The following is a 144,179-nucleotide window of genomic DNA, read 5'->3' as shown; positions in this document are numbered from 1 at the left end:
TATAGGGGCCATTCAAAAGTGGAAAAAATAAATAAAACCACAACCCATGTATACTCCAATTTTATCTTTTGTATTTTATTTTGGAATTAGTATGTCAGGTCATATATTCAGGGAATGTTTGAAATCTCTTTATCTGAGTATATTGGTCAAAAGGTATTTTAATACAACTATGTATGCATTTTGGAAAAAATGGCACAATGTGAACACACTGTGAACACACTGCAACATTTTCCATACAGTTTAAATAAAAAGACATACATATAAAAAGAGGAATATGTGTGTTTTCTTGATGCTTCAAACATCTGAAAACACAAAAACACAAAACAGGAGCACGAAGGAAACTGACTGTCAAATGAAACTGAAAACAATCAGTTGGTGTTTACTTTCCAGGCAAAACAATACATGGGGGGAAAAATGCAAAAAAAACCCAAACCAAACAAACAAACAAACAAAAAAACACAAGCAAAGAAACCCCAACTAAGATAGAGGAAAAGAAAAACAGACATCTCCTCTCCCACACATCTCCCCTCAGTTCTTTCTAAGGAACTTGAGTATAGAAGTAAGGACAGAAGTAATTATGTGCAGAATGATTGAATATTGACGGTCTATTCCACCTGAAACAAAGAATCTAGTCTTTTTACAATTCATACTTTAGCATTGCAATGAAGACTAAGTTACATTGTAACTAAAAGTTGGACTAACATAGATTTAAAAGCATAGTCACCAAAACCAAAGAATTCTGGAACACACTGCCTCCCCCATCAACATATAAACCAGCAGTGCTCTAGCTTTCCACGTGATGCTAAAAGTGATACAGAAAAAAAAATTTGGAAATGTTAATGAGTCATTTACAGTTAGTCTAAGCTATAATATTCTATAATGTTCTTTAGCGTTTTAAAATAAACTACTATGTTAAACTTTGTACTATACCCTCTACAGCATTCAAATTTCAAGATACTAATATGGACCTGTGCTCTTAAAACCTTTATTGACTGTCCTTTGTTAAGCAATCAGGTGAAATTATCATTGTTGTCAGTGGGATAGAGAAAGGACTGAAATAGTCTTCTCTCTTATTGACTTCCACATTCTGCTCTGTGCTAAAGTAAGGCTTCAGGACTGTACTACTAATGCACAGGAATGTGTTAGGAGCTCAGCACAAGAATTACTGTGTGAAATTATAAGGCTTGTGTTGTACAGGAGGTCAGACTGAATTATCATAATGGTCCCTTCTGGATCTTAAAATTTGTGAATAATCGTGTCTTCATCCTAACGTAGACTGCTACTTCATCTAATCTAGTCATCATCATATTTCCAATAGAGGCTAGCACCTAAGATTTCAGTGGAAATCAAATCCCCTTTCACCCTTTTAATGTAACTAGATAATTACATGAGGGGAGAAAAATTTCTTCCCAACTCTTTAGGCTATCATGGTATAAATAAATGTAAGGAACTTGTTTTGTTTCTGCTGTAACAATGTTTTAACCCATCAAAAATGTAACATTATTGGACTTCATATGTAATTAACACATACAGCTGTGTTCAGTAACCCTTTCATTGATACCATAGGACATTTATGAACCTAAACTTAATTGGGAGTTTTGTCATGAAAGAATATTTTCAGCAGCAAAGTAACCAAAAGTTCAGCCTCAGTTCATATAACCTTTCCACAAATTCATGTCAGAGCACAGCTGCACAGAAATGGCAGCCTGAATCTGAAGAGGGGTTTCTTCCCTGGTGTATCACAGGGTCAAGAAATCCTATACCAAAGAAGAATGCAGAGTTTTGCTGTAACATCGGTGGTTTTCATTTTCACGCTATCTTTTTAGCCAGTGCTGGAATGCTTCCATATCACATCCTCAAGATGAAATATATAAGAGCCACATGTCAAAGTGAATTTTAGCATTTACAAAAACACAAAGATAGAAATGATACTGTGAGATCCATGCCCATACTAGAGGCTACCTAGGAAGAGGGATGAGATGAACTACCAAACTAGTCAATGAAACGGGGAGAGAATAAGTCAGCCAAATTAAACAAATCTCAGGTGCATCCTCTACCATGCTTTCAAGACAGATTCAGGACGGACAATTAGCTCCGTGAAGTCCTTAGTTATTTCTCTCAGCATGTCTTGGATTAAGAAAAGTTATGAATCTTGCAAGCTTGCTCAAATTGCACAACCCCAAACATCTGAGTTGCAGTGCAGCAGCTACCATTTTTTCCTGCCTGGAGCTTTCTTACAGTACTGCTCAAGCTGCTGCTGCTGCATGAGGGTGAGTCCATTCTCTATGGTATAGAAAAAACCTATGCCACATGTTCACTACCAGAAACTCTGTTTTTGTTATTCTTTGTTGTTTCTCATAACACAGTACTATTCAAAGCAAAAATATTTTCCTTACATCTAGAATGCAAACTTTGTGCATAAATAAAATTGCTGCCATCACTTCCCTACAGTTTTCACTGTATCTGCTGAAATATCTGTGATCTAGAAACCACAGCTAAACACAGCTATCAGGTGCCAGTAAACCTGGACTGACACCTGCACACAAACGGGACTGGAATGTAGGGATGAGATGAGGGCAGCCATCTGGGCATGGAGAGCCACTTCAATCTTTATATGAAAGCCAGTGACACTAAGTCATAACAACAATTCCTCAATCTGTAAGGTTTGGTGACTTCTCCTTTCTAAAGTACATGTTTACAATTACCAGAAGGAAAGCATTTCACTTCTACAGAATCCGTAGAACGGCACCAGGAACCAGCTCTGAGAATTCACAGGGCTAGAGGTTCCTTTGACACATTTCAATTGCTCCTTGAGCACCTCCAAATGCTAGGTAATCACTTGTTTCCTTTGTACAAACAGGGTGATTATGAAAAAAATTAAAATACTATCACTAAAACTACATTTCGTTAACCTTCAATAGTATATACACTTTTCCTAACCCAGATCTAGGCTTATATTGTCCAATTAATTATTTTTTTCCAAAATATTTCTGAGGCTAAACATTTATCTTTGTAAAATATCTCGGCTTCTCCAAAAATCTGTTAAGAAGTGTGAAACTGCTGCAATGTAAATGGACACACCTAGCTGCCTCTCTTTTTTTTCCTTTACAATACAAAAAAAAGTTGGATTACACATTGGTTGTGAGTTATCATAACTGCATGTGTTTTGAAAAAAATTGTTAAAGCATCATTTCTTTCTCTGTGCACATATATGTACGGAAATATATACTTTCACACATATATACAGTCACAGAAATTACATCCATATTTCCATAACCTCCTTAACAGAACCCCCAAAAAAGTACAGGTTTACTAAAAGTGAATTTATTTAAAGGTATTTAACATGATTTATACACTTTGAATATTAATAAATTACTGCATTTTAGCATGAAAATCTGTCCAACCAATATTCAAGGAGACATAAAAATAAAAGCACCTATTCTTTCCAATGTCAAGACTAGCAAGTCTGTATTCCAAAAGCACCCAAATTGAACTAGATCACTTCACTGCAAAGCACCTCCAAAATGATCCCCTTTAACAGGTGTGTACAATGAATCATTGACCTGATCATCTTAGAAAACCAAATATGCTAATGGAGAAAAAAGGCTGGGATTTAACTGGGGAAGTGAGAGAGATAGCCAAGAAAGCACAGCTGCATGAAATATGTAATAAGGAACCTTGGTCTCTTCTGGAAATCACAAAATAGTATGGTTTCTTTCTGCTTTCAACCCAGCATTCTGGGAGAGCAGCCAAAATGAAAAAGAACTGTAGGATGATAGTGAGACTGACTGGAAAGGAGAAAGACAGCTAATTTTTATTTTTTTTTTCTCTGAGGGGGGAATCTGCAGAGCACATAACCTGCTGGTAGGGCCATCAAGTGAGGAAGGAAATTTCTTGGTTCTAAAGCACCTCTCCTCCCAAATGGAATCTGGGGAAAGGATCTCATTTCCTCACAAGTAAACAATGGTCAGAATTATTGATCTTCTGTGCTCTGTCCTGGAACCAGGATTTGGCAAAAATAGTTTTGGAGAAGAAAACCTTGGGATAAGAGTCTGGAATGACCAGTTGGAAGAAGTACTTCAGGAAAATGAACTGGAACAAGCCAAATTCAGGGGGAATAGCTACATCAAAACTTACTATGAAGACTGAGATGGGATGCGTGACCTCTGCTGAGTGAAAGGTGCAACGCTCAAAATATAATCCCCATGCTAGAGGTGGCAAACTTCTGCATGGAAAAGAAGTTGTGAGCAATGGATGTTGATGAAATGCTCAGGGAGGCTGCAGCTCCAAAAAAAAAGAACAAAACCTGCATCACTAATCACCAGAATACAGGAGATTATTTCAAGCAGAGGAATGCATGCCAAGGTTTCATTCAGCAGGAGGAAGGGCAGAGTACTTGAAATAAAGCGAGCAAGATGAAGGCAGTAATACTACTGCAGCTTCTACTTCGCTTCTCAAATAGTGAACTGGGAATTTGCCACACTTACCATGTTAAGTGGTGATATGTGGGCACTCTTGGAATGAGGACTTGGCAAAAAATAAGACACTAAAGCAACAATGGAAAATAAAAGCTATTCAGCAGACATGATGTTATGCCTATTAAAGATGTTATCAGATTTAGAAAACGATTTAGAAAACATGGTAAATGTTAATTTACTTTATAACTTTTGTCTATATAGAGGGAGAAGGATCTCTTTTTTTTTCTGTATTTTTTATTTCATTCCTTACTCCCAAGTCAGGGGCTGAATCATAGCTCTGTAAGAAATTGTGCTGCCCTGTAAGATTGAATCTGCAAACTCTATTCCAGAAGCACTTAGTACATGCATAAATCAATTTTTTTCTCCTAAAAACAACCTTCTATGCTTCACTTGCAGAAGTTATATTTAATTAAAGTTTTCAGAGATGAATTTGAGGAAGAATTCAGTTGCCAATAAACACAAGAAATATTTTTAAATAAAACATAATTAAAAGTATGTTCTATTGACTAATACTGTGTAAACCATATGTGTTCTTCAAAGAAAAAAAAAAACAGATAATTTTTCAATAATAATAATAATTCAATCATCATTATCATGGCTAGGCTTCGCAAATGAAGATTTGGGAAAGGCTCTATCCACATTTGTTACAAACACACTGGTGGCTAATAAAGCCAATACGTGACAGACATATCCGATTGCAAAAGGCACAGCAGAAAGACTCCTTAGGTGGTAAATTCTGCAAGACACGGTTCTTTCTGCGTTGTCTTTTCTCCTCAAGAGTGATCCTGTGTGCGTTCTCAAAGAAAGTAGCAGCGTTATAGATGGTGTGTCTCCAGACCTCCCGATTGGAGTCCAGAGTAGACCAGTTATGTTGATCAATATGGCCAAGGCTGAGATGTTGTTTCAGGGAGTCCTTGTATCTTCTCTTTGGGGCTCCTCTCATGAGGCAGCCGGTGGCAAGTTCACCATAAAACAAGATCTTAGGGAGGCGGTGGTCCTTCATCCTTGAGACGTACCCTGCCCAACACAGCTGTGTTCTCAACAACATGGCCTCAATACTTGTGACTGCTGCTTGTTCTAGAACAGATGTATTGGTCACATAATCTGACCAGTGGATGTTTAGGATTGTACAGAGACAGCGTTGATGGAAGCGTTCTAAGAGACGGAGGTGGTGGTGGTAGATGACCCATGATTTGGATCCATATAAGAGAGTAGTCAGTACTATGGCTTTGTAAACACTTATCTTGGTACTTTTCTTCAAGTGTTTATTATGCCATACTCTTTTATGGAGTTTTCTGAAAGCTCTATATGCCTTTGCTAACCTGTTGTCTATCCCTCCGTCAATCTTACCATCCAAGGAGATGAGGCTACCTTGGTAATTAAACTGCTGGACTGATTTGAGCTCTGATTGGCCAATGGTGATATGGGCATGAAGGAAGACTTCCTGAGGTGCAGGTTGATAGAGAACTTCTGTCTTCTTTAAGCTGACTTCCAGCCCAAAGAGCTCAGCAGCGTCTGCAAAGCAGGATGTTAAACGCTGCAGAGCTGCTTCTGTGTGGGCAACAAGGGCGGCGTCATCAGCATAAAGCAGCTCCCGGACAAGATGGTTTAAGGTCTTAGTGTGGGCCTTCAGTTGCCTGAGGTTGAATAGGCTTCCATCAGTACGATATCGAATGTAGATACCATCTTCTTCATCGAGGTCTGCCATGGCCCTTTGGAGCATCATGCTGAAAAAGATTGTGAATAGGGTTGGAGCAAGAACACAGCCTTGTTTCACACCATTGGTAATCAGAAAGGGCTCAGAAAGTGCATTGCCATATCTGACTTGGCTGTACTGATCCTCATGAAGTGAGATGATCATTTTAAGGAACTTGGGGGGACATCCTAAATGTTCCAAAAGCTGCCATAGACCTTTTCTGCTCACAACATCAAAAACCTTATGTGAGGTTGACAAAGGTTACATAGAGACCTTTGTTGTGTTCCCTACACTTCTCTTGCAGTTGTCTGAGAACAAATACCATGTCTGTGGTACTCCTGTTGGCTCTGAAACCACACTGACTTTCAGGTAGAATTCCTTCTGCTATAGCGGGTATTAGTCTGTTCAAAAGTATTCTTGCCAGGATTTTGCCAGCAATGGAGAGCAGAGTAATACCACGGTAATTTGAGCAATCTGATTTAACTCCTTTCTTCTTATACAAAGTGATGATGACTGCATCTCGAAGGTCTGATGGTAGCTTGCCTAGTTCCCAACAGTGCACCACAAACTCGTGAAATTTGGCATGGAGTGCAAGGCCCCCATATTTCCAGATTTCAGGTGGAATTCCATCAACCCCAGCTGCCTTGCTGATTTTCACCTGCTGTATGACCTTAAGGGTTTCTCCCAAAGTGAGGGCAATATCTGGTTCCTTCTTCACTGATTGTTGTGATGGACTGAATTGCTGAGCCTTGGACTACACGGTTGGTACTGAAAAGAGTCTGAAAGTGTTCAGACCAACGATTCAGAATGGAGGTTTTATCTGTTGGAAGCGTTTGACCATCTGTGCTGAGTAGAGGGCTTTGGACCTGGTATGTAGGCCCATATTCTGTTTTCAAGGCCTCATAGAATCCTCTGTGATCACCCGTATCTGTGCATAATTGAGTTTTTTCAGCTAGATCAATCCCCCACTTGTTCTGGACATCACAGAGTTTCTGCTGGAGCTTGCTGCATGCAAGATGAAAGGCTGGTTTTTTTACGTGACAGGAAGGCAGTGCAAGGTGTACTTGATGAGCAGTTCTCTTCTTCCTCAACAATTTCTGGATCTCTTGATTGTTTTCATCAAACCAGTCCTTCTTCTTGAAGGAGAACCTTAAGGATTCTTCAGAGGACTGCAGGATGCTGTTTTTAATATGGTGCCAGAGTGTTTCAGGAAATAATTCAATAGTAATTAAATAAACATACCTGATTTTTAAAATGTATATGTTGGAAGGGTGTAGTAGGCAAAAAAATCTATTAAATGCATAGAAATAACACTGATTTAAAATATAATCAATAGAAAATGAAAGTAATAACTGTACCATTATACACTATATCAAAAATCCTCATAAGACATTTTCTTCATTCATAACTTGTAGTAGTTGTACCACAGCACAAACATCACTTCGAGCAGAAGCGTAGGCAGGTGAACAGGAGAGGAAAGTAAGATGAACCTGCTGGTGACTTTGAAGATGGAGATTTTTGTCAATCGTGTACTTCTGACAATCCTTTTTTGATACAAAACTCATCTAAAAGGACAAGGCTCATTTTTTCTATAGTGTTTGTCAGAGGAAATTTTGAATACATGTTTTTTAGTAGTTAGATTGCCTAAATTAATAATTTTAAGGCATTCCTTTAAAAACCAAAAACTTTCTTAGTCTCAACAACCTGATACTCCTCTAATTTCTGTCACCAATTTCAATTAAATATTTCCAACTGTATAATAACTGGTAGTGCTCTTATCTTTACTTAATTAGTTCTGTTTTCTAATGTTAGACTCCTACATAAGATTAAAAAAGGCCATGGTAAGCCACATGCTGTCTGTAAATAAGAGGAATATGTTGTGAAAAGTTCGTATTCAAATGCATGTTGTTGACTAAGAAGGCTATGGGTAATCAAGGCTGTAAATCTGTCATTGTGACATACAAGCAGTGCTTAGCACCACATTTAGTACAAGGGCAAATATGACAGTGGAAAACTTGAAGATGAGTATCGTGAAGAAAACAACCAAATAATTCCAAACACTAATTTGAGAGCTCTGGTTATTTTAGGTACCTTAAACCCTCCATCTGAAAATTACCAACTTCAATTCACTGCAGATACTAAAAAAACTCTGTGACAAATCATTCGTCTGGTGAGAATCACTGTCAAAATGGATACTGTTAGGTAATTATCTCTTCAGAATAAGCAAGCATTTCAGTTGGACAGATTGGGCAGATACTGGAAGTTATTTTGTATCTGAAAATCTTTTCAAATGGAAGGAATTAATTTGATATGATTATATTCATAAGCCCTTCTTATTTATGATATACGCACACCTGGGCTGGGAGAATTTTGCTGTGTGCTCTACTTTTGTGCTTGAGATAACTGCTATCTTCTTCTGCCAATCCTACTAGACTGATTTGACTTTCATTAGAGTGTCCACAATATAGATAGAGCTGAGTAGGGGTAACTGTTCAAGCCTTGTACATGTTAAAAAACAGCATTTATATACTTATATAAAGCTAAGTTCAGCTACTGAATTAACCACACAGTGTATTCTCTGCTAAAGGAAGTAGAGAAAACTGAGGTTTGTGCAGAGTGTGAATATGTTGCTCTCCAGCATGTTATTACATATCTTCAACAAAAAAAAGTTATAATTTTGTATATCACGATAGCAGTAAAAATCCTGGCAGTAATAACCACTGAATCAAGATGTTGAAGTTGAAGTTTTATGACAGCACAAGAATTACCTGTAGTAAGTTAAATTATCAAGAAAATCAGAATTACTGGGACTTAATAAAATGCTTTAGTGTCAGCTTGCCTCTGGTCATCATATTCTTTCAGGGTATTCTCCAATCTTATTTTCCTTCCCAGCATCTTTCAGTTTCTTCCCAAGGTCATGTGGGACTTTTTGCTGCCCTTACAGAGGCAGTACAAGGGATCAGAGAGAGGTAATACAAATACCTACAAAATAACAAACAAACAAAAGTATTAATTAAAAAATCCGTTCTCCTATTTGTCACACATTGTCTATACTCATACAGTAAGAAATAACTATCAAGTGAATACTGAAATTTATATGATGAAGATGTCTCACATCTCAAATGATTTTACTGATCTCAGTGTGACAAAATGTTACAGTCTCAAACTAACTTTCTTGGCTACTGCTATTTCAATGAGCTAGCTAGTAGCTCATCTGGTTAGAGCCAGGTGCTAATAACACCAAGGCTGTGGGTTCAATCTCTCAATAAGCCATTCACTTAAAAGTTGGACTTGATGATCCTTGTAGGTTCCTTCCAACTCAGAGTATTCTCTGATAGTGTGCCTGTACAGTTAACTGTTCTTTGTTCCAAATTATTGGTCTCTTCATAATTCTGCAAGCAAAAGAGTATGAAGCAGCATCTATTAGTCATTTTGCATTTGCAGTTTTGTTGAGACAGGGAAGAAGAGTCCATCAAGCATTCACAAGCATTGCAGCTTTTGATTTATATGAGAAGGGGAACGGATATACCTGGCCTTTCAGTAAAAATGCCAGCATGATTTGAATACCACAGACCACTTATACAGTTGTCTAAAATTGTGGAATTGGTATTCACATTGAGGAGAGTGCATGGAAAGACATGCCATTGAAATATTGTGAATAAATACTTCTGCAGTGACCCAGTTTTTACTGTCTCTGATGATTCAGTACATTGATGGATATGTAGAGAAAAAGAAATAGGTCAAAGGAATTTTGTTCCCAGGAAAGACTCCTGCATGCAAAAGGGGTCATAAATTTCTTCAGACCAAGTAGGCATATGAGATTTTCACCATACTAACCATCTGAACTAATCAAATTATAATTTTTCTACCTATTTCTAAAAGCAGTGGCATTGTATGCTGAGCTCTGAGGACAACCATACCGAGATTAATCTTTAACTAAATTATCTCAAATCTGACAGCTCAACAATCAGGTCTTCCTGCCTCTGCACATCTGTTTGAGGAAGGTACTTCATTCTCACCAAATGTTGTCTTAGCCTGTCCTGAGACTTTGAGTGTACTTAAGTGACACCAATGTTTACAGTGTAGTTGCATCCCTAAGACAGCTGCAAAAGAGTGATATGACAGATCAAAGCTCTGTGGAAGTTTTCAGGTAATCCTAATCACAGCCTGTTATAAGAAACACAATCCTGTCTGACACATGGAGCAAATGACCTGTAAATGAAGCTGCTTCATGAGCTCTATGGACAGTTCTCCGTTTTCCACACACCTTTTGCTTCAGAAAATTTAGGTCATATAGCTTTTCAATTTTTTTCTAGTGGATTAAATTGGGTCATGTTCCTAGAGAAGTGGGTCATTTTTCCTTGTAAATAAACAGTTTCATGCCTGCATATCCTTAGTTCAAAGGCTCTATTGTTTGTACTCAAAACTGCACAATTCCTTTGCTTAGCTGAGAGGCAGTGATTTTTTTTTTCCAAAGGGCAGTCTTTAGCTTGACCCAGGAAGACAGACGATGTTTCTCAGTACATGACAGTTAAGAGTCTCTTTTCTGCCTTCCCATCGAAACAGCTACTGGGGACAAAATTCTTAGCCAGTATTGATTGATTTGCTCCACAGACTTCAACAGAGCTGTTCTGGTTTGTATCATGTGGAAATCTGTGCTTAAAAAGACCAGTGTCCAGTGCATAAATATAGAAAAGTTTCTGCCAATTTTCTAACACATCTCAAAAGATTATTTTCACATCTGTTCAGGTGAGAATAAGGACATTTATGAAGAGAACATGGTGCACCTTCCGGACAGGGTATTTGATCTGTAAAGTTCAAGTCAGATCAATGATTCATCAGGCAAGGAATAGTTAATTTATACAGGATGGTTAATTAATTTTATAGAAAATAAACAAACAAACAAGCAAATGAAGAAGTCTAACAATGATATAATCTTCTTTCCCAGTTTTGGTGTTTTTTTTTTTTAAAATTTAGGCTTATCATATTGTCATCATTTATATCATGAATGAAAACATGGAGAACTCCCATATTGCTTAGAAAAGTTTTCAAGGAATAGCACACTTATCTAATGCCCGTAAATAAAGACGGACATTTAAAGTTCATACACATGAATATTATGAAAGGTTATTTTTAAACCAAAAATTCCCCAATCCTTTGTATGCTTCTTGAGAATTTTTCCTAATGTTTAATGTCTAGAGCAATTTTTCTCACTGTTCTTAACCTTTTGTTGTGTGTCCTCACAGAAAAGTTAAGGTTTTAATCAATCTTCCTTTTTAAATTCATAACTCTCTTGTTCTCAAATTGACATTGCATGCAACTGCCTAGCAAACCCCAGAACACCTACTGTCTTCTCAAGTTTAATTCCTTTTCACTAATATTTCTCCATTGTGAAAGAAGGAATAAGTATATTACTATGTCAAATTTCAGCAAACATAGGTAAAATAAGCATTTCAAAAATTATAAGTAGTTGAACAAGTAACTTATTTGTTTTATTATTGGAGTAATATTTATTTACTTTTCTCAGAAATCTAGACCTTTATTGACCTATATCTTTATTGATCTAATTTAATTTTTCATTTTCTTTACTACTCTACATTCTTCGAGAAAGACTATATAATATATTTAAAATGCAACAGCAACAGACATCAATGTTATTCTTCAGTCACAAATTTAGTCTAGTTTTATTTTCTGATATAACTTCTGTATATATAACACAGAGAGTCCTTGCAATCCATTTTTCTGTGGTATTTGGAATCAAACATTTGAATAGACACATACCAACAGCTATTAGTTTGGAAAATCCTTCCAATATGTGATAGAATCTCCCCGTTTCAGAAATACTCTAGAGATAATTCACCATAATTTCAGGTTAGTTGAAAACTACATACAGATTTGACAGCATTTCTTGGCATGCCAAGATTTTGCCACAGGTATCTTGATATCTTTGACTGCATGAATAATGAAGAAATTTCTATTGGCAGCAATTTTTTCTAGATTAATTTGAAAAAAGCTTCCAGCAACTAGACTGTGTTTTTCCAACAGTTTTACTCTTAAGACATTTATTTAGCTACGTACTAAACCAGTGAATGTTACTTTATTCATATCAGTGAATGAGCTTCTGAAATACTTCTGAAGAGTTAAAAAAATAAAATTAATGTCAAAAGAAGATTGTAGAAAAGTAACAAAGTATGCAGTCAAGCCTTAAATAGTAAATCCTTTTCATACTGCTTTTATGATACTGATAATCTTATTCTAGTGATTCTTACTCAATTTACTTATATATGAAAGAGAAAATGTGGCAAGATAAACATAAATAACTTGTGTAGATTAGATTGAATGGGAATAATTGTCCAAGAGAAACACAGCATCTCTTGTAGAGATCTGTAGAATGCTTCAGATGATCACCCACAAATACAAACCAGGGCAGCTGTGTTCTCAGATAAGGTCCTTGAAAAGTGTTTTTCGTTACATACTTTTGTTTGCTTTTAAAATATGATTCTACCATATAAAATGGATTTTGCAGTTTTTTTCATAATAGGTTTGGACATGGCTAGATTGTGATGTGTGAGAAAATGAAGGAGACAAAAACCATCTAATTCCAAAAGGATACAAATCAGTATTTTTATCTGAAAAATGATGGCCAGCATCGATAGGAGAAAAACAAAGAAATAAAATTCTGGACATTAAAAAGACAGAGAGAGAAGCTGAGCAGTCCTAAAGGATAGCACTGGATTGTTTTCCAAACTTTGGGGTTCTGTGCATATATTCACCTAAATAACAATTAGCAGATTGAAAAGGTATTGATATGAAGATACCAGCTCTTCCACTGGATGCAGTGAAACAGAATGTAAATAAAGTGGAGGAAGGAGATGTAAAGATAAAATGTATCAAAATGAGAACAGAAAATTTGGCTGAAATTTTCTTCTGTGTTGTTGGGTTTTTTTGTGGGGATTTATCAGAAAGAGAGTTGTAAATTCTGAGACTCTTCAGAATTAAAGTGGCTAGAAATGAAAAAAAAGCATAGTAATGGGAGAGAAAAGACCTAAAAAGAAAGACTTAATTAGAGATATTAATAAATATTTAAAATCAAGTTCTTGTATATCCTTTAGAATGGTGGATAATGTATGAAAAGAATTAACAGGTATGGGACTACATATGTAAAAAGAAAAATTATGACTGTTCTCTCTTGTGCTTTCAAAACTGGAACAAGCTAGGCAGTGATCAAACTTGATCATTTGAGAAAAGCAAAAGTAAAAAGTAGAATTGTGTAAAAAAAGAGACTATGGACAAAGCAACAAATTACTGAAGGAGCAGACTGAGATGAAGCCATGAGCTTGGAACAAAGATTTCAAAAGATTACTGCTGGAAATACAAGAAATTGAAGAGCTGATGTAAGAGAGATTTGGTAACTATGTAACAACTTTTCCAATTCAGAAAACACAGTGGGAATATGGCAATATTTGTGAGGTTTATGCCCCTACCAACACAATACAACCCGATGTTGACCATGACCAGTATTAATCAAAATCAAGGTATTAAAATAATACTAAATCTCTATTTAACAGCCTACCATGAAATTTATTTTAATAGTACTTTCAGTCAACACTCTTATCATACTTTTACCAACAGTGTGATCAATATAAGCATTATATCTAGCCTACAATTTCACCCACCACTTCAAAAGCTTCATAAATCATCAACTTTTATAACTTCTTGATTACCTCCTAATGTTCATACAAAACAAGGATAAAAACAAAAACCACCCTCTGATGAAAGCATGCTGAGCACTTGAAAAACTTTTATTAAATGATATCCAGTTAGTAACACCCTGTTGGGCCATTGCTGTGTAGTGATGATTATGGAGTGCTCTTTCGCATAAACTGAATAAATCTCATAAATTGTTGATGGAGGTGTTTTAAAATATCATCTATTGACCAACTTTATCCCAGCAACAGAACAAAATTGATTTACTTTGCCTCTCTTCTAAGAAATTTTATCCATAGCCTGGGGCTTGGGGATTGTACAACAAACAGATCAATTCCATGTACTTTCAAGGGCTGGAGAAAGCTATTCACTTCATGTCTGGGTTTCCTGAAAGGTCTGCATCTCTCTACCCAATTTAGTGATGCTCGCTCACAGTATGACAAGAAAGGAGGATGAGAGTAACCCATCTTTAGCATCAAAGAGAGCTCAGATAGGCACAATTATAGGTAAAATTTTCAGGCCAGTTTTTAGAATGAGGTTAGGGCTCGAGCAGACACATAACTGAATTTCAGTTCCACTCAAGCCCCAGTTTGCCTTTTCCCTTCCCTGTTCCAGGGAGTGTGAAGAGATGACAGCCCATGCTGCACATGGCATATATGATCTCTATCCATACAGACAATCTTCTTGGGCAGTGCAGCTACATGCAGATTTCAACCTGAAGACAGAACAAAACCAAAACATAAATGCTTTATGTTGCTGTTTCACCTCTACAGGGCTTGCATGATAGATATGTTCCATAATATTTTCTGAATTTGCACAAGGTTTGGGAAATCCTTTGTGTTTTCCTACAGCCTTTATGAACTAAAAATGCTACCAGCATTTTAGCCTACTTTCCATTAGATTTTTAAAGAAAATTCTTTTTTGCCAGTTTTCAGTCACTATTGGTGAGGAAAAACTGAAATGCCTCTAGACGTCTTCATGCTATTATGCCTCTCTCATAATTCTGTGATGCTGCTTCATTAACATACTCTGTCACCATACTGAAAAAAAACCCATAGCCAGATACTACTAAAAAAAAAGTTCATTGTGGTAAGATAACTAAACAGAACCAGGTGAAACCTATTGCAGTAAGGAGTCTTATATCTCATCAATGTTTTTCTTGTAATAGCATGATGTCTTACATTTGTGTGACATCTCTGGAATACAAAAAGCCCTTTTAGACACTACTTTTGTAAATGTCTCTAACAAGGACCATTGGTTTCTTTGGGACTGCCAGTGCATTTGAAATTAATGGAGTTGTATATGAGACAAGGCAAAAAGATAGAAGTCATTTACTTACTGAATTATCTCACAGGTAGGTACAGAATAGTTTGTCTTTTAATAAAATCCAGAAAAAGATGACTTATAGAGTAGAAAGTCTGCTATGTGAGGCAATGAGAAACACCTTATTAAACCCCAAATGAATGAGATGGACACTGAAGCCTCTCATGGCTATTAATTGACACAGACAAAGCACTGTCAGTAGACTTGCAATTCCCGTCTCAAACCTAGCTTGTTATCTGATCCTATCCTTTCAATCCAATATTACAGAGTGTGGAAATGGACTTGAACTCAACATTTCAAGACTATGGGCACATAGGAACATGATTTTCATTACTACCTTCAATTTTACTGCATGTAGTAATCATAGATCCTACTTGAAGTTGTAACAGAAGTAACACAGCCTGGTACTACAAGGTGGTTCACTCACTCAGATACTACTTTTAAAGAGAGTGGCATCTCCAATATTATATTTGCTGATTAATTCTTTCTACATTTACACCAAAGGAGTTCTCATTTAAGCGAAAAAATTCATATATAGCAAAGGTCTTTGGCTGCCTTCCAGTTTAATATCCAGGAACTTAAAATCCCCATTAAAATGTACTGGAAAAGGAAAGAAAATCAGCTTTATTTTTGTTGAGGGAGTAACCAAGAAAACCATGAGTTTTAAATTTTCTGTACTCCCTGACCTAGGTCTATCTCTCACCCGGGAATTAATTCCTCTCCTCCATAAATACACACTAGGTGACTGAGGAGAGCCTTCAGGAAGGCCTGAAAGGACATAATATAGAAGAGCTGTAATGTCACACTCAGGAGGCACCAAGGTACTCTTTTGTGAAACCTACTGTCTCTGGGTTCCTCCAGAAACTATCTCAGTGCTGGGTAGGAGACTGAAAAAGATTAAATGGACTGCAATTCAGTCAACTCTTTTGTGAATGGACATTAAGTGAAAGATCCTCAACATAGATATATAGTTACAGTGTTCACAGAAATGGAGGAAAAAAAGAAGTTTTACTGATCCAAAGGCAAACCAGTCTGATTTTGAATATATATAAGGATTAAAAATATGGTACAAAAAGGCATTAGCCATTTCTCATAGTACAATACATTCAGGGAAAAAACAGACAACTAGAAAAGGAAGGCAGAAAGTATACTCTACCAAGGTCACTTCTGCCATGCTATTTGCCATGGAAATGCTGCACTCCCTTTCCTCCTCGCTTAGCAAGAGTTCTTTTTTATTTCCTTAAATGTGGCTCTGTGTCTAAGGTATATCTCCTCAGCTGTCTGTCTATGTCTATGACTAATCTCTTTTATCCTTGTAGAGGCCAAATACGAAGTTTCTAGCAGAATCACAGTGAAGGAAAACAATGTTTCAGGTTTAACAGGAGGCCCAGGCATGTGGGGAGAGTATCAATCTTTCTGCTGCAGTTTTGTTACTGCTTGCCATGAGTTAGTTCAGTCTTTCTTTTCATTATGGTATACTTGGAAGGAATATTATCTCATAAGTTTTCAGTGTGCCTACAATAAAGGAGCAAGTAGATTGAAGTTTTCATCTTGTTAAAATGCAGACAAAAGTTGGGTAATAATTTGCAGCTAGGTACTCTGGTCAAATCCTGAAAAGATGGCATTTACCAAGGCAAAATATAATGGCAAGCCCATTTTTTACTGGTATCATCTATATTAAAAAAAATATAAAATAAATGGGTTCTTATTTTCTCCTATTAATAAACAAGTTTAAATCCACCATCAAATTTAAGAGCTTTTAATGAAAAAGAACAAAACAGAATGAAACTTTAGCATGCTACTTTAAAACAAGCAAACAAAAAATGAAACAACAGTTAGATTTAAAATTTCTTAATGGCTTCTGCAAAAAAATCCACTTTTTATTTTCAGTATTTCAACAGGAGCCAAATTCTTTGGAAAATATATAAGAATATTACCTTTCAAAAACACTACTCTACTCTTGTTTTTAATGTTCATCTATTTAACAAAACTGGAATTTTTTTTTTTTAATACTCTAGCTTTAATACCTGAATATAGCATGTAATGGTTAAGTCATTTCCTCTCTTCTTTGTACCAGCTGGTTTGAGACAAGCACAACTGTTCAAACTTCACATCTTTTCAAGGCTGTCTAGAGACCTCTGAATATATATTCAAACTCCATGAACAGGTAACAATGAATGCAAGTACCTCCTATACACTCCTTCGCAGAATAGTTCCCTCTTTAACTGAAAGACAAGGGGAGGAGTGCTGTGACAAGGAAAATAAAATTGAACAAACAAACAATAAAAGGCAGCTTGGGTGATGTTGTGTTTCTGATGAAAGAGGGGTATGTATCATATAGTTTATATGCAGATAAAAGTTTCCCTAAAGTTATGAATTATTTGAATACTGGTCAAGGAGGTTCATATCTGAACTTCCTCAATGCTCAGAAACTTTAGAATTGGTCCAGTTTCTTCTAGTGCCTTCATAGGCACTATGTGTCACATGACAAATAGGACATCTCCACGTGCTCACACCTTTCTGAAAAAAAGTCCAAAGGCAGAACAAGTAGTCATCCAATTTTAATAATATTTAACTGGGGTATTTTGTAGTTCTTAATGTTTCCTTAACATGAATTCTCATTCCCAAAATTAAGCTGTGTTCTTTCGGACCTGTAAATGCAGCATGAAGTGTTTTGATTTGTTACCCCACTTATACTTACAGCCAAGTGAGACTGTAAGGGAACCCATTATCTGAAAAGGTGTCAGATCAGTGTAGAACTGAAAAAGAACCACTGTGAAACTTATATCAGAGAAATGTGATGCTTGGTCACAGAAATTCTTTCAAGGTACATATGACACTTGCCCCCTGGATTCATACTGAATAATATTCTCTAAACATTCCAGAAACTCTCTCCAGTTTAATTCATTGCAGAGAACTTGTTCAGGAAGGAACAAAACATTTTCTTTGCCTGGCACAGCACAAGAGAAAAAAAGAGGAAACAAAAACCAAAACCACAGGTCAATACTCCCAACAAAGGTCAATACTTCCATCTTGTGGTAGGTGAAGAAAACGCACATGTGTAAATAAAAATGGAAGAATTAATTTCATGTAGATAGTTTTATAAATATTAATTTACTTTAGTATGATTTTTCTTTTATGTTGTAATAAAATTTCGATCCTAGAATTATCAATGTTCTATTCAGAGAAGGAAGAATGTGGAAATTTTTTCATTCAGACACAACTAATTGAGTTTCTGTAGCACATTCCTAATTGCAGGAAGTTGAAAGGATGAAATCCACTTTTGTGATATTTTGAATTCAAAGTCTTTTCTAAATTAAAGCAGGGATGTGATGGAAATCCACAGGCCAGAGTGCAGTAGGTAGTACTGGCATTTAAGGATACATGATGGAGCAGTAAGAAGCAGTTTAATCATGACACTTGGATGAAATTGATACAAGTCTCCTATCTGTAATTCTATGAACCTCAGAAGAAGGGGGAAATCTCAGTTTTCCCGGGTCTTGCAAAAAATTTTTCTTGTTTATTTGTTGACTACATGCAAAAAGCTGGAATAAAGAGCATATGACTGTTATGCCTCGTCACAGGCATATGGGTCCTATGTTAGGTACCTACTTACACAAATTGTTGCTGAATAAGTTTGTTTCCTCTCTCCACAGAAGTCCTAAGATAGTATGTATCCTAACCTTTAATTAGCATCTCAAACTAGAGATAATTTATAATGTGCGCTAACACCAATAACAATATGAGAGTATTTCTGCTCTGTTTGGAAGATATTGACAATGAGCTATTTGTTTCAACGTTAGACCATAAACAGTTCCTGGGAAGCATCAAACATTCAGTTTCAGAAGATAAGGCTTTCACTGGAAACTCAGTTGGAAGCATGGTTGTAAAGTTGAAATGGATGACAGTTACAGAGATTATGAGTCATATAGTATCATCTTAATGAGAATAACCAAACATGGAAGGAAAAAACTTTCCAAAGAATCTTGAATATAATTTAAATATTCTGGTTCACGTAACACAACTAAATATACAGAATGAGAAGATTTAAGGAACATTAAGGCTCAAACTCATAAAAACTATGCTTTTTCTCACCAATCTCCACAGGCGACTGAAATGAGACCAAGGCACAGCCTATTCAATTAGAAACGGAACTTCTACTAAATGTGTGATTCATGCAGGTCTTACCAAAGGAGAAAGGATAAAACACAGTGAACTCTCCAGCAGGTCAACAGCATTTATAACAGGTGAAATTGGCCCTGAGAGTAAGATGAGTGCTCAACAGACATCTGACACTTCAAAGCAGAAGATTTATTAAGGGCATTTCAAAGATAGAAACAACCAGTCAGGAAGACTCTAATTGTTCACTAACAAGCCTGCTGGCAAAATGTCTCAAGAGAAGTGCTCAGATAAGGTTCCTAACACAGGAGTTACTACTCCTCAGATGAATGCAATTCTCTATCTGCAAATTTACTCATAAACTAGACCCACAAAGTGTTATGAGGGAGCACAAGACTGAAGTCAGAGCCTGTCAGCCTCAGATGAATAAAATGCCATATTCATAGGACTCAGACTATAAGAAGCGAGACAAGACACAAGAAGAGCAGCAAAAATAAAATCTTCAACTGCCTACACTACCCTGTAAGTACACAGGCCAAAACACCTACAAGCGATCAGCAGCTTAGGTTAGTGTTTCAGTTGGTAGGTATGCTTTAGTTTGAGGGGGAAAAAAAGAGGATTCTCTCCTCCAGAATGAAGCTGTTCAGTGCTTGTTAAATATTGTGTCTCATAACAATTAAACTGTGCATGAGGAATGTTTATAATAGTTACACATTAGTGAGGACTGCACCCTCACAGTATGAAGATGCAATATATGTTGGGCTGTATTAACAACAGTATGACCAACAAACTGATGCAACTGCTGCACTAGAAACTTGACACAATCACAGATTCACTGATGATGCTGAGTTGGAAAGGAAACAATCATTGAGTCCAGCCCTTAGCCCTTCACAACACCATCCCCAAGAGTAACACCAAGTCCCTGGGAGTATCACCCAAACACTTCTTGAACTCTGTCAGGCTCGGTGCTGTGACCATTTCCCTGGGGAGCCTGTTCCAGCACCCAACCACCCTCTGGGTGAAGAACCTTTTTCTAATATCCAACCTAAACTTCCCCTGACACAATTTCAAACCATTCCTTCAGGTCACCAGAGAGAAGACATCAGTGTCTGCCCCTCTTCTTGCTCCCATGAGGAAGTTGTGACTGCAGTAAGGTCTCCCCTCAATCTCCTCTTCTCCAGGCTGAACACACCAAGTGACCTCAGCCACTTCTCATATGGCTTTCACTCAAGACCTTCATCATCTTTGTTGCCCTCCTTTGGACAGTCTCCAATAGCTTAATATCTTTCTTATGCTGTGGCACCTAAAACTGCCCCAATGTTCAAAGTGAGGCCACACCACTGCAGAGCAGAGAGGCTCGACCAGTTGGTGATGTTTTGCCTGATGCCCCCCAGGACATGGTTGTCCCTCCTGGCTACCAGGGCACTGCTGACTAATATTCAACTTGACATCAACCAGGACCCCCAGATCCCTTTCTGTGGCACTGCTTTCCAGCATCTCCTTCCCCAATCTGTATAAACACCTAGGGTTGCCACATTCCAGGTGCAGAATCTGGCACTTTGTCTTGTTTAACTTCATCTGGTTGGTGATTGCCCAGTCCTCTAATTTGTCAAGGTCTCTCTGCAGGGCCTCCCTGCCTTTGAGGGAGTCAACAACTCCTCCCAGTTTTGTATTATCTTCAAAATTATATCAACGGGCTTCCAGTCCTGAGCCCAAGACATTTATGAAGATGTTGAAGAGCACAGGGCCTAAGATGGAGCCCTGTTGAACCCCACTGGTGATAGAAGACCTGCAGAGGTCCCTTTCACTTAAATTTTTCTATGACTGCATATTTTAAGAGTTCAGGCACAGTGCCATAGGAAATATTGGAGACAGAATAGAGCTTACGTCATACCAGGGAACATTCTTATCTGGATTTAACTACAGTATAGATACAGCATCCTCAAAGACAATTTGCACAGCTGCCAGTCTCATCTAGTCACATGCAAGATCATGAGAAATCACACCAACTGTATCCCAACCCAACATTAGACCAATGTGATAAACTGCAGTTAATAATTTACTTGCTAACTATGGGCTAAGAATGTTACCTTAACAATTAAAATGGTTTTGTGGTAGGTAGAATTAGTGAAGCTTTGTTTCAGAAGAATTTGTATTTTTTTTCTCCCTTGTATTATTCAACACATTATTCAATATTCAACACATTATTCACATTATTCAATATCTTTCATATCCTCATTAGGGAAAGAATCAGCAGTACTGTGGCTGGCTGAAGGACTAGCAAGCAGCCGTCCACTGCAAAATAAAATTTGTAACAATTGAGTTCTGCTTCCGCTTTGTTCTGGGGACACAGTGACCTGGGTTCCACTCCCTCACTCACCTCTGTATTTGTAAAATTTATAGAATTTCCCTCCCCTTCTAAATTTATTTATAGAAATTCCTTCCCTTCTAAATGTGATTGAACTTGGCTAGTAACTTCAAATCCTATAGTGAATGAGCAAACAGCTGGTCACATAGCCTTGTTTTCCAGGCTTAATGCAAATATTTATATTAATATACATTTAATAATTTTAATCATGGCATTCATGCAACAGAGACAGGTAAAAGACAGCTGAGAAGAAATTCTGACCATGATTTTTTCCCCATAAGAAACCACAACAAAAACTAATTCTGTCTTGAAACAGAATTTTTCAAAATGTTACTCTGGGTCAAACAAGCTGTACTTATAGCCGGTAATCTATTTCAAGTGAGAAGTAATTTAAACTGAAGAAGATTATATTTCTTTTTCATGTAGCTAGTCATGTAGCTCTGACTCTGACCAGGAAAAGTCAGAGTCCTTTAACTCCCTTCAAGCAATTTTTACAAAGTTTTTTTCAAATTTATTCCTATAGAATATACAGATTTTCATTAAGAGTTCTTCCTATTGAAAACTTCACATTAGATAAGTATTGTGTAATTGTAATATGACAATTGTAAATGTTATTAGACATAGTAACTGTGCTACATCTATAACACTGAAATAGATATAATTTTCTTCAGCCTAAGGCATCTCCTGAGGTCATATCTTCAAAATTTATGTGCATGACTTTTTACTTCAGCTATTGTTGAAACATAGGTACCAAGAGGGAATATACATAATGAACAAATTAGCACACAACTGCTTCTTACAGAATTCCGAAAGGCTTCCTACTTACTGAATTACATCACTATCTTTTTATTCTAAGAATAGAAATTGAATTCAATTGCTAAGTAAAACCATAAGGTTTAAGATCTTCAAGTGCAACATGAATTCTACATTACTAAGAGAAGTGTTGATACTGATAGTGTTAAAATAAGTGTATTATAGAAGGTTACATTAATCATACAGAGAGAGATTGTGCTTAAATGAAAATCAAGGGATAAAACCTGATCTGTTTACTAGATCACCTGCCTTTTGCTTACCACTTATGAAATCAGGATCTTAATAATTCAAAGAAAAAGTTTTGGTGTTGCTGAAATCTTCATGTATTTTGATTTGGGTTTTTTTTTTCCCCAGAGGAGAAAACAAGTGTTTTTTGCAGAACTTGAACCAAGAACGGCAATGTTTGCTCCTCCTCAATATGCCACAGAGGATTTTCATATTTGTTCACTCTTTGTCTGACATTTCAGAAAAAAACAAGGACAAAAAAACCCAAACCAACCAAACAAGCAAAAACCCAAAACACCACCACCAAAACAAACAATCAAAAAACCAAAACAAAATTAAAAACTGTGTGCCCATTTCTTTACCTGAGACAGGATATTTTAGGTGCTGAGGGTGTGGTGCATTATGCCATACCTGTCTCTTTGATAATCACACTAAGCCAGTGTTCATTAGGTCAAGAAGTGTAAGCTCCTCAGAAGTTAAACACCCAGTGACTCATTTAAAGTATGCCACTTGCATTAACAGCGTCAACAACAAAACTGGAAGTAGTTTTCCATTCACAAAGCTTATAGTCTACTAATTAAGATATTCCTCGAAAAGGGGAAAGACTTCAGGCCGCAGACGTAACTGAAAGGAGTACCCTAAATGGGTGATATCCTAACAATAAATTTTTGAGTATTTTAGCTTTGTTTTCTTACCAAGTTAGGATTGTAGCTTTTCTTTCACCTGTTTTATTTTTTACAGATGTACAAATTTAGCTTTTCATCTACTTGGTCTTATGCTTATTAACAGTAATGAAAATGGAAACAAAACATGACTAATTTCACTTCAATTAAGATTTCTATAACATAGATTTTCTTTATTTTTTTTTACATCCTTGTAGAGTCTCTATATAGTCAGTGAAGAGAAAATAGACACTTTGAAAACATGATTCATCTGACCAGTTGCAGATACTTATTTTATAAAGACATTAACCACTACAGTCCTCTGTGGTCATTTCACAGAGCTTAGGGTGGTTTAGATGAAAATATAACTACTTGTACCTAGACTAACCCTTCATGCTAAGGAAACTTTAGATAATAATTTCCATTATCCATGTGAACATAATGTTATTCTTTGGATGAGTAATTTTAAATTATTCAATGTAGTAATAAGGCTATTATTGTCATACACTAAATGTTTGTTTTTATTACTGCCGAAATAAGCCTTTGAACTGAAAAAATTACAGCTTGCAGCGCTCTGTCCTTTCACCACGTGTAGAAGACCATACCATTTCTGCACCTTTATTACTTGTATTTATGGCAGTGCTTATGTAGGAACAAAAGTAGGACCACTCACAGTGAAACAACACAGTGAAAACACCATCTACACAAAAACAAAACAAGTGAAAAGCTGGTGAAAAACAAGTAAATACACACAAGCAATATGTATTGTAATGCTGCAGTCTGCATATGCTCTTTACAGTTCAATAGTCAAGTACAGAAGGAAGAACCTAGACCAGCAAAAGTGGATTAAACATATGAGAATAAAGAAACTTATGAAGGAACTGAATCACCTGGCTGATCTGCCCAGGGGAAAAAAAGAAAAGCAAATAGTCATAACTCCAGAAAACACTGTTTGGATCTGTTCCTGATCTGTTTAACCCATGCCAACATTTTCTCTGCTAACTTCATTTTCTGCTAGGCTTCTCCCAGGGTTTCCTTTCAAATACCTCATCTGCCAGACTGAGAGTGTTGTCTAGGTCCTGATTTCACAGTAATGCCCAGTACTGCCCAGACAACGCTGTATCTGAGCCTCAGTTATTTCATAAGAATGGGATGAAGTCTTCCAGTGCCCATTTCAGCTTTTCTAAATCCCAAAATGAGCAGTACAGCCTCATTATTCCATCAGCCACTTGGATGGGTTTGGTCTTTAATATCAGAGTCCATTACAAAATGATCAAAACTCAAGTATTTATAGCCAGTTCTATATATGAAAAAAAGCTGCATCGGGCAAGAATTTGCTAGCCAGTCCTTGGTCATTGATAGTATCTGGGCAAAGGAGGAAAGTGGTCCTTCCTACCTATTATCAGCTTAAAAAAGGACTTAGAAATTCTATTTACAAGGAAAATAAAAACCATCATGACTGGAAATTTTATACTTTCTTCTCTCAGAAAGTAAATACTCATAGCTGTGAAAAATATAAAACCTGAGGAGTCTGTGTGTACAGTAGTCACATAATTCTGCAGTAACATGATCTTCTGGAGAATCTTTCCAAGTGTTATTTTGTTCTGTTTCTTACCCTAAGAGTCAACTCAGCAACAATTTCCTGCATCTTTCATGGGTGCAGAGTGAGAAGGATGGGAATTTTAAGTAGCAGTTGTGTTTTTTCCCTTGCTGCTAAAAGAGAACTAACTTGAGAAGCCCATGACCTATAGAGTGGCAGGTCTGAAATGAATGCACTCTTTGCATTAAGATATAATTACAAATTAATCAAAACACCTTTGGAAAACTTTTGGTCTAAATCTGTATTAGTTATTTGTTGGAGGAGACAAAGAGGAATGGGAGCGATACGAAGCTTGGAGACGAATTTATAATCCCTGAATGGACCTTTAATATACCGGATTTGGCCTTTAATACTGATTATGACACTTTCTGGACATGATAGTTGTACCCCAGTTATTCCCCAGTTTATAGTTGTAATGTTATGCTGTTTTATGTACCCCCTGTTGTTGTTTTTAAAATTGTCCACCATGTTGTCCCCTTCTTCTTCCCTCAGTTTTCCCGCCTTTTCCCTGCTTTCCCGCTCCTCTGCCTGCCATTGGTTAAAGTTTGGTGCAGTGCAGAGGTAGCTTTCATTGGTCCTTTCCCCCGGAGATAGCCAAACTCCTCCCCTCTTTACCTAGTTGTCCAATCACCATGCTTCCCCAGTTGTCAGTCCCATGCTCCTCCCTAGCCCAAGTTCCTCCCCTCAAATCTGCCCTATTTAAGTCCTGGAGTTCTCTGAATAAAGTGACACTGCTTCACAGACCTTCCACCGTGTGAAAGACCCCTTTGTGCAGTGCCCGATCCTATTTCCTTATCCCAGCGGGTCGGGACAGTTATTAGCCTGATGAATATAATAAAAAATTAAAGAGAATTGTCCAATCACCAGACAGTCACAAAGATGGTGTAATAAATAAACAAACACAGTTTTCATGACAGACTACACATATAATTAAAATAATGGGAGCTAAGAAGAAAAGAGCTTTTACTTAATCATTTAAATATTATTCTATGTATAAAGAAACAGCTGAATGTAACTGCTGTTCAGCTACTTAAAAGATGATGTATGGGAAAATCTGGATTTTCTAGGTCTGTCTTTCATTTTTTAGGTCTGTCTTTCATGGTGGCAAAAATTTAATCTATGATTTTGAGATTTGGATCCAAAGAAAAACCATTTAATCTTCTCATTTGGAATACACAACTTGCATATCTAGTTCACATATTAATCTTTGTGCTATTTTCATCCAATGGCATCCACACAAAAATAATACTCTGTCTTCCCACAGAGAAACTCCTGCTCTAGCTGGAGAGAGAAAAGTTAAAATGCTGACAAAAATCAACAAAGTATGTAAACTTCTGTACTAATATATCTCAAGATCCTGAATGGGATTAATATATACAACAAACACCTTTAAATCCAAGCCATCCAGCAGCCATGTTTTAATGAAGACATTTATTTTGAAGGATTGGAAAAAGCAGTTTCAGATTCATGGATTTGCTCTGTTATCATTCCAGAGTACTTCTGATACCCTGCCATTACAAATACAGTTGTACTAAACAATGTACATGTCTCTCACCTCTAAGATTTCTGTATTGTAGAACTATCTTGCCACCAAAAGTAAACAGTGAGGTACATTGTGCATGAGACTCCACAGCAAGGTAAAACCTATACTGTGTGTTTGTTTCTTACAATAAGATGAAAAAATAATTTGTATGCCAGCTGAACCCCTCCTTGGTATGACAATATAAGAGAATGTTTACAAATGTTTCTTGTACAAATATGACGCTCAGTGTCTCCCCATACAAAATACAACTATTTGCCTTCTGTTCTACATGATAGCGTCATTCGATGCCTAAATGCCTTACTTGTAACATGAATGGAAGTTTTTTCCTTTTCTGTCAGCAGCTTCACCAGACATAGACACTTCCTGAAACAACTTCTGCTGCATAATGTCTCTCTCTCACTGTATGACGCTGATCTCTACTTATGCCTACTAGACTTGCTTCTGTCAATAGAGAATGGGACTTTGCCCTTCAGCTGCAAAAGTAAAAGTTTGTTAAATGTTTAAAATACAAAATAGTACTAAAATTATTATTTAGGGCCTCTAATGGAACTTTGAATCGATAACTCAAAAATGAGGGCTTTTTTCTTCTCTTATGCTAAACAGCTTTCTCTCTAATGCACTCTATCCAGCATGACACTTTCTCTCCCTTAAAATAATAAAAAACACTTGCAGAACATTGTTGAGAACTTTAGTTAATGTACTTTTACATAAAATACAAGGTGAAGACAGTTCATTCTGCAAATCTGATTCAATGCAACACAATTTGGAAATTGTGAAGGAATTACTTCTCTGCACATATGGCATACCATGAAAATAGTGATTCAGGTATTATCATTGCCAATATTACCACAAATAAATTATTGCTCTAGAATATGTCATGAAATATAGTGTTGTTAGGATGCTATTATCTCACTATTTTAAACTATTTTAAATTAAGTTGTTCAAACAATTCCTGCTAAGAATAGCTGTAAATACCAAGACAGATCTCAAGTTGGTTTCAGTGAGAGTAGGTCTTTTGAGGTCATCTGAAGACAGACTAACAAATAGTGTTGTATTAAGTATTTTTCAAAATACCTAGAGCAGAATGGGATCTTGGATGTTGGAATTATCTTACTGTTCTTATTACAGTTAGACTGAAGCTAGGGACCATCTCACTGTTTCTATATAAGTATTAGGTCAGGAAGGCTTTCATATCAGCATATCTACAATTGGACACCACATATGGGGAATTCTGAACACTTAAATATTTAAATAATATTAGCATAATCTGTTCAAAATTAGGTAATTAGAAAGGTCCAGAGATTCAAAGTCTCAGTATAGCAACTCTTATGAATTCTTATAAGCCATTTAAACTCATTTTAATTAAGTCAGAATAGGAAAATTTTCAATTAAAATGGGTTATAGTCTTTTTTACTACCAGACAAATGTGTGTCTGGGCATATAATGGACATCACACTAAAAAGCCCTCAGGAAAAGGAAGAAGAGACTAGTGGAAGAGCTCAGCTTTCTAAAATCACATCTTTCTCATGTCTAAAGGAGCACGTAAAGAACTTTCCAGAAGTGTCTTGAACAGCACTATGGATCAATTATTTACACAGGCTGTCCAAATGCTTTACACTGTGCATTGCCCGCCACTGATAAAGAAAAATGATGCACAAGGGCACTGCGAGTGCCTAGTAAATTATTCCTCTGAACTAAATGTTTTATTAATTTCAAGAAAAGTAAAAAGGTATTCAAAAGAAGGATATGTAAGAAGATTTTAAAAGGTTATCTAAGGTGGGATCTATGCAAGACAGACCAATTACATAAAGTAATGATCCTGAAGTAACATAGTTTCTTTGTCATCTAAATATTGCATTTAAGTTGTTGCATTTTTATTTTTTTTTTTTTAGTTCTCCAGGATTATGTATGACATTCTTCATCAACCTTGGACTGCTTCCACCAAGTTTGAAATATATTAAGGTACAAGAACAGCTGCAGTGCAACTTTTCCCTCCCTGTTCTGCTTCTATGCTTCAGTTGTGAGAGAGAAGAAGAATAAGGAAAAAAGAGGAATCTATCATCTCTGGTACTCAGCCACAAGTAGAACAGAGTTATCTCTTGTTCTGGAGAGGGGTCTAAAATCAAATCCAGTATTCTGGATGCAGCTTAACAAATGCCAAGTGGTATGAGTATCAATATAATGGACAATTTTATATATTAAACCACTGAACATATGGTGTTTCAAGTTACAGCCACAAGGTAGCAGAATAACTTTAATTTGAACCACATTTATGATGAAACGGATGTCCAAATAGACAAGAAAAGCATATATTATAAAAAAAGAAACCACCACACATAGCTCTGTTCTCCCATTTTCAAAAAACAGCCCCTCAGACACTCCTTAACAACAAATATGGTAACATTCAGCTGTGCCTTGAAGTTCAATGAGAGGAAAGTCGCGGCAACATGTAACACAATCTCATTAAAGATAAAGACTTAAAATTTATTTCACAACCCACAAACTACAGTTCTTTTTCTCTATTTAAACTCCTATGAGGAAAATAAATATTTTGGAGCTGAATGTCATTATCAATCTATTTTGTTGTAGAGTTCCAAGGAATAATAACTGCCTTACTGTCTGCACCTCAGCAATATATTGCATAGTGAAAAAATGTTTTCATTTAAATTGACTTTTTTTCGCCAGTTTTAATGTACTGTTTACCTCAGATTGCTATTGCACTTCAAGAATAGGCTTCCTCAAGGGTCTAATCTCTGATGCAATTCAGATTTTAAGTATTTAAAGGTAGATTCTAGCCCCCATATAGAATATTTTATATTATATAGAATATCCTTCACTTTCATGAACAGAAGACAGTTCTGCAACATAATAAAATCATAACATTTGATACAGAATTCTGAAGTTTTAACTTGTAAACTTGTTAAACTTTTCTTTTTTCCATATTTTACTAGTTTCTTGGCATTTTCCCCAGTTCCCGTGACCTGGAGGGAACAGGTCATTAGTTTCATTGCGTTATCAATCTCCACCCGGCCTCATGAACTTCTCACCTACAGGAAGGAAAAATAGCTGAGATTTTTTTACTGATTATTTCTTATGTTCATTTTCTGGGCAGAGCCAGATGGGCCCATCCAGTCTTATACTTGTGGTGACGTTTTATATGTACCGCTTGCAGCATAAAAATCATTCCATAGTATTTGGGCATGATGGCAAGTAGAGACATGGGAAGCAGAATGGGCAACAGAATGTAATTACAAAATGCCTGTGAGACTAGCTCCAAGGAAAGTAATAGGGAATCTATTTTTAATTTATTAATTGCCTAATGCTAATTATTCACGTAAGAGATCATTTTCAAAGGTATTTTATCCATCTTAGCTATCAATATAACTAAGTTCGTGTCTGGTCTAATAGCAAAATCAAACAACAAAAAGAAAGAAGAAAATGACATTTCAAACTGATAAAGAATTACCTACATTTGAATGTGAATGTCAATGTTTTTGTGGCTATAAACCTGATACAGGATAAGGGAGACTTCTTAAAAATTAAGGCAAATATTTCTTTCCACTTTATATACTTAAACTGCTGTTTCTTCATGTGATTTCCCACAGATATATGAATTGGTTTTGATCCACTGTTTACACGGAAGATGAGACTAAGCACTTTTGTCCCAGGTAGGGAGGAGGAGATTCTAGGCTGAGGATCCCTTAAGGCAAATTCATGAGTCTTGATACATGGTAAATGTCATTGGAATGCCAGAATCCATAAAAACACTGCTTTTTTGCAACCCTAATTACATTAAACTGAAATTAATACTTGAAATTAAAATTAAATACAGGTAATTATTAAACATTTTCAACCTATTCTGTGTTGCTGAGTCACTACTGCACCATGCTGTACAAAAACTCCAGAAAGAGTTGAAAAGTTTTGTTTAGTCATTTACTTCAGCGATATCATTTCTTTACAGAAAACCAGATATTTAAGTTTTTATCATGGCTGGCCACAAAAACAAAGGAGAAAGCTAGAAACCCTTCTTTTATTGCCTGGTTGGCAGAGAGGAGAGATAAAGTGGTGAAGGGTTACACTAAGCAGTCTAGGAAATGCAGAAATAACTGCTGATTCAATAGAGATGCTGAACTAAAAGTCACTGCTAATCACACCCACCGGGTCTTGCTTTGGAAAAGGAAAGAGTAAAGACATGACCCCCATTCACTCATCATTTACTTTACTGCCACATAATTGCTCATTAATAAATACTATAGTGAAATAACTTCAGTATTCTACAAATGTTTCTACATATAAGCAGAGTAGTACAAGGACAAAATAGAATGACTATTTGTAAGAAGAGAATAAATCACAAATAGAGGAATTAAGGACATGAAACAGCAGAACCTTAATAAACATTAGGGATGAATAATTGAAAAGAGAATAAAACAAATCCATTTAAACATACAGAATGCAGAATAAGCATTAAAATAAAATTTATGTTAAAAGAGATCAACATAATACTAGAGTACAGAGTTAACCATAAAGTTTTGTGGTACTATAGCCTGATTGAGACAGAATCTATATCTATTTTGTGATTACTAAAGGCTGATCCAAGACCAATGAAGGTCAAATCAGTGATCAAAAAACAATTAATTTCTACATTTTTTCTTGTAAGTTTCAAAAATTAAAACTCTACTTTGCAATGTTTCATCAAAACAAGCCAATGCAAAAGACACATGAGCTTTTCTAGAATTTGTTCTTGCACATGCCAAATGAACAAGTACACATTGGTCCTTTAAAATGCTCATAAATCAGGGAGTTCTCGCTCCATATGCATGGCACTGTTTATCATACTAAGTCAGAAAAGTTGCTAAAGGAGTTACAGGATGCTATCAGAAAGGCATCCAAAACAACATATCACTGACCACAGATTTTGTGTTTGAGAAACCTTCAGTGTGCTGCCCATGGAGTTGGCAGGGAATATTTGGAATATATTTGGAGATTAGAGAGAGAGAGAGAGAGAGAGAGAGAGATCTTACTGACAAATATATTTGGAATCCAGTCCCACATAATCTGTATGGGTGGACCCTTCTGTCTGCACTGATTTTCACCGTAAAGGAACTTGGAGTTTGCCCATGCGTATTTATTTTCAGACTGGATAAATGTTTTCCTCTAAAAAAAAGCATTCATTATGTCACCAAAAGTCTTTAATACTTCTATTTTAAATTCCCCAGTTAAGACACCTATTATTCAGAGAACTGTGATTACTCGATCTGGACAAATTAAGCAACTACAAAGCAGAGCACACAAATTCCCATAAGAAAATCTTTAGAAGACCTAACTTCTAAGACAGAAGTACTGTTATTACAAACCTTCTTATTATTTCTATTATTTGCTTATGCTATTTTTCCTTAGCTCATAGTTCCGTTTGCAATGAGATTTCTGTCTTGATCTATCCCAAAATCACTAAATCTAACGAAACAAACTCATAAGTTCTCTCCAAAAATTCCATTTTTAGTATCTTTTGCATTACAAAATATTGCTCTATTCTGAACTATTTAGATGTCTATACAGTATTATCTGTTGTCCTGTGGAAGCATTCCAGGTTTTTACAACATTCTTTTATTGCTGCGCAATTTTTAAACCTCTTCCTTTGAAAACAATTAATATGAAGCCACTGTAACTTTATTACACACTTTCACAATGCACCTATTTATTTTATAAATAGAAGTAAAACCACAATTTGTTAGCAGAAATTATGTCTATCCATAAATCATCAATTCCACTATGAATTCTGAATGTTCTCTTTGATCCTTAAATCAACCACACTAATTCTTAACATATAACCTTATTATTAATATTCACCTTTTGCATTTGTTTATATTTAGCATGGTCTTTTTTACTTCATTATTTTTCTCTTTTACTGACTGTAGTAGTTCCAAATTCCTTTGCAGAAAACTGATCATAAGCTACCATGTGTCACCTCAGTAATATTTAATAATTGTAGCAAACTTTGTCTTTACCATCTGTCCGTTATTACTTCACCCAGGATTTTCTGTTTTCTTCAATCTTTCATCACACTCAGAGGCTCCAGATTTATTAGCCTGAAATGTAACTCAATTATTAACCTCTGCTTTAAGACTAGCTTACAGCTACCTCTCCAAATAATACACTATTCAGAAAAGAAGGGGTTGACCCAGACTAAAGTAAATTTGGGCCTTGGGAATGCTCCTTCAGACAAGAATGTTGTGTCTCAGCTATAACTGAGAGCAGAACTTGTCCCTGTGTCAACGTACAAATTGCTTTGGGATTTATATATGTGATGTTTTCACATGCTAACCTCAGGAAGTTCAACAATGCCAAATGAAAGGTCATGCACCTGGATCAGGGCAACCCCAAGCACAAGTACAGCCTGGGTAGAGAACGGACTGAGAGCAGTCCCGAGGAGAAGGGCTGGGGGGCGTTGGTGGACAAGAAGACTGAGGTGACCTGCCAACGAGCACTTGCAGCACTAGAGCCAGCTATGTCCTGTTCTGCATCAAAAGTGATGTGGCCAGCAGGTCAAGGCAGGTGAATCTCTTCCTCTACTCTACTCCTGTGAGACCCTACCCAGAGCACTGTGTCTAGCTCAGGGGCACCAACAAGAAAGAAGTTGACTTATCAGTGTGAGTCCAGAGGAGGCCATGAAGATCATCACAAGGCTGGAGCACCTCTCCTGTGAAGACAGGCTGAGAGAGTTGGAGAGGCTGGAGGACAGGCTGGAGAAGAGAAGGCTCTAGAGAGAACTCCTATCACCTTCCAGTACTTAAAGGGGTCTACACAAAAGCTGCAGAGAGACTTTTTACAAGGGCATGGGACAAGGGGGAATAGTTTCAGACTGAAAGAGGGTAGGTTTAGATGAGATATTAGGAAGAAACTCTTGATTGTGAGGACAGTGAGGCACCAGAACTCCTTGCCCAGGGAGGTTTTAGATGCCCCAAACCTGAAAGTGTTCAAGGCCAGATTGGATGGGACTATGATCAGTCTGGTCTAGTTGAAGGTGTTCCTGTCCATGGCTCCAGCAGATTGGAATGAGATAATCACAGAATTACAGAATATCACAGAATATGCTTTGGAAGACACCCAAAAGGATCATCAAGTCCAACTCTCAGCCCTGCATGGGACCATTCCCAAGAATCACACCTTGTGCCCAAGAATATTGTCCAAATGCTTCTTGAACTCTGGCAGGCTTGGTGCCTTTAAGGTGCCTTCCAACACAAACCAATCTGTGATTCTATGATATCCTCATTTTCTTTGCATTTGGAAACATATTTTCATGTATGATTGCCTATGCTAAAACTTTAGTTGACCTTTATGGTTGCAAAATTCAAGGCAAGGGAGAAAAAAAAGAGGAAAAGAGAGAGAAAAGGAGAGGATTAAAGAAAGGGAGAGAGGAGAAAAGAGAGAAAAAGGAGAGAGAAAAAAGGTCACCAGACCTGATTTCAGCATTGATCCTGATTAGGGGATGTCGATCCTGCTTTCAGCATCAATATGCCTTCATCAGTCCAGCTGATGAGATGTCCAGAGTCCTGGGGGCGCCCTTTGGGCTTAGGGGAGGTACCATTTAATGGACAGGTTTCTCCACCCCAAACATAGATTTTTATCTTTCTGTGTAAATTAGTTAGCATGCATAGTCCATTATTTCAGGCCTTTCTGGAAATGGGTCAGAGGGCTTCCAGAGTCTTTGGTGGTCTTAATCCCACCCTACAGTCATGCCCACTTTCTGCCACTCATTCATGTGCTTGCATGAGCTTGCATGTGCTTGTACTGTGCTGTGGTTCTTTCTCATGGAAAAGTGCTGCCCTACCTCTTCCTGGCCCACCTTCTCCAACCAAATCTTGTTCTTTCTCATGGTGTCTTAATACCAATAGTCCTTGGTTATTACCAGCAAGTCTTGTCTATTATTACTAACAGTCCTTGGTTGGCTCCACAACCATCCAAAATGAGTGTTTGAAACATACACATTAGCCTTATCTTCTGGGAATTGAGAGCTCAAAGAGATCTAACTTGGGACCTCTGATTATAAAGTGGGCTTTAGCCATTGTAATTTTCCATTCTTGTCACAGTTTGAATTAGTAACAGAAAATTTTATTGCACTTGAATTGTTATTCAGGCAAGAAAAATAATTTTCCAAGGCTGTTCATTAAAAACCAGGTGCTCATTAGACACCTGTTTGTTCCTGGGAATAGACAGTGTTTTAGATAAGCTCAAGAGTCTAAGTGCAGTTTGTCAAGGCCAAGGCCTAACGAGCATTTCTCAGGTCGTAATGCGGCCTGGGGACGGGGGATGCACTACTACAATCCACACAGCAGTTAAGGTAGGCTTCTCTGGGACTCTATACTTTTGAATCAGCTCTTGCTGGTGAGAAAAGAGAACTACCAATTTAAATTCGCTGAAAAATGTCTACTCAATCATTGGCTGACACATGAAATTTATTTTTTTTTAAAAGAAACAAGGAAAAAGTCATAAAACCAAAAAACCACACATATAAACGTTAAAAAATAAATAGTAAAGGAGAAGCATCATTACATTACTGAATAAATTAATACTATATCCATATAAAAAAAATTTTACTCAGTGTTTCCTTTAGTTCTAATATTCCTGAACTAATTGTCTTAGATGGACCATGGGCCTGACGCAGAATATCTCCCTCCTGTATCCACCTCCTTATATACTAAAATCCCCCATGGAAATGCTTATCCAAGTATCAAATAAATGTGTTTTAAAAAGGGTGTTTAACTGCATCTTAACATAAGTGTGTCACCAAATCAGAAAAATAGTAATCTGTGTAACAAAGTTAATACTCGCTTCAACTCTCATCAATAATTTACTATCTTTGCATCTTTTACATTCAGATGGGAAACATGGTTTTCCAGATTGCAGTGTTGTAAAACATGATCAGTTTGCTTCTTTTATTTTTAATATCAAACTATAGTAATAATAATTTAAATTTTGGGGGGTTCCACTTTTTCTTTGCAAACTCCTCCAATTGTTTTGTTTTTTTAAAAAACCTTTTATTATTACTTTTTTTATTATGCTTTTTAATTGATTGCTAAAGTACTCCATTTTAAATGTATTTCCCATGTTTTCTTTTCAAATACAGACAACTTAAACATTTTAAAATACTGGTGCTCTTAACTGCCCAACATCTGTTTCTCTCTTCTGATTATTCTTCCCTCAAAACTCCCTTTTATTTTTTTTTCATGTTTCCTAGATCTGTTTCACTACTTAATATGATTTTCTCTCTGTCAACCATTTGCTTACTTTAGGCAATTCTTCTTTCCTGTGTTCTCTCATTGTAGATTACCCCTTTCCCATTTGCTAAAGACTACTTTCATGGATTCCAGCTATTATTTAATTCACTATAAAACTCATGATTTCCATTTAGTTATTTCCCTCAAAGTAGTTCAAGCAACTCCTAAACCTCATGTCTGTCATGTCAAGTTCACTATAAATCCCTTCAGTGCAGCACTTCAGCTGATTCATGCTGGCAACACCACTCCCTTCATTAAAAAAATGAGGTGAAAAAAAAATTAATCTCCATTAAAGATACAGTCATCCACAAAAGTATTTATACTGCATGCATTATTTTGTTGTTTCTTGGTGCTGTTGCTCTTTACCAGGGCTCTTAAGAGCCCTGTCGGAGTCCCAGCTCTACGTTGTTTACAAACAGAGAAGAAAATTACAATCCTGGCTGAAAATGTCCTGCAGTCTACAGGAATCAATGGATGGAAAGAGCCAGATGAAGTTGTACAGGCGACAAATATACTGTCTTATCATCTTCAGTAATGCTCTGCATATCAGTAAAATAACTACCACAGAAGCTTTTGTAAGCATCACAGACCAAAAAACCAAGACTTTGGCTGGAGAAGGAGGCATTGTTATCTTGGGAATCTCCTTCCAAATGCAAGTGGCAGATTGGGAAAGATCTACCAGTGTTTGTTTAAGAAGTGAACAACAGGATAATGGCAGATGAAATCCTGGAGCAATCAAGGGTGTGGAGAAGCACCCCAAGTGTAAAACAGATAAAATAAACGGACAAACTGATGAAGATTTGGCAGGCATATCTGTCTACCATTCTAATAGCAGACACTCAAATGCCTGATGATCAACCTATAATCAGTCTTGTTTTCTTCTGGAGGATCTAAGCACTAGCTGTATAAGAAAGGTAATAATTAGTTATGCTATTGACACTTCACATGTTCCAGATTCAGTTGTGGCTTATGCCACAGCTTGAAGAACTCAGCTGTACATAAATTTAATATATACATCAGAGAGGCAAAAACAACACTAGCAAATAACACTGGGCTCATCACAGCACAGCGCTGCATGTTATGAAAGAACAAGTCTTCACAATGCAGCCAGCTTTTTTCTTTCAGAATACATTTGTTTTCACTTGTTTCACAAAATGTTTGCATCTCTCTCATGTCCACCTTTTTCAAGTAAGCATTTTTATATTTCTTCTTTTTTAACTGCCTGTGACACTGCAGCATTTTTTATTGCACTCTAAGTAAAAACATTCAATTTCGCCCTGCTTGAGGCATGCTATGGTAGGTTGACCTTGCCTGGATACCAGGTGCCCACCAGAGCTGCTATATCACTCACTTCTCAGCTAGATAGAAGACAGAAAATATAACTGAAGTCCCTGGGTCAAGATAAGGACAGGGAGAGATCACTCACCAGTTACCAAAACAGATGAAACAGACTCAACTTGGGGAAAGTTAATTTAATTTATTACCCATAAATTCAGGGTAGGATAATGAGAAAATAAAAACTAAATCTTAAATCACCTTCCCTTCTTTCTTCCAGGGCTCAGCTTTGCTCCAATCTTCTCTACCTCCTTCCTCCACAGCAGCATAGGGCAATAGGAAATGGGGGCTGCAGTCAGTTCATCACAGATTGTCTCTGCTTCTCCTTCCTCCTCAGAGGGAGGACTCCTCACACTCTTCTTCTGCTCCAACTTGGGGTCCCTCCCACAGGAGAAAGTCCTTCATGAACTTCTCCAGTGTGAGTCCTTCCCACGGGCTGTAATTCTTCATTAACTACCCCAGCATGGGTCCCTTCAACAGGGTATAGTCTTTCAGGAAGAGGCTGATCCAGCGTGGATCCCCCATGGGCTTACAAGTAATGACAGCAAACCTGCTCCTGCAAAACTCCTCTCTTCATGGGTCCACAGGTTCTGCCAGGAGCCTGCTCCAGCACAACCTTCCCACAGGGTCACAGCCTGCTTCAGGCATCCTACTCCAGCATGGGTGTCCTCCTGGGCTGCAGGTGGATCTCTGCTCCATCATGAACCTCCATGGGCTCCAGGGGCTCAGCTGCCTCACCATGGTCCACACCATGGGCTGCAGGGGAATCTGTGCTCCAGCATCTGGAGCCCCTCCTCCACCTCCTTCTGAACTGACCTTGGTGTCTGCATAATAGTTTTACTTATTCTCATGCCCCTCTTCTGACTGCTGCTGCTGGTATTGCACAGTAATTTTTTTCCCGTTCTTTAATACATTATCCCAGAGGCACAGCCACCATCACTGATGGGCTCAGCTTTGATCCATGGTCAAGGCTTGGAGCCAGCTGGCATTGGTTCTATCAGAAAAAGGGGAAGCTTTGAGCAGCTTTGCACAGACAGCATCCCTGTAGCCCACCTGCTATCAAAACATTGCCACACAAATCCAACAGGCACACAAAACCTGGTCAGGAATAACATGACTGGTTAGGAATAATATGACTACTCCCCATGCTCAGTAAACTGTGAAGTATTCCTAATGCAAAGATATCATATGTGCCTGAAACTCTAACAGGTTTTATGAATCCATACACCTCACCTAGTCTGTAATCCAGAAAAGAAATTATCTTTTTGTGAATCACATTTACACAAGAGTTAAGTTCATCTGATGAATTTTCTGCTTGCAATTCCTTGGTCGTTTAATTCACAGCAATTTTTTTCTTCCACTCCGTGTGACCCTAGTAATAGCAGCTAGACAGCAGCTTGCTCTGTGTGCAGGTCATTGTGCAATACAATGTATCATATGGTTACTCAGACAATGTCCTCTAGAGTGTTTGAACTGGAAACACTGTTCTGATATTCTAACAATCAGAAACAAGTTCCCTGACGATGTGTTTTGTTTTTATTTTGGGAGGGCCTTGATGTCATTTAACCTTTAAAGCTTAAAGGGACTTCTTTTGTAATAGGAATGTGTGTGATTACTCCTGAGGCTTCTCCCCAGGGATAATCTTTTGTACAAGCTTGTTAGATACCTCCATGTCTGAATGGTTTGCTCTGCAATTGATTGCTGGGGATCACTTTGACATCAATCTGTAGCTGATACCCCCAGGAACTGGCTGTGTCCCTGTACAGGAAAGCAAACCTTGCCTTCTCCACTCCCCATTGTCAGAGAAGAGCCCTCTGACAGAATTTGCAGAGATTTCCTTACCCATTATGCTGCTCTGCAGGTTTTCCTGTAGGAGGGGCATTCAGAGTCACTTCTTTCTGTTTTTAGTCAAACCATCTGTAACAATAGCAGAAAGTTGATGAAATAGCTGAGAGTGGGGAATGACTGCTGTTTGTTTAGTTTTCTGGCCTGTTACAGTATTTCCTGCAAAACATTAATCTCATGTTTCCAAAATACGTAACACAGAGCAGCATGGTCATGTAAGCATAAAGATTTTTCCCACAAGATGTTCAACTAGTATCAGTATCTTCAAAAGGTCCAGTTTGCACAGTTCCAACTTCGGCTGTGTTTGTTTGGAGATGAAAGAATTCAACACCCTCTAATTCTGCCCACTAAAATCAGTACTGCAATAGAAAAGATCTTGAAAAAAAATAATTTTGAACCTCCCACCAGCTGCTGTCCGGACTTGAAAACAGATTTGAGGTGGCTGTACAGCAGCTGTAAACTAGAACTAATTCATCTGACCAGTAACTGAAAAAGAAAGATACACCACAAGCCCAAGCTGAAGAGGCTCCACTTCATTCATCTAGCTCCCAGTACAATTATCTAGAGTCCACCCATACCATATCAGGCAAATATAAATGGAGCTTCCAAGTCTCTCTTAACTTTTTGTGGACTGAGATCCAAAATATAGCCCACCACTAAGCCAATACTGGGACTGTGTTTCTTCTCCATATTTTGAAATCTATCCACAAGTTTAGGTGCTTCACATGGCCTCAGAACATTGTTTTCTTGTTGCTACCTAAATATTATTAAGGTCTAGAGTATTATTCACAAAGGAATTATAAGTAATATTTCTTTCATTTTGCCCTTCTTTTTACTAGAGATCTTTTCATGGCTCAAGAAGTGGAGCATTTTGGAGTAAGAAGTACTTTTCTTTTGAAGCTGGTTTAATTTTATCATGCTTTTTTCCATCTTCTTTTTATGACAGTCTTTTTAAACTTGGTCCTTAAAATGGTGGCTGATGAACTGTGAAGCAGAAAAGTGTTCTTAGACAGACATATTATGATGAAAGAAAATCAATCTTAGTTTCTAAGCCGCATTCATTGACACAGTTCTGAAGTTCAAAGAAAATGGCTAGAGCAGATGCAGCTAAAATCTTGGCCATAAAGTCTATAGCACAAGCTATGTACAGTATTTATTGTGCTTTCATATTTTGAAGTAATCATTTTATAGTGTCTATAGAGTTATCTGAAGAACTATCTTAAGGCATCATCTCTTGATGAATTACTACAATAAAATATATGTTTAGTTTATGAAGTAATACTGTTTTTTAGGCTTAAGAATGTCACAGAACCTAAATAAAGTGAACTCTCAATTCCTAATTTGCCAGGTGCAGTTTGGAGGGAATCTTCTCATGAAAATGAAAGCTGCTTCCTGATTACTAAGAAGTGCCTGAAGTTTCATTCCATAACATGGAGTATGTGCAGCACACTGACATCTCTACTGAGAAAATATTTGAGCCAGTTGGAGGCATGTCCTCACTCACAAAGGTCAGCCAATGTGAAGTATAACAGCTATTATTTTGGGCTTTCAAAGGCTGGGAAGTCTGTACACTGTTTTTTCCCTTCTCTCCCTAGAGAAAGGATAAATACCAAATGGGCCCAGCTGAGATCTGCAAACTTAACAGCTAGAGATCACAAATAAGCCATCTCAGATCAGTAGTCACCACAGATTTTTGCTTCAAGATTAGTATGGGGGCACCTAGTCATTTCAGTCTGTTTTCATTTCTCTTTTTTCCCTTAGGAATATTCAGCTATGGGATTGTATGTGGCCTCTTGCTCTGCATTTAATACCATCTTTCTGTCTTAATTTTTTTTTTAAATCAGAAAAGCAGCTTTAAATTCCTTACATGTCCATTGTAGCCTTGTTTGTAGAAGCTTTCTGGCTATTACACTGAACTAACACATCTCATACCGCAGTCAAGCCCAGAGTCTGCCCTCAGTCTGGGTGTGCAGTAGTTGTGACTGCTCTCAAAATTCTATAAGTACATCAGAACACAAGATGTGTCTTCTTACATTCACACTGTACTTAATCCTGTAATTTATTGAGCTTCGAGTGCTCCTGGCATTAGGAAATCTTGAAGGGTGAATGACTTTCATTACCCTCTTCCTATTCAAGAAAAATGCTACGGTGGGTGGTCCTGAGTCATCATTTTGGCATGCCTTGATGCAGATATTCTCATAATGCTTGCCATAGTAATTTGTTATGGAGACATTATTTTATCTGTACATTTGCTTGTAAACTCAGCTAAACTTGTCTAATGCAAAACCAGGTTTTCCGGAAAGGCAAAGAGTTTTTGTGCTTTCCCAAGTTGGTGAAAAATCCATATGCAGAACATTAATTTCTGTGTCATTATTTAGACAAAACTTCCAACAAAATGAATAAAAAGTTAAGATTTAGCTATGTAAACTACATTTCCAAGATCCAACAAAGTGGCCTAAAGAAAAAATCAAGCTATTATAATAGGTAAGCAAGGTATATTCAGTCTAAAGGAATAAATACATTAGTGAGTTTAGGCCAATAATCCCATTTAGCTGTGCCTGCAACGCTCCAAATTGGAGAATGACTTGAAGCACAGCTTTGCTTTATTCTATGTCTTTGCAAGTATTGAAATAAAGGATCTTCTTAAGGCCTGACCTTCAAACTCATCCCTTTGTCACTACTGAGATGGAACTGAAGAAAACATGTTTCATAAAAAGCATTTACAGAAGAGAAAGAAAATTCATATTTCATTTTACAGTGGAAAAGTTGCTCCTGATTTAGTGGCTTGAAAATTTTCATTTGATTCTTTGACATTTTGCCTGTATATCACTGCCTATTTGAAACTTCCAATTGTGAACTTCCTGTATGACACAAAGACAGACTATTGTTGACTCAGCAGAATGACCAATATACTTAACATTATGCCTATGTATCAATGTTGTGTTGGGCAGGGACCTTAGTATCCTAGCACTTGAAGACAAGTTTTCAACCAGAATTCCACAAGGATAGAGGTAAACAAGGGCTTAACTGCTATTTGTCTCTGATATGAGGTTTCTACCATATGGCACCAAGCCAGTATTTTATCCCATTTCTTTAGGCTTTGCCATATATACCACCCAGTGACTTTGTTTTCTATGACCATTGCATAAAAGACATCTCTTCTGGGAAAGTCATCACTTGAAGGAGCAGCAGTTATTGCTGTAAGCACAGATAGCTTCCAAAGGAGCAGGAAAGAAAGATAACTGGATTTCCAAATTCCTCACAACTATCCCTAAAACTGTTTGAAATGTTGAGGGAAAAGGCATGCACTTTTCAGAAGCACAAAGACTCTCATCTTGCAGCAGTGAAAATTTTCTATTTACTCAGTGCACAGGTAGTCATTATGAAGCTAAATACTCATAATAGCTTCATTAAACAATTGCACTCTATTATTGCTACCAAGTGGCTTCAAGGATTGCAAAGAAGAAAAATGAAAAAAACTTACTCATATGCAAACTGAATCACTTTTTATAACAAAAAGCACCATACAATTTATATTCATATGTATTTTTTACCTGTCATTCCCTCAGCTTGATGGCTGTCAGAATACTACATTTTTAGTAGACTTGCAATTGCTGGAGAACTTAAATACACCCTATGATTATATGCTGCAGGGCCGACAGCTGAAATGTCAAATGGTCATTGCAATGCTCCTGGCAACACTCTTCTCCCTTTGTGGCAAAAATTCAGGTGCTTGTCTCCAGCTGCAATTAGCATTTGATGTTTGGAATAGGCTTTGGATTCTCCCTTTCCCTTCCTCTCCCCTTCTTCCTGTCTCTTTTCAGGCCTATTTATACAGTCAGAAGACCGCATAAATTATCATTTCAGCCAGGGCAGAAAGCAGGTTTCCTATTATGTTATTTGATGTTCTGAAATTGCTGATCCTTTTTCTATTGAGAAAGGGTACTGCAAACTTTTCAAATTCACAATCTTATAAAGATATTGAGGAAGTACAGGCAACATATAAAGAAGAAAGAGTGAAATTAACATTTAATTGACTAGCAGGGCACCTCTATAATTATAAATAATGGCATGACTAAAAATAAAATGTTGAAGAATCTTAATAGCCCAGATTAAACATATATTATAGATAAAGATTAGAGATATAGTGAAAATGACAATTTTTTCTACTTACAACTTCCCAAAGCTATTACCTAGAATATCTACCAAAAAGTCAACAACTAATTTTTGTTCTTTATAATTAAAAAGAGGACCAATTGATGGCAAAATAAGCATCTGTGGTATCTGTATCTTTGTATGTGGAGATATTACATGGACCCTTTGTTTCTGAAAAAAATAGATCATTTGATTTTCAGCATAATTCCTTGGAGATACATGAATTGCCTTCTGGTGTAGCAGGAGATGATATGCCACTTCAGAGGGACCAGAAATGCAAACTGCAGTTCTTCTGGACAAACTATTTTGTACCACAGTGATATATTTAACAAGGCATACCACATACAGGGATGTTAGAGCTGCTCGGTTACCATTTGGACAGACACTAATGGACTCTTGAGCATATTCTTGGAATTTTTGTATTCCATATCAACTGACTAAAACCTCAACAGCATCAATTGCATATCTAATTCTGTATGAGTCACCTAATCAGATTAGATAAACATGTCTAATCAGAAACTCAGCAGTGTTTTACTGTTTGTTGGTCTGACAACATAGTTTTAAATATTTTAGTGCTCCTGAGAACACCTGCATGTGGTAACTAATCATTTCCTAAGTCTAGGAAAATAAACAATAAACTTAATACCATCTTGATTTCTTCACCACTTCAATCCTCATTTTAATGGAAAAGCTAGAATAAGAAAACAGTACTTTATAAAAACACAAATTAAAAGCAAATAAAACCTTACAACTGATTAAAACAGCACCTGAAAATCCTGTACCAATTCGGCTCTTGCACTTTTCCTCAGACAGTCTGCTGCTGCCCATGGTTTGCATCAGCGGTTTGGTACATTAGAACAGTTTGGGAGGCAGGAGAGAGAAATATCTAAGTCATATTTTCTACAAAAGTCAAGACTGTTCCCTTATAGCCATGGAGAACTTCCATGCACTAATGAGGATACATTGATATAAAGGTGTTTAAAAGCAAAAGAAGAATCCATCACACTATTCGTTTAGGTAGTTTCATACCTGTATTTTCTTTGCATTTCCTGGAAACAAAGCTCAAATTCATATCCAAGTACTTTCCTACCTCAAGGCACACGATGTGGTTGCAGTTGGTGCACTATAGGAGTTTAAAAATAAGGACAGAATACTGAGTAAGCAAGGCTGACATACACACATTCTAATACACTGCAGTTTTAGGTAGAGACCTCGGTTCCCCATCTGCTATTCCAGGATGATGCAATGGCATTGAAAGGCCATTCTGCTTTTTTTGTTTGGTTTGATTTTTAAGCCTACAACTCAGAAAGGTTCTTGCAACAGGTAAAGAAGAGGAAGGACAAACTATTTTAATTTCAGTTTCTCTGATGTAAAGTGTGGAAGACAACCACTTAGGAACAAGCATACTTCTGAACTCTCTTTTCTGCCATAAATTGCAGAGGAACTTGCACGAAAAGTATTAACTGGGCCTTGATGTTTACAGTATAGGTCTCCATTTTTATGTTATATTTTTACTCATTTCTAAGACAAATTTTCATGTGGCTGCACTGAAGAAAATGCCTAAAAATCCCATGAATTTCCAGTTATTTTTAATAAGATTTAGAACAGGTACTAAGAACATGAAAGTGCAGACAGGACATTGTATAAAACAAATGCAGCATGTTCGACAAATTCTGCATGTGGCATTCTGACTTAGCATTGTGATTCCTGTTAGCACAGTGCAAATAATTGGCCATGTCACATGCAGGAAAATAAAATGGTATTTAGATTGTGTGCTGTTTCCCACCAACACAGACTTCTGAGCGACTCATTGTTCCTGTAATATCAATCAAGATTCTAGGAAAAAATAATTTTTCAATAATATTAAAGACTGAAAAAATTACTCCGTTTCTCTGGATTAGGATAATAGTTGAGTCTGTCTCTGAAAGAAATTTACATAGACTAAGAACTTAGAACTAAAATATCTTCTGTAATTCTAGGCAAAACATTAATTCAAATGACTTGAACAGCCTAGTGATTCTTTTCCTCTTCCTTGAATGGGAATGCCCAAAATGATCATGGTACTTTGTTAGCTCATATCTCACTTCTATTCCTCTTCATGTTGAACTTCAGTCATAACATTACAAGTGACTAATATAATCCTAAATTTCCATAGTACATATTGTCTCCCTCTTAGCATTACTTCTCTCTGTCCTTCCTTTCCTTCCAATTTTTAAATGTAAGCACATACTCTTTGGATCCATCATGATTGTGAAAAATCTACCCTTTGCATTCATCTGTTGATCTCTTCAAAGCCCAGGAAATACTGAACAATTGTGTCCTTACACACTTTAACAATGTTATACCTAAAGTATTTCAAAAGGTAGTAGAGGACACTAAATAGCTTTGTGTGCTTATTCTGACTGGTGTGCAGGACTTGTTATGTGTGAAAAAGCCGATAATACTTATTTTGTAGTGGTTAGCAGACCATGAACAAATGTTAGCAGAAATCCTATGCTTCCCACATCAAAATAAAATTCTCAATGAATTATTTTAAATAACACCACTAGCTCAGAAATGAGATTTTGCATTTTAACATTCATGTCAAAGTGCTTTTGATGTATACATCACTATTTCAGGTTCGTCATAGTAGATGATGACAACGTAGGACGATCATGATATGAGGTTTGGCAACTTACATAGACTAGCATTTGGTGCCAGTGTTATCTGAAGAGTATTCTTGCCTCTAAGCATTTTTTTATTGAGGAAAAATGTTTGGGTTTCATCTCCTGACATCTGAACATGAGATCTAAATTTTTTGGTTTCACGTTATAAGAGATGGATGACTTCACCAGGCAAATGGTCATAAGCAAGGCAAATGAGAAGTCAAATTGATAGCCTAAAGTCTCAGTGACACCAACTATCTCTTCTGTATCTCTCAATTAGTGATTACTGGTGAAGGAATATATGAAGGACTAATTTCACTCAGCAGGTAAAGATCACAATCTCTTCACTTTTAGCCGCTTCTTAGCAACACAGAGGAACATTGTACTACATTGCCTGTCCTTTGTCGTGTTTTTTTAATCCATGTATCTTTTATAAGTGAAAAGGTGTGCCTTATATACTTTCAGTATATTATCTTCTCTATGACTGATATCTGAGCAAGAGTTTTTTTTGTTTTGGTAACCATTTGCTTGACTTTTTAGGTTAGGGAGACATTTAGCAGAAATAAGGAGATGCTGCTGGAGTATTTTCATATATCTTAAAATATTTTACTCAAAACTGTAGGTCCTTTTAATTTTTACCATGTAAAACAGCTTTGTAGTCTTAAAAGACCTCTTCTACCTATGTTTATCTCACTTTCTGTTCTTTTATCCTGTTTCCATGACAGTTTAAATTAAGTTCTTTTTTATTCATCTCCTTATCTATCAATCTATTCTAATAGTTTGATATTTGAATTTTTTTATCCACTATAAATCAAAAATGGCTGATTTTATTACCGGTATATGTCTCAAAGACAGATTTTTTTATCTTCAACAAGTATGTCTCTACTAAGGACAATATTTAGTGGACATGTGTTTAAAAAACTTTACTGTCCAACCAATAAATACTTTCTGATCATCCTTATATTCTTTCTCTCCAGGATGCAAATGGTTGTCTTTTGCAGAAAGTACATTTGTACTACAGTAAGGCAACTGATTGTAAGGTCTTATAGCCCAACCTTTTGTTCAGCTGGAAACAGCATGCAGCAGAGCAATAAACAACATAGAGAAAGAGCCTCAAGGGCTTTCTTACAATCACTCTTCTTCCACATCAGAAACATATCTCAACTTCAACATTAAAGAAGTTCAGAAGTTGCTCCATAGTCATGTCAGGAACTGGAGATCTGACTCAAAAGGCACACTTCTTAAGCAAGATAGTTTGAAGAATAGCTGGTTATTGACTTCCTACATCTTATGTTTTCCAGTTAATGAAAGCCAGGAAGCACTTGTAAAAAGTTTAGCATTTCCTGCAGTCTGTGAACTGTTATTGAATCCAAGTTTATATATTCCAGTATACTGCTGTTTAAATTTTGGTAATGGTCTACCTGAACAGAGCTAGTCTCCTGCTCAGCAGCACAGTATTTTTGTACAAGTAGCTGGGAGGTGTCCAGGAAGTTCTGGAGGTAGATAGGAGTCTAGGAAATGTCACTGAGAGTTTTAGCAGATTAGAATACTTCAGTGGAGGTCAGGGTAAAGAAAAGGGCTGGGAAAGCTTGAGGGAGCCTCTGGGTGCTCAAGATACCGACGAGGGACAGCACAGTTTTAGAATGTCTCCCTATGAGGATGGGGAAGAGCAGAAATGATCAAATTAAGAGCTTCAGAGAACAAAGTGGGCTTTGTTAGGAGTTTCAGAAAATGTTGCATACATCATTCAGTGTTCAGCATTACTCCCCTTTGCCTTAGTCTGTCTGTAGGTAATATTATAGGTAATGTAATTATGTAATACATTAGTATGAGCAATAATGCAGAAAATTAATGTTGGTGTTTAAGACATTTCCAAATTTGTTTCCCTAACGTATGTGTTGTTCATACTGGAACTGGACATCATCTAGCAAATAAGCATAGAAACTCCCAGATTTTATTACTGCGGCTAAAAGAAAATGTATGTGAAAATGAAGACAACAAAGCAATTAAAAATATCTTCGCTAGCAACCAAAACAAGAGTTAGTACCACTCAGCAGGTACTCACAGTTACATTACAGTCCTCTCTTAAGTTACAAGCTTGACCCAAAAGACCCATTGGGCCAGTAGGGGAAGGAATGGAACAGATTCCCTAGATGTCAGCAATATTGGTTTTAGGCTTACTATATTTTTTTATTTTTCTGGGAATCAACTGTTAGCAGTGAATGAAGAAGAAATACTGAAAGAAAAAGAAGTTTTCTTGGTCTGTTGGTTTGCCCAGAGAGGTATTCAGATTTTCATAGAAAAACTGGAAAGAGAAAAACCCACAGAGCCTGTCAATCAACATAGTCACCACTAGTCACCAATTATTAAAGTTCTCTAAGAAACTGGCCCTGGAAGTGTCAAAAATGTATGACTTGCTATAGACACTGTTGTGCTGTACTAAAAGTCCTTTTCCTCAGTTTATTTAAAGGATTTTTGTTCTTTAACTCTCTGCTTCATTGGCACCTATATTTTAAATGGCATTATGTATTATTGTATTTCAATACAATATACTTTGTTTTAAAACACCTAAAAACAAATTGATACTTCTACTAAAAACAAAGAAGCAAGCAAACAAAAACCACAACAAACAAACAAAACAAAACCTCCCAACATTCAGTACTAAATACTGCCCAGGTAAGCTCCCATTATTTTTATTAGCAGCAATGTTCCTGCTCAGGTCAAAAGACCTCATCCTTCTGACAGGTTAAAGCACTTGTTATATTTCTCCTGCTGCACAGTCCATATACCAAGTTTTTTTGTTTTGTCAAGTTGGTTTGTTGGTTTGGAGCTTTTTTCTGGCTTACAGGGCCTCTGGGCTCTGAAGCTTCCCTGGGCCCAGAAAGAAAATATTATTATTTCTCCCAACAGACTTGCACATGTGCCTTCACAGAACAGGGACTCCACAGGCCTCAGTCAGTGTGGGCCTTCTCATCCAACTGAAACATGTCCTTTTTCATTCAGTTCACCGTGTCTCCAGTTTGCATTTAGAATTTAATAAACAGGGGTACAAGGTAGTTATATAACATACTTTGTGCTAAAAAGAGATTTGGGGGGGAAACCAAACATAAAAAACCCCAGCTGAGTGATATGTGGTGGGCAGGATGGCACCATGCATGTGGCATCTCCTCAAAATTCTGTGCCCCCTCTTTCTCTCTACCTCTCTTTCTCTCTGTCTCCCTCCTGATCACCGCCACACATACACCCCACCACTCACACACATCCCAATGTCTTTCCTTAACTCTCCATCTGCCAGTGGAGGAACTTCTGCACAGTTAGATCATGTAACATCCCCACCTCTTCCTGACCCCAGCATGTACTATGGGTCACAGTGTCATTGCTGACCCAATCAGTCGGTGGCTCACAAACCCTGACTTCAGCCTTTTTTGCCTGACTTGGGGATTTTCCATTCTGTAAAACTATCTTTGCAGAAAAACATGGTTGGCCTTGTTCATGAAATCTTTAGCCATCTATTGTCCCAAGGCATTTCCTCCAGATTAGGTGATTGTGAGTCTTAATAATTAATTTTTGTAGGCACAAATACAGCCTTGTCAGTTCATAGCAGGTTAGATATTGAAGCACTTCTTAATATCTCTGTGTCATAATATCTGTTGGAAACTCCCGACAGAGTTCTTGAACTGTAACAGCTTCCTTTAGGCTGAAGGACAAAGGATGGAACCACCACATCTCTGAGCTGAAGGGAAGACAAAGAGAAGGTACAGCCTTCTAACACCGCTACCCAGAAGTACAGCAAAATTTCTGCAACACAGATTCCACTCAAAGAAATGGACCTGGACTTCCACCACACAACAGTTGTCCTCAGACTTGGTACCTGCACAGTTTCTCATGGGAGACAAAACACTGTCTCCTTTATTCAGAGCGGTATTTTCTTGACAGATATCTGACAAAGGAAAGCAGTAGAATTGCTTTATATTTTTATCTTCGGTTAAATCTAGCTAAACTAGAAACAGCCTAGCTGTGCTTTAGCTCCTGATCTGTTTTCTTGGGATCTAAATCCTAGGCTTATAATTTCTTCTCATTAAAATTGCCCTCTGCTTTTTATCAGCATATCTAGAGCTATGTATGAAGGACTGAAAAGTTTTACAATGTTATGAGAAGGGTGTTGGTAAAAGAGGGATTACTACTCTATTTCAAGCTACTCCACAAACTTGGGAGGCAAACATAAATGCTTCATCACATATTTCTTCATTTAATACTTGTATTCTTCACTAAGATGACATGGTATGCCCTTGCAGTTAATTTCAAAAACACATTTAATTACAGCTTCCATCATTCCAGCTGAGGCTGTGTTATTTCTGTCAGTGTCCTGCCATAAGTTAAATTGAATACTAAAACAGCAATGTAAAAAAAACCCTAGCAAGTTTATTACCCTCAGAATAAACAGAAGGGAATCAGAATCCTGTATTACAAGGTTATTGCACACAGAGAACTCTGGCAAGTTTATTTTCTCTCTTCTTCTTCCAGCAACCAATTTTTAAATGTAAATGAGAGTTTCATGCAGTTTTGTAGTACATATCTTTCAGCTAGCTCACAGTGAGCTTGGCTCAGGCAACACTCAGGGAATTGTTTATCAGTTGTGTCCTTACTAAATCACATGTCAATACAAATTTGGTCAGAATTGCACAGCTAGCAAAATCAACTAGTTTTATCTCTTGGAGGAGTCACCATCTCTCCTGGTACTCAGACTACTTCTTGATGACAGTGCCTACTGCAAGAAGTGGAGCTGGAGGTTCAGAATTGAAGACATCCCAAATGATAAAAAAATCCACTTCCATTATCTTCTTCCTCAATCTCTAGCTTCTCAGTGCATCTGCATCAGGAGTAGCATATCCTTGCCTAAGTATTGTATCTGCAGAAGGAAAGGTCTTGGCGGAATTGGAGCAGTCTTTTATAGTAGAAAGACTTCTCTATGTCTGCAAGGTACTCCAGCTTATTCTGTATCTGATTCTCCACAATGCGTGCTGGTAGTCCTTGGTACTTTCAGGTTCTAGGCTGATGGAATGAAAAATCACATTTTAGAAGTGTCAGTAGGTAAGGTCTCTGGAAAGAAGGTGACAATTACCAAGGTCCTGTATACCTACACTGTATTGCTGCCTGTAGCTATCAACTCTAATCCTAAAACCAAAGCTGAAGAGCAATTAGGAGTGCAGAGGCTACAAAAGTGGGGAAACCACCAGAGAGGGAAAAAACTGAGGGAGAGAAGATGTGACATTTGAAGATTGCCCTTAAGTACTCTTTACTTGGAGAGACATGAAACTAAGATGTCAATGAGCTTTAAAAAGGCAATTTAATCACTCAGAATCTAGCAATCCATATTCATACCACTTCATTACAAACCCATTTGGAGTGAAATAGTTGACAATGAGCACCATAATTAAAAAATAATCTCTGCTATTTGGATAGTTCTTAATTCAGGATAACTATGGTGCTCCCCTCATAGGGGAATTCTGCTTTGGGTCAGCCAAGAATGTCTGTGGTTCCACTCGTTTCCTTCAAATTGCTATTGTATGACCTGGACCTTATAGCAGAGGTGACAAAGGAGCTCTGGGAAGTATAATGCACACAATGACTGACAAAGTTGAGCTTCCAAGACTTTCTAAGCCTAGAAGCACACCCCCAATACAGAAACAAACAAAATACAGTCAAGTGGAAAAAAAAAAGTTTCATACAAAGCATCTACCATAAAGTTGAAAAAAAAAAAATTAGCAGCTAGAAAAAGAAACGGAGAGAGAAGAATGTGTCCATAGAAATATCTGTTGTGGTAGTCAGGTTACAACACACCTTCTAGACCTATGTTTTAAGATTCCTGGATCCCAGAAGTTCTCATCATGCCTCTTCCCTTGACTTCATTTCTTTTGACTCTTCTACTACAGATATGTCTTATTCTAGTTTTCTTCAGCACTCCCAGCACATGAAAACTGGTCTCTGAGGTCCTCCCTCAATCTCCACTGTATTCCACTCTCCAAGATGCAGCTGCCCATCAGGGTAGAAGGGCTCTCTTTTGACTTCCATCTGCTCATTATTCCCTTCAATTTTCTTCTCAAAATAGGGCTGAACTGAATCAGACAACCCATAACTCCAAAAGACACCTATTCAGTTAGACCACAACATGACATGTGTTCCTAAAAATATCTTTCAATTCAGATATTTATGCCCACATTGATTTATATCTGTAGTTCCTAGGTGAGATTAGAAAAACCCTTGGGAAATGCAGCTTACTTTTTTGCGACATCAGACTTTAGGTCTAAAAGAGTAGCAATGTTTTTTTGCCGGCATCATTGAATCCAACAGTTCCAGGTGTTTGTTAGTGGGACTGAAGTGGAGAATAGCCAGAATCAAACAAATGGAAGGCTCTTCCACATGCATGCCCTAGCGAAGATGTAGGATAAAAGTACTCAGAACAGAAGTGGTACTTTGGGGTAACATATCAAAAAAATTGTCATGGGGCAAGGAAACATTAAAGTTTCATATATATTCAAACCATGAACCAGGACATAAATCTAAGCCAATCTATAAAAATGTGACACCCTAAAAAGAGATCTATTGGACTACCTGGCTACAGCTTTGCTCTTTCATCCTTCATAAGTTCCAAGATGCAATGCATAGACAATTAAATTAATTTTGTGCTAATACTAAGCACCACATAAATTTAATTTTCACTTAGCACAAGCAAATTTCATAATAATCTTTATAGTCACTTGAATAAAAGAGTTAAGATATATCCTATCACCTATAATTTTTTCTTCTACCTTAAATATGGATATAATTTTGTTGGGTTGAAGTTAATAGGAACCAAGTCACATTGTAAATTGTTTTGTTTCTTTTGAAACAAACAATATATGAAATTCCTTGTAGCAGACACAAAAATTAATATGGAAATATGAGAAAATCTGGTTTAAAATCCAGAATTTTTAAAATCTTTTGTTTCTTCAATGATCATAAATTAATCATTGATTTAAAACCTTTATAGATAAAAAAACTCTTATAAATATGAAAAAAGATTTTATATTTGGAGTTCAGTAGTGCAGTCTTTGATTACTAAAAAAATATTTATTTAAGTGAATAAAGTCAATTGGTCTGAAAGGACTATTTGCATAAGCAAGAAGTAATTATTACAAGTATAAATGCTTGAGAACATACATTTTTTAATTACACAACAGAAAAGACAAGAAAGTATATTGTTGTTGCAAGCTTGAAGGCCAAATGGTCTTTTCCACAATAACACTGCAAAAAATACCTTGTTCTATTTTGAACTTTATTGTAAAAGGAAACTGGAGGTCATTGCTTGACTCAGCAGAGGATTCCCATGCTGCAGTGAGTAGTCAGTAGTCAGCTAAAATGTTTTCGGTGCTTTTAAAGTTCATATGCTATTTCATAGTATTACTTTTTAATAATTTCATTATTTTCAACTATGCAACAAGAGATTATTTAATTATTATTACAATTGTCTAGAATAAAAGTCCATTTAGGACTGAAATAAAATCTCTTCTTATTAGCACACTCATGCTTCTAAGGATATGATTGACAGGAAGACTCAAGGCTGGTGCTTTCATCGTTTAACTTTCAAACCTGTAGTGATATTGACAAAAATAACAGGACAAATTCTTTATGGTTTTTTGAGGGTTCTTTTAGGGTCCTTTTTTTTTCAGTCAAAACCAAACACACACCAAAAAAAGGAGTCAAAAAACCCCAACAATAAGTCCCTGTAATTTTGTATTGCAGTGGTCCTTAAAACCACTCAAATTTCCTATCAAACCCCAGAAGAAATCATCAGCTAACCTGTAAAAGATTCAGATGATTTCTGAAGATGTCCACCTAAAACTGTAACAGCCAAAGCAAGATATCAAAGTAAAACCTAAAGCATGTCTTTGAAGTAATATTACAACAGAAAAGGACACATCTTCTGAATATGAGACACAGACCACACTTGATTTTCAGAGGGGTAGCAAATAATAATTTCCTGAAAGAAATACTTCTATGATGCCAGTCCTGAATCTCTACTCATATTAAGATGGAGACAGAGTTTTCCCTGAAATTGGTCTTCAGGGACAATAACTTTCTGCTCTTTTGGGTGAAAATGCTCAAGGATGGGTATTTCATCTCTGAAATGTGTATTTTTTCTGAATATACACAAAAATTTGTCAGAGGTTTGTCAGAGACACTGAAGATATATGAGCTAGCGATGAATCCCTGTACTCCAGTCAGAGTGATGTGATGAACACATTAACAGGAGTTTCTTACTATGAAATTATTCACAGACTGAGTAAGAAAGGATTTACCAATCTAAAAATAATATTGTAGCAGAGGTATTCACAGTTTTCAAGGAAGAGAAAGACATGGTTGTTTTCGATAAGATTCCCGTAGCAATGAGTGCAATTCCTCTAAGAGACTGGGTTAGTCTGAGGACAATATTTACATGTGAAACAGACTTGTTTCCTGAAGGAAAGAAGAAGATTCTCACTGTTAAGTTATAAGAGGGACTAGACCTTTGGGGTGCAACTAATCTTACCACATGTAGCCGTCTTTATGTCAGATGACTTCTAAAATTCATTATTTTAATTCCTTCTGCATTCACTTCCACAAGAGAACTACTGAAGAACCTGTGTTCTCATAACCATTATTGTAAGACAGTAAGAATCAGTTGCAAAGAAACTCCCCCTTTTCTTGAATGATAGAGGAAGCCTAAAAAAGTAGCTTTTGCCACATTTTCAGATTTCAAAAATTGGATATAATCAAGCTCATTTTTGACAAAATATACATAGAATCATAGAATCACAGAATTATTTAGGTTGGAAAATACTTCTAAGGTTATTGAGTCTAACCATTAACCTAGCACTGCCAAGTCCATCACTAAACCATGTCCCTAATATGACATAAAAACATTGAACCAGTGTGAGGCTGAACAAATTTGAGGACTTAGGAATGTGGAGTTTTACCATATCAGTGTCAGAAAAAACTTTTCAGATCTATGCAAGCACTGAAACCAAAAAGACAATATTGCAAATTCTTGCTTTTAAATGAGGAAATTCCAGTTCAGCTTTCCCGCTTAGCTGCTTGAAAATCTCTCAAGCTGTCCTACAGCACATCATTCTAGGGCAGTCCAACTTCTAACCATCCACATATTAAATTATAGTTGCAGGCAAAACCTCAGCAGATACACTTTTTATGTCATTTCATCTTCCATATATTTGCCCAGCTAGAAACCTTACAGCAAACAAGACTTCTGTTTTCATTTTAAAAATCACTGCAGCTCTCCTACTGAAAGACAAGCAAAGAAATGTCTTTTCACATCCCTGACAGTTGAAGCACCTGGAAAAAAGGTGCAAAATGTTTTTATCATGAATGTTCAAATGTGTAGTTATTCATAAAGAGCTTTTTTAATAGTTAATGTATTGTATCATTTCATTAATTTACCACATTGTTTATTTTGGATGATTGTTTCACTCAGATTATGTTAAACTCATGCTAGTTTTATTCAAGATCTGGTATTGTTTAGCTACTTTCACTTCCAATTTAATTAACTTGAATGAAAAGAGACACACCCAACCCCCTGAAAAATTTCCAATCAAACATGGAACCAGAGGTGGAGGAAACAAACAATAGACCAAAATGCCCATACATATCAAATCACAATCTAGCTGGTACTAATTGACATATTCTTAATAAAAACAATGGTAATACTTCCACATAACATATAGACATGGAAAGTTAACAGAAGACAGGTTTCACTTCCCCTAACTTTAGCTGTTTAAATTCTATACTCTTAGCTTAAGTTGGCAGGTAGACTTCCTCTAGAGCTAATGGAAAAAGGAAGATACAAGAGAGCTACAGTAGCTCTTCTAAGAAAAGTAGACAGGATATGACTATGGGGTAATTTCATTTCATTGACTGTAAAATGAGCCTTGACAAATGGCTTAGACAGACACATTTAAATGAGGAAGATGTATCTTACCACAAAACGCAGTGGTATGACTTATTAAGGAATCCTCTCCAATACTGAATTTCAGGGTTAGGGCTGTAAGAAATGTAAGATAAATGAAAATCAAAAATTCTCTATCTGATATGCACTGCCCAGGCACTAGATCTCATGCAAGGATAAATCTAATTTATTTGTACTTGCCTTTGAGATTTTATGTCCCTTTTCAGCCTTCAAAGGACATTTTCATTTCACTTGGTTGTATATGAGAAATCTGGTTTTGGTTAAATAATTTTATGGTGTCAGATAAAAATTAACATTGATGAAATTTTATGTCAATCAAATAATGCACATTTTAGACACAATTGTTTCTTGAAAGGTAAAGAATTACTAACACTGTTCAGTAGAATGAGGGCTTTCAAAAGCTACACTTTTTCTGTCGTTTTGGGGAAATAAGAGAAAAATTTTATCTGATTCAGTAAAAAGCAAAGCACATTGAATTGATTTTATCTCTTATGGGAGATATTGTACAAACTTAATTCAGGAAAACAGTTTTGATATTCCAAGTAAAACGAAAAACTTGCATAATCCAACATATAAGGAGCATGAGATGCAAATGTGATTTTCAGCATTGTGTTTGAGAAAACAAATTTCAACACACTCCAAGGTACACTCTGAGCTGACTTGTACACTTTGAACTGCCTTCTACACATAGCTTTAAATCCAGCTATCTTAAATGTAAAACTCCACAGCAATTTTTATTTGAACAAAAAGACTAAACCTTGACCCTCCATTTGTCTAAGACAACTAAAATCCTTGTAAGTGTTAGACCTGGGATAAAGAACTGTGGTTTCAGAGATATCATACAATGCATTGTCAGGAAAAGGCGTGGATAGCTTGCATACGAAATTTCCTGAAAACTATGTTTGCAAGGAATTTACTTTGTTATAAAGCTTTTAAATCCTTTCCACATATTAAACACTGTTCTTTGGGGAATATACATCTCCTGATATTTTTATGTCCTACAGCAACATATAGTATATGTTTTTCCCTCAGGTATTCTAGATTGAACTTTAAGCTGGTATGAAAATCTGCACTGCTTTTCATAGGTGGGAAAATATAATCCATTAATTGTTATAGCATCTGCTTTTATACTGACCTCTGCAACAGGAAATAGAGCACAAATGACCCAATAAAGTTGGTGATAAAAATTATAAATAGCATCTTTCCTTCTTGCTATTGTGTTGGCTCTTCTGCATTTCTGGATGTCCTGCAACACAATATAACTCATAAAGTTCTGCTGCAGAAAGACACTGGAAAAAATCTGTGAGTTTATGTGCAAATGGCTGGAAAAAGAAACTGCTAACCTGGACCTGAAAATTAGTTGCAGAAAACTACTTCATCAGCTTATTTTGAGAAAAAAATAGAACACAAACATTGTTTAGAGATACAAAGCAACTCTTCTCAGTATATATAACTATGTACTTGACTCATAACAAAAAAATACATATTACAGTTATACCTCTAATTATAGATGATGCATTTCAATAGTAAGAGTACTTCAAATTGTGTGTCTATTTAAAAAAAATCATACTATAATCATACTGTTAATGTCATCATAGATACTTTCTTCCATTATTTGACTTCAGTGTTTCACTCCTGTGGCAGTTTGAGCCAGAAATCCAAAATCCAATTTCCAGGCCTCCCCCACCTCTCTCCACGATTTATCCCAACACCAAAGAGAAAACTTTCAGGCCAGAGGCTTCTATAGGGAGAAGGGGAAGTATATACCTTTATTTACACAAATAAATACACTGTACAAACTAAAAGCAGATAGATTTATATATATATATATAAAGAGACAAAACCAGACAAAATCATGCATCATTTACCAATTGATGACTGTCATTTCAAAATAGCATCTTTTAAATCTTTTAAATGGAATTAAGCATTCAAAGTATCTGATTTTTCTCCAATATGTTATATCTTAACAGGAAGACAACATCTCTTAAAAATTTTATAATTTATCTTTGTTTTCCAAAACAGTGGCTGGAAAGTCACAATTCCTTTTTTCATTAGCCTACAAAACTGTTTGGTAACTTTGAACTGATGTGTCCAGTCAGTTTCCGGATATTGGCACAGAATTCCATTACATTTACCACAAGTTTCCTACTTTTAATTGGGTTTCGTGTAAAGGAAACAAAATTTTTTTCCTTTAAATATTGAAGTCAAAGTTGATTTAAGACTCAAAATGTATTTTTTAATTAAATCTTTAAATATAAATGAGGTGAATTATTTGTAATATGAAAAAAAATATTCAAGTTTGCCTTGCCAGCCTCTTCAACTGTTGTGACTTCTCCTTTCTCCCCTTCCCCCGCATCTTTCCCCATGCATGTAACAACAATTCTGTTGCTATGTTGAACTTCTAAGCATGTTAATTAACTGTCTGGTATAATAATGAGGCCCCCTGGTGGTCTAGTGGTTAGGATGCGGCGCTCTCAACGCTGCGACCCGGGTTCCATTCCCGGTCAGGGAACTCCTCCGGGCAGATGGAGCTTGTCAGCCCTGTAAGGCCATCCATCTAAGAGAAGGTCACTCTAAACAAACCTGCGTCCTGAGGACCTCACTGCCACCGTCTGAGCTCGCTCAGCCCCAGCAGATGAACCTCAGGATTAAAGGGTGGGCTCAGTTCAGCGCACACTGTGTCTCACCTAAAAAATCCACTGCGCAGGCTTGAAGGGTAAAGACCTTTCCCAAAATCTTCATTCGCGAAGACTGGCCATGAATGAATAATATATGCTGTTTGATTGAGGCTCTAGCATCATCCCCCACAGGAACTGCTGGAAAAGATGAAGCTGTAATTTAACACTACTTGACCAACGTCCACACTTCCCCAGATTTTTGAGACCATACTCAGTCCTCTGCTTCTCCCTCAAACAGAATCAGTTGAAACTGATTTTGTTCTGAACTTCTTGGTTCAAAGATTACTTGGGAAAATGGCACATATGCAATAGAACTGATAAACTGACATTGTACAATCTTCAATCCTAGAAGGGTGATTAAAATCAGTAAATTAAAAGCTGAATAGGGAATATGTTTGTCATCTTTTGAAAACACTGCTTTCTTGACATAATGGGGTCACCACATTTATTTAAAATCATTCTATTGCATTTTAGCAGGGCCCTTGTAAGGACAAAGGAAGAAAATGGAAGAATATCTCTTTTAAGGGATATAACAAAAAATTAGGTACTATGACTGTGATTTCTATGTGTGTCATGTATTCCAGTCTACCAATATAGACCAATAAGCCTGCAAGAGAACTTGAAAGGAAACTCTATCTAGTGGATTTCCAATGTCTTTTTCACATCATGACACCATTTATTCCTCTTCATTATTCATTCTTTTTCTCTTTCTGTGACTGGAGAGCTCACTTCAAAACAACATTTGACCAAAACCCACGTATTGCAAACAGTGAACATGATACTATCAGCCATCACAAAGATATGTGAGAACAGTGGGGTTTTTTGCAGTCTATCTTGAAGAAAGGGGATGTTTTCCCCCCTTCCTAATTATTCTGACAAATATTCCTTTGTCATGAGCAGATGCAGAAAAGACTGGTGACTGTTACAGCTACACATTGAGCACATTTATCTCTCTGAAAACGCCTACTGACATTCTTTGAATAAATTATGTTTTCTCTCTTTTCGTGATGCTTTGAACAAGAAAATCTCCACATATTTTTTTTCTATGGGTCACAATGTATTATAAGGGTTTTTTACCTACCAACAAATACATAATGAAAGTTTTGCAGTTACATCAATCGTGTAAGTGGACAATTAGAAAAACAGTCTTTACAATGCCACCTTCCATATAGTGTGTACATTCCTTTCAGAACATAAGTTGACATTCTGTCCCTAATGAAGCCATCAAATTTTTAGCCATGGATTTTTCTAAATTAAGGATTTAGTTTCCAGGATGGATTCAACTCTTTAGTTTATGTATCTACAGTGAAGTCTTGTACCTCTCTGCTATCCACTCCAGAGCTCTATAGACACTAGAAGGCAAAAGGGTGTCTCAGATCATAAAATGTGTAATCTTTTTTAGACCTCTTACAGTATGATTTCTTTCACACACCGAGAAATCCTGATTCTCTTCAATGGTTATTAAAAAAAGCCTAAAATTACTACTCAGGTAAAGATGTCTCCAATTATTTTGATAAATTATACTCACAGGACTTAGTTCAGATGGAGGTAAAGAGCCAGTTCTTTGTGAATTACAAGTAGCATCTGTCAAAGTAAAGTATACACTTAGCACCTGCTTTTCCCTTCTTCAGGTAAAATGGTCACAGTTTTCTTCTTGCAACACCATTTTAACTGTCATTCCCATGTAAAATTTGTCATTCAAACAAACCAATAAAAGAAAAAAAAATGGAATTCTAGTTCACGGGTACTAGGAAGAATCCTTTTGGTTGGTTGCTATGACTAAGTAAATGCTCAGACTCCATTTTTTAGGAACTCATTTTGTGAGGTCATGATGGCAGAGAGAGTCAAAATTAAACATTGTCTGCTCCATGCATGTCTGCTAATCTATTTCCTCAGCTGCTTTAATAGGATTCTTTTACGTGTGGAATTCTGATAAACATTAACAGAGCTAAAGCTAATGTTTACACTTATAGTAGGTTTTGAGGGTTTTTTTATACTGGAAACTAGATAGAAAACAGTTTGTTAACAGGAAATTAGGTTGAGTTCATAATAGACACAGGACTACTGATGTGATGCCTTAAGCCCCTAATGGTTTTTTATTTTTCTAATAGTTATAAGACTTGTAAATTTTATAGGTAGGTTTTAAAAGCAGAAACCCCTCTGTCCCTTGTTCCTTTCCCTTGTTTATACATTCCCTAACCCTTTTACCCCATTCTATGCCTTCTATATCAACCTACCCCTGAATCCAGTAGCAGTGTTTAGTCTTTTGTCAAGGTAAAGGCCTAGACTGTTTGGAGAACAGCGTATCGGGGCCTAAACCACAGAGTACGGTCAGAAACTAGGTGACAATATACCCTTTGTACTCTGATGAAGCTGAAGATGATGAAGTAGGTGGTCCCAAAAAGACCCCAGACCCAATTCTCAGGGGGAGGACCCGGGGCGGTCCAGAGGAAGGGCCAAAGGGTGGACACATCTGGGATTGGATGGATAATGCTATAAAATGTAACCTCTCGGGCACGGCGCGCGCGCGTCTATATCACCTATTGCCTTGGCAAATAAACCCTTTCTTATCTCACCCCTAATTAACTGCTCCGGAGATTTTTTCAGAACCAAAATACACCGGCAACACATCCTCTCTTCTGCCCAGCTTTGCTGTTTCCCATGTGAAATACTCAATTCTGATTCAGTATTTATAGCTTAATTCTTCACCTGTTGCTATGTAAGATTATACTACTTACTCCTTTTCTTCACAATACTCCATATCTTTTGAAGATATGACAAAACTTATTCTTTAAGTCCCTCTCACTTTCCCTCTTGAGATCCCCAAGACCTACTCCGATACAATCAACTTGCACTGGTAGATCAAAATTTAGTGTCCATTTATAACTGTATATTCTGATTTTGCATCATACCCCCCAAAACTAGTCAAAACACATTCATGGTTAAACTCAGTTTTTAATAGCATGAAACAAGATGAGTTAGCTTCTTGTTGAAATATTTCCATGTAAGAAGCTGCAAATTAATAGTAACATACTAAGCTTTGTTATACTTTAAGCGTATATTCGCTCTCATAAACTGGATGATGTTTGTCTAATTAAGCCCATGAAAAAGTTGAAAAAAAGAGCTAAGTTAAGCTTTCCCACTGCCTGCTTAGACAAAAGTTATTAGCAATGTTCAGAACAAGGAGGATATAAACGGGTATCAGTTCTAATGCTGTTCCTCTTTTTTTTCCTCTTACTTCTCCCTCAACCCTGCTGGCTTGAGTTGAAGGTCCATCTGAAGATTCTCAACTCTGTTGGAAAATGCAACAATTAATAGGTTGGATAGATCTAACATAAAAGAATTAAAATTTGTCTATTAAACTCGTGACACATATTTTGTCTGATATTAGATAAACGTATACTTTTATCTGATCCAAAGGGAATGTTTAAACAAGAACTCTGTGCTCTACAGTAAGTTGGACTAAACAACCATAATAATTCCCTTAACCTTGAAGTCCGTTCACTCTGAAATAAATTTAAGGCCATCGCGCTGGAAATTCCTTCACTGTGATATTCCTTCACTCCTACATATTTTTAAGGCCTAATAATTTGGAGAAAGTCAATAAAATACGTCTGGATACACATGCAGTAAATTACCTTCTTTGTAATGTAAAATCTCAGAACTGAGAACATGATATGCAAAATATAAAATCAAACTTATTAAACAGCTTGGGTTATTCTAAAATTATATTATTTTTTGGATTTTGAATGATTAAAAAAGTACAAAACTGAGCATTTATCTGAATTTAAAAGTTCATTTCCTCCTCCAAAATAGTCCAAACATTACTAAAATAATGTAAACAACTAACCTAATATAAAAATTTTTCAAAAAGGGTTAAATCAAATTATAAGAAGCCTGTTTTATTATTTAAGGTTATCATTACAGTGCTTGTATCATTATATATCTTACGTCATTATACCAGTTACTCTAATTTTAGTTCTACTAAATGTATGAATTTACTATTAATTCGATTCACAAAACAATCCCTTGCTAATTTGTCAATCAAGCTGTCTATGCAGGCAAATTTTGGAAAAGACAGTAACTAAAAAAAGATCACCACGTTCAGAGTATTCTTCACGTTCATTCACAGCTTTATCGGTTCACACGAAACCCCCATATACTAATACCACATCCTCTCTTCTGCCCAGCTTTGCTGTTTCCCATGTGAAATACTCAATTCTGATTCAGTATGGTAATCACTATTATAATCACTAGTGGAAGTCTTGTTGCCATAGCTGCAGCCAAGATGGCTGTCTTAGATTAGATATTGTGACTACAAGACACAGCAGTGTGGTGATCACTGTGGTCTAAATACCCCTCTTTCTGCATCCCTTCCTTTACCTTGCTACTTGGGAAGGTACTCACGCTGTTGTAAGTACGAGCTGGCTACACGGCCCAAACATAAAAACAGAGCTAGTTTAAACATATCTATAAAACTAGCTATAAAGTAATTCCAAATGTTTCTAAATGAGTTATAGGAATGGCTACATTACAGGCAGTGGTATCTGCTCAGTGGGATGTGAAAAGGTGATTTTTATCCCGCATAATTTCTTCCTGTTACAACTCACCACCCAGTTCTTCTCCTCTCCAAAGCAAGAGAAACTGTGTTTTTAGGGAGAGCAGCCCATGTCTCCATATCACTACAGGCCTCACTTTCCTAATTGGTATAGTGCAACTAGCACCCTACATACAACTATGTACAGCAGTATGCCTGTCATCCAAGAAATTATAAACGTGGAAGCTGGGATTAATGTCTTTAGCTCCTTGCCTGACCAGTAGTCCAGGCACCTAGGAAAAACATCTGATAAGGTGCTTTGAACCTACAAAACACCATTCGAGGAACATTGCGATTACTGTCCCGAGATCAGCTCATAAAGTGGGCTGCAAATATCAAGTGGGCAAGCTGGTGAGATACCAACTTTCGACCATTTCTGAAAAAAAATAACATCTGAAGAATACTTCAATTCCTCCGCAAAGACCTTTCAAAAATATTTTTGGAGAAAAAAATATTCTAGCTTCTTCAATCAGCTTTAGTGCAGTGATAATGATTTAGCTGAGTACTGAAGCAATAGATTACCAGAAGAAATAAAGTTTTGACATCTGTGAGATATGTATTCCTCCTTGTCAGAGTAAAATACTTCTAGAAAAGGCCATCAGAAAAGAGTTTTCAAGGAAGAGTCTAAAGAGGAGATGAAATGGGACCGAGAACCAACACGGTCAATAATATGACCACTCATGTTACTTTAATAAAAGCACTCAACGAGCACTCTTGAAAGCAAACAAATGCTGTTTTTCTAGCAGTCAAAATTCCAAGGTTTTGGTGACACAAGACCTCCCATTAGAGCCTGGAAAGCTTCTAAAAAGGTTCAAGATCTCAGGCGGATAAATGCATGTTAGGTGCACAGGTATTTGCTAATGGTGCCAGACTGAGTTAATCAAGAAGCTGCAACCTTTGAGTTCTGGACAAGGTCTAAAAGGTTAGTTTGGCTGCAGACTTTGGGGAAAATATTGTCCTGAATTGCTCCACAGGGAGTTATTTGGATTGCTGAGCTAGCTTTAAAGCCTCTGCAGAAGGTGTTGACCTGAACCAAGGTCTTGGCTCTGAGCCCAGCCCTATCAGAGAAACAAGATTTCCATAGACAGTAAACACAAATTAATCCAGGCACAACACTACCTCATCAATAAGAACACTATTCTTAATAAAATTAACTCTGCAACTGGCAGATATGTTGGTTATTTTAATAACCCCACTGTGGTCCCTGGCTACTTGGACTCTGCTATACTTTAATAAACCATCTTTGATGAAGGTAACACAATTTCTTTAAAGATAAAACATTAGTTATATAGACTAAAGAAACACATTGAATTGTTCATGCTTATTATACTGGAGAATATCTTGAAGACGATGAAAAATTGTTTCCTTAGACATTATGAAATAAGACCTGTATGAAATATATTTTTTTTTTTTTACTTCTCTCTGTGTAAAAACCCAGGTCACTCTGAAACTGCCTCCATTAACATTGTATCATCTGAATAAATGCTACCCTATAACAGAACCCACAGCAGAACACTGCACATCTGTCCACGGGCTTCCTGGTTTATGACAGTGTTAACCATCAATTCTGAAAATTTCTAGCGAATAGATAACCTTCTTCTTGCCTCTTGAGTTCATTCTGGTCTCTGAAACCAAAATTTCCCATGAGTTGGAGAAAACATCTGCATCTTTATTTTTTTCAGATTATACTTTTCAATATATAGAAAATATTTAGACATCACATAAATCGCAGAGTAATGACATGTATAGTATCACTTCTATTGATTTCTAGTTCAGTCACTGAGAAGCTAGAAATCAACAGCACAGGTAATGTTGTGTTTAACAGAAAATGGATTTTCAGATTAAGAAAAAGCTACTAATAACAAACTCCTATTGTCAAAGCAGAACTTCCTCTTTCATTATGACTATATACTTTAAACAATTTCTAGGAAGTGCCCAAGTTATATTTGTTACACTCAAGGATCATTTTGCAGAAATGGAGCATAGCTACTTGGGGTTTTTATCAGTAAATATTGCCACCATTTGATTAAAATGCGACAAGAAATCTCGCTCTTTTTAAATTACAAAATAAATCTAAAGTTATACTTGTCCCATGACCTAGATCCATTGATACTGTAAAGCAATTCCTAAATTAAACTGCATACTTAAATTCAAAATTGTGATCTAAAAATTCTGCTCTGAATTTGAATGCTGACCTGTGTAAGTCCATAAGGATCTCCAGACATTTAGCATTTTGATTTTTGCATAGTTAGAACCGCGTTTTCAAAGCAGTTTGCTGTCTGGATCAAACCTCCATATCAACAACCTCCTTTCAAATTCGCTAAAGAGCCCTGTCCTGAAGACACACTCAGATTATGCTCAGCAAAAGTTGATAGGATTGGTCTTCTCACAAATAGCAGTTGCCACCACTTCTTTTAAGGTATGGGTGAAAGATGAGACTGTGTTCACCTCTTCTATAACAGCTTAATGCTTACAGCATTTGATTGGATTCATTTTGCTTCCTGATCTGGACAGATCCACGGTGTTTTGCACTCCAAGGAAAATGTCCCAACTTTAGAGTCCTTTGAGAAGAAGGCTAAGCTGTGGTGATGAGTCCTGATCTCTGTCTCCTTCTCCTAGGACAACATGCATTCAATAGGATGCTCAGGGCATTCTTAAGTAAATGAACTAATATAAAATGACTGTTGACCCAGGTCACCAGAACAATTCAGTCACATTCAAGGCCCTCCTCCTGCCTACCTGAAGGCCTGTTGGATATGGTGATGGAGTAGACAGTATTGTCCTGGTATGGATTGTCCTGGTAGCCTTGCTTTTTGTCACCCTTTTTCATGAGTTCCTGGCAGCAACTTCTTCATACACAGTCACGCACATGCCTATCATATCTAAAAGGGCTGATATGCAAAAGCACAACACCATGGAATACTTGCATAGTACTCATCTGACAGGACATATACATGTGTATTCAGTCATGTGACAGACATGTTAACACACTAGTAACTTGAGGAGAGCGCATCTCAAAACATACAGAACTCAGTCTGCACAGGGGAAAAAAGGCTCATTGCTGTAATTTCCAGAGTTACAGTTCTGCAGATCATTTCTGGCCTGAAGAAATTTTAGTTTTTCAGTACAAACAATTAGTTTCAACAGAATGCTACAGCCAGTTAGACAAAAGTCTGCTGGTTTTGACATGACTTTGGAAAATTGGAGATGCTTTTTAAAAAGTCTTCCAATGCAAAAAAGAACACCAATTTATAATTCTGACTTTGAAGCTGAGTGCTTTATTAATCTGCTAACAAAATTATGTATAATTACCTTCACAGTCAGCTGTCCACTGTTTCTATATGACTCACACTCAGAAAGATGCAGACTTCCAGACCACAAAATCAAATTATTTGTATAGACAGGTAGGTGGAGCAGTAGGATCTGAATTACACGTCGCTGTAGGTAAAATTACTGCAGCACCCCTGAAACGATGAGTTACAGTAATCTAAGAAGCTGGAATACCAGCGGGAGCTTGGTTTGCTACTTCACTAAAAATATAGCAATGTGTTGTTCATTGTGGAAAGATTGTTGCAAACCTCTACCTTTTTTAAAATCACACACTTAAAAAAATTAAAAGGTAATCACTGCAAAAGCTGCAGTTTCTGCACTACAGTAATATTTTTCTTTCATGTGGGAAAGAAAGAACCCTCCTTCTTGCTGGGAAGGAGGGTTGCTTGTTTGGTTTTGGTGTGGGGTTGGTTGGTTTGTTCATGTTGTGTTTTCTTGTGGGGTTTTTTGTGGTTTTGGTTTGCTTTGGTTTGGTTTTTTTTTTTAATGTAGGTCATAAAACATATACTGGCCTCATAATCAGGCTTGTGTTCCTGCAAAAAAGCAAGATTTTTTTTGCCTGCTCATGAAGATTAAAGGAAAGCTTGGGCAGAGATCTATATTTAAATGTTGCTTTTGCACTAGCAAAATAACAGAACTGGAAAAAGAATGTATGTGTACATCAAGGAAAAAGAAGATGTTTTTATCTACCAGTAACAGAAAGAAAAAAATAGAATAAAATGAGTTTTCACCACGGTTATGGCAATCACAGTTTCCATTTTTCTGTAACCAAAGAGTAACAAATAATTATATTATGCAGACCAGCTGTGAAGGTAATGAATACCGCGCAGTGCAATACAGTGTATTCTGCAGACTATGTAATTATTTTGAGAAGTTAGTATCATCAATTAGCCTTCCTTCACAGCACATTCTTAGTTTCATAATTGAAATCTATCTCAGCAATAAATAATATTGATTATACAACATACCATGGCAGGTATGTAAATTAAAAAAGGGAAAAAAAAAAAAAGAAAAAAGAAAAGAAAAAGACCCTTAATGTTAAGAAAATGTGGATGGACTTCAGAAATCCCAAGACATTTATAAGAATCAATTAACCCTCTACACCTAAATTCTGGCCTCATTTCAAATAACCCTTTGTATAATGTAGTGGAACTAATACACTTATGGACCAACACTATCTGGTATACTGTATGTACCTCTAGTTAAAAACACATTTCAATTTCTACTTCATGTCCTTGATTTTGTAAAAAAAAAATATTATTTTTTGTCATCTCTCCACACTTGAAGTTACCAGTTCCATTCCCCTCCAACTCAATGCCACAGCTCCAATGACTTCAGTGCTGCAGAAACAGTGCTTCAGCACAAAAAAAATCTGAAATATTCAGGCCAGAGAAATCAGTACCTCATTCATATTGAATGCATTGTGTTTTTCTACCCTTATTTTTAGCACAAACTGTGAAGAACTATACATTCATGTTAAAGTTTGGTAATATACTATAGACCTCAAAGATAATTTGTAAATAGGTACACATGTGAGTAAATAAGCAAGAAGAAAATCTCCATGTTGCAGAAAACTTAACCAGGACTTTATCTGTAAGAATCTGACTCAAAGGAAATAGAAATAACATAAAAAATAAGAAAAGTATAGAGATCTCATCTCCAAGAATCTTAAATTCTGTTCTGATATAAAAATCCTTCTCCATGAGTATAAAGCAACAATCAACAACTAAAGAGATTGGTGGTAGGTGTATAACAGTAAACAATGCCATACAAACTCATCTCTTTCTGGTCTTCCTGTATTTTTGTGATACATCTAGTTTTGACCTCTACAAATTTGAGATGAATGTTTAAAAAAATTGCAACTAGAGAAAAAGCATAAAGAAAAGCAGCATGGCTGAGGATGTGAGACACTAAATCTGTTAAGGAGGAAAACCAGAAATTTTATTTCAGTAAGAATTCAGGCTCTATATTTCTTTGGTTCACAACTATACTATGGCATTTGGTACATAATCCAAAAAAGGACAACAAAGAAGAAATAAAGATACTGTAGAGAATAAATTTAACACAGAATGTAAAGGGCATTTTCCATAACATTTCCTACAAACATTAATTAAACTATCACAAACTGGAAAACAAAATTTTTATGAAGATCCTATTGTGCATCAAAAAGGATTTTTGGCACATTTGTACCACTGGTTAATGCAGATGGAGCAGAAACATGGACATTCTCCAAGAATATCAAGTATCAGTTAAAAGCTGGGCTGTAAAACATGAAAAGATTTATGCATAGAGTATTGCTGGATCTATACCAAGTTCTGCAAGGTCTTAGTTGTGGTACTTAAAGAAGGAGCCCTCGAGTATTTCAGACATAATAATAAAAACTATAGCCCCACAGCTTCTGCCAGGTGAACTCTAGTATGGTCCTAGAATCAGATAGGAAAAAATGGAGACTATGAAAATGAACAACAGAATCATCAAGGTGAAAGACATCTTGGAAATTGTGAATAAGCAAGTGTAAGAAAAAAACATAACTGTAAATTACCACTAATCTACAGTGCAATGTAAACCATCAAAAACTATAATAAGAGCTGTCAATGATAAATCTTCACTTAGAAGCTATAGGAACACACTCTGTAGTATTTTCCATACAGTGCATAATACAAAGTAATAACAACAGTGAACATTGTAGAAACATGTTACGTCTCTCTTACAATTATTGATGTTGTACTATTCCTTTAATGGAATTAAGTTAGGCATGCTTTCGGCTATTTAAAGTCAGTCTTGCATTACACATTGTTCTATTGTGCTAGAGGTTAGAGATCCTTTTTACCTAACGAAAATAAATTAAAATTGTTCATATCCTCTTTAACAATGAAAGAAAAAATTCCACAGAAAATGAGTTCCATGTAAATTATGCCCACATTACTTAGAAGACTGCCTGCCTTTGAAACTATTTGAAAAACTTTGGTTCCTGTTCCTTCACCTCTCACCTTTGGGACAGAATGCATTTCCGCTGGTGTTTTTTTTTCAGGAATAACGCCTTCTTGGAAGGAGAAGAATTGGGTCTTTCTAATACTTTTAATTTTTATTATCTTTTCAAAGTCTAGTCTTTCAAAGACTTTAAATCAATTTTAATCACAAATACTACTTCTACCAGATTCCATGGAACTACTAGTGTACTTATTCTATAATGCATATTCTACATTACTTTGGGGAAACTGATTGGGAGGTGGAGTTCAAAATGATAAATCATGTTTCATTTATTTATTTCATTATTTATTTAATTCATTTCACTAGAAAAAAATCCTTCCTCAGCATTTTGTGACTGATTATAAAGATATAAAATATGCAAACCAACCATATTCTTTAAACTAATTTGATCTTTTTGTTTTATCCATCACTGTAGGTAATGATTTGGCATAGTATTACAATCTACTGAAATTAATAATATTTGTTTTTCTCATATTAAAATTACTTAATATCTTAACTACTTCTGGTCTGAGTGCACTTCATCTAGGGAGTCCTGCTTAAAGTGGATGTGCTCCTTACTACTGATGTATGAAACTTTAAACCCCAAGAAGAGCATTTAGCAACATGTTATGAGCAATTGCTTGAATTAATACACACAAAGCAACAAAGACTGTGGAAAGGAGTTGGTTTTTTTCTGAATTAGTTTGACATTTCAAGATAAGTAGTGGTCTGTAAGTCTGTAATATATTTTACTTTTTTGCATGTGTGCAAATTAATAAGAAATGCTAGTTCAGTCTGGCAGTTCATCTTTTCTAATGTGTTCCGTTTGACGTTGCCTGATGCAAGATGCATAGAACACCACCACAAAAAGAAATTAATAAATCATAATAGTAAGAATAATTTAATAAAAATTATTACTAACTCTTCCTTGGAGATGTTTCATTTTATTCTAAAGAAGTCTTATTCTCCAGCATGAGATACATTCCCACACAGGTACCAAATACCACATAAACCTCAAAGAGGTTTGACTTATTTTAGTCCATGAGAAAGTCCCTAGTTCCCCATCTCTTTCTCTGACAAAGTTAATCTTATTACAAAAAGAAATCCTTCACTATGATTTGAAAGCAAGCTCAACTCTCCCATGTACATTTAGTTGAAGTATAGTAACAGAAAAGGAATATAAAGATTTGGGGCTTTTTTAAAGAGAAAATGCAGCAATCCATCTGTATTAGATAGGCAGAATATATTAATTAAAAGTGTATAAAACCCACCCAGTTTTCTAACGCAGAGTGTGCTAGTTTTTATGGATTACCACCCAACAGCCAGATTTATAACTCTGTAATAAACTACAATATCAACTCTGTGTGTAATTGGCTATAGCAGGCCGGGCTACAAACCTTGTTTTGTGATAAGAGTAGCAGTAATATAACTTGCTAGCAAAAATGAAATTACAGCTTTTTTCCATATTCTCAGTCTTCTTTTAGTTTGGATGCCATTTTCATTTTCTTTAATCTTAGGCATAAAACCTTTGACTGGATAAATGTTCCTAGTCTTTTTAACTGGTATCAACAGAGCTCAGATTCTCATTCAGCAAAAGTTACATATGTTCTTAATTTTTTCAGTTTTGAGTAGTTCCACTGAGAATCTTTGCTCTTAAAACCAGCTTTGAATTGTGCACTGTTTTCTAAAAGTTCCACAGATCTACAAGTGTACCCAAAGTGTTCTCATGAAATTAAGACAGAAGCTGGAAGATGCATTCAGCTATTATAGTGATGATTAAAAGCTGTAGTTTATTAGCCTCAGAGGAACTTGCCAAAATTCCACCAACTTCCACTTAGTCACCAAATGCTTTGCTCCACGTCAAGGAAAAGAGAGGATTTTTCTAGACATACCAAGATCTCCAAATCCTTATATTTTGTTTTTTCTTTTTCTTACTTGAGGGACCATGGGTTCTTTTGTTTTATCAACAACAACATGATTTTTCACCAGCTCCAGTGCGAGAACTCACACTGCTGAAGGGACGTCACTCCTCCTGAGCATCATTCTGGTAAACTCAAAAAGTCCTGCAAAATTGCTCTTTTCCTGAGTGTTCAACAAATTCTGAAAATCCCTACTCACTGCCCTGAATCTGGCTGATTACTACCTTTGCGACTTATTCACTTGTTTATTGATGAAGTCATTCTGGGGGCAGGGATGCCGTGCAAACGTTCGACAGACGAGGGCAAAGGTAGCATTTCTGTCTGGTATTTCTTCTAGGCAGCAAAGCACAGGAGGATGAAAAGACTCGAGAAAACCGTCCACTGTCTGAAGAGTTACTGTATCCCCAGCGCCGCCGAGAATGGGGAGGGGACGGCTGGCTTCCTCTTACAGGCAAATGACCGGCCGTAGAGTGCGTTTTTAAGGGGTGATGTCAGAGAACTTAAACTGGAGCAGCCAAACACGCTCTCTACCTCAACGACGCGTTTCTCCTGTTGACGACGGCTCTGTAGCACACCCAGCTCACTCCTGTCGTACTGGGAGGGGGGGCTGGCCGGCGGGAGACACTTATTAATTATGAACGTGAAGATGTCCCTTTAAGGTCTGCTGTGCTCTCCAAGAGCTGCATCCGGAGGCTTAGTGGGGTAGATTTGGCTTTATTTGTACATCCTAGAGCCGGGCTAGTTTTTCGGGGAGGTTTCCAAAGCTCAGAGGTCTTTGGGGGGTGGGTGGGAGGAAAGTTGTGTGCAGGCAGGAAGCTAAATTCTTCTTGATGCGAAGAAACAAACGTAAAGACCGAATAACAAACAGGAAATGCCTAACTCGGCGGCGAGGCGGACGGGCGGTGCAGAGCACTGAGCTCCTTCGGCAGCGCCGCTCCGCCGGCGGCAGGACCGCTCCCGCCACCGCGACTCTCCACCCGGGCTCCCAGCCCCGGGCTCGCAGGAGCCCTGGCATGGCCGCCTCCTACTGGATGCTGACAGGTAAACAAAGCCCCTTTTCTGCCTTTCTTTGAAAACCCGGGTCCCGTAAGCAGCCTTGCTGCCAGGGAAGTACTCAGTGGGTGCTGGCACCGGCGAAACGGCGTCCCCTGTCCCCGATCTCTGCCCCAGGAATGCCCTTCCCGGAGCTGCCCTGTGGCTTCCCTTCCCAGCCACAGGTCGTGAGGGACTTCCTCGGTTTGCTTCTCTCTGGGAACTTTAATCCCTAAACCAGTTTTAGAATCCGGGGGGTAAGGGAAGGCTGCTAAATGAGGATGAATGGCTGAGAACATATGGTGTGATTGAATCTGGCTTGGGGGGAAAAAAAAAAAAAAAAAAAACCAACCAAAAAACCCCAACAAGTTTGTTTGGGTTTGGTTTTGAGTTTTTTGTTGTTGGGTTGGTTTGGGTTTTTTTTTGTTTGTTGTTGTATTGTTTGGGTTTGGTTTGTTTTTAATTAGGGTAGACTGTTTTTCTCTGTTTGGCTCTCAGACTTCTGAGTGGTAAAAGGGGAAGTGAAGAAGCAGTTAATTACACTTAACTCACTTCAGAAAGATGAGTCCATCCAGACATGAACTATGTAATATTTCCTTTTAGGGGTTTATTGTTAAGGAATTAACTGCTTTTAGAAAAATGAATACAGCAAGTAGCAATCTCCCTAGCTAGTCAGTCTGTAGTAACATTTTGGATATGAAAACAGGGGAATCCAAGAAGTGGGAAAGAGGCTAAGGCAATGCTGGGATTTTTGTGCTTGCAAACTTGGACACTGAACTCTCCAGCAGCTCTCGCGCTGGCAAGTAGCACACAGTGAACCTGAAGCAGTACAGAGGAAGAAATCAATTTCATAAGAATTGCCCACATGCAGGCAGCAGTAAGTGGGGAAAAGGCAAAACAAGAGTTTTCACCTCTTCCCTTTGTGCTTATTGTGCAAGAACGAACAGACACAGGAAAATGTGAAAATCTGAATGTAGCATTTTGGTGTGCTATGTTTAGCCACTGTTCATAGCTGTCTTTATTATTATTACACAGTGATATACTTCAAAACGTGCTTTTGTTTGTGTTCTTTCACAGAAGGAGGCTTTGTAAAGTGGCAACAATTTTGTGTGCCACAATTTCCCTTCAGAGCTGCTAAGTTGCCACTGGTACTGCTGACATATAATTCACCAGTAATGACAAAAAGGTTTACTTGTCAGATAGCAAGACATTTCAGAAGTAGGTCTCATCCAAATCTGTTAGGTGATTACTTTTTGGTGGTGGCAGGGCTTTTTCCTTTTTTAAAAAGTTGGTGTGAAATAGAATACACTTAGAAATAAAAGGAGGCACAGATACCAGGAATGGGATTCAAATTGGCTCAAATAAATAAGAGACATAGTCCTACACAAGCAAGTCAAAATGTCATAAAAATGTGGACAAGGAGTTTTAGAATTACAGCAGAATTAAAAAATTAATTACATGCTACTCTTCTTTAAAAAGCAAAAAAAAATAGGCCAATAATCTGGCAGGCCCTAGCAAACAAAACCAACCTAGAATAAAGGAGGTTCATAGAGATGTATGATACACATTTGTGTATTGATACAGATTTTTATTCTTTTTTAATTCAGCTTGGTTTTGATGAGGGCTCTGAGAATCTTGAGTACAGGAAGTCTAACAGATGCAGACAGAAGTGCACAGAGAAGTGACAAGCCTGATAAGGGCTGATGAAAATGATCTGTGAAGAAAGACTAAATGGGTTAGGCTTGTTTATCTAATAGCAAGAAAACTAAGGGTAAAGTGTTGAGCATTTCAAATATATCTCTTTATCAAAGTATTATACTAAGAATATTCTTCTAAATGTCAGTGTTTTCTTTGTTTTGTGAGAGTGCTCAATCATGACTTTCTATAGCGCATATGTTAGCTTACAAAGATATTGATGAATAGTTGGTTCTCCGTGCCCAACAAAGGACAAAACAAAATCAACATAACTCACTATGGAAAAACCTTAGGGAATATTCAGAAGAACTTTCTTACTCTTCGGGTTATGAATTGCTAGGACAGGCTACCAAAAATCCCCCCCTGCATAATCTCCTTCACTGAGACTTCTGATGAAGTTGGTGGAACAGCCGTAAAGAATGGCTGATATTTACTTTACCTGGCCTGAGAGAAGTGACTAGGGATCTGCTGAAGTTTTCTCCAGCCCTACATTTCAAAAGACAAGGAAGGAAGTAGTTAGTCTAAAGGGTTCCACTACTTCTTAATGCTTCTTCACTTACAGTTTTATGGAAAGCCAGTTCCCTCCTGGACTTCTTATTAGTGATGGTAATGTTGTATTTATAATAGAAAAGATAAATAGATACAGACAGAACTGTGTGCAGAAATTGAAGTGGTCTCTGTTCAGAGTCTGCACAGTCAGGACAGACACAGGATAAAGGGAAAGCATCAAAATAAATGTTTTCCCCAGTTTCTTTCTCTATCTTTTATTTAACTTTGGTCTTGGAACAATAACATCCAACGTTTCCCAGCAGATTTCCCCCTATATCTGAGATTCTTTCCCACTAGCTTTTCTTATCCAGAACTTGTGCGTGTTTGCTTGAAGTCTAGCTAAAGTGGCTGTTTAGTAGGGGAGAGGGAGTTCCTATGGACATGACCTATCCTTGTCTAAAATCTGTATATAACCCATCTTCATAAAATAGTTGATCAAGATTTGAAGACATAGGACAGTGTGTCTCAGATGCTTTCAAAATAATCTTAGAAAACCAGCATGGCTCCAAAATCCTTGTGAAGATATGCTATCACCAGTTTAATCTTATCTTGCACTATGCCCAAGAAGGTCTGAAAATGGATGCCAAATTGCTGCAATTATTAGTACCTATAAAATTGCTTTTAAAAAGTAATACATTGCAAACTGTTAGGTTCTTTTCATAGTTTCAATCTTCTGTCAAGATGGGAACAGGCTATGCAGTTTTGAACTTTTACGTTAAAATCATTTGTAGAGTTAAAAGTACCCACTTGTTTTGGCTCTACCAACATCGAATACATCTCTCTCCCTGACACTAGCAAAATTAGTATGAACCTAAAAAATTACAGTTATATGGTCTCTAAATTTTTGGAAATATTTTTATTCTACTGCTCATTCTTTGACATAAACAAATAGCAGTACCCAGTACTTTTTACAAGAGTAGGCAAAGCATCATCACTACTAAATATCTTCCTCTGTAAGTTTACAATGGTCTTGCTGATTGTGGACATATCACCGAAGTTTACAGTTGCCACCAAGTATTTGTGGATCACTGTTGATAACTGTATAAATCTTAAAATCTGTTATTTGAGAAAGGGCCCATCTCAAAATGTCTCTACAACAGTCAATTTAATATTTTGAGTGACAACTTTATTTCAAAGTTGCTCTTTTCTTTGGGTTGGTTTTTGTTTGTTTGTTTGTGTTGCTGTGGGTTTTTTTAATGCAGCAAGTAATCTGATTTCATGAAATAAACATTTATTTTCTGCTAAATGGTACTGGATGCCAACTTGCAACTTTTATCTAAACTATATCGCATCTCCAAAGATGTGAGGCTGTTTGTAAAAATCTGACTGGAACCATAAGCAGAGAAAAGTTTGTACATATAAAGCAGTAAAAGAATAAAAAGTAAAATAAATACTAATGTGGAAGGTAAATATGCACTACAATTGTTTTTCCTTGAAAGAACAGCACGAGGTCAACACTTGTGATTTTATAATTGCAAAGAATGTAAAGAAGAAATTTTGCCATGAATTTACCATGTGGCATTTACATAGATATGTGAAAGGAACTCCTTAGGAAAAGCTGAATGCAGTGGGTCTCTGTCTCTGTTTTTGCATTAAAACATTAATGCAAAATTATTAGTATGAACAAGCTCAAGTTAAACAAACAGTTATTTATACATGTGCTTATGTTATATTCCCTTGGGTGGTCCAGCTTCCATCTGTGAAACTATTCATGCTAATAGAGTTAAGCACATGTACTCACAGGAAGAGACTGTGAGGTCTGATAAATAAATTCTATTATGTAATATCTGATAAAGTTGTTTTTACACCAGTATCAAACTTAGAGACAAGGAACACACATTACTGGGCCAGATCTGAGTTCACTGTCCTGTTACAACTGACTAGTGCTAGATACTTCAGGGAAATTTATATGCACACCATAATGGGAGATATGGGATCATTTTTGCTCACAGTAGCCTTCTATCTCATTAAATCCTTGACTCCAAAGCCTTTCCAAGTCAGCAAATTCCATAATCCACAGTGGGTTGTTTTCATTTTTTTTTCCCAAAAAAACCAGATAATGGAAACCAGAAACTTCCTTTTAGCCATTCTAAATTTGCCACTTTCTCGTCTGTAGGAGGACATCCTCATAATTTTCTGTTATCAAATTGTGTAGTCATTCTAAACTTAACATACCTGTTCCAGATGCCCAGACACACTTATCAGGGCACATTAGTTTGCCTATTTTCTCAATTTTTCTTTTTTTTTAATCATTCTTCATGCAAGCACTGTCTTTTCTATTCTTCATTCTTTTACTTATTCTTTCTAAATTTGCAATATTCATTCTGAAATGGAATTTTTAGTGTCATACGCTGTTTCAAAAATAAGCTACAGAACTTAGAATCTCAGAATTTTAAGGGGATGGAATAGACCTTAAAGATCATCTAGTCCCAACCCCCCACCATGTCCAGGACACCTTCTACTAGACCAGGTTGCTCAAGGTTTTATCCAGCGTGGCCTTGAATACTGCAAGGGTTGGGGCAACCTGTTCCAGTATCTCACCACCTTCATAGTAAAAAATTTCTCCATAATTATCTAAGCCAAATTTCCCCTCTTTCATGTGAACCCATTCCCCCTTGTCCAGCCACTACAGGTCCTGATGGAAAGTCCCTCCCTGGCTTCCCTGTAGGCCCTCTTCAGATACTAGAAGGCTGCTTTGACGTCTTCACATCACCTTTTCTTCTCCAATATTAATGTATAATGAAACATTTTTTTTATTATTTCTGTATTGTTAAATTTGTCTGGGCTGCAAATGAATTGCGTAGTGATTGTTCAGGTCCAGTTTCTTTGCAAGTAGCATTGAACTAATTGAACTGTGTTTTTTCAAGGCATATTACTTATATTTGTTGACATCAAGCTTCACTTGAAAAGTGCCCATCTGCCTCTGAAGCACCTCAAAGCTGTCTTGCTCTGAGATGCAGGAAGCCGTCAAGACTCGTGCAAATGTAACCAAAACCTTTTAAGGCTGGAGTTCAGTTTAAGAGCAGCGTCCCAGTAACAGTTCAGGTTTAGATGTTTCCTGTGCCCGGTTCTCATTTCGCTGTGTGACGGCCGCCCTAGCCCGGCACCAGCAGCTGCTGGAGGTGGCACTGAGGTCTCCGGGGCACTTCGGCACCCGCTGACCCGGCCCAGGGGATCGGCCATCGCCACGCCTCTTGTCCCTTTCTTCATCTGTACCCGCAACTTTCCACATCTGCTTGGTTTTGCCGGTTTTAAGTTTTTTTTTCTCGTCTTCTGAAACGTGAAGGGCCGCGTTAGGAGCCTTCGGGAGTCTGAGGTGCCGCTGTGAAGCGCTGGAAGGGACGGACCAGCGCCGTCGCGACTCCCTCCCGCCGTGCTCCCCGCGAGGCAGCAGCGGGGACACACCCCAGCTTCCAGCCCTCGCAGCACCTCGGCTGCCTCCCAGTCCCTTTCCCCGCTCCCCTCAGGGACTTTTCCTCCCTCAGGACGGAGCCCCGCCATCCACCCGCAGTTACGCGCCTTCCCGCCGCTCCTGCGCATGCACCGGGCCCGCCGGGCCGAGTGGGAGGTGGGGAAGCACGCGCCGCGGCGGCGCCTTTGCAAGGGAGAGGGGGGTGTGCGCGCATGCGCCATGGGGGGGCAGGCGGCGGGCGCCGCGCGTGCGCGCTGTGCAGGGTAGGGCGAGGGTCTGGCGGCGGGAGCGCGGAGCGGCCATAAGAGCCCCGGCGGGGCCGCGCCTGAGTCCGGGACAGCGAGGGGATCCCCCTCCGGGGCACGGGGACCGTCAGGATGAGGCTGGTGAGGAAGGACCTGGAGAAGGACAACGCGGGGCAGGTGACGCTGATCCCCGAGGAGCCCGAGGACATGTGGCACACGTACAACCTGCTGCAGGTCGGGGACAGCCTGCGCGCCTCCACCATCCGCAAGGTGCAGACTGAGTCGGCTACGGGCAGCGTGGGCAGCAACCGCGTCCGCACCACGCTCACCCTCTGCGTGGAGGCCATTGATTTCGACTCGCAGGCCTGCCAGCTGCGCGTCAAGGGCACCAACATCCAGGAGAATGAGTACGTCAAGATGGGCGCCTACCACACCATCGAACTGGAGCCCAACCGGCAGTTCACGCTGGCCAAGAAGCAGTGGGACAGCGTGGTGCTGGAGCGCATCGAGCAGGCCTGCGACCCGGCCTGGAGCGCCGACGTGGCCGCCGTGGTCATGCAGGAGGGGCTGGCCCACGTCTGCCTGGTCACCCCCAGCATGACGCTCACCCGCGCCAAGGTGGAGGTGAACATCCCCCGGAAGAGGAAAGGGAACTGCAGCCAGCACGACCGCGCTCTGGAGAGGTTCTACGAGCAGGTGATGCAGGCCATCCAGCGGCACATCAACTTCGAGGTGGTGAAGTGCGTCCTGGTCGCAAGCCCGGGCTTCGTGCGGGAACAGTTCTGTGACTACATGTTCCAGCAGGCAGTCAAGACTGACAATAAACTTCTGCTGGAGAACAGGTCCAAGTTCCTACAGGTAAGATGCTAAACAGTTTCCAGAGTGGGTGAAAACGGACTTGAGAGTTGTCTGTCTGTGATAGTAAAAGGTAGTCACATGGGAAATAAGGCTCTTACTAGACAAAATAAATTTCTGACTGAGCATCATAAGGAAATTATTCTCATGCCTCTCAAATTGTAAGGTAGTTATGCGTGATACAGGGATGGTTTCCCCCCAGGATACCTTAATGTGGAGTAAAGAAAGTATTAAATATATGGAACTCGCTATAAAGGCATATTTATATGAATATAAATAATGTAAAGTGTGAAGTACAAATTGGAAAATACTTTAACTCTGCTGTTACTCTGTCATGCTGTATAGTGTGCACGTTTAATAACAGCTTTGTAGAGATGTTTTCTAAAAAGTACCTGGATGTGGTATAGGTTAGTTAACTTTGTTGTTAGTCTTGTATTGAAGGTTATGCAGATCATGGCATTTTTTCCCGTTTCTTCATCATCTCATTGAGTGGGTGGGGGTTTTAGCCTTTAATGAAGTAGGCAAATTCAGAGCTTAAAATGAGTTTTCATAAGGGTACTTGTATAATTTTTAAGTTGGAGTAGGCCTGTAATCTATGCTTGCAGAGGGCTGGGGGCAGGGTGAGTGAAGTGTGTCCCAATACTTAATGGTCCCAGCGTTAGACCAGCACACCAAGGAGCCTCCTTTTGCGTTTGTAGTATGGAAGTAATAGTATGTGTGAGAAGTTTCAATGTACTTCACAATTTTGCAAGCATAATAGCCGTGCAACTGTGCAAGACTCATTGCCTTTGCACTATATCCCTGCAGTCTTAAGAGGCCTTTTCTAGAATGCTTTAAAACGGAGAGGCTTAGATCTTAGTTTCAAGTAGCCCTCCCTTGGGGTGGGCATATTTAATGCAGTCTTTGAATAAGTGAAACAGTTTTCTTTTGTGCTTCTTGAAGTGCAGTTTAAGGGATTTGGTGTAGGTTCTGGGTTGCAGGAGAGATCCCTTAAGAAAAGAATCTTGTATGTTTCAAGAAGGAGGTAACTTCCTCAAATAACTGTCAAGGTTATTGCTATGTATAGTGGAAGATATTTGTGATTGGCTAATGAAAACAATGGTCCTTTTTCTTTGAAAACACCAAACCTCTGACTTTGTTTTTGCTCTAGGTCCACTCTTCCTCAGGACATAAATACGCTTTGAAGGAAGCACTCTGCGACCCAGCCGTAACCAGCCGCCTTTCTGACACTAAGGCAGCTGGTGAGGTCAAAGCCCTAGATGACTTCTATAAAATGCTGCAGCACGAGCCTGACCGGGCTTTTTATGGCCTGAAACATGTGGAAAAGGCCAATGAAGCCATGGCCATTGATACCCTGCTGATCAGTGATGAGCTTTTTCGGCACCAGGATGTGGCTACGCGTGCCCGATATGTTAAGTTGGTAGACAGTGTGCGGGAGAACATGGGCACAGTGCGCATTTTCTCCAGCCTTCATGTGTCTGGAGAGCAGCTTGGCCAGCTGACAGGGGTGGCAGCCATCCTGCGCTTTCCTGTGGCTGAGCTCTCTGACCAGGAGGATGAGTCTAGCTCTGAAGAGGATTGATGACAGTGACTTCATTCCACAGTTTCTTTTCCATGTCATGCTGAAATGACATTGAAGGCGCTCCCTTCCTAAATACTGTGTGCAGATGTTCCATGACATGTAATTATAAGTTTTTAGTGGTGTACACATAAAGTATGTAGCTCTGCTGAGCACACTACTTGATATCTGTTCTATAATGTGTGTTGAAGCAGACTGGTTTTTGCAAGTTACATCGCAAACCTCCAGCAGTATAAGAAACTAATTTGGCTCCCCAAAGCTGCTTAGTCTGTATATTAAGGCAGACTGGTAGCTTAGTGGAGTGTTTATGAAAAAATAATAAACTAAGAGGGAGAAATTCGTGTCAGACTATTTCTGTTCAAGTGCTTGAAAAGACTATTGAAAACAAGTGTAAACTTCTTCAGGCAAGACCTATCAAAACTGTGCTTGATCTTCTTAGGAAGTTGCCATTCTTCCTAGAATGTGTCAAGGGAATGGGGTCAGCATCATCTCTTAGGGCTTTTTGTGGTGTTATGAGTCTAACCACTTAAATATTTCTGTGAAACACTTGAAGCAGTCTTTCAAAAATCAGATCCTTTAAGTTTTTCCCTAACATGATAGTAGATGCAAGAGAAATGGTGACTCTCAGTCACACACTTAAGTTACCTTTTTGAATCCTGTTACCTTGTGAGATTGTCCTAAAGGCTAACAAGGTATCATTGACTGTATTTTGCTAAATTGCCATTTTTTAGCAGCCAGTTCTGAGAAAGTGTATGAAAAGGCTTACAAAAGCTGGACCCTAGTTTCCATGAGGAATCTTTTGACAACAAACACTTTAGTTAATGTCATAATCTGGTATTTTTCTGTTTAGTTACCTCTTTAAAAATACACATAAACTGTGATACAGAAATTAAGATTATGAAAATATAAATCAGATTTCATCCTAAAATAATGGCAACTGTAAAAGTCAAAATTATTTCTTCAGTTATTAGATCTGCTAAAAGTATTGAGAGCCACAAAGAGTTTTGTTTCTTCACTAGGCAATAAATCTTAGGCTGAGGAAGCAGAAATTGTTTTCAGATTCAGACATAACCTGTGAGGGAATTGTTTCAAACCAGTGTTTGATGGTGTGGTTTCTGTGTGTATATAAGGATTCCTTTTTTAAATGTGGTGGAAGGTGGAGAATAGGAGCTGTGGAAGACTTCCGAAATATGGAAAGTGACATAACAGTGGAACTTTAAAAAATAAAACCACTGAAACTCTTAGTCTGGGTATAATAGTTTTAGGAAATCATTTTTAAGGGTAGTCCCATATGTTGATGGGTGCCAGTCCCCTGCAGTTAATACTGTTTATTGTTAGCTGAAAACTCAGTCTAAACTTCTTAATAGAGAACTGCTTTTGAGTTAAAAGCCATCTTCCCTTTTCCCACCATCCACACAATCTTAAGGAATTCATGAACAGAACTTATATTAGAGCTGTAGCCCTGTGATTCTTCTTTCTCTGAAGACAAGCAAGCCCATTGAAACAATTGTTTACATTGTTTACATTTACATTTACTTCCATTCAAATTTGTAGTACACCACAAATTCATAGTTTATTTCTCAGCAAACTGAGAGACAGATCAGACTATTCTTTGGTTGTGGAATGGGTTGCTGTTTTACCAGACCAAACTGGTTCCATTTATTCCATTTTAAACCAGAAATTATGAAGATTTTGCTGTACTGCAAAATTACAATGGCAGTTTTGTGTTTAGTGCCTGTAGTGTATCATCCAGGAAAAGAAGCAGCCATTTTGTTGCATATTTGTTCTAAGGTAGAACTGCAAACATCTGATAAGAAAACATGAAAATAGTGATTCTTTGAATTATTTACACTTAGAGTTAAAATTCTGTCCTGACTTTACATTTTGTGTATTTTTATTTTTTTAGGTATTCCTATCATGTCACTAAGTCTCTGAAAGAAATGCATGTGGACTTGCCCAAAGTATGGAAGGGTGGGACTTTTTTTTCTGGTAGCCATTTTTGTAGTAAAATAAATATACAATCAGTATGTATACAAATGCATCCTGTTTCAGGAAACAGCTTAAGGGCTTGATATTGAAAGTAGGCTGTGTTTAGTAGCTGCAGATGCTTGACCTGGCCAAGTTCCAGAGTTGCTACTATATTTCACATTTCAAGGAATTTTGATTAGTTGAAAAGTCTGTATTGACAGACTTTCTTAATGCAGACCTTAGTATATGTGCTCAGATGACACTTTCACAGAAGATGGATGCTATCTGCAGATTAAAGGAGGAAGTGCTAGAGCCATGGGAAAATATTTTTGTGCCTACTGTTTGAAACTAAAGGTGCATGAACTGAAAACAGTATTTAATGATTTTGAAGTGTCTCAGTTTAGTTTCTGATTACATTCTGACATAATTCTGTGAATTAGTAGTATGGTTTAGCTTCCAGTTTTTCACTTTTCAAAGTAAATGAATACACATTGTAGGATTTCTTAAAGCTTGTTACATTTGGTAGGAAGAAAGCTTTAAAAAGTGAAATCAGATTGATACTGAACCCTACTGTGCTCTACAGTGATGCCAATAAATTTATTTTAGGCCATAATGTCTCTAATAATGCCTACTTTGGAGCAGGCCTCAGTTTCTTTTGTCATTTCTGGCATTTGAATCCGTTTATCATTATATAATTTTTTGTGGTTGTTCACCAACTAAAGTTTGGTACAAAATGTGAGGTCACCACCAGCTACAGACCAAAATAATCCTATTAGTTAAAAAGCAAAATAAAAGATTAATCTTCCAGTAAAACTTAAAAGCATTCAACAGTATTTGATCTAGGGAATTCCTCATCTCCCTCGTCTTGTCTTCACTCTTGTGTAAGTAAAATGCTAGTAGTAAATTATCTTTGGACCACTCCCTGACCACCACTGTAATAAGAGCCTGTAGCTCTTCAGCTTAATTTGTGATGGGACTAGGCTTGATGGTTTTAAAGCCATGTGAATAAATGTCTGAGGTAATTTTCATTAGCTGCTGTTCTCTCATAGGTTAAATAGCCCTGAATTTTAAAATTAACCTACCATTTGAAAATCTCGGTTTAACTTCTGGGCTGCTGACCTTGGGTTGCCTACTTCTGTGGAGGTATATTGTACCTCACTTCTCATTTGACTGATTTATGTCTTGAGCCTCTCCAGTTTCTTTCTGTAAGCTGCATTATCCATCCAGAAAAGCGTGCCTCTATGGATGTGATCTCTTGTAGATCACCTATTCCATTCAAATTTTTTTGAGATTTTCATAGCTTTATTTTTAAAGAAAACAAGCCTGTTTCATACAGGAGTACTTACCTAGTTTTACAGGAAAGAAGAAAAAACAACCACATATTCTCAGAATGTTTATGCTGGTTTTTTATGTGAAGGCACATTTCTACAGTGTGTGGTCTATTTCTTCTACAAAAGATCTGAGAAAGCAATTTTTAAAATGTGGAACAGCAATTAGAAAGTCTGCAATTAGGAATCCTTGTTTATAACATAAAATTAGAATTCCTGCAAGAGACATAATAACAAAAAAATGAAGGAATGACTTCAAAAAACTACTTATCTGTGTACTTTTTAGATACAGCAAAACTTCAGACTTGATTTTTTTTTCCTTGGTCTCTGATATACCAGTTGCTTTTATCAGTTCCCCACTCCCCCTTTTTTAAAAAAAAGATAAAATGTTTCTTTTAGAATTAAGTTCTTAAAGGAGCTAGGTGCATCTGAGGTGGTTTAGGTGGATAAAAAAAAAAGTTTCTTCAAGCTCTGCTAATGGGGGAAATGATACAGATCTGGCAATCATTCCCTTCTCAGTTCTTGTTCACTATACACCTGTAACTTGTTACAAGGTGAATGATAAAAGTTTTGATTCTTTAAGAACTTAGGATTTCTTAGTTCTGATTTGATTTAGCAGATAGTAGGCAGAGAACGGTTGATAGGGCTTTATTAGATTATTTTTCAGTATCTCTTTTTCTTTTGTAAGAGCCACAACTTGCTTTTAGAGACTGTTTTAATCAGATTTTGTATGGAAAAATAGTATTTTGAAAACTCATTGTTCTGCTAATTTAGGGTTAAGAAAATGCTTAACTAGTTTGGTCTTGTGATTATTACTGTGATTCTTAAATCAGGCTCTGACGTGAGTTGAGCCTGAGCTTTTTCAGCAGTAGAAAGAGTAAACATAGGCTGTGGAGCTTCTTGTGTGACAGTTGCCCAAAGACTTGCTGAATAAGTGTAATGTTTAGTCCTGCCACATTTTTTATGCTTGACTCAAGTAGGGCATTGACTTGGATTTGAGGAAAACTGCTTGCATGATAGAGAATATAAAGGAAAGAAATGTCTTCAGTCTAACAACGAAACTGCATATGCTCTGTGAACTTCTGAACTTGACTGTTTTAGAAATCCAGTATAGCTTTTCTGTGAAAAAATTGTCTCCTAAGGTGCCTTAGCCTAAAATAAAGCATGAGGAAAAGGTCTCTGAAATTATACTCTGTTGTCAGAAAATAATTCTTCCTTTTGTCCCACTTAAGGGCTGTACAAGAAACAGAGTGGGGGCTGGTGTAAGAGCAGCCCTTTCTTCCAAGTCAGTGTCTTCTGGGAAATGCAACAATGAAGCAGCAACTTTCAAGCTCTGCCAGCTCGTCAGCTTTTGCTGTATCAGTCTCTAATTTATTGCCATCTTTTCACAGCTAATGTAATTGCTGTCATGCTGCTCTAATAATTACTTAAAAGTCAAATTAGAACTGATAATGAATCCTATGGTGAAATAGCTGTTCCATTAGAGAATGTTAATTGGTTGAAACCAGCCCTCCTTTTTAGGAATGTACATACCAGACTTGATGGGAAGTGTTTTCTCTGGTCCAAAATGGAATTTCTAGTCAAAGCCAAGCCTGGAATAGTGAAAAAAGAGCCTAAGGGCTCTAAGGAGTCATATGGAACAGAAGATAACACAGCTTAAGACCGTTTTCTGTTCCATAGTTAACACTAAGGCTAAAGGTGCTCCCTTTTCTGTCATTGTGTCATTGGTAAGTACAACTCCCCATTGTCTAAGCAAAAAATTATATTTTGTCTGAGATAGCTAAGTTACAACTGCCTCAGGTATGACACCTCTTGGGATGAGGGAGGCAATTTTCAGACTTTTGATCTGAACTTGACAGGAAAATAGTTGAAAGCTGGGTCTCTTACTATCTAATATATTTCTGATGTAGTCTTCAAGTTTCAGTAAAAAAACGCCCTGAGTAGAGTTCTGTGTTTCAAAAAGATTTTGTACCAAGTGGCTAACAGCAAATCTGCTTTTGAAGACAGGCATATTATTTCCCATGCAGCCTTTTTCTTTGCTCAGAAAAAATAACTTCAGCAGACTTTTTACTGAAAGGGTTTGTATCAGAGATTGCGGGGGGGGGGGTTGGGTAAGAAAAAAGCTAACTTGACTCTTGGCTTGTAGTTGCTTTGGTAACTGAAGGAATGTCTTGGGATACAGAGTTGATAACTATCTTCAGGACTCAAAGATTTGTTTACAGTAGTGGTAACAAGTGATAAATTCAGAATGTCTGCCAGTTGTTCAATGCTCATGGACATTACCTTCAATGGTTTCTGATGCTCTGAAAGCTACAGCAGGTTTTGTTGAAGAAAATTGCCTTTTCTTTGACCTGCAGTGTTCAGCCTTCAAGTGGCTTCAAGTGTTTTAGATAGTTTAGTTTAGGTGTGAGAGAAGTTAATTAATTTGTTTATCTTGCCCGAATAGTTGTCATAATACCATTTCCATTCCCATTTGCTAAAGAAAACTGGTATATCCTGTATAATTTTTTCCTCTCCTGAGTGGAAATTGTTGTTCTGAGATAGGGTGTCTAAGAGAAACTGAAGTGTGGACTCTGGAGAAACAGTGCTGGGTGAACATCAGCTTTCTGCCAGGACAGTGAAGTCTCCTGGGGCAGTGGCTGCCCTTTCTGCAAGGCTTTGTGTAGGAGCTACTGGGACAGCAGTGATGAGAGCCAGAAAAAGAGCAGCTGTCTCATGAGGGAACTTTTCCAAGTTCCAGAGCTGTGAGGGAAGATGAAAAGCTATGGTTTAATGGAAAACATGAGGTGCTGATTTGGGTATGTGACTCCTTCCCTAAGGAGAGATGCAGTGAATGTCTGAAATATCTGTACTCAGTTCTAACAACTCATGCTCAGTTAAGGGTAAGATGCCATCTGATGTGATTAAGCTCTTTGCGTGTGTCTGAGGGAGAGGAGCCTTGAGGCTTGAGGCCGAGCCTTGAAATTGAGATACTGAGACCTTGGTAATCCTGTCACTATGGAGTAACTAATTTCTGACAAGCCTATTACACAAGTGTCACACGTGGAGTCATTGCTGTATCTGAGGCTTGTGAAGGACTGGTTTTGTTTTCCTTTCGTACCTGTCTGAAAGCCACCTTCTTTTTCAAAATAATTGCTTGTGAAACAAATACCTCACTGTGTCATGTTGGCAATATGTATAACCCAAGTAAAAATTCCTAGTCAGACATTAAAAAAAAAACCCAAATAACAAAACCAACAGAAGCTGATTGAAATAAACTTTTCAGAGGTTTTGGGCGGTGCCTAGTAAGAATAAAAAGAGACAGACAGATAAAACAATATGTAACCACCAACAGTTGGTGGTTTTTAACAGTTTTTCAGGTCATTTCAACTAAAGGATTGTTTTTAAAGATAAGCAGACCGGTGAGTCAAATCACTCAAATGACAAGTTTTTAAACCTTTTCTTTAGAATGCCTCAGAAATCAGTTATTAAAACTCTTATTAATACACAGTCAAACATTGTGATCCTGGTAAACAACTGAGTTATGATTGCATAAGTTGTTTCAAGCTGTCTGCATATGTTTTATCCAAGTGTAGATGTGCATGGTTCTGTGTATTTTTCTTATTAGACAAAGTGTTTTCTGATGAGAACAAAGTTAAGTATTCAGAAAGAACAAAATTAATCTTGGCAATTCATGCTCACAGTTATGAGTCTAACTTTTCCTAATTCTGAAGACAATTTCTCATTATCTTTTTTTTTGGAGGGGGGGCAGAGTGTGGAAATTGTCACTGAAAAATGCTTAAGGCTTTAGACCTTAGTATTTTGAAAATGAGGTTTTAACTTCTAGAACATTTTTTAAACTACTTTGTTCTTCCCTAGTTTAAGCACTTTTATTTTGACATAAGAACTGGCAAGAAATAATGTATGTTAGAGAGCAGAAAGTTCCTACTACTGGAAAAATGAGAAGTTGGAACAGCCTTGCAGTCAGAAAAAATCTGAGCAAAAGGTCACTTTTGTATGGAATTTTTTACCCTGAAAAATATGCAGTTGCCAGCAGCAGATAGGAATCAATTCAGCAGTCCTGTACCCCATGCTCGGAACAGAAGCAGAGCACTTGCTGTTTTTATTCTAGTAGAGCATTGTGTTGCCCTGTTTATATCTGTCCAATTCATAGCACGTTTGTTCACACCACATCTCAACAAACACACCAGATTACACCACAAAACTGAGCTGCTGTCAGACAGGGATTAGCTAATGATGCATCTGAGCTAATGATACAAAAATGCATTGATTAGGTGCCTGATAAAGGCAAGAGGGGTGTTGTGGGACATAAGGTGATGGCATGAGGTTCATTTGTGCCTTTTTAGAAGGTCCTTTTCTTCACACTCGCAGGTCCTGTTGACTTCAGAAGACTGAGTAACTTTTAACGCCAAAACTTCAAAGTGGTATCTACACAAGAAAGTAAAATTTCATCACTAATAAACTTCCATGGTACTTCTGTGTAGGTGATGCAGATGTTTGAAAGAAAAAGTAATGGATTCTTTATGGAAGTCCAGATACCATGAGGATACTTTCAGAACAGGCCTGGTCCGGACAGATATCTTTAAAATCATAGGTGTACTTCAGTGCTGTGGGTGGGAAATGTAAGTTTTTACTGCCAGTAATTCATGTAGAAAACTCTATCTTAAACTTCATCTAAAAAACAGGATGTTTTCCTACCTCTAGGATACAGCTTTAATTTTTTGGGGTGGAAACAAACCTTCCTTTTATAATCTCTTCATGGCTAGTTCCAAATTTCCCTGAATTGTTTATTGACTGATAAAACATTTGCAGTAAAAAGATCTAGGGTTAATTTTGCAGTGCTTTCAACTGGTTTGCCAGTTGCAGCAATGGTACAACAAAAGAGATGTTCATACTCTTACTGGTACTTGAGTGCCACAGTCTTTAAGTAGATATAGTTGATGATGCATATTATGCTGAAGTTTTCAGTATGTTATTAATCAGTATGGGTAATTCATGGTGGTATACTAGCTTTTGGAGGATTTATTAACTTTTTAATTAAAAAAGGTGTTTTGACTATAAAAATATACCACCTAAAAGAAAAATATTAAATATCTGTAAACTTTTACTGCAATTTTTAAGATTACTTTATTTCCTACTTTCAGTGTGAAATGACAGTGATCTTGATCATATTCTCCTCCAAACATGTCACACATGATTCTTTCGGGGAATAAGTTTCTAGAGTACAGTGGAGGTGCATCTTTTATGCTTATTTCAGCTGAGTGATACCAGTGGGAAGCTGGCATTTTGGTTTAGTCTTTTTTTCTGATGAACTCAAGTGAACACTATACGCCATTTCCTGACTTACTGCTCCATGAACTTGTTTACAGAAAGTGTGGCTTTATCTGTCGCCTGTACATTATGCTCACCTCACAGGTAGACTGGAGATCAGCTACTATCAAATAAAATGTCAAGCTTGTGAAAGTCCTTGTGATTGTCTGAGACCATAAGAGGGGTAAAGCTGCTTAAGTAAAAAAAAATACATGAATTGCCTAGTGCAATGCCAGTGGTTCTTTTGTCCGAATGAACAAACTTTTTTATTGCTGATCTTCACTTTTTCTTAGGGTGCAGTGTCTTTCATGTTGTGTGTGTGGTGGTGGTTTTTGTAGCTGTTGCTTAACTTCTATGGTGAAGTTCATGGAAGATTGGATTTAATGACCACTGTGGCAATTTGCAGTCTCGCATTCTTGTCTGCTTAGTAACTCAGTGTAAACTTTATGTTATCACAGAACCATGTTTTTTTGATTGTCCAGTACCATAACAGATTTCTTATGACAGTTAACAATTCGTAGGTAGAAACAAGTAAGGAGACAGACTGGTTGATGATGATCTTCTCTTTCAGCAGTGAGCAGTCATAAATTTCAAATCAGGAGAGCTTCGTATGTCCTAATAGAGAGTCACTACCATTATTACCCATGACACATGCTTGAAACGGGCTCAGGATTTTGCTGTGAGCAGGTCAGGCCTGATCTGTGCAAACAGGCAGTGCCTGCTGCACCATGCTCTTGCAGGACAGCACTGGCTTTCCCTTCAGGCATGTCAATACTGTGCAGTTGGGGATGAAGAGGCACTTCCATCTGACCTTGTGTGAGAGCCCTAGAATCTGGGGACCATTCATGGTGGAATTCCAACAAAAATGTGACTTCCTTTATATTACTGCCTGTAGCAATCTTGTATCAACTATATTCTCACTGTAGTAATTTTTCTGGTTACCAATAAGAGAAAAAGTTTGAAAAAAAGAAAATCTTGAACAATATTATTGGCAATAAAGTTGATTCATTGCAGACAATTAACATATGCAATAGGAAAATGGTATTATTTGGATGATGATTCATTTTTTCAGTCAAAACTCTGTGTCAAGCATTTTTAAACTTTTCAAAATTTGGGTTTTTTTTAAAGTAGCTTTCATCCCTTACTCTCCAGATTAGCTCTCAGAAAGCTGCAGGTATAATTATTTAATTTTAAAAAATGTTTTAAACTTTAGGAGGATACTTACATTATGAAAAGTGTTTTCCATGTTAGACTGATGTAATATTTCCCGGTGCATTTTAAATGGAGTTCAGCTTTGTGAGTATTCTTTTGATATACATTTTTTCTGGAACCTATTAGCTTTATAGAACAAGTTCATCTGAAAAGTAATCTAAGCCTCAGTGCTAAGAACCAGTTTAAATTTTAGAGTTTTCAAGTTTTTGCTGAAGTATGAGAATATGTTTTGGAAACAGAGAAACAGAATTCTATTTTATGTCACCATGACATAAGAAGCTACAGAAACATACTGTTTCCCTCTTGCTCTACTAGAAGATGGCTCAGATAAAAAATATGAATGTTCTGTTGTGTTACAATCAAAAATTATCATAGATGCTTTATTATCAGAAATAATAGCTAAGGTGTCTCTATACAACTTGACTGTAGTTTGCAGGTTGATTTTTTCTTTTAATATACACATCTGAGATTTTATTCTGAAGTGTGTTTATCCCCCGTTTCGGTCTGTCATTTTTGCTTGGCCAAGCTTTCTGCTGGCTTTTGGGTTTTTTTGCCTCAAAATCACTGCACAATAGAGTTGTATAAGACCAAAGGAAAATCTAGATATTTGTAAGATTCTATCTTTTCCTTTCCATTGCACTCAAAAAAAAATAATCGTGTCACAGCTGAATTCATATTGATGCACTTTATAAACTATGGTTTTGCTGGAATATGTAGAAACTGGCTTGGATTTAAGTTCTGTTGTGCTCTACCTAGCTGGGTGTGAGATGGTCATATCAGGATATTTGATTCAGTTGAGACCAAGCCAATGATTATGTTTAGCATAAGGCAATGAAAGACAAATTTTTTAGTCATTGTGAAGTGAAGAAGTAAAAAAAGTTGCTGCTTTTCAGAAAGTCTTTATTGCCACCAAAGCATTTGTACTCTGATAGTAACTTAAGACTTGGCAAAAAATTAGCCAACAATCCCTGGAAACAACATATGGGGGGGAGGGAGAATGAAGAATAATGATACCAAGTCCAGTAAACAAAAAAAATAACTGCCTTTCATCCATGTTGCAAATGGAGTGATGCTCTTCACTCTCATGAGTGAAGCATCATATATTTTATTGATATAAAACAGTGAATTGCCAAAATTCATTGGTAAATGCAATGGTGATTTCACAAGATTTAATGTCAAAGTACACTTGACTATTTACATCGTAGAGGGAGAGACAGATTAAACTGTCAGGGAGAGTGTCCTATTGGGTCATCAGGTTCAGAAAGGACCCCTTTGCTTTCTAAACTCTTCTCAAAGAGAAATCTAGGTCCGACCAGATCTAATTCTAGTCCCAGACTTGGTCAATGGTTATGTGTAAAGGATTATATGTGCACACTCAATCCTTCATATCACTTAGCTAAGATGTCAAAGTTCAGCATGCTGTTGTTCACTTACTGAGAATGTACTGTGGCAAGGAATCTCTCAATCTCAAGGAGTAACCTTGAGAGGTGTCCCTTCTCAGGGAGAGAAGGCAGCACTCTTGCTGTCCTGGTAGGGAGATAGTAACACAAGTTTTCAGTTAGACATTTTTTGCATCAGTTCTCAGATTATCACATAATGTGATGTTTGAAATGGAATGTTAGAAAGGAATTTCTGTCCATTTATGAGTAGTTGGTTTTAAGTTTGATGGGGTAGGCTTGTGACGTGTAGACTTATTAGATAGAGTGATTTGTTTTGAGGTTTATTTGGTGCTATGGTTCACATTCTGTTAAAGTCTATTTACATTTTTTATATGTAAATAACAGCATAGTGGCAATAGATCTACCCTCAGAAGTGCATATAATTTGTCTGCAATGCTTGGCAGTTTTCTCTGATTTTTGACAAATTCTTTTTTTTCAAAGGCAGCTTGCAAGCTGGCAAGGAAAAAAGCAAGTGCAAAGTATGAATTCAAAAGAAACTTAAAAATGTGTAGACAATGTCTTTTGAATTCACATTTGAATACTGACAAGTAGTAATTTCTTCCGACTCAAAGGAATCATCCATGTCATGAGTATTCAGGACTTTCTTTTTCCTTAGTCCCAATATTAATATGCTAACATTATGAAAGATGTAGGCCATGTTATATAGTGACAAGTCATCAGTCTCCATCTTCTCAAAAAAAACTTCCTTTGAATGGTAAAAGATACTTATCTTGAACACTATTACACTTACATCTCTGCCTCAAAATTTCTCGCAGAGTTCTACAAGCTTTCATGTGTTTTTATCATGAGTTTCAACTCTGATATTGTAAGCTACACCTCTGATTCAAAGAAACATTTAAGATAACCAATTGTTAACTGTAATAAACTGGCACTATGTAAGGATGGTCATATAATTTTTTTTTTAAGCAAATAGCGGTGGGTTGACCTTCTTAACCATTTGTGCTATCTATTACACAAGCCAGCAGTATCTTTGGATTGAATCACAGGCATAAAGTTAGAGGAACTGTTGTTTGAAGTGACGTGATTTATGTGATTAGATAAGCTAGGAAAGGTATGGGAGCTACTAGCTTCAGAATGAAAAAAAGATTGTGTTTGCTTCCTCCCATTATTCAACTGTTGCAGAATTCAATTTCATGGGAAGTATGAAAAGAATACTTAGAAATATTTATGAATTATTTCACATGAAAAGAATTATAACACTTTTGATACTCAATTAGCATCATACTTCTTTAAAAAACAACAGTAAGATACATATTGGATCTACCTGACTTTTTTTTTTAGGCTAGGAGCAACAAAATTAATTTTGTGTGCAATACATAGAGTATGCTAGGTAGTACAGGAAAAACAGTCTAGCTGACCGGTCAAATGAAAACTCACTATGGAAGAAGTGGCTTTGGGGCTTGCTAATGTGTGTTTCCCACAGCACTAGGTGTATCTGACTTTCATGCTTTCTGCATGAAATATGACTTAATAATAGGTGAATATGAATAGTTTCTATCTCAAAAAAAAAAAAAAAAGAAAAAAGGAAGGGTCCTGTGGGCTTACAGGTAAAGCTGTGTGGTATAGTGGAGTGTTCATGAGGAAGTGGTCTTGGATAGCAAAGGGGAATGGGCATAGAGGGGAACACAAAGATTATAGGTCCTTGAATGGAGTTAAGTGTTGATGGAAGAACTACATCCAAAAGATGGACTGAAAATCATTGGAGACAAGATGAAACATTTTTAGGAGTTGTTTCGCTTCCATCAAGCTGCTAAATTTGCTCAGCCTTCATACATCTGCACAGACCTAGTAGCAGACCTCGAAAAGTTTTCTGTATGTGACCAGATATTTCTAAGGCTTTTTTCTTCCTTCTGTGAGAAATGGCATAATGCTAAAAATTGTACTGACAAGAGGACCACTTTCCAAATTTTGAACAAAATAGTTTTATTCTGATGACTGATGACTGAATAGGTCACATACTCTTGGTCTCTGCCAAGAATATGCCAAAAATATGCCAAAAAATTTTGCCTGTTGCGTTGTGTTATTAATTTCAGACCACATTATAAAGCACTGATTCAGTATATTTTCAGTTCACACTGCTTTATAAATCTATTTTCCAGCACAAAATATTTAGTACAAAACCAGAAAAGGGACCTTTTTTTAATGGGTTGTACAAAGCATTTAATAGGTTTTGAAAAGCATGTGGCTACTGAATCTGGAATTACTTTCAAATATATATTTCTTGGTCTTTCAGGGTACTTATCTACTTTTAATAAGAAATGTTTTTTTAGTTATTCAGTCCCTTTCCAGAAACTCAGTCTTTTGCTTTTCAGAGGTTAAAGATTAAAGAAAAAATGCTGGAGGCAAAATTATACAAAGGTTCTTTTGTAGCCCAGAAAAATAAAAGGCTTGAGTTAAGCACTACTGAAAAAAAGTTTCAGAAGTTGATTTTTTTTTTTTTAATATACAGCTTTATTTGAAATATGTTGATATTTAGCCAGCCAGAACTGAATGCAGCAGGAACTTCTGACACAGCCTCCCTGGCCTTCTGCAGTAAAGGCCAGAGCACTGTGGCCCCCAAAGTCACAGACAGCCATTGTACCACTCTTTCTTCTACTTGGGATGTCAGTGGCTAAATCTCTTTTTCCTAAGACAAGGCTGTGTAATTCTGCAGTGACATTATCACTCGTAGATTTGCTGGTCCAGCAAAAAATCCACATTTGAGCCATGATTTCCCAAATAACATTTTTATAGGTATGTTTTTACAAGCAGAACATGTTTAATCTTCCTTGCTACCAGCTAGATGCAGTCCAGCCCTGACCCAAGTTCATGGTGTTGTGTTGATGCAGCCAAAAGATCCAGCTTTCAGGAGGTTTTATTTCCTGAGGTCCAGTGCTGTGCTTACTGAAGGATACAGTTTGTTCTGTGCTGGTGGCTTGATTCCAGCTAGCTGAGAGCTGCAGCACAGGCTTGCAAGTGCCAACACACAATGGTATCAATTTCCTCAGGTGAAAGAGTTTTCTAATTGCAGAGCATAATACTATTGGCCACTGTCTTGAAAATAAGCTTTTGTGTGAGGCCACACCAATGCTCCCAGTCCTGCTCCCCTCAGTGAGTCACTTTCACCAGCATCTCGATTGCATCCTTTTACACTGCTTGTTTCTTATGTTTTCTACGATCATGAGAGACAGGTGGTCTTTGCAACATCAGCATAAAATACTTTTAAAGGCAGTCAGTTATTGCTTTATAAACTAGGACATCTTTTCTAATACAACTTAGCTTTCAGATTTTGATCAGATGCACAGTTCCTTGTTGCTGTATTGCACACGTGCTGTTAGCATGTCTTTAAAATATCTTTATAGCAACGTTGGTTGTAATATGTGCTGTGCTAACATTAAAGCAAAATTTTTTAAATTTATTTTGCAAGAGTTCCAAGTATATGAGAATTACATAAAGCATTTTAATCTTATCTTAATCTTCAGTTTAAATTTCTCTATCCTCTTTTATATCCCAGGATGAAAGCAGTCTGAATTTTAAATTTTTTGTTAATTTCCCAGTATTTTCCAGTTGTACATACTTTTGCAAGACATTTCTACTTGTTTTGGTGTCCTCCTTGATTGCAATTAGACCTGCTTTGTTTCAGTCTCTTCTTGCAAAATGCAGATGAATTGATAAAGACAACTGAAATGCTATAGCAGTAAGCGTGAAATGAAACAAAAATAACTTTTTGACCACAGGCTGGGCAGGGAGAAGTAGTGCACAGCTAGTGAGTTAGCCCTGTTCAATTCTTAAGTGTAAATTTGTCCTTTCCTGTTTTTGAAAGAAAGCATTTTTATTTGTCAGGATAACCTCTGTTTATAGAGGATTCAATAGTTATTTGCTACCTGCCATACACAGATAAAACATTCTAACTCATCTTAATCTCTTGTTTAAGTGGATCTTTGTGATGTCATTTATTGTGGGTGATTTGTGGTGATGTATTTTTCATCAATAAAGAGCCAGGTGTTCGGCTTTGTTCTACATTTTGCGTTATGTTTATATCCATCCGTTTTAGGAAAATAAGGGTGCTAATTCTGTGTTTATAAGGTTAGAGTGGTCAGCCAATATGCTTGTGGACAAGTCCCAGAGAAATCTAGTTTTGTATGGTTTAGAGGCAGAATAACCATCCAGACAGCGTGAACGTTTAGCTAAAAGAACTCGTTAAGTAAAACAGAAAAAATTTTATTAGTAGCTACTGGACAAGTATGAGCTACTACTCTAGGTTTGTAATAGAAATAATATTTGCGTTGTTGTCTTGGTTACGTTTAACCTTTCATGTATAGGTACAAGCTGTGCTAAGCAAAGAATGGTACATGCATCAGCTCATGTTCTCAGTTTAAATCAGCAGTGGGAGGGACATTGTCCCAGGTTTTCTGCAGTGCCTTCTTTCTTGTAGGACATGAAATTAAAACTGTAATTTCAGTTTTAACCTTTGATAAACATTTATATTCTGCACTTCTGACCTGTATTAGTTGTTTCTGATGTGTTAACAGTCATTCTGTTAACACAACATGAAATAGTTCAAAATCTTAATTTAATTTACCTACATTAATTGTGAGTAAGTAGAATACCACGTACCTTATGAAAAAATGTTTTTTTCTCCTTACTACCCGTGACTCTGGAAAGAATCCTCTGCAACTTCCCTGTAGCTCTCATTTTTCCACTGCTTCTGCCAGTAGTCTTTTTAATTCATATGCGCAACTTAGTTAGAAACAGTAGAGAGTGCATGTCATCTTAGACAGAAACTGGAAGTGTGAAAGAGTTCAGGCCAGATATTGTTATTAATATAATTTTCACGGCCACAATCTTGATATTTTGAAATGTTCTGAATAAGCAGCTCATTTGTATAATGTTCTCTGCACTAAAAAATGAAATAAAATGTGAAAGCCAGGTTGCCATAAATCAGTAGATTATTGTTGGTTAGCAGCGCTACGTAGGTCACCGTGAACTCCACTTTTCCATTTACCATCTGCAGATTTGAATGTCTCTTTGAGACATTTGTAAGATTTCCTTTTACAGGATCTATGGAAAATGTAGTAAGCTACCTTTAAAATCTACTAACTATTCATAAATTATGCTTACACTGCTTATCGTGACCCTTACTTTTATGCAAAAACATTATGCTCATGATGTTTCATAGCACATGGAGGCCACAGAAGGCCATGGAGTATATTCACGTGTTAAAATATGCCACACAGATTGTGTATGAAGTCAAACTTCAAAGCTTCTAACTTCTGGCTAAGATAGAAGGAGAAGATGAGAGAGCAAAAGGACAGCCATGCTGGATCAAATGAAGATCATATTTTGTCCAATATTGTGCTTCTAGGAGTACATGTAAACCAATAGCTAGAGACGAAAAGGAACTAAGCAAGCATATATAGTATTCCTCTTCCAGTTTCCAAGTATTTCCAGTTACAGGGATTTCCTGAACCAGATGTGCATTCTGTATGGTGTGTAACCTGCAGTGGTTTTATATTCCATTAATTTATTCAGTTCCCCGTTGAACACATTGCATTTAGCATCCAAAGCATTCTTTGTCGACAAGGTCTATGGGTCTGTTCTGCTGCGTGGAGTCACCCCCTCCTTTTTATTTCTGACCATCTAGCTACTTTTGGTTTCTCTAGCTTTACTTTTTTAGAAGAAGACACTGTTATTGTTGGTTCCAATTTGACCTCACTCAGAAGTATGAGGATTTGGGTGGTTAGTAGCAGATAGCTGGCATTTTTTATTCCTCTTTTGGTTTGGTTCTTTCAGCATTTCGTATTTTCAACTGTCTGTTATAGTTACGAGGATTAGAAGCAGATGCATTAAAATGATGAGATTTGAGAATGTCACATAACCAATTCAGCAAATTTCATCACCATTTACTGTAATGAATAGGCAGTAAAAATCACAATAGTTGTCAATACTGCATCACTGTGATGAAATTCCTTGTCTATCAGCAGATGATGGAATAATGATGGAGGATATCATGGTGGAGTGAACAGAGCACAGGTGCACATGTAACTTTTGGTTGCTTTAGGAGAAAGTAAGTGGGAAGAAATGAGCTGGAATGTGTGACGTTTAATATTTCATATAATAATATGTTTTGAACATCATCATAAGGTGAGAAAGAGGAAAAACATGCCTCTAAAGACCTCTAGAAGGATGTTCTGTCAGTCTTATTTGGGGACTAAAGTGAATAGGCGTCTGGAAATCATTAAGAGGCAAGTCAATATGGATAGATTTTGCATTACCCTTCTTCTTCAAATTAATGAACTTAGTTACTTTAGCAGGTGATCTCATTAGTACCTTTCATTGTCTACAGTAGGTTGGGGGTCCAAGTGACATGGTCGGAATCCCTCACATTTTGTCAAAAGTAATAATAGCAATTGGTTTTACTCTGAAATTTAACAAAAGAAGATTTGAACTGGCGATATCTTGCCTCAATTTCTAAATTTTTTTTTTTTCATTTTAATTGTACTTTGATGGCAGAGACCAGGGGAGAAAAACTGCTATTGCTCATGAGCAGGCATAGTAGAATTTCTTTAAACATAAATGTTTAAGAGAAACAAAATCTTATTTTCCAGCAAACTGTTTCCCATCAGACTGTCAACCATTAATTTTTTCTTATCACTTGTAATAAATATTTTTCTGAAGAGTAAAAGTAATCTCTGGTGTAGTTTTTTCACTTCTTTATATTTCCTGACTCTGACTGGAGGAAGAAAAACTAAAATAATACAAATGAAACTTTTCCTTTTTTTGCTGTCCAGTGAAACTGGAAATGCCTACTAAGTGACAGATAGTCTTCTGTGATAATTTTACTACATTAAACAGGAAATAAGATGCTGAGAGAGACAGATTAGCATTGACCACTTGGGAGCTTAATTATAGTAACAAGCTTTCCATGAGACTATCATTGATTCAGTGGTGAATAACAGATGTGTTTTAGTAACTGCACATTATTTAGATGCTTTGACATGCAGCAAGCTTTATAGATTTGGGTGTTTTTATGTAATGGTTAAATGTCAGCAAATGATCAGGAAATGCTTCTTTAAAATTAAATTAAACTTATGTTTAATTGTGTTTTTAAGAAGCCTTGATGTTCTACAAATTCAACTAATTTTTGGCTCTTGTAAATTAAATATACAGCTTTGCAGCAGCAGAGTCAGTGGTTGCTTTTGAAACTTACAGGACAAAGATGGAAGAGATCACTATAAGAAATAATAAAGGAAGAAAAGATAAATAGCTTTATTTTTATATATCAGTAGTAATTTTTGCTTCTTATGGAGCCTTGCAGTGGGTTGTGGGTATCACTTCAAGCTGGATTTTTACCCTATACCACATTTTTCTGAAGCTTGCTTATAGTTATATTTTTACATTATTTTCCTTGATGATGATCACTGAACTTTAGGGTATGGGAAATCAGTCAGAAGCAGCATTTGCTCTCTTGACTTACCTCATCGTAGTCCAAGATCAGCATTGTAGAGCAACTTATCCTACGTGTATAAATGTTGGAGCTCTGTAAATAATCCTATATAAGTACTATGGACATATCAGCATATCGTTACGTTAAAAATCTATTCTTTTCCAAATACAGAAAGTTTACAGGTACTCTAGAATAGAATTAAGAGAAAACTATGTACTTTTTTCTCTAATATAGATTAAATACATCTGAAGGCTTTTCCTTATTCTTTTCCTATATGTGTCTTCTGCAAAGAGTTAAAAATTAGTTAATTCTCAATTTAAGAAACCTTGAGAACTACTACCTTGAATGAGGGAATGAATATTTTGTGTAAAGTTCTTACATTGGAAATTAATGAAGCTAAAAGGATTAAAGATAACTAAAAAGTTATTTTACACATAATGTTAATCTTAATAATGTTTTACTTAATGTTGTTTGAATTTTGATTTAAAAATGAGTGATGAGCTTTGCAAAGTATGTTTTGGATACAGTAGTCCAGTTGCTAATGTCTCTGAATTTAGTTGTGTATCTATGTATGAGGAAGTATGTAAATATCTGTAACTGTGATACATAGCCCCAAATGCCACTTTCAAACCATCTTGTACGTTAATTGAACCTTGATTCCTTAGAAGCGCTGGGGTTTATATGTATTGCTACATGCTAATTTTTTTGAAATAATATCTTTTTTAAAGCTCTCTTTCACCTTGTCCACACTTCCAATGTTGATGTGAAAAATGCAATGACCTTCAGTGGGCCTCTGGAAGACATGTTTGGGTACACAGTCCAGCAGTATGAAAATGAGGAAGGGAAATGGTAAGCCCTTTTCCTTTTTTTTAAAATGAACACTCCAAAATAGGAGGTATTCATTGACTCAGGTGCTATTCTTCTGTTTTCAAGTAAGGGTCAGATTCTGTCAGTCATATTTCTTAAATTAAAGCACAGACCTGAGGAAACCTGAACAGACTGGGAAAGTAAAAGATACACATTCATACCTCCATTTGTCTCCTCAAAGACATAAGTAACTTCACACAAGCGGTAAATTCCCTCACTGATGAAGCTGAGAAAGTACTCTGTTTTGCCTGAGCCCTGTTTTTATCATCTACCAAATGAGGTCTTTGCCTTTTCCTGCTGTTAATGTATTTGCCATGAAATTACTCCTGTTCTACCTAAATAATCTGTATAACGTATTTTTTTCTAAAGTTTTCTGTCAGAGGTTGTCTGAACTGAGTTTTTTTAACTGGTGGGAAAGTATTTGTTAGTACAGTACTCCCTCAGCCTTCCCTTTTGGAGGGCTAATTACGTCTTGCAACTGGTAATATATTTGCATTTGGGAGTTGGAGCCTTTATCTTAAGCTCTCTTTTCCTTCCTGTTGTTCCAAGTGGAGGTTGCGTTTTGGCACGCTTACTCATATCATTGCTTCTTGGTCTTTTGATAAACACCTGCTTATGCTTTTCCCTTGTTAAAACAAGCTTCACAGGCTGATGACTGGTCTGGGGGACTGAAAAAACAATTGCATGGTAAGATGTTTGGGAAACCTGAGATCTCCATCATTCTTTGAAGATTGCTCTGGTTTTCCCAGAGCTTTGTCAGTAATTTGACATTCTTGGTAAAGCCAGGGACTCCTGCAGGCAGCCAGGAGCAACAGCCAGTTTGGACTGTTCTGCAGTGCCCAAGCAATCTCCCCTGAAAGTGCCAGAACTGCCTGACTCCCAGAGTCTGTCCACCGCTGCAACACTGTGTTCACCATTAGCCATAGGGAATGTTCACAGACATGAAATTGCATAGCCTGCTTTTGAATAGCCTAGTTCTCAATTGCTGAGACTGTAGGATGTTTAAATACACATTTGCATGAGGGTCATGAGAGAATAATAATAATGACCTTCTTTGAGTTAATTTAAACCTTTGGGAAAGGAGCTTGGATTTTGCAAAGTAAGCTGTATTGTTGTAAACTGTTGTTTCAAAACCAAACAATAATATGAGCTGGAAAGAGTGACTCTACCAGTAGCCAAAGGAAGACAGTGATATGAACTAGTGTGCAAGGTCTGGACATCTCTGAAATTAAACTCTAGAGCCACTGTAAATTGTCAAGCTTTCAGCATATCTACATCTAGAGCAGAAAAATTGTTGGTTGATAGTTAAAAATAAATATATGAAACAGCCTTTTGATGCTTTTTCAACTTCTATAATGCTACCTGTATACTACAGATAGAGCTTTTCAGCAACAGTCTGTGAACCTGATTGTGGTTGTTTCTCAGTTAAACTGGGATCCTGTAAAAAAATCCCTCGTGCAAAAAGACAAAACAGCCTTTCAGACTACTTACCTCTCTTCACAGGGCTCTTTCTTTCTGAGAAAGGAACAGCACAGGCACATGAACCTGATGAGCACTGATCACCTTCCATAGGATGTCAGGCACACTCAGCTTCTCTGCATTTTAAAAATTTGAAATTTCTTATAATAACATTTCTTATTAATGAGAGAGAAAATTATGTATTTTACGCTGCTGCCTCACATTATTTAAGACTGAATTCTTCTTCTGAGTGCTTGTGAGCCTATCCTTTGACATGTGGTCTCTGAGCATTGAAAAGAGGTTTTCATCTAAAATAATGTAAAGAGCAAGGATTTATTAAATAAACAGATCTTTCCTTCTGTATTATTTCTAGTACTTGTCATTCATCCATCAATATTGCTTTTATTTTTCACTGTAATTTTTTTAAAATGTTATTCTAGGCTGTAATTTGGTATATTGCCTATTTCCTTTCTGTATCCTTATTATTTTGCTTGTACCTGAACTAGGATAATAGATACTTCTCTTGTTCTCCATCCCATACTACTAGTACAGAGCCTGCTGCAGCTGTGCTCTCTCTGTGAGTTTTGTTTGCTGACTTTTGTGCCTTGTAAGATAGAAGAAATTTGAAGTAACTTATTTCATTTGCAGGGTACTTATTGGTTCACCGTTAGTTGGCCAACCTGAGAAAAGAACAGGCGATGTCTACAAATGCCCTGTAGGAAGGGACAGCCAGTCACCCTGCATAAAACTGAACTTGCCAGGTATTAAAGGAAATATCTCTGTGTCATATGGAGCAATAACAGAGGTCAGATCTTAGGAGACTTTTAGATAGTAAATATGCATTAGAAATATTTCTATATGGAAAAGTCATGTAGGACTCCAGAGCTGAATGGGAAGGAAGTTGTGTTTGTAACATTAAAAATTATTTTATTTTAAGGCTTTTCACTGTCCTATGGAAAACATGCTCATAATTTTAGAATGGGCATGTGATTATGTTATCAAAACTTTATTATGACTGGCATTAATTCTCTGTGGTTGGCAGTCCTGGCCATGGAGCCAGAAAGGCCTTGGAGCATAATTTCATGGATTACCCTTTTCAAAGCTCTCCAAAGCCAACAAGAGCCTTCATAATGCCATCAGTAAGCTTTTGATGAAAATGTCACTAGGCTGATGCATCTTAATATAACATGGGTAAATATTAATAATTTCCTTGCTCATGTCAAGAGATACATGATGTAGACTGAAAGAGACTTCCTTTTAATATGAATTTCACTAAATATGCCTGTCATGATATTTTTTATTTTCCCTTGAAAACATAAATGTCTATAATGTAACATAACAGTAGCATACATAAAAACTGTTGTCATTTATCACAAGGTAAAAAAAAAGAATTTTGTTTTTTTAATTAACAAAACTGAGTAGTAGTATCTTGCTTTCATTACGCTGTTATTTTTACTTTTTTTCTTATTTTGCAGTTCGAGAAAACTATGTGAGACAGCAATCCAGACAAATTTTCTGGGATAAAAGCCAGTCCCAGAAATTTTTCTTGATTGTTGCAATTGAAAAAGGAGGAGGAAGGGTGCTAAAATATTTGATGAAACCACTGTCAGTCTGGGTTTTATTTTAGAAGCTGGAAGCTCCATACTAGGGGATATATACCTAAGCATTTTATTTTCATGTTCCCAAATGCTTAACATTTTAATCTATTTATAGTTGCTACTTCAGTTCCTAATGTTGTGGAAGTAAAAGAAAACATGACTCTTGGAACAACCTTAGTGACTAACCCAAAAGGAGGGTTTCTGGTAAGAAAGGACTTTTTGCCAATTTTTAAAAATCTGTTTTCTCCTCAGGTATCATAACAAAAACATTTCACCCTTTCTTGTTTTTTAAAGGCATGTGGACCACTTTATGCTTATAAATGTGGACGTTTGCATTACACAACTGGCGTTTGCTCTAATGTCAGCTCCACTTTTGAAACCATTGAGGCCATTGCTCCATCTGTGCAAGGTATGCATGCCACAGGAATTCTCATGTGTGTCCGAAAATAAAAAGTGCCAAACAAGAAAAATGTATACACATATGCATATATAAAAAACCTGAACTGCTTAACTTAGCTACCAGCATTACCAAGTTAAGTAAATGTTTTCATTGTCCGTATATAACCTAAATTGTTCCTACTTTTGGAATTTATCTCAGTATAAACAATCATTACAGTGCTATGTAACATCCAAACACAATTGCTAAAAATAGTTGCTTATGTTTTTAACTTATGGCCAAAAGACTCTTTTTAAATAATGACAGCATGTTGAGACCTAATACAAACCCACTTCAGTAATATGCATAAAAATGTTGAAAGACCCAGTCCTTTGGAAAAACTGTAGAGAAACAGATTGATGTTAAAGAAGGTAGAGAGTCACTGTTGAATGCTCCAGTTATGTGATCTTCTGCTCCCAGTCTTAAATTTCTGCTTACAAGAAAACCCCTTTCTCATAAAGGAAACACAAATCACATGAGATACAATGCAAAAGTTGAAGAATGATTCTTGGCATTACATACGCCAGTTCAGCCCCACTGCAGAAAGATATATATTTGTTACTAATTACAAAAGTAATAAGTAGCTGTTTGATATGTCTGATCCTTGTTAGTGTCAATTTTTATGTGGCAATCTGTGTTGCAGAGTGTAAAACCCAGTTGGACATCATCATAGTCCTCGATGGGTCTAACAGCATTTATCCGTGGGAGAGTGTCACAGCCTTTCTAAACAGCCTCCTGAACAACATGGATATAGGCCCTCAGCAAACACAGGTAACATAGTAGTTATTTTATGGGTTTTTTGAGAGTCAAAAAAGGATTTACAGGAAATAGGACAAGAGTCATCTATGGACCTCTTCAATTCCAAGAACTTACAGCAATAGAATACTAAAGTAAAATAGCTGAAACCACAACTAAGTCAGTACTCAGCCACTGAGTAGCAATGTCAGGAAGACCATCCCTCCCCTCACGGCTCAGGCAGTCTGGAGAAGCCAGTTTTCTAATGTAGAGACAAAAGTTAAGTGCATTAAGTGAGGCTGTTTGAACATTGTCCTTTCCCACTTCCTTCCTCTCCACAGCCACTTCTTGTCTTCTTTTGTACTTCATAGCACAAAGGTTATTTCTGCTCTTCCGAGGCACACATACGTGGTTTGGCCAGCCTTTGATTGTAAGTTTTTTGGAGCAGCATTCTCTGTGGAATGTTGGGCATACAGCTTTTAAACCTTGAAATCATTATTAATGAGTGGCTGTTAAGCTGCATGTTATTAATGGCAGAAGCTGCATTTATATAATAAGTGGAGAGAGCCAAATTCCCAGCTGCTATAAATCAGTGCAGTTCCATCAGAATTAATGGAGCTACGACCAATTACCCCCCTGAGGATCTGGCATATGTCTCACTGCTAAACAGAGTATGTAAATATCAGTTCTAGGAGAACTCTGGGAAGGGAGAAACATGGACTCTGGGATACATTTTAGCACAAAACTTTTACTAACAGCAGGAGAAGACACTGTTTCTTCCCTTTCTCAATTTTCCACCTCTCAAAATCAAGGATTTTCCAGGCCCCTGTATAACATTTGATATACTGCAGGCCAGTGTTGCATTTTTGCAACTTCAGGTTAGCTCCTAACACTCAGTTCCTGCCTTCACAAAGGAGACTGTGAGAAGGCATAAAGAATATCTCTGTCTGCAGAGAGTATTCCTGCCATTTTTCATGTTAATTGAGGTTTTCAAGTTGCCACCTCTGTTGGCTGTGCTGAATACTGGCCGATAAAGTAACTTATGAACTGTGAACTTTACAATCATGTCCTGTCATTTTAAACACACTTTTCTTCCAGATATTGTAAGGAAAAGGAAAAACACTTTGTAAAATTTAACAGAAAGAAAAGAGAAATTCTTCCTGGTCCCTTAAACTGAAGATCACTCAAACATGTGCCACCTTAAAATACTTGAATCTGAACTTCCCAGTATGGGGCAAGTGCTGCATGGAAATCATTACTGTCTTCTGCCCAAAGGCCTTCATGGGAGTGGTACACAGGGAAATCAACTCTGCTGCACCGTCAGCCCTCTCCCTCACCCAGCAATTCCTAAATTTTTACATGGCCACACCTCTGTTATATTTGGTTTTGGAATGCTGCCTCATCTGTGTGGCTCAGCTTGTGGACAAAAGGTGCTTTGCTGGTCTGCACTCCAGCAGCCTGACATCTCCACCTACAAAACCCATTGTACTCACAGTTTGGCATAGCTACCCCTCTTCTCACACGTACACTTATTCACTTGAGAACGTCAGCTTTGGCATTTGGTTGCTACAGAGCAGAAAAATTTAAGAGGGAGATAAGAATAGGATAAGGAGGAGAGACACTGAAACACTGGAAATGGAAGGCAAAGGCTGAGTGGAATTTTCTCAGTCCCTCTTACCTTCCTCCTTCCCCAGAACATATCTCATCTCTCTCCTCTCCTCTGAGCCCCCGGCTTGGAATCCAGGCATATCCAAAGTAGTAGGTTTATACTCTCTCCCACACCTACACGTCTTCTTTCTCAGAAAAAGTGTTTAAATGACTATACAATGGGGAAGAAGAGAAACAACAGAGCAGGCTTATTTATATTCTCTTCTCTGAGAGCACAGAATAGAAGCACAGGAATAATAGTTTACTTTCTGTCTGTTTAAATTGATTTTTCCATTTTCATTTTTTATTGCTCAGCATGTAGAAACCAGTGGACTTTCACTGACTTAAGATTGTTTTGCACAGGAAAGGAAAGAGGTGATTACAGAATGAGTCTGTAGCAGCTTGGGTGTGACTTGTTCAAAACCTTGTTTTGATTAGAGGCTTGTGAGATGTTTGGTTTTGTTTTTTGTTTTTTTTTTTTACTTATCCCCTTCATGAACAATGGTCATTAGATTTGTGACAAGTTAGGAGAGAAATTGTTCGGTGTTCCATGTTTGGCAGATTTGAAAGCGAAAGCCCAAAGTTTCATATGAAAAAGCCAAATTTTATGGCATTTTTCTTTTGCAGAAGCATTTCCTTCTCTTCCTCTTTACCTTCTCCAGATAATCTACAACATCATACTGATGGTTAAGCTGCATATCTTGGGCCTTGAGATAAAAAAAGTAAAGTGATGATAGAAAAGTGAAAAAAGAAAGGAGAAATTATGAAAGAAAGAATGGTACTAATGGGAAGAAAATAACAATATTTCACCTGTCCTTTTTTCCTCTTTTTTAACTTTTGTGGAGATAATTGTCTTTTTAATATGAGGGCGTGGGGTTTTTTTTAATCCTTTATATATGAGTAACCTTCTGTGGATTTCTCTCAGTAGAGAAAGCAGAATACTTTGATAAGTTCAATTCCAGCTTTAAGCAATGTTGAAATGGCCTTCAGAAATTTTCAGACAGGTTTTATTTTTCATTAATATATGACACAGGTAGTTATAGATGTTTGGCCTGTACCTTATTATGTCTCCAAAGGGACTGTATCAGTAGATTAATAAGTCATGCCATGTCATATCTTACAATTAGTTTTGTCTTCAGAAGAACTGACATATATTTGAGAGGTATTATAAAGACTCAGGATAAAGAAAGATCTTTGCAATAGTTTATAAGTAACCTCTGTCTTAAAGTAAGCTAAATGTGGGAAAATGAATTAATTTTTTTTTGCAGTTCAGATATCTTTATAAAGATATTCTTATAATAAGAGCTATTAGCCATTAGTGCTTCTGAAGGCATATCTCCTTTTCTTTTATGTTAGATAAAGGTATGTCCAAAAATATTTCTGATTTTCCTCCACATCCCAATGTTGAAAATCTTATCTTATGATTTCATGTACTAAATGATTTTTCTTTCATTTTGTTATTTCTGTTGTTGTTACTTTTTGCCAAATAAATTAGCTTAATAATTTATTAGGAAAGCCAGAATGTGCTTTCCAAGTAAGGGGCTGTATTCACTTATAAACAATAAATTGTTGCCCTTAGAACTGTTTTGTCCCAAAGTAGAACAGTCTTTCACTTGCATGTTCTCTTGTACAACACTTTTCACAGGAACTGGGGACAATTAAAGAATTATTCCCTTGTGTAATGTAAAAGCCATGGAATGCTAGGGAAGGGAACACAAAGTTAAAAATTACAAAGATGTTCAACAGATTATGGTCAGTAATGCTGGGAAAATAATAGGTTCTCTAGAGGAGAGTAGAATTACACCCTTCTGTGCAGTACTCTTGCATTTTCTAGATTTAAATTATTTTAAATTAAACAAGAAAATCAGAACATATGATGCCTATAAGTATCATTCTCAGGGGCTTGCTGAAGTCCCACATAGGCACATTTGCATCATGTGGATGTGTCACTTGTAGTTTTCCGTAAGATTAAAAGGCTGCAAAAGCTCAAACCTTCATTGCTATCTAATAGAATATAGTTCTAATTTTACAAGGTAGACTTTATTCTGCGATCCTGTAGGGGACTGGAACATGAAGTCTTGTAGTGTTTTGTGAGTTCTGGTGAGCTTTTTGTTACGTTTTATTGAGGAATGCCTCACCTTTGATGCCATGGAATACATAGAACATGATGATCCGTGTTTTCAAAGCTAGTGCTAAGGAAGGGTCCCACATAACAATTGTATCCCATAAGATAACCACATGCCCCCTTTCCTTCCTGATTTACAAGCTATGCAACATGGTTCAGGTTTCAGACTCAGATGTTCTTCCCATTCACTTCCTGAGAAGGAAGTTCTCAAAATGTTTACTTGCTGTGATCATAGATGTTTCCTTTCAAATAGGAAATGATACAACTCAGTGTCAGCCTGCAATCATTTTAGGAAAACGACAAAACCAATATGGGTCTCTAGTATCATGGAAGACTGACTGGCAGATACTTTTCACACTGGCAGCAGTCAATGTATGATTCAATTTTTGATACCAATAAATCCTCAAAGCTGCAGATAAGGAGCCAATGAATCCACATGACAGGCTCCCTAGCATACAATAGTCTCTGTCTACACTTGGTGCGTGATACTGGAATTCTTAAGCCACTCCTCCTGCTCCAAAAGACCAAACATGATGAAAGCCTCTTGCCAGTTAACTGCAGTCTTTTTACAAGACTAACAGCATCCTATTCAGATAATGCTGTATATCCCTTTAAATGCACGCCACAAAATAGTTGTGTTGGAGGGAACAGGTTAAAATTTTCATCTTCGTCTTGCGGTTAGTCTGTGCCACGTGACTGCTCTGAGTGGTAATACAGAGTGTGCCCTGGCCAGTTCTGTAAACATTGTGCAGAGGTAATGGTCTGCTGCTCAGGAGAACATGCAGCCTCTGCATTCTCTCAACTGCAGGTGGAAGAGGGCATACCTCCAAGAAACAATTTAAATATCTTAAAGGGAGCAACTTGTCGTAACTTTGAACGTACATCAGTTCTTCCAGATTTGGCTGTATTTTCTAAAGGATACAGAAATTTTCTAAAGGATACAGTGGGATTTTGCTACCACACTCCACTATAATCACATGTAACTAGCATTTCATAATGATATTGGTGTTCAGTATTTATCCAACTCTAACTCTTCTACTACAAGCAAAAACAAATTGTGAAGAATCTGAGAGGCTATGAAAGTACTTGAAAAAATCCCACAACTGTAAAGCAATTGCAAAGTACATTCTAAACCATTTCTAAAATAAGATGATGGCAAAAACGTCCCAGAGGTCTTATTGATCTACAGAACCTAAATGCTAGAGTGCTATTAATAATAGATGAGTGAGACATAAATGCCACATAATACTGCATTATCCTAAATAACACCTATAAATTGCCAAGTGTAACATAAAATTGAAATATGCTAATGGAACATTGTGTAGATTCTTCCCAGTAAAAGCTGTCAGGAACTTGCCAAAATATTAAAACTGACAGAGATGAATGAGAAAAATTAATTAATATTTAAGAATATTGCTCCTCTTTTTATTTCACACTTGATTTTGCAGCAGGTTCCCTCAGGCATTTTGTTGTTAGGTTCCAATCCCGTGTGTTGATTTTTGCACAAAGTCTTGTCCTGCTAAGATCATCTAGAGTCTTTACACTACTCTTCCCCTTTCCAGAAGCCACAAAATTCCATTTTGTCCATGTTTTCCCCTCTAGTACTTGCCAGGTGATACTTTGACTTACCTCCTGCTGGGAGAACGTCCATGTCATGGACGTCCCCGCTGTCTTCATCAAGATAAGGGTAATTGAGTCTTCCTGTTTCTAGGCTAAGTTTAGGGTAAATAAACTATCAGATGTAGGAATATTACATTTGAATGGAATGAAGAGAGTTGTGAGTGAGCCATGACCTTGCATGCTATAAGGAAAACAATTTTGAGAAGTTCTGACCAGTGGGTGGGGCGTTGGTCCGCCTTTGCCTAGAGGAGAGCAGAGTTTCCGTACAGATAACAGCAAGCCAGGAAGACCAAGGAGTTGAGCCTGCTTTGGGCTTTATTCCAATTTTTAATAAATGCAATTTAGAAAACTCTGAAATGTTTCATGAGACTGTTCAGCTAGCCAGTCTTGCTGAAACACATAGGTGCTTCATACTAAGGAAAACACACAGAGTTCAATTCTCTTCCTGGCTGGTACAGACAGACATTTACCCCACTTCAGGAGTCAGAGATGTTTCCTTTAACTGTAGTTGATCTTTAACATGAACTGTGTGTTTCAGGTTGGAATTGTTCAGTACGGACAGACTGTAGTCCATGAATTTTACCTGAATACATACTCGACAACAGAAGATGTTATGGCTGCAGCCACAAGGATACGCCAGCGAGGTGGCACGCAAACTATGACAGCCCTGGGAATAGACACGGCAAGGTACATTCACAGGATATTGTCCTGCATGTGGGACAAGCAAACATACAGATATCATGACAATTCTCATTTCATATATTAGAAATATGATATGGCTAGCATCTGACTTCATTTTAACTAAGCAAACATCTTTTAGGAGGCGGCTGGATAAACAGACTCTTTCCAGCATCTAGAGCAGTTGTGCTCTAGATGCTGGATGGCACCTTTGAAAGGCCACTGCCTCCTAAATGGAGGAATTAGGAATAGACATGGAGCAAGGTTTTCGTCCTAAGGAAAGGGCTGACAATATTTGATATCCACACGGAGCAGGTAGGAACTGTGTATGTAGAGGGATGAAGGAAATCAGGTCTTTCAGAGGAAAAATTTAAAAAATTGAACTTTTTAATGCTAATTTGTTTTCATTGAAGTTGATTATTGCAATGTTTGAGGCCACACTTGTCAGAAAGACTAGAAATTTTATATCCTAAGTCTTTGCAGCTTCTGGATCATTGGGAGATTAAAGATCTATTGTAGGAATAACAATATTTAGAAATGCTTCCTTTATGAGAAAAATGAAATCTGACTTTCATAGAACAGATCGGAAATGCAAAATCTCTCAGAAAATTTCAAACTGTACAATGTTGTCCTGTTATCTTTTTTCGTTTCTGTTTTTTTTCCGATCAAGACAACATGACTTTATTCCATAAAAGATTGCATTCAGTCTTTCCAAATAACCATTCAGTGAAATGTGCAGCATCCTTCTGCTGACCTACTTGATTATCAGACCAGTTTTGTTGGTATGATGTCTTAAATCCAATAAAATTCTTATATATTCACTAGTAATGTTTTCCTTAGATATAAGTGGAAGCTTGAGCGAGTCTGAACAAGTTCATGAAAGCAGAACAAGTTGAGAATTGCCAAGTACTCAGAAACCACATCTAGTTCAGAAAGCCCCTGTGCACCATAAACAGCTGCAGGCTTGTATATAGAGAAACTGTCAGCAAATCTGTTCTTGCAATCTTCCTATCCATCCACTTTTGGCCATCTTCAGTGGTAGATCTCAGCTTTCACTCATATGGCCAGTCTTAGAATTTTGTGGTATTTTTCTCCTCCAAAGCTGTCATCTAGCCTTGCCTTGTCAGGTCCAGAGTCTGGGTGAGGTTTTTCTGCATGGGTTTTTGGAATGGGGGGAGTGTTGGTTGGATCCTTTTTAAGAAGCCAAAAGCTGTTTTAAGGTGCCAGAACTTTATTTGTTTTCTGCTATTGCTCCCAAGTGAGCGAATAATGGATGAATGCTTTTGAAACTTTGGCTGTGAACCACCATGTAAGTTCCAATTGCAGTTGTTTGTATTTGTTCATGGCTAATATTAATCTCTGTTTCCCACTTCTTAGTTAATATAAAGTCTTTTAGTTTATGGTTGCCTATGCAAATATGATGCATGTGAGAAATGCTGACATTGCCTTTCTCCAAAATGCTTTATGCTCTCTTTAGGAAAGAAGCTTTCACAGAGGCTCATGGTGCACGAAGAGGAGTACAAAAAGTAATGGTTATTGTTACTGATGGGGAATCACATGACAACTACAGATTACAAGACGTGATTGATGATTGTGAAGATGAAAACATTCAGAGATTTGCTATTGCTGTAAGTGAAATTTAATGGGAAAATTCAGAATCTTAAAAGCATGTTTCATCTTCTAAATGTAATTTCTGTTATAGAAGTTTATTTCACAGAATCTTTATGGAAACATAATTATTTCAGAGAGGAAAAACAGAATAAACTAAAAAAACATTAAAAATTTGCTTTCTGATTTTATAGCATATAAGAAAAGCAATCTCTCTGTCTTCCTAATGATGACAGGTGTGTCAGGAAGAGTTTGAGGGATAGTTTAAAATCAAATGCTTTTGTTAAAAGCAATATTGAGGAGAGTGGACAAATTTAATATTCTAAGCAATTTCGATAGACATGTGTACCTATTTAAAAAAAAAAGGCAGCAAATGTAACTCATCAGCAAAACACAAGTTCATTGTGACTGTACTGTGTGCTGGATTCTAAAGCTGTCATTTTCATGTTTAGCAACCTTAGTAGTAGAATGAGAAGATAAGCGTGACAGAGGTTAACCTGTATTGAGAAATATGAAAGCAATAATGGTAGATTTGTGTTGAAACTCCACTACATTTGAGTATTCTATACTCAAATAATCTGTTTTCTGTCATTAATTTTGAAGGTACGTTGGATTGTTGTCGCACCATTGCTCTCTTTCTTTGTTTTGGTACAATAAAGTGTATGAAACCATAAGACTTCAGGAAAGATGTTATATTTAATTTAAAGAAAGACATAAACCAAAAGTTGAATCCAGCAGCACACAGATTTTCAGTGGTTTCCTTCAGATCACTGGAGAAAACATTGTCCTTGAAGCTGTAGTAATTTTTAGCAATGAAATCCCCATCTAGAACCAGATTTGAATTGCTCCCATGTGCAGAGATGCTAGAACATGCCAGTATTCTCTGACAACTTGCCTCAACTGTATCTTTTAAAATAGGTTATGAAATGTATCCTTGACTTTGGTTTTTTTTTTTTAATTCTCTTTAGATTCTTGGCAGCTATAGCAGAGGAAATTTAAGTACTGAAAAATTTGTAGAGGAAATAAAATCAATTGCCAGTAAGCCTACTGAAAAGCATTTTTTCAATGTCTCAGATGAATTAGCTCTTGTAACTATTGTTGAAGCACTTGGAGAAAGAATATTTGCCCTGGAAGGTATGATGTAATTTCAAATTTAACTTCATGCCTGAATTACAACTGAAGCAAATAGAAGAACATCTGCTTTTATCTTCCTTTGCAATGCATTGTGCTGCATAACATTTATTATACAGATTTTTTTTCATGCTGATTATAAAAATATTTTACAATAGACATCAATATCATAGGTAGCAATGTGAATGTATTCAGAGGAGTTAGAACCTATGGAGACAACAGCCTAAAGGGGTAAGTAACATTACTGTTTTAACTGGGGTAAATAAGAATGTGAGTTGGTTTAGGTAAAAAACATTGCTGGATCATACCCAGATTACCCCAGGATCATGTGTTTTTCTGTCTGAATCTTTAGGTTCTCTTTTTTGTTAGTTAATAATTATTGTGTATTACTTTGCTATACAAGTTATCATGGATTTCATGTATAGACTTAGCAAGGTATATTTTTCCTTTGGAAAGATTCATAAAGATTTTAGCACAGAAAAGTCAGTCTCTCATAATGTCTGCTTACATTCTCCATACAAATGAGGCAACACTGTCCAAACTCAAGTACAATACTGGTAACAGGAGACGGAGTTTGTTAGTTATAAATTATACTGGTCAACTCTGAAGGGATTCATGTCATACAAAGAAAACATCTATTTACTTGGACTATTTTTTTCAACATTTCAACTTACTGGAATAGTGTAGTTTACAGCTGGAACAAAAGATGGTGTTGACTTGAATGTCAAGAAATAGTACAAATCTGAGAGAGCATTTTCAAGTTTTTACATTGGAGCTGTATTTCTCAGACATTCAGTTTGGGGTTTTTTTTTTTAGTTATCATTTAATTTGATCAAATATTACCATTTTCAGCTATTACTAAATATTTTTACAAATTAACATAGTTTATTAAAACATAGCTTATATGTTCTTCTCTTTTTACTTTCTGGAAGATTTAGTTCCCTCAGCTTTGGAACAAATTAATTTGAAGATAATCTAATCTCTCTAAAGCCCAAAGTTTAGCCTACTTAGGCTCATTGAGTACTTCAAAGTTCATTGAATAGGGTGCTCTTTTCTTAAGTTCCTGTTTACTAGAAAGAATATACTTTAAGTGGAAAAATAGTTGTTCAAACACAAATTGGAAACTTGCCCCTCAATTTGTGCTTTATACTTCTATAAAAGTGAGAAAAATATTTGTATTTCCTCATCAGAACAAAATGTTAGTTACATCTATTAGCTATACTTAATATAGAATAAAAGTTAATTAACTGCTAGTCATGACAACAGATGAAGGACCCAACATGATAGAGTTTTTGGAAATTGTCGTTCTCAAAGTTGAGGTTTCGTGCCATAGCTTGATCCTTTGGACAACTAGGTACCACTGAAGGGATGGTCTTAGTTTGTCACACTCTACCTTATCCCTTTTATTAGTCAGTAGCCATTAGGTAGTGCCAGCCTGTCACATGAAACCCCAGCCTCAAAACAGCAGAGTAACTTGTGCTGGCTTGAACTTTGTGCTGGTGCTATGTAGTGAGCTCTAACCCTTCCATTGACTTCGGTAATTCATTCCTCTAATTATAAGAAAAAAATTACAAAACATTTGCACATTAAACAAGTTCTGTAGCTTAATAAAATATCCAAACAAATCTAGTTATGTTGATGGTGATGAAACTAACTGTTTGATTACATTGTATAAATTTTATGTGTTTATATGATTGTCGGCTCTTGGGATGACTAATCCTCATCATCATGTACTTCAGTGCTTTGGTACATAGAGCATATTGTAGCTCTTTTAACTATCAACAAGTTCTGCAGTACTCCTTGAATTCAGTTTCAATTTTCTGCAAGTGATGCAGTCATAAATACGTATTTCTTAGATATTCTTACTTTTTATTTAACATAGACTTATTATAAAGTGTCAGGATATTGATATTTTTTATATATTGCTTGGTATATTTGCCTTATTTACAATTTTTATTTTATATCGACTTGACTGTATTACAAAAAATATATATTTGAGATTAAAAATGTGGAATATTCATCCAGCTCATAAGAGACAAGCTAGTTAATTTAATCATTGCCAAAATGCTTCTTGATTTCCAGGTTTTCTGTAGGAACTCAGAGATGTCCTAAGGTTTCTACATAAGACACCACCAATATGAGACAAGAAATGTTGCCTCCTCTGCAAAAGTCCCAGAAATCATGTAATCTGGCTGCAAAAGAATCAGCTTAGAAACTCAAAGTGGGATTTTAGCTTTTTGTCAAAACATAGCAAGGTTGAGCTGCTCCAGTGGGCTGGAGCTAGATGATGCTGAATAAATCAATTTCTGCTGATCCTTCAGGCATAATTTCTTGTCTTATCCCAAAGCCTTTCAGCTGCTATTCTAAATTCACAACTGTGTCCAGGCATGTATTTTTCTGGTGGTGGAGAAAAGCATATTAATTCTGTCCTAAGCAGCTTTCTGGTGAGAATCCAGTGTATTGAATGTGTGTAATTGGAGAAGATTGATTGACTCCATACATTGTAGCTTCCAAGCATCACAGATGGCTTGATTGCTGGAAAATCAGTACCTGAGTCTGTTTAAATTCTCAATCTAAATTGCGTCTTGTTAGTACAGTAGTACATTTGATTTTTTTCTTGGATTTCTTGTTTTCTTTTTGGTTTTCGTCTTTAAAAAAATTCAAAGGAAAATTAAGAGAGAGTTGAAAAATCAAATCCAACAAAAACCCATCCTTGACAGCCAGTGGATTTTTACACATAATCTTTTTCATATACCTCTGTGTCTCATGGCAATTTTATGTTTTATCCAACCCATAGGCAGGCACAAATGTTTTTTCACAAAATATCCTTTGTAAGATGCTTGGCAGTTTGAAACTGAATGGAAAGTTAGACTGTGGGCCATTATCTTAAGCAGCATTCAGAACTGCACACACCAACAGTACTGGCATTGTCCTCTGTCTCAGGCTATGAGAGTCCTGTTTTTCTCAGCTCATTAGGGAGCATCCTTTACTTAATGAAAATACTTTTTATCAGCAGATGTGCAGCTCAAGAGTTTTACGCCTAAAAATTACTTTTTCAGACTTAGCAAAGCAGCTACATCTTGTGAAACATAATGATCTGTGTTTGTGTCAAGCACTTTGTGTTTGAGTTCATGTCTCCTTCCTATGTCTGACTGTAATTCCCCACAATTAGCAAAGACATCATGTCCCAGGGAGCAACCTCTGTGGTTTAGTTGCTGAGTATCAAAAGTTCAGTATTATTTAATAGTCCAGATGCCTGAAATTCATGCAACCATGGCTTGCTATGGCTTAGTTTCATTACACAAGTGAGGGTTCGCTTCAGCACTCAGCTGGTAGCAAACTGTGAACTGTTCCTGGACCAAAATCAGAGCAGATTTCATAGCTCCCTTCAAGGAAGAATCAATAGGCAGAATGTCGTTCCCTTACTTGGTCACTTAAAGTGGCAGAATAGTTTTTGACTGTTAAGGACTACATATCTTCCTTTTAAGTAGAGGAAAAGGCAGAACTTTTTCTTCCCTGATGATATTTCAAGTTTACCTGGGAGCAAAGCAGTGCATCAGAGTTTAATAACTAGCATATGACTACCTGACAAGATACTTATCAATACCTTTTTTTATAAAGTCACTTATGAGAATCAGTAACATCTTCATGTAATTTTCTGAGCAGGATTATCATTCCCAAGCCCTTTGCTAAGGCTTATGAATCTTGGACAGCAGAGATTTTCCTGTGTTGTTTTTGCAGAGGTTCATACAAACATCAAGTGTTTTTCATTTAAAGTTCCTCCAGCTGCCTACAAATTTTTAGTTGCTTGAATACAAGGCCAGGGTTACATGGCTGGTGTTTTATTGTTCACTTAGCTCAAGTGGAAAATGGCTTAACCATATTAATCAAACATTCCAAACATACTTACCATCAGCCTGAGTTCAAATTTGGTCAGTTTTAGCCCAGAAACTTTCTTGGACAAGTTCCTTAAATGGAAACTCTCAAACTTAATGGTAGCATTTAACATAGCTCTTTATTTCTGTGTTTATTATAAAAATCTGTGGCACACTATATTCAACCAATAGTTTAGTTAGTTTATGCTATCCTTTACTATCATGTGAGCATTTTCATTACACTCTTCAATTGCTTTTTCAGACTGAAACTAATTTATTTTTGAAACTCAATTTTTTCTGTTTAATAGCCACAACAGACCAGCAGGCCTCCTCATTTGAAATGGAAATGTCTCAAGCTGGTTTTAGTGCTCATTATTCTCAGGTAAACAAACTTTGAAAATAAAAGTTATTTCATAAAGTAGATATTTGCTGATGATTCTGTGAATTTGGAGTGTTTCAGAATTCCTTGTATAGTCCTGTTTGCTGTTGGAAGTTTTGGAGTGTCCTGTAATCCAGTTATGTTTTTTGTAAATATGTAAAGAACAGTTATGAACAATGAAAGCTTAAGAGAGTAAGTATATACTTCACATGAACTCTAAATCTAATGGTCCCACAGCACTTTCTATCAGAGGAATAGCCTAAAAATATGTTAAGAAAGATGGAGAAAGACTTTTTACCAGTACAAGGGACACTGTTTTCAATTGAAAGACGGTTCCAGAGCAGGGCTGTAAAGATGACCAGACGGCTGGAGCATTTCTGCTATGAAGACAGGCTGAGAGAGATGGGGTTATTTAGCTTGGAGAAGAGAAGGCTCCAGAGAGAACTTAGAGCAGCCTTCTAGTACCTAAGGAGGCTTATAAAAAAGAGGGAGAGTGACTTTTTACACAGGCAGATAGTGATAGGAGAAGGGGGAATGGTTTTAAACTAAAAGAGGAGAGATTTAGATTAGATGTTAGGAAGAAATTCTTTAAGTAGAGGGATGTAAGGCACTGGAACAGGTTGCCCAGAGAAGCTGTGGAAGCCCTGTCCCTGGAAGTGTTCAAGGCCAGGTTGAATGGGGCCCTGAACAACCTGATCTAGTGGGTGGCATCCCTGCCCATGGCAAGGGCGTTTGGAACTAGATGATCTTTAGGTCATTTCCAACCCAAGCCTTTCTATGATTCTATGATAGGGGCCATACTATAATAGGAAAAGCAAGGCTAAAGCAAGGCTAAATACGTAAGTATACAGGAAGCATTACTCAAACGTGAGCATCCTGAACCATGAATATCTAAAGATGATTCACATAGACAGCAGGCTTTTTGTTTTTTCTCTGCTTAAGGATTGGATCATGCTTGGAGCAGTTGGAGCATATGACTGGAATGGCACAGTGCTAATGGTGAAGGACAGTGGTATTTCAATGCCAACTAATGACACCTTTCGTGACAGGACTTCCGAGAGAAACGAACCACTTGCAGCCTATCTAGGTAAGAGAAACAGCCCACGTTACAACACTTTTCAACAAATGCTACAAGACCTCTCTCAAAGCTCAATCAGAAAGAGTATCTTATAGAATATTATCATATATTCTAGGAGCCTGGGAATGAGTCTACTGTATGATTTTCTTGTTCTTTTGAAAAAATAAATTTCTACTTCTACAATCACAAAATTAATCTAAACATAGACTTAAGTGTATCTAGACTTTCCCAAAAGAGACATTTAATCTGTTCAGAGAAGATTTCACAGATTCCTCTAGTATTCTTATCAAGTTTTTCTATGCCTTGATAGTTAAAAAGTCTTATACAATACTCAGTCTAAATATTTGCTTAAAATGAAGCTGTTTTCTGTCACTCAGTGGACAAGACCAAAAGACCAACACCATTTTTTATAATGTTTTGCATATTGAGAAGGCTACTATTATCCTCTCATCCTTTTCTACCAAAAAGCTTCAGTGGCCGTGCCCTCTCCTCTCAGTCTTACTTTCTACATCTCGTTGTTCTGTTTGCTCTGTTACCTCATTTAAGCCAAACTTTCACTGATGAAGAATCAACACAAGAATAATTTTTTTCCCAAAGTACACTGTCTTCTTTGCAGAATGCATTTTTATAACTCAAATTTGGTAAAGTCAGTTTTAATTTAGATCCTATCCTCCATAACACTTGCAACTCTTCCACAGTTTTGATTCATCTGCACATTTTTTAAGTCTTCCTTCACCAAAGTTGTTAAATTGTTATTATTAAACAGAGCTAGGTTCAAAATGCCAGCAGAATCACTTTTGAAACACTCTATTCGTTTGACAGTGAGCTGGTGACAACAGTTCTTCGAAAGTAGCTTTTCAACCAGCTATTCATTTCATCACCACCATCATATAGTTACACGGTGTGAGAGTGGCCAAGTGAACATGGCTCACCAGCCTGTGAACAGGTTTAGTAACACAGTGGTGCTCATGATTCTGAGACTGTAAACAAATACACATTGAGCCCTTTTAATTAACTCTGCTATTTTTCTCTAGCATAAGTAGGGCTAAACATCTAGTTGTAGAATAAGCCTTAAAAATGCTCTGAATCACAGCATGTATTTCTGATGTGTACAGCATCTTGACTTCTTTCTGCTTCCTAGGATATACTGTGAATTCAGCACTGACACCTGGAGGTGTACTGTACATAGCAGGACAGCCACGATACAATCACACTGGCCAAGTTATCATTTATAAGATGGAAGGAAAAGAGGTGCAAGTAATTCAGAGATTAAATGGAGAACAAGTGAGTATGCATTTGTGATTAACATACAAGAGGAATAAGGCAGGAAAAATAAAAATAAGCATTTCAAATGAGAACTCATTAGCAGAGCTCATGAAACTGGGATTTGTAAGCAAGATCAGAAGAAAAAGTTAGGCAGATCCTCTAGTATAATTTGCAATGGAAAGTGGACTCTACAGGACTCAGAGATTCTTGGTAGTTTTCTCTTTGAGGGTTAAACCCACACCAGTGTCAAAGTGCTTGTTACCATCTCTGTACATGCAATTTTCTCTGTCTGATGAGTAGAAGGGCATGTCACTGGCAGGAAACAAGTTGTGACAAGCAGGGTTCTGTGCAAGAGCATCAGCTGGAATAGAATGAAATATTGAACAGTTGCTTGTTATACTGAGTAGGAGCTCACTGAGAGCTGTTGCTGCAGGAAGAAGAAACAACATGTAATTGCATAATTAAATATGGTACTATTACAAAAATATTATGGTTATGAAGATTGAAAGACCTGCCTGCTCAGGTGTCCCCAGGCTGAAGTACTAGCTTCTCTCAGAAGCATTCAAATTACCCAATTTTCACCTATAGCTGATGTCTGCAACTCAACTAATCAGTCAATCATTTTAGAGTTAATGAACTCAAATAGGTATTAGAAAACTGGACCTGTTCAGCCTCAAGAAGAGATGACTGAGAGGGGACCTCATCAATGTCTATAAGTATCTGAAGGGCGGAAGCCAAGACAATTGAACCAAGCTCTTCTCACTGGTGCTGAGCAATAGAACAAGAGGCAATGGACAGAAACTGATGCACAGAAAGTTCCATCTGAACATGAGGAATAACTTCTTTACTGTGCAGGTGACCACACACTGCAACAGTTTGCCCGGAGAGGGTGTGGAGTCTCCCTCAGTGGAGATATTCAAGAACTGTGCTCTGGGGTGGCCCTGCTTGAGCAGGAAGGTTGGACGAGATGACCCACTGTCCTTCCTTCCAACCTGACCCTTTCTGTGATTCTGTGATTTTTAAGGTTTGATGGATCTGGACTACTCGAAGCATCTCTGTGAGATGAGATATATCTTGCACTAGAAGAGACTATGTTAAGTGTAAAGGAAATGCAGGGTGTCTAGCTTAGCTGTGAAGTGAATGTAATCAGATAAATCCTACAGCTTGTACCAAGTCTATGAACATATCCAGCTCTTTGTGTAGACTTTTTACCTCTGCATTTACTGGCAACTTGACAATTTTGAATGCTGTTTGCACTGAGTTGTCTCAGAGCTTCTGTTGCAGCCTTTTTGCTTCTTTTTTGAAGAGAAAATTAGCTTCCCTAAGATACTTCTATTCAAATACTGTCTTAAGGCACCCTACTCCCCAAAGCAAGTTTCAAACTCAAAAGAGTTGCAAGTTGAATGGACCACTCTTAAATAAAAATATCAGACAGCAAACACTAAAACTGAACACAAGCTTCAAAGGCAAACCAACCAAGAAAATCTCCTAGGTAGCAAAGAACATTTCTGCCTAATGGTTAACATTTGGCATTGTTGTAAACAAGCCATAATAGGTCTCTGAAAAAGAAATGTTGCATGACTTTGCTGTCTCTGATGTATATGTTTTCCTACAGATTGGGTCATACTTTGGGGGTGTTATTACCACAGTCGACATCGATAGGGACTCATTTACAGACCTTCTTCTTGTTGGAGCTCCTATGTATATGGGAACTGAGAAAGAGGAGCAAGGGAAGGTATATGTTTACAGTCTGAACAAGGTAAGAACGATGTTTATTGATCAGGAGTAGAGCATGCTCTTTACTGTCTTCATATCCTTATTTTAAAGAAAGATGATAATTTGAACTGGGGAAGATGACCTGTTGAAAATAGAGAAACACAATTTTGACAATTAAGCTTATAAGGCAACTAATTTCAAAACTTTATCCTCAAACTCTCTTTCTATCAGACTGTATTATGTATATATCCTATAAGCATATATCCTATAAGCCGCAATATGGCATACATGCAAATTTATAGGATTAATTTTCTATCACATTTTCTTTTTGCTTTCATAAATTAGGAAACAGTAAGGCTCATCCATCCTAAAAGTGTGATTTCCAGTCTCCTTGCGACTTGCTTAGCAACCTAGAGCTAAACGCCATACATTCAACAGCTTTTAAACATGTCCCACTAGATTGAGGATTACAGCAGCCACACCTCAGTTTCTTAATTTTATAAGTTTCTCCTTCCAATGTCTATGCATACTTTTTCTTTTTTTTTTTCTTCTTTTAGTCCAGCACTATTGTGTATTGTTATAACAATTATCAAAATATGTCTTAGCAATGATGGTCTCCTAAAATACTGTTTCAAGAAAGGGACCTGGAGATACTGGATATATTTGACAAGTAATTCTTCCAATTTCTACATTCATGTCGCTAACAACAGATTGCTGGTGAATGGAGTTGGTGAGAAAACAAAAATTCCATGTCCTCCAGCAATTTGGGGTTTGAAATTTGTCTTTCCTGTGCTTCCTTTTATTTTCTCCAAAGAAAGGAAATACAGCAACTGCTTGCCACTGCTAATCTCTAACATGGAACACATGTGACCAACCTCTTGGAAAGATTGGTTAAATACCATAGTGTCTGTGTGGTTTTGGTCTAGGATGCACTCTGGATCAGATCATGTATGTTAGGCCATGGTGAATGTGTGTACTGAGGGCAAAATTCAGTCTAAGTAGAAGAAATGCTATCTTTTATTCTGGAATAACAGTATTGCCATCTGTGTTTCATCAGAAACTTGGCTAACTTCTCAGATTAAGAGAATGCCTTTAGAAAAACTCTTTACACTATCTAAAGAATGAAGTGGTTTACTTACAATAACATCCAAAAGTTGTTATGATACTATGCTTTCCTGTGAAACTCTAACTTCAAGAAGTATGCAGAAGCATCTAGATACAGAAAGAGGGGAAGCAAGAATGTCTTTCCCACACACTGCTCATAAAGAGCATTTGAATTATAGTTATAGAATCACAATTTCTACAGTGCAATCAATCACTAGGAATAGAATGTAATTGTTTTGTTTAATTCATCTGTTTGTCTTCTGGACAGGAGCTTTTATAAGTCTGCATTGCTAAAACAATAATGGAAATTCACAAACTGCAAATCTGTTCTTTCACAGACAAAGTTTGAATATCAGATGAGTCTCGAGCCTGTAAAGCAGACATGCTGTTCACCATTAAAACAGGACACCTGCAAGGTTCTTAAGAATGAGCCTTGTGGTGCCCGCTTCGGGACTGCAATTGCTGCAGTGAAGGATCTCAATCTTGACGGATATAATGACATTGTAGTAGGTTCTCCCTTAGAGGATGACCATCGGGGAGCTGTTTATATTTATCATGGCCGTGGCAAAGCAATCAGTAAAAAATATTCACAGGTATGAAATAAAACTTTGGAGATTGCCAGCCTCTCTAATGTATATAATGTATATAACCCTGTCTTCCCAACTTAGTATCAAACTGTGACTTGACCAGTTGTAACAGCTTCTTTTTTAAAATTGCTCTGTACTTTTGAACTCATACTGATTTAATTGAATCTGGCTCTTAATGGTGTTAGAAAATATATTTGCTTGTTTCTGTTAGAAACATTCTAATGTGATCTGTACAGCCAAAAAGTAGATGTTTTGCAATCTGAAAATTTATAGTGTGTTCATCACCATGGTCACTGTTTTAGGAGTATTGTAATGAAAATTTAATATACTTAAAAGCATCTAAACCACATCTCACTGTCATCAAATGCATCTTGACTGCTCTTATAAAACCCTCCAATGTGCACTGCATTAACCTTTTTACGCCTTTCACAGCGTATTGCATCAGGTGGAGATGGGGAAAAAGTGAAATTTTTTGGCCAGTCTGTGCATGGAGAAATGGATTTAAACGATGACGGGCTGATTGATGTTACCATCGGAGGCATTGGTGGGGCTGCCCTCTTCTGGTATGGAGACTCACAGCAACTGTCAGGACATAAACTTTTGCTTTTGGTACCAATGTAACTTGCATGTGTGACTGGTTTCATCAGGATACTGGTTTTGTCTCATGCTTTGACACTGACTGTGAATCTTCATCTTTTTAAGTCTCTCTGGAGGAACGAGCATAAAACAATGTATACAGTTATAAATACAGGAATGTTATAGAAACCTTGTTAGCCTAGTATGAAGAACTTACCCTCCTAGACTATCTTCAAAATAGAAACTAATTCTAATTGTGGCACTATGTAAAACAGGAGCAACCCCTAATTGTTCTTTTTTTCACAGTATATTGCATATTATCTTATTAACATCATCAAGAACAGGTTCAAATGTAAAGGGGTCACTAAGAAAACTGATTTTATTTCCTAATGTGAAAACTCCTGTTTGACTTCCCACAGAAAATCTGAAAAATTTAACTAAGTTTTCTGGTTAACAGTGAATTCATTTTCTTTATATGAGAGTATGATTCAGATGTCATAATGAGCAATACAATATTTGAGAGATACGAGAAATAAACAATATGATATGAAACCCCTCATTTCTAAAGCACAACTAAAACTATTTCTGTCCCTGTTATGGAACTTGCAAACCCACTGCTAATCCTTGCCTTCGCTGTCCTGCTGTTTCACCTGACTGACCTGCTAGGTGTCAAGGCTTGCTACCATCCTCAAGCTCCCAGCTCCTCACCTTCACCTGGTAGTTTCTTTCTAAAAGCTCCATGTGTGAACAAAGTGTCATGCCCTTTCACTGCATTAGTTAGATCACAAATCTGAAGAAAGTTATTTTGCCAGCTAAATTTTTTGCTGGTTTAGTACACTGACATAATGCATCTCATGGCCAAAAGGGAACTGAATCAGAGCAAAGGATGAGACAGGAATGCATTGAAGGGGTTAAAAAGAGTTAAAGTGAAACAAATTAGGGGTGAATCTCAGCCTGTTTATCTACTCAGAACCTAAGAGATGGCACACTGCCCTCCAGCTTATGTATAATATTATGTTCATCTGTGGATACTCTTGATGATGAGTCTGGGCCTTCAGTCTCATAAAATGGGACTGGCTCTACAGAACTGCTTAAATGCTTTTGGAAATATTTCACCTGGTATCTGTTCTGAAACAAGTACACCAGTGTGGAGAAACCCTGTGACTGTTTCCTCTGTAATTTCTTTTTCACTGGTATTATGTATAGAATATATAGTTAACTACTTCTCTAGACCCATTTCTCTAGACTCACGTTGCTCTTGTCCCCAGTTCTTCAGGGGTTTTCCCTCCTGATTGATTTTAAAAGTTGAGCTTTTAAAAGTGCTCCACAGCTTTATAGGTTTTGGCTGCTGAAGATATTTCTTTCCCTCCTCTTTGTGTTCCTCACTTTTTTGTTTCTGTATGATGAGTTCTCTCTGTAATGGCAGTTCGCAGGTGTGTAATAGTCTGCATAAATGGAGAAAGGCAAATGCAGAACGAAAATGTGCCAGAGAAGTGCATTGCAACTACCAGGTGCTTTCACAGCATCACACAGCCAGGACAGAAGACATAAAATAAAACATGGCCCCTTAACTGACACAACATGGCCAGTGCTGTGCCTGCAACTGCACTGCAGCATGGTACCACCACCATGTGCCACAGGAATCCCAGTTCAATTGTGGATTTTGCACTTCTGTTATTTTCCAAAGAACGTTAAGGGGTTTTTTTCCTTTTAGCTAGACGTATTTTGACAGTTGAACTCCATGATCTTAAAAGTCTTTTCGAACTTAAACAATTCTATGATTCTGCAATTCTATACCTGTATTTGAATGTTGAAGATTGAAATTTGCACACTTTGTGAGTTGATTCTTAAATTTAAAAAAGTTGCTGCTGTTATTTCCAAGGACTTTCTTTGTGTTTTTTTAAGGTCTCGTGATGTGGCTGAAGTAAATGTTTCCATGCAATTCACACCTAAAAGTATCAATATCCAACAACAAAATTGCCAGATAAATAAAAGAAAAACAATATGTATAAATGCCACAATTTGTTTTAAGACCAGACTAAAGTCAAAAGAAGATATATTTGAATCCAGTAAGTAGATAAGCGCTAAGCCATGGAATATCTAAATTATAAAACTGCTACGCTTGAATCCATTTATTAATTAAAAAATGGAATGTAACTTTTCTAAATTCACTATTCAAAGTGCATCTAAGATATTTTGAGAAAAAAGAATGTGTAGAGGCAAAGTGGTTCCTAATATTGATCTCAACTTCCTTTGCAGGTATGCAGTATTGGATTACTCTTGACTCACAAAGACAGATATCTCGAAGCTTGTTCACAGAAAGCCATGAGAGGAAAATGCAAAAAAATATAACTATCAAAGGGTCAGAATGTACTAAACATAACTTCTACATGTTGGCAAGTAAATCATTTAAAGTATTTTTCTCATGTTGACACCATAACCCAAATATGCATTCCATTAACTGTAAATTGGACAACAAAATCAGTGTATGGAATTAATCTTAAGAAGTGTTATAAAATTTGTTTAACACTTAGATTTATTTATTTATACATGTATAAACTATTTACTTATGTGTACAGTCTCTTTACCTATGGCTCTATTTGTGTCTCTCTTAAGAACAAACATACCACAGTTGGTGGAACCAACCAGCTATCGTGGTTAGTAGTTTAGGTGCACTCAAAACTCAGCAGGTGCATGTGAGCTAGAGTTTGCATATTGGTGCATTTCCTCCTACTAAAACATAGTAAAAAAACTTGCAGATTAGGTTTGGGCACAGAGAATACTTATTCACTGCAAAACAGAAATGTGAGTATGAAATTGCCCAGAATGTACCTAAGGAGCAGAGTGAATGGAGTTGCATATTATAAGCTACCCACAATTAAAATGTTTAGTGGCTTCACAGTTGTATCATAATTCAATACTAATGATAAATGATGCACAGAATTTTCTTCTCCCAATACCAGGCCTAAGTTCGATTTCACACAAGGTAATACTGCTGCTGCTCATCTTACAGATCCTTTGAGCACATTAAAGAGGAAAGTCTGTGAGTTGACAGTTCTGAGATATTCTTAAATACAACTGTGTTGGACATGCTCAGACTATATGACATTTTTTATAATAAGACACACAAAACATTAGTAGATGTTTGTAAGGATTGGCACGTTAGATGTTTATCAATTGCAAGCACTCAGATGCTTCTCTAGCAAGGATGGCAACAACATGACTGAAAAATATACTACCTCAGCATTGTTTGGGTTTTTTTTTAACCTCCTTAGATACTAAACTGAATGTCCATAACAGCAGTTTTGTTTTCTTTATGTTCTAGGATAAGCCTGACTTTCAGGACTCTGTAAAGGTTTTGCTGGAGTTCAATTTTTCTGATCCAGAGAGTGGACCTGTTCTTGATAGCAACCTGCCAAATTCAATATCTGAATACGTAAGTTAGTAAGATTCTGTATCAATAACCAAAGTATTTAAGGCAGAAACTGTAGCCCACACAAGAGCCGAAACTGTTGTCCACAAATTGGCTAAAGAGGGTGGGTCATTGAGCCTATCTAGGATATGTTTCTGCTAAATGAGTATTCAGGAATAAAAAGCATGATTCAATGTGCTTGCGAACCAGGCTGGGGTTTTAAAGCTGTCCATAGTTAATTGAAGATAGAAGAGAGCATGGGAATATTAGCCATTTATTTTGGTGGTGTTTGGCATAATTCATACTTCTACTAATGCTTCTTTTCAGAATCTAGGTAAATCTCTTAGAAGGGAATGATTAGAAAGCTTATGTTTCACCACATTTTACAGGATATTGGCATGTTTAACTGATTAATATTAGAGCAGACTTTTCTGATTATCAAACAGAAGACCTTATATAAAATTAGATAATGCATTAAAATGCAAGTATTTAACAAGAATTGCAATAAAATTAAGAGTAAACATGCTGTTTTTGCAGATTCCTTTCACAAAAGATTGTGGAGCCAAGAATAAATGCATTTCAGATCTTGTTCTTAATGTAAAAGCAAGCATAGCAGGAGACAGGTAACTACACTGGGTTTATTGTATCACTTGATATCTGTATAAAGTTTCTATGTCAATTATAAATTCTGTGGTCTAGTAAAATAATGCTGTGGCATCCTTTCCAAGTCAGAAACAAGATAGTCGGGACACTGGAAGAAGTTCCTCTTTATGTTAAACACAGATTCAACAGTTAAGATGTCCAACATTCTTACTTTATTTTACAGCTCTTCTCCATTCATTGTAAAGTCACGCAATGATAAGTTCATGATCCAGCTCTCTGTGAAGAACAAAAAAGACAGTGCCTATAATACCAGAGTTTTGGTTCAATATTCTCCAAATATTATTTTTGCTGGCATTGAGGTAGGATTTTTTTCACATTATGAAATTTATCACAACCTATATTTCCAGAGAGATCTGAGGAAGCTTTATTATTAAACCTGAATTTGACTGCTCTGGCATCATCTCAGTTGGTTTGAAGGGCTCTTGTCCTGCCTTATCGCTCTAAAAGAGTATTTATTTTGACCTGAGCAGGCTTTTGCCTAGCCTCATCCATTAACTACAGACACAAGTTTCACAATGACACTTGGACAAAGTGCCTGCCTCTTAGAGGAACGTCAGCGCCATAAATCATTTGTAGATCTACTGAGCCAGAAATGCCTTGTTATTTGTAATAGAACCCCTGAGTCCCTAGAATTCTCCTTTTGCATGTGTATAGGAAAAGCAATGTCTTCATAGGACAGAATAGATCCGTGCCTGCATCGTCTCTATATCAGACAGCGTTTCTGAAGGGGCTGTTTTTCTGCCTGCCTCAGCAGATTTGCTACAAATTCACCTCAGTTCAGGTGAGAAATATTAGGAGAATTCCTAATCAATAGTCAACAGTCCTGATGCTGCATATTAGAAGTCAGGGATCCACTGCACTATTGCTGACCTTGTGGCAATAATTGATGGAGTATAAAAGTCACTTTTATTGCTATGTTAGGAACATATTTAAAAAACTGCATGTTAAAACTGTGCAATTATAGATATGTTGATGTGCTAGACCCCTTAACTGATTTCCATGATGTCCAGTAGGCATGTAATTCCAAGTGTTCCAAACACCATCGCTGGAAAGGAATAATGGCTAGTAATTGATGTAGATATCCATAGGTGGCAATTATTTTGCAGAATTTGTGTCTCCCTATTTTTCTTCTAGTTCAATTAAGTCTTTGACTCTTACAATATTTTGACAATGAAAAGCAGCAGTGGTATATATATGTGCAGCAGGTCCTTGATGCTTAGTCAAAATTTAAAGTTTTCTTCACTTTCTTTTTCCCTGTAGGATATACAGAAAGATAGCTGTGAATCTAATCACAACATCACCTGTAAAGTGGGATATCCATTTCTAAAACCTGCAGAAGAGGTAAAAAGTCCCCCTGCATGCAAATTCTCCTTGCCCCATATTGTTCTAAAGCCAAGGCAGTCCCTAACACCTCTGAATTTCTTTTCTTTTGTGTACATCCCAAAAACTGTCCTTTCATGTTTCCCAAACTATCCTTGATGGTAGCTGCACTGAGCCAAATGGGAAAACATCAGATATTCAGTACCTGGGCAGTCAGCTGTGGTATGTAAGGAGGTAGTAGATGTGTATTGCCATCCTTGACACTGTCAGAAAACAAGTGACGCACCTGGCCAGAAGTGTCTGTGTCTAGGTGTATAGAGTATTTGTTAGGATATACTGATATGACACATAGACTCTCTGCAGCCTGGAACCTATAACTTTAGTTATTTTGTATATAAAATTTAGTCTGTTGAAGAGACAATAGGTTTGTATATGGAAATACTAACCTGGATCTGCAAAGTCAGACATCAAGATTTCACCTCTGCTCAGTGAGGAATCAGAGGCCTTTCCAGCAAGTAGTCTACTCAAAATCAAACTCCATCTTGAACACCACCACTGATGTCTGTATCTCCTGTTGGAATAGAAAGGGAGCTTTAGCTAAACTAAGCCTTTGAAAAGCTGTACTTAGATAGTTCTGATACTGAATTGGTAAAAATCAATTTGCATGCAAAAAAGACTGTTTTTCCTGGCAGTTTCTTCTTTGTTCCTCTGTCATGCAGAGGGAAAATCGTGAAATATGTCTTCTTACATTGCCCCCACACACATGCATTCCAGTTTGTGTCTTGGACTTGTAGAGATTAAGTCATCTGTTACCTTCTTGCAGCCAAATAAGCATACTATCCAATGCCTGTGCCCACGATGTTCCATTCCCAGCTTTGCGGGATTTTTCATATTTTCCTTTCATGCTTCAATTCTTAGTTTGCCTGTAGCTACAGAGCCCTAAATTTAGAAATTTCACCATCTACTTTGCATCAAAAATCAAGTAATCTCTGACTCACTAATAAGCATTCCTAATCCATTTCTTTTTAAAGCCTCTTTTTTTTTAATATAAAGAAATATCTAAGACAGGTTTCTATTTTATTTCCCCGAGATTTCTCAGTTTTGAAAATTGAAAACAGTCTTCTCTTTAGCAAGTGATAACTGTTATATTTCCTTCTTGGTTGGGACAAATTCAAAATAGTGGATTCATTCATAGAAAACTGATAAAACATGACTAAGGATTCTATGGATAAAAGTAGCAAAAATTTGTACAATTTTCATTATATCAAGCCCTGTTAGTGTGTTGGGTTTTTTTTTTCCTTTTAAAATACATAATATATTTCTCTACACAGATTTCCTTCAAAATATCTTTTCAATTCAACGCATCGTATCTCCTGGAAAATGCTACTATTCATGTATATGCAACAAGGTTAGTTGCAGTCTTTGCCTTCTGATCTTTTTTTTCTTAGAAAGCTCTACAGTTTTGTGTTTTGTAGTAAAACACAGATGACTTCTAAACTCAGAAGTGGTAAGCCATCTATAGAGCTGGCACCCTTACAGATGTATTCAGTTCAGCAGTGGATTGAGTGGACTAAATAAATAGCTGTTAGCCTCTACAACCTGAGAGTCACAAATGAGTCATAATTTCTGGTACTTTTACCTTCAGCAAAGGTTTATTCTCCTACAAAATTACGGCATACTTTAGCATGAATCACAGTTAACAAAAAGCTCTGGCCTTCAAAGAGTAAGAGCATTGCTGTAGTCTCTGATAAAATAAAGGAATGCACTTGCCCTCAGTGTTTATTGTCCCTACAAAACCCAGGGATGGTGTGGCCCTTAATTTTCCCATTTTCATTCAGTCAGCTGCAGTCTGTAATTTTAACAAAGATGCTTTTATGAGCTGGAGCTGGTGCAGGACTTATCAGTTATTGGAAGTAGTATTTTGAATTTATTTTTAGGAGACAGGAATTAACTGGAAATGAGTAGTATGCTTTTGTATCAGAGCTGTAGGTATTTCAGTTTCTTAAGATCCTTTTCCACCCAGCAGTTGTGCTGCGTCTGCAACAGTCTGATCTGAGTGACATGTGTTGTTTTGTTTTAGTGACAGTGAAGAACCACCTGAGACGTTGAGTGATAACAGAGGACATGTTACAATTCCAGTAAAATATGAAGTAGGATTAATCTTTGTAAGGTATTCATGCTTCTCTGTACTTTATTTGTTCACACAGCAAATAGCAGGTGTTCAGAGAGAATATAGTGTTGTTTAGCTGTTGAACTGTGCTCAGTATTTACTGACAACAGCTTCAAGGCTCATAAAAAGGAAACACAGGCTTTAGTGAAAAGAGAAATTACATAAATATTGGAGCAGTTACTGCCCATATTTGGCTGTAATTAAGTATTATCTATTTAAATTTGGTCTGCAGTTTGTAAGTAAAACAGCAGGTTTTGTTCCTGTACTTTGCCATATTAATTCAAAGTGTTTCAGGTACATCAGCTTCCTGATGGCAATGGCTTTATATCACTATAATATTTTGTGGTGTGGTGTTAGATTTCCATCTTCAAAAATTATTCTTAATTTTAGGTTCTTAGAGTTTGTTTTTACAAGTTCAGACCTAAACTTTAGTGCAGGTCTTGTAGTACACTTTATTTTCAGAAATAGCTAGAATGCGGTTAAATTCCATATCTGAAAAGCTTTATGAATACTGTTAGTAAACTACATTGCATGGTTTTCAAGTGTAAATAATAAAGCCAAATTCATTTTGGATGCATTTCATGGTTCAAATCCAGTCTTTGTTTGTCCCACAGGTAATCAGGTTGGATTTAGAACATGCTGGTTTTGTTCTGGTTTTGCTTGATTCTGTCTTTTATAGGAGGCTGCCTGTCTCACGTGGCAATACCCAGGATAAGGGACTGCATGGCTAGAATAAGAAAAGCAAAATCAGACTCTGATGGATTATTTTTTGGAATAATATTTGCTCATTTTGTAGTTTTATCTGAACAAAACATTCTAAATGTATGTAATAAAAAGTGAGGCCTCCTCACTTCAGTGGAAGTAGCAGTGCACTCTTAATTGCAAGACTAGTCCTGAAATTCATTGAATAATGAAAAGGCTTATGTTATTAACTGATAGATTTTTATGAAGTTTTTGTGCTTACTGGGGTTTTTGTGTGTTTTTTAACCCACAGCATTTTCAAAGAGCACCATGTTATAATTGGGGCAAATGATACCATCCCTACCGCTATTAACACAACAGAGCAGATCGGGGATGAAGTTACTTTACATTATAGGGTAAGAAACTATTAAAAATGTACAATACAGGTACTAGCGTAATCTTCTTCTTTTTTTCTATTTTTGTCTTGAATTGCTTAATGTGATAGCCTATTACTAAAATAGCAGGTATGCAAACTGTTAAACCTTCTCCATTCATATTTTGTGTTTTACACTTTTTTTTTCCCCTTCCTTTGGAATAATGTGAGTCAGAGAGTCTGAGAGTGGTCCATCTCCTGCAGCGTAGTTCTGGTGGGTTTTGGAGCTGCTATCCTCAGCTGGGGAAAGAGAGCATGTCCTGGTAAATGAGAATTTGGCCTATGCCCATTGCAGTTCAGAACGGCTATTTCCAAAATTGAGTCAAATTTGTAAAAGGCAAATGCCATGCTCCAAGAATGTGGTCTTCCTAATGGAATGAATACTGCAAAGTATCTTGTGAGATCCCTGCTGGACTGCTACACCCAGACTCCCAAAACACAAAGGACATGGACCTGCTAAGATGGGTCCAGAGGAGGGCCATAAAGATGATCAGAGGGCTGCAGCACCACTCCTACAAGGACAGTATGGAGCACTTGGGGCTGTTCAGCCTGAAGAAGGCTACAGAGAGATCTCATTGTGGCTTTCCAGTACCTAAAGGGGGCCTACAAGAAAGCCAGAGAGGGACTTTTCATGAGGGCATGTAGCGATAGGAAAGGGGGAATGGCTAAACTGTAAGAGAGCAGGTGTAGATTGGATATCAGGAAGATATCTGGTGGTGAGGCACTGGAGAAGTTGTGGATGCCCCATCCCTGCAAATCTTCAAGGCCAGGTTGGACAGGGCTTTGAGCAACCTGTTCTAGCAGAAGGAAGGTGTCCCTGCCTATGGCAAGGGGAGTTGGAACTAGATGATCTTTAAGATCTCTTCTAACCCAAACCAGTCCATGATTCAATGAATCTGTGACTAAAAGCGTAGCCTAAATTTGCTGCAGGACTGAATTTACTTATCTTGAGAGCATCCTTGTTTCCCAGTGTCAAAATCCAAAACTGAGCAAGGGTCCTATACAAAAAGCATAAAAATCTAGGAATCAATTTCTATCTGTAAAAAACGAGCCATGGGAAAATTCTTGCTCTCACTAAATAGCAAAGGCAAAGCAGTTTTTTCTTATTTTTTAGCCCACCTACAGTCTTTTACTCAGTTACATTTTTAAGTATAAAAGCTTAAATCCAGTTATGTCAAAGCTTTTGTGGACAAATGGGCAAATGAGTAGCCAGAATAAAAAAGGGTAAAAGGTTCTTAAGCATTTATTAAGTTTGCCACTTCAGAGACAAGATCACTAATTCCCCTGCCAGCAATTCCACCTAGGTATTTCTCCATCCTCAACCGCAGCAAGCCTTCCCAGAAAGAGTCTCAGAGAAAAGAGGAGAGAGGAGCAGGTGATTGGAAGGGCAGTTACCTAAGCATATTTGAGGAGGAACCAGCAGAAGCCACCACTGATACAGAGGCTTCTCTCCTATGTTAAAGTATTTGGGTGTTTATTATATATTGAAATGAAAGACATTTTATGATCTTCCCAGATGATAAGAAGATACAGTAAGCAAGACAACAAGAAGGAATTTATGTCAAAATGTCCTCTTTCATCCTGTTAATTTGATTTTCTTCAACAGAGCATTGTATTACCAAAGACTACAGAAGAATATGTCTGCTAATTCACAAGAAGCTGTTCTTGGAAAAGTAACTGTCTGTGGAAATGTAAAAATAAAAAGAAAAAATAAAAATACAGGAAAGGAAAAAACTCACAATCAAACACTAACAAAATAAGGAAAGAACTAATCAAAACCTTTTTCTTTTTTCATAGATTGAAAAAGGTGAACATTTTCCAATGCCAAACCTCACACTGCAGATCTTTTATCCCAACGTAACAGCAGCCAAGAACACTCTTCTCTACCTTACTGCATTGTCACATACCCAAGTAAGCTATGAATTTGTACTTTTATGATAAATTTAAATTCAAAATTTATGCTGCAAGAGACTGCAAAATGTAAACATTTGAGATGCCTTGCATCAAGGTAGATATATTGCTTTCAGTCTAAATAACAAGATGCTGGTGTTTTAAGAGTATGTACAGATGTGCATAAGAAGACAGAGGGACAAATTTTCTCAAAAGAAAACATGCAGATTTAAAATTTTATTGAACAATGACTGGACTATAACAAGGCTAATTTGTTATATTGCCAAGTGCTGAGATGTCCTGACTGAGATAAGAGCCTCCATATGGTTGTCTCCATTGTCAGCAGTGTGAATTGCAAATTCTCTAATCCTGCTGTACATCCAGACCTCAACGTTCTGTTCAGTTCTCTTCTTTCGGTTCCTGAAATTAACCTTCCTGCATGTCTGCTCTCCAGCACTAGCAGTCCTCTGGCTTCTTCCTTCTCTGGGGCACTGAGACATCTTGAAGGGGATGGTAGGTCATATCTTTCAAATGCTCTTCACTGCAGCTCTCATTTGAGTTTTTCAGTGTCACTCCTCCAGTGCAGCTGGAGATCACGTTCCAGTAAATTCCATGACTCTAGATCTGTAGATCTTAAAACTAGAGCTTTATCAGTAACTGGGTGGCTGAAGAACCCAAATATCACCAAGTGGTGACCTAAACCTCCTTTTGTTTTTCCTTCTGCTCAGAGACACACAAAGTACACCTCCCTCCAAATATTTTACTTAGTTTTGAGATGCTGTCCAACTTAAAAAAAACCCTAAAATATAGAAACAAAAGTTCAAGGTTTACTTTAAAACAAAACAAAAACAAACAAGCAAACAAATCATATTTAGAATACAAAAAAAATTGTATCTTTTCTTGTTTCCTGTCCTCCATTATTTTCACTCCTAGGCAATCACAGCATTTGACACAAATTTGGTTTTTTGTATGGGCAAAATTCATCTCCTGCTAGTGACGCCCTAGTGACAGTAGTGTGGCAAGTGCACTGCAGGGGATTTGTAAATCTTTTCATGCTAGCAACGTGAAAGTCAATGACCTGGCTGAAAAGAAATTAATTCCCCCACACTGAAAACACCAGAGAGTTTCCAAGCTGCCTGTGAATGAGTCACAGAGATCTACTCCCCCTCTCTGGACATTGCATCCTGCACTTAACCTGACTGTTTGCTTGCTACAGCAGAACCTCTTTGGATTCCCATGCTAAAGCTATTTAGCTCTTTTAATAATCAACTCTTGCTGGTTCTCATAGCGGTCATCTTGCAGGAAGCTCTTGTTTGCTTCTACAGATGTTTAAGTAGCTGCAGAGAGTTTATGTTGATTTATCTCATAAAAATTTCATTTGCTGTTTGAATACTTCAATACCTACACTATCTGAATTCCTTATTCTGCACTCTTGCAATATGCATTTAGTGGCTAGTAAACATTATCATTCTCATTAAATATAAAATATTAATTTTGGCTTGTTCTGAAAGCATTTTTTGTAATAGATTGCATATGTAGACAATAATTATTTGTATTTCTGCTAACAGAATGCCATCTGCCAAAGTAGTTACCCTGTAGATCCCTTAAAGATCAGCACTGGGAAACCATTTGTGTTGTCAAAAATAAAAGAACCTATGAAGGATACAATTATGGTAAGTCTAATTATAGGATATATATTCATCCCAGATATTAAAACGGATCTTAGAGCTGAATACTTCTGAAATACATGTATAAAAGCTGCTCTCAAACTGTATCCCTTGGAAACTCATTTTGTCTTAATAGCCTAAAAAGTCTTTTTTATGTAGACTAACTATTTGGCTACAAAACTGTATGTGGAATTGAATTTAGATGATTTGGGTTTTTTTTAATTTAAAAAATATGTAAATAACAGTAGCACATTTTACAGCTGAATAAATCTTCATCATCTATATTCCCGTTGTAATTAATAAATAGTAATATTTTAAATGCTTCTGATCACCCAATCAGCTTTTTTAGACATCTAGTTCAACAGATGTTCAAATGCTAGCACACTCTGATCTGGCAGATTTTCCATGCAACTATAAATGATGATCCCATTTGGAAAGGATTAGCCTCTCACTTTTAGACGAAAGAGTTGCAAATTAATTTTGCTGCCATAGTTATGTTGGCATGTCAGGGGCAAAGCATCCTCAGCGTAGAGGTACAAGTGGAGTTTCTGGTGCAAATGAAACCATGTCATGGGAAGAGTGTTTTTCCATGCTTATCATATTCCTTCACAGAAGTGATTTAATACTAAGCAAGTATTTCCAACTTGTTACAACATCATTCTGCTAGCAAGTGATACTGGGAAATAAAGATACTTACATCTTCACACACACATCCTCCCCTACTTGAAAGATTCAGGTGTCCATGATTTGAAAAACACTGCAGAAAAGCCATAGCTGTGTTGGTAGGAAAACACTTGCTGTTACAGGATGTGCCTCCTTTAAGACCTCTGTGATGCCTTTTGCTGTGTAGCTGCAGCAACAGAGATTCCTCAGGCCTTGCCAACCTGCAAAAAGTGAGTCTATTCTACCACAGCATGAATGTCTCAACTTGGTTTATATACTGCAGTGTCACTTTTACATAAAAAGCTACAGTAATGAATATCAGTTTAGTATTGGTGTCATAGCAAGTGATCTGTATATACAGTAGTTTATATATTTTTATTTTAATAATGTGAGAAGTTTGTTGCTATTAATTCATTCTGGTGCCTTTAAAACAGGCCTGTGACACATATAGCTGTGCCTCTATTAATTGTGCCTTGGTCCCATCTGACATATATCAAGTGAATGTTTCACTAAGAGTATGGAAACCTACCATCATAAAAGTAAGTAAATCCTATTTGTGTTCAGAATACATTTAGGTTTGAAAAACTTAAGCCAATGTTTCTAATGTCTATTAAAATTGTATCTTTCATTTTATTAAGTGTTCCCTCTAGTATTTGAAATAGTTTCCTTTGCTATTTTAAAATTTCCTTAAAACTATATCACATGTACTTTCTCATCCTAAAGTAAGTTTTTGTAACGTAACGTAGAGGTAAGAAGACACCCCTTTCTTATTCTGTATAGATGATCCTTTTTTATAGCTACTTATGCATTCACAGATTCTAATTCAGCATATGTAAGGAAGGGTACATAGAAAAACATATTTTTTTAAGTAGGTTTTTAATATGGAAAGATTTCTCAGGTATAAAAAGGATTTTTTTTTATTATCAAAAGAGCAAAGGAGAGACAGTCCACTTCAGAGCACATCTCAGTATTTTCTGATGGTTACAATGACCTGGCTGTCATCTACTTTGCTCAGCTGAATAATTTCTGATACTGAGTTCCTGTTTTGTATTTTTGTTTTTCCTCTGGAAAATAACAGGGCAGGAGGAGACATACAGCAGAATTTTAGAAAGCCCAAAATTGTCTCTGTGGCCATAATAGTTTTCAAGGATTAATTAATATTTCTTCAAAATCTCTGCAACCTACCCCTTCAAAGCAGTATTGCTGTCTGCAAACAGTAATGTGCTGAAGGTGACATACATGAGCAGTTTCACTGACTTTCACGTTTTTCAGCATCTCCCAAAGCATTAAGTTTTTCTCTCATTCTTCTCATTGGTACAAAGCTTTCTATTTCAAAATATCTACGTATAAACCATAGCAATTAATCCTTTCTTCCAGGCCAGTATTCACAGCTTAACCCTTATTGTGAAAGCATTACTTAGGAGTGAGAACTCATCATTGATTTTGAGAAATGATCATCAAAAACTGGAGGTAAGAACATAATAACTTTTTTCACAGGAATGCTTTTTTGAACTATAAACGTTTTTGGTCTCTAATAAATTCTGAAGTTAATTCAAGCTCCTACATGGTCACATATATTTAAATGTGAATATTACTTATTTCTGTTTAGATTACACAAGATATGTCTTGTTTAAAATCAAATTAGCCTTTTACACTCATGCTTAGCTCCATCTCTCAGGGAGGCAGGCACTGAGTGAAGAAGAGTATACCAAAGAAACTCCCTAATATATGCTTCCACTACTCGTGGTTTTGGTCCTGTATCCTTTATAACAATGACCACTGACTTGTAGTAGGGCCACCCTCATGACATGAATGCAGTTAGAAAGTGCAAGATATTATGGAACACAGGCTTTCATGTTGGACATTATTTTCTTAATGTTTTTCTACAAGTTCCTGAAGTGGTACTCTGAAAATCACTGCATACTGATCACTGCTGCTCTTTTGGTACTTTAGAAGTACAAATTATTTATTGCTTACATTCTGAACACCTTTGCAGACCATGATTAAGATTTCCAAAGAACTCCCACCGGGTACAGTCCCCTTATGGGTTATCCTCCTGAGTATCTTTGCCGGACTCCTGATTCTTGCACTGCTTATATTTGCTCTGTGGAAGGTAAGCTGCACATCCTTGTCTTCAGGAAAATAAACCTATAGGCTTAAATTCTCTGTGGTCTCCTTCTTATAGCGACAACCTCACAGACAATACTATTATCTAATTAGTAGCATAAAATCTTGTGGAAATAACAAAATAACTAATAAATACTACAATTTTCTGATGTGTAACTTGCAGTGCTATACAGTTGAAATCTGTATTGCCATTATGTTATGAAAAGGAAAAGAAGAAGATATTTTAGTGTGAGTGAGGATTTATTAAGGGATTTTTCTATTAGCATTGGCTGTGGCCTTTGATAATCAGGTTTTCTCTACATGCGAGAGATGCTAGGTCTGTGGTATGTCTTGCCACAAGTGGGCACTCTTCTCCAGGCTAAATATTTAGTTCATAATTGTGCTAGAAGGTTACAGTTTATAAATTTAAACATGCATAATCTCTTCCATAATCAACTGAGAACCAAATATTATTATTAAGCATTTTAACCTTTGAGTGAGGATAATAATGATTCAGCAATTGCTCTACTATATATTAACTGTACTCTTTTGTCTGGTTCATGACATATCTCTTTAGTTTTTCCTTTCCAACAAAAACAATGTCATAGTTCAATGAAAAGTTATTAAATAACTTTTACTGTGCTGAAAGTATTAAAATAGTAGTAAGAACCAGGACATGAATGTGACCAATATGGATTCTATGTTTTGAACAGTTCTTAGTCACTTTTTCCTTTTCTGCAGGCTGGATTTTTCAAAAGGCCTCTAAAGAAGAAAATGGAGAAATGAAAAGAAAAACCACAAAGCACAGAAATTTTTGCTCAGGTCTGCCTCCAAAATGTTACTGTAAAATTATAAACTTAGGTGCAGTGATTACAATGTTTTCTAAACTCTGGTGCATTAAAAAAAACCCTAGAAGTAGAAAAACAAGAAGGAAATCAAGCACACATGCAAAGGAATAATGCAAAGAAAGAATAAACAACCTTATGGCATTTTGTGATACTCAAGAATATACTTTCAAGTGCTACTCATTTTTGGAGAGTAACTGAATTCAAAGATTCTAACATTTTTTAATACGGAAAATGTGTCATCATATTTTTACGTGGGATCATTTATTATTCCAAATTACACAAGAATTCAGCTTGTGTGTAGCAATCCCAGTCTTTTTTATCACCTTACCATTTTGGAAAGGAAAAAGCATCATTTTCAGAATTTCTTTCTTATGTCAGTTCTGTGAAAGCAGACTGTCAGTTCACAAGGCAGAATATGCAAACTTTGAGTGCACCAAATACTGTATGATAGCTGATGCAATGACAATTCAGAAGACAGAAGCACCTCCAGAATTTTGCATGAAAATTACTGAAATTGGATTTCTTGGATTTCTCCTTCTGCCTACTGTAGCATGTCCCGCTGAACCCAGGATACTCCAAGGAAGAGATATTTATGGTCAAGTGGACCATAAAGGATTGACCCGTTAAATAACTGTTTGAACTTGAAACAGATTTTTGGCAGGCCTAAAAATGTATGCACAAACAGTCAAGCCCATCTGATTGCACACTGTATTCAAATAAGCAGGAGCACAACTGTATCTGCAAGTAGAAATACCCATATTTATGCAGAAGATGTTTAGAAGCACCCTGAAAGTTTGACTCTTGCTGTATATCTTGGAGTAGCCAGGAGAGTGCTTTATAAACTGTCACTGTAAATTTAGTGTGTAGCTATTTAATCCAATGAATTTAAAGTGTACAAAATGATAGTTAATAAAAGAGCACAGATAGAAAATTCAGCACTGGCAAGCTTCTTCTAGTATTATAAGTCACACCTCATCGTTATTACTTATGAGTTTAAAAATTGATGCAGAATTTGCATACTAAAAGCACTTAAAAATGATGTTTATTTTTGTGAAAGATTAAAAGTTTATATGAGAATACACTGAAATGTAGATAGCAAAATGTTTCTTTAAGAAATTTTTTCTTTCTATTTAGATCATTTAGTTTCCTCCTTTCTTTTGTGTGCTTGTCTCCCTGGGGCACTTTGCTGTGCCTTGTCCTTGAGAGCTTCCTATATTACTTGCAGTCACACAAAATTAACAAAAGAAAAATGAGGCATGCTGGCAAAGTGTGATGCTGCCTCACCATGAGGGGGCTCAGTATTGGTTGCCAATAGATCAGAAAATATTGAGGAGACTTACTAAGTTCTATAAAATGTACTTTTTTGCAGAAAAGCTTTGCCTTGCCAGGGAAGTCAGGAAAATTTGTTCCTCTTCTTGGGACAAATATCACTGAAAGGAAAAAAAAAAAATCATTGCACTTTTCCCAAATGTTTTTGCTTATCAATATCTTTATAGTAATAGCTTAAAAAGGAATAATAAATTTTACAAAGATTTTTTTTTTTAAGAAGAGAGCATAGACCTGGTTGAAGATGCTGGCAAGTACAACTCTGAAAGTGTGCCAGAAGGTGTTCCATCACTTGAAAGATGCTGTCACCCTTCAGTAACTTCTGTTTAGTTCCTAAATTAGAGAGAGTAGTTATTGGGACAGGCTAAGACTTATGTGAATGCCAAGTAGGATTAAGTCTGAAAGTGTTTGCAATTTCTTCCTGTGTCTGTGGGAAAGGTGGCTTTTTCATAGCAGCAGTCTGCTGAAGGTAGCAGTATGACTCAGAGGAGAGGGCAAAGCCCTCTGTGGGAACACTGTGGGTGGCTGTGCTTTCCAGAGCCTGGGAGAGCCACTGAGCCAGTGGACGTACTTGCTGTGCTCTTGTGCACAGCTGAAAATGCACCCCGGCTGAGAGGGTGTGTCAGCTGCCCTGGTTCTGAACACAGAAGGAAGACATGAATGAAAGCAAAAAAATAACATAGAGGAGCTGTGGATAGAACGCCTGCTTCATTCATTGTGAAGGATGACAAAATTTACTGAACTGTAAAGATAAGTTAATATTCACAGCTCTGTTTTCAGTCCCAAGCGAGATGCAGGTTTTATTGTAAGAAAATGTATGATTTTGCCCATCTGTTTTGAAATATTTAAATGGCACTTGTCACCATAGCATTTGAATGCCTCAGAATTGTAATTTTTTTTCTAACACTATCTCTGTAAAAGCATAGCAGTGCTGTTAGCCTATTATGGTTTTGTAAAGGAACAGAATTATGAAGGAATTTTGACTCACCTATGCACACTTAGAAAGTCTATGGTAGCAGAGGAAATACTTGTATTTATTATTATTCATCCAGTTTGTTAATCATGAGGTTATTTTTCCTGGCTTCATAAAATTATTCAAAAGTTGTGCAAGACACAGCTAATTCTTATGCAGCATATTTTTAAGTGTTTCACTGTTTAGTTATGATAAGCTGTTAACCAACACTTTTCATTTTTCTTATGACATTTCATGTCTAATTTTAAAGCATAAGCCTAACTGAAAAATATATAAGCCAAAACCCAGTATATTTCTCTAGATAAAGTCTATGCAAAAATAAACCAGTAGTATTTTATCAATGCAGAGTATGTTTAAGATCAGTGTTCTGTTCATCTTAGACCTACTTTGCACTGTAAAAACAGTAATAAGCTTCATGTAACCACACTGCTTTCCTCTTCGTTGTGATGCTTTCTCCCTTTTCACATCTGTCCTATTATCATATTTTCAATTATAATATCTATTTAAGATATAAGTATACATACATACATATAAGTATGTAAAGGGGATAGCACTATAGCACATTAATCTTACACAATTCTAAGCGATTAGTAAAATCGCTATTTTTATCCATAATAGCCACACAGTGCTATAAGAGCAGTATTTTACTGCTTTTCATGATACACAATAGAAAAACCTACTGAAAACAATATCAGGAACATCTTGCTGAAATTTAGCAGGCACAAACAGTATCAGAACAGCATGTAATCTATTTTGTTCCAAAAAATAGACACATTAGGTTGCAATGTGATTCTAATAACTAATAAGCTAAATATTTTCCATTGACATAAAAGCCTGTAAAATAAATTAGTAATAAATTGTGTGTGTAACTAGAGATTACCAGCTCAGTTCCTAACTTCAGCACTGAAGTGGGTAACTTAGTGGAAAGGGACAAGCTTCTTTTCTGTACTGTAGAACTTCCCTTGAAAGGAGCAAGGGCTTTAAATGGTCACTCCTGCTTCAGTTTAAGGTTGTTCTAGAGGTTGCTGATCCCATATGTAATTTTAGAAGACTTAGGAAACAGCATCTGCAGTAGAGCAATCTACTTGGGCAGCTGCTTATGTTCCTTTGCTTGTCTGGTTTCACTCTGGGTCATTATTATGAGCCATTACTCCAGACACAATCTTCCTGTCCTCGCCCTTTACCTGAGTCCTTGAGTACATATCCTGTGCTGAGTCAATTTGAGCATGATGTTCCTCTTCAGAGCTTGAGTCAGGGGAATCCACCTTAAACTGAAGCCAAAGGATTTCATCTCACCTGGCACCGAGAGCCTGGAGTTAGGGTCATACTCATCTAATGAATTCCACATAGTCTAATTGGTTAAATTTTGAATTGACCTATGGCATAGATGATGAACCATTCGAAAATAAAAGCAGAGAAGATATTCAGAATGTACTGCTGTTAACTGTACCACTTAAAAGGAATAAAAGGGGATTTGTGTACTTTTAAAGAAAATCACAGTATTCTGCACAGCATTTTCTTTTTCCTGTAAAATTACTCCATGTGCTTTATTGATTAAAAAAATTAAAGAGTCTCCTGTGTAGTTTGCTTGCTTTTCATTGATATAAGAATAATGTAAAGGCATCTCTGTATCTAGAAGCAAATTCATCTACCTGTCAATAGAAAGGCATTGTAGAAACAAGCATTCTTGCACAGCATAACATCAAGGAAAGCTTGAATGTGGTCAGGCTGTCAGAAATACATTGTCATTAGATGTATAGAGTTTGTACCCACGTTTGAAAGCTTTTTATAGGATTATGTGACTTCTTGACACAGAGTTGTTTCCATGACACTAAATAAAAGTTGAAGACACTTGCATTCTTCTAAGCATTCTTCCTGTCCAACAATTCTTCTGAACAGATTATTTCTGTGACCCAAATAGTCTGTGGTCTTGCATAATTGTAAATGATTCATCTCAATTTCCTTAAACCTAGTAAACATTTGTATCAAAACTTCCTAGAAGACAAAGATTACACTTTTTATATTACAGTTAACGCTTAGAATATATTACAAAACGTGTTGTAACTATTATCAGAGACTACTTTGATGGTGAATCATAGTTTTCTAATAGCAACATCCTGTCTAGTCATGGGGGAGTGCTTACCAAATATCCTACTCTGTATACATCTGATCATTAAGAGTTTGCTGGA

General features: G+C 37.0%; 2 protein-coding genes and 1 long non-coding RNA gene across 6 annotated transcripts; 2 read left to right on the top strand and 1 right to left on the bottom strand.

Moving 5' to 3' along the window:
• Positions 1 to 38,969: 38,969 nt before the first annotated feature.
• LOC127478745 (uncharacterized) lies at positions 38,970 to 49,134 on the bottom strand. The gene is made up of 3 exons (XR_007907309.1): positions 49,046 to 49,134; positions 44,174 to 44,267; positions 38,970 to 39,061 (listed from the first exon to the last, which is right to left on the bottom strand). It is a non-coding gene; the product is annotated as an uncharacterized LOC127478745 (long non-coding RNA).
• Positions 49,135 to 71,614: 22,480 nt separating this feature from the next.
• Positions 71,615 to 143,856, top strand: ITGA1 (integrin subunit alpha 1). 3 transcript variants are annotated; one of them, XM_051804726.1, is made up of 31 exons: positions 71,616 to 71,985; positions 72,152 to 72,324; positions 100,083 to 100,203; positions 102,328 to 102,440; positions 103,393 to 103,481; positions 103,572 to 103,686; positions 104,357 to 104,484; positions 110,379 to 110,527; positions 111,996 to 112,146; positions 113,095 to 113,260; positions 117,441 to 117,514; positions 118,454 to 118,598; positions 119,731 to 119,873; positions 121,471 to 121,614; positions 123,014 to 123,268; positions 123,695 to 123,825; positions 125,744 to 125,907; positions 126,098 to 126,234; positions 127,164 to 127,274; positions 127,788 to 127,873; positions 128,077 to 128,212; positions 129,174 to 129,254; positions 130,565 to 130,641; positions 131,314 to 131,403; positions 132,398 to 132,500; positions 134,315 to 134,428; positions 135,976 to 136,080; positions 137,172 to 137,276; positions 138,115 to 138,207; positions 138,734 to 138,850; positions 139,585 to 143,856. In XM_051804726.1, the coding sequence occupies exons 2-31, from the start codon at positions 72,297 to 72,299 to the stop codon at positions 139,627 to 139,629; spliced, it is 3,516 nt and encodes a 1,171-aa protein (XP_051660686.1). In that variant the 5' UTR covers positions 71,616 to 71,985; positions 72,152 to 72,296; the 3' UTR covers positions 139,630 to 143,856. The 3 variants fall into 3 exon arrangements, with proteins under 3 accessions (XP_051660684.1, XP_051660686.1, XP_051660685.1); XM_051804724.1 differs by having other exon boundaries at positions 71,615 to 72,324; XM_051804725.1 differs by lacking the exons at positions 71,616 to 71,985; positions 72,152 to 72,324 and adding an exon at positions 82,557 to 82,621.
• PELO (pelota mRNA surveillance and ribosome rescue factor) lies at positions 78,216 to 98,592 on the top strand. 2 transcript variants are annotated; one of them, XR_007907296.1, is made up of 3 exons: positions 78,216 to 79,074; positions 80,222 to 86,270; positions 86,393 to 98,592. XR_007907296.1 is itself a non-coding variant. In XM_051804808.1 (2 exons), exons 1-2 carry the CDS (start codon positions 78,349 to 78,351, stop codon positions 80,651 to 80,653), a joined length of 1,158 nt encoding a protein of 385 aa, XP_051660768.1. In that variant the 5' UTR covers positions 78,216 to 78,348; the 3' UTR covers positions 80,654 to 98,592. The 2 variants fall into 2 exon arrangements, 1 of the variants encoding a protein (XP_051660768.1); XM_051804808.1 differs by having other exon boundaries at positions 80,222 to 98,592.
• Positions 143,857 to 144,179: the final 323 nt, after the last annotated feature.

This window comes from Manacus candei, unplaced genomic scaffold, assembly GCF_025592945.1.
Source record: "Manacus candei isolate 608988 ecotype Guabito, Panama unplaced genomic scaffold, ASM2559294v1 h1tg000061l, whole genome shotgun sequence".
Taxonomy (NCBI): domain Eukaryota; kingdom Metazoa; phylum Chordata; class Aves; order Passeriformes; family Pipridae; genus Manacus; species Manacus candei.
Note: the sequence above shows the minus strand (reverse complement) of the source record. Positions and strands in the feature narration are given on the sequence as shown.

What these genes read in the sequence shown, in the direction of transcription:
- ITGA1 (XM_051804724.1), top strand. Translation starts at nt 72,114, where the DNA reads ATGCGAAGAAACAAACGTAAAGACCGAATAACAAACAGGAAATGCCTA. An exon ending in GAAAATGAGGAAGGGAAATG is followed by an intron (nt 100,204 to 102,327) that starts GTAAGCCCTTTT and finishes TTTCATTTGCAG; the next exon opens with GGTACTTATTGGTTCACCGT. An exon ending in GCAAGCATAGCAGGAGACAG is followed by an intron (nt 127,874 to 128,076) that starts GTAACTACACTG and finishes TTTATTTTACAG; the next exon opens with CTCTTCTCCATTCATTGTAA.
- PELO (XM_051804808.1), top strand. Translation starts at nt 78,349, where the DNA reads ATGAGGCTGGTGAGGAAGGACCTGGAGAAGGACAACGCGGGGCAGGTG. An exon ending in ACAGGTCCAAGTTCCTACAG is followed by an intron (nt 79,075 to 80,221) that starts GTAAGATGCTAA and finishes TTTTTGCTCTAG; the next exon opens with GTCCACTCTTCCTCAGGACA.